Source organism: Mastigoproctus giganteus, chromosome 7 (genome assembly GCF_048544385.1).
Source record: "Mastigoproctus giganteus isolate SK-2022 chromosome 7, ASM4854438v1, whole genome shotgun sequence".
NCBI lineage: Eukaryota > Metazoa > Arthropoda > Arachnida > Uropygi > Thelyphonidae > Mastigoproctus > Mastigoproctus giganteus.
In genome coordinates this window covers 24,359,496-24,503,674 of record NC_143581.1, presented here as the reverse complement: position 1 = coordinate 24,503,674, position 144,179 = coordinate 24,359,496, and the positions used below count along the sequence as shown (strand labels likewise).

The following is a 144,179-nucleotide window of genomic DNA, read 5'->3' as shown; positions in this document are numbered from 1 at the left end:
TCGGCACACTGTGATCACTGCCACCTAGTGGTTCTTTTATCTGCAAATTCTTAATACACGAATGATCACTGCTGATAACCAGATCAAGAGTATTATTCTCTCTGGTGGCCTCTCGAACATGCTGCTGCAGAAAACAATCATCCAATAATCATATTGTGTGAGTAACCAACGCACAATATCTGAGAAGTTTAAATCCCCCATTATAAGACATTCTGATTTACTGGCCCACTCTATTTCTCTGTATAATTGTTCATTGTACCCATTCGAGTCATTTGGCCTATAGCACACTCCTACCCTCATTTTTGCTTTCCCAGTGTTTATGTCACACCAAACTGACTCAACAGGCATTGTTGTGTTAAATAAATTAATAGCATAACCCCCCCGTCCCTTCCAATCCTGTCTATCCTTTCTGTACACATTGTACTCCCCAAAGTCCAGTTCTGCATTTCTTATATCTGTATGACACCACGTCTGTGCTATCCCAACAATATCCGCCTTTGATGTCTTGACCAAAACTTCAAATTCATCAAATTTATTTACTATACTTCTAGCATTGGTATACATCAAGCATACATGCTCCTATTCCTATTCACCCTAACACATCCCGTATACCCACCTATTTCACGATGACTGCCATCCGTCCCTAAAACCCGCAACACCCCTCGCTCCAGGTCGCTACTTATTCTAATAGAAGTTGTGCAAGAATCACCTTCACATCTTCCAGTGGTTACTTTTAATCTATTAGTATTTGTATCCCCCCCCCCAAGCTAGCAGTTTTCCGACCCACCTAACACTGCCTCGATAGCATCAGCAAATATTCTTGCACCCTTTCTATTTAAGTGTATCCCATCCCTGTAGAAGCAATCTCTCCTGTTAACAAGTACAGACTAGGCTGAAAAAAATTCTACCCCTTGAGCCCTGCACAATCTTTCCAGGGCCGAATTGATCGACAGGGCTCTCATCATATACTTCCTCCTATCGTGTCTGGGCAGAATGGCAGACACCTTCAAATTCAACCCTAATTCACGGCTTTTTTTCATTAGTCACCTGTACTTGCTAAGTAATTCCGCCGGTCTCCTACTCTTGATATCATTAGTGCCAACGTGTACAACTATATCACCTTTTGTGCCCTTAAAAATGATATCCGCTCTACAACGTCATCAACCTTTGCCCCCGGCAGACATACCCTGGTCCTGTTCCACCTATCCTTTTTACAAAGCATGTTCCCCGTTTCCCTGACAATACAGTCACCAACAACTACTAGTTCCTGTGGGACCAGAGCATTCTGCCTTGGGGGTTGCCGCTGTGTTGCGCGATGACCAAGTGCAAACTCTGGCGTTGATGTGGGCAGCTGAGAGCCTGATGGGCCCCTCAATTTAGATCTTTCGAGGGCATCCATCCTGTCCTTCAAGCTCTGATATAGGCCCATAACAACGCTGAATTGTCGCCTGATTTCCTTACACTCCTTACATCGCGCACACACAAAGACATCCTCCTTGGCTAGATCATGTTCTGTTCCAGAGAGTTTGGCTAACATTTCACAAGTTGCACATTTCTTTAGGCTGTGATGCGTTGGAGAATCGCCCCCCTGAGTTCTCCCCCGAGTCACAGCATTCCTACCACTTTCTTCCCGTTTCTTTGCTGCTCTGGTCTGGGGCATGATATTTTAAATTAATAAGATCAATAAATTTAATTAATTAATTGTCAATATTACTCTATCTAATAGAAACAGTGATGCGTATTACACCATATAATTATAGGTTAGATCTGCCTAGTTACCTCAATTAAAATTTTGAATTCCTACCACTCTAAACAAAAACAATGGCTGCAACATTCGAACGAAATAACAGTTTTATGTATATTAAGTAGTAATCTACAAAAACTCTTTACCTAAATTAAAAATAACCAGCGTAACTATAACTATAAGACTACGTATAAAGTACAATACAAAATAACAATTAGGTAACTAAAAAGGCAAACACTTACCGCTTTATCTATGTACACTCATAGAAACGACCAGGCCTCCAGGAAAATACATAAAAACATCTTGATCAAAGAAAGTGTACCGTATTACAATTACAAACCGCAGGCACAACCAGAGGCGCTGCTGACAAAATATACTGAAGCAGAAACTACAGAAACCTGCGATCCTGAACACCTCTAATATACACAGTGTTCCTCAATCAATAATGGTACCCGGACATAAGAACCACCTCACGCATCTGGTACCGGTATCCGTAGCTGGTGGCCCTTGTGAGTAATAGAGTTGATAGCCGTTTCCCCAATACTGAGTTGGAAAAGACTTGAGTTCGAGTTCCGTCGATGACGTGAGGAATATTTATGGGCCTTCATCACAACGTAGCTGAGTTAGTCGGTCCGAGAGTATCAGGTTTTTTCTCCCTGAAACTAGAGTTTTTCGTTCATCAAACAGAACACATGCTATTTACAGAGAGTATACACGAAGAAATAGGGCATTAGTTGCTAATGATCCTAAAACCCTACAAGAACAACGGATTATCCATAAGAGATTCGCGAATTTTTCAGACTTGTTAAAGGAGGGAAATCTCTTTGCTGTTCTCTAATGTTTCGCCAAATTAAAGACAATATCAGCCTACTCGGCATAAGGTGGTTAGATCTTCACCATATTCCATTTCGACAAAGGTAAAAGAGGTTACTTGAAATTTCACAAACAATTTTCGAAAAAGATAAAATAGAAACCAGTTTATTGATGCGTACTAAATGGAATGTATTATGGTGACATTTAGGATGATGTTGGTTATCGGAAGCAACGAAATTTAGGCCGTTCACTGTGTATTATTCTGTGAGGAAATCTTAATCTTTGATTATGACTCTTGACATGAAGCAGTTTCAATTTCTGTTTTGTACGGTAGGAGTGATTTTCATTTCTAAAATAATTCACAAAATGTACTTTATTACTTGTTCACCATTCTGTAACTGCAAGAGTGTGCACCAATACTTTTGATCATCTAGTGTCCCTCCTTAATGAGCTCCACGTGCTGCCAAAAGTGATGTACCAATCAGTCAGAAACTATTACAAAAACCGTCCTTCACAACCCATCATTACTGTTGATGATCCTGCTCAGATAGCAAACAAACTGAATGACTATTTTGCATCTACATTCACAGGTGAGGAATTATTCAGGTTTCAAAATGGCAGAAGGTTATCAAATTGTAGCAGGGTGCTTAATAATTTTGTAATAACTGAGAGCAAAGTGGAGGAGAAATTGTTGAAGTTAACATACGAAAAGCACCTGGGGTGGATGGGATCTATCCAGTTATATTAAAGGAGGCGGCAAAGCAACTAAGCAAACCCTTAGCCATAATTATGGGAGCGTCCTTGGACTCAGGGGAGGTTCCCATGGACTGGAGATGTGCAAATGTATCCCCAATTCACAAACGGGGATCGAAGGGTGACACGAGTAATTACAGACCAGTTAGTTTAACTTCTGTTCCGGGTAAAATAATGGAGTCAATGGTTAAAGATGCATTGCAGGATCATCTAGACAAGACTGCAGCAATAATTCAGACACAGTATGGGTTTGTTAAGGGAAAGTCTTGTCTGACAAATTTGAGTGGTTATTATGATGTGGTCACAAAGGAACTACATGAAAAAAATAATTTTTATATCATATATTTGGATTTCAGGAAAGCGTTTGACACTGTTGCGCATGGAAGACTATTGTACAAATTGGAGCAGAATGGTATTAAGGGTAAGTTGCTACAATGGATAAAAGGATGGTTAAGTGCGAGAAGACAGAGGGTGGTAATCAATGGGTGCTGCTCTTCTTGGACTAATGTTATTAGTGGAGTCCCACAGGGTTCGGCGTTGGGTCCACTGTTGTTTTGTATATTTATCAATGATATTGATGAAGGTATATCAGGCTTAATGTCGAAGTTTGCAGATGATACAAAGGTTGGCAGGATTGTTAATGACAGTAATGGCAGTGTGCTACTGCAACAGGATCTATATAATTTGGGCAGATGGGCTAAGAAGTGGCAACTGAAGTTTAACCTTGACAAATCCAAAGTACTGCATATGGGTAAAAGTAACCCCAGAGAAATGTATCAACTGTGTGGTACTACACTTAAGGTTGTAGAAAATGAAAAAGACCTGGGAGTAATTGTGCAGTTAGGTATGAAGTTTTCTGAGCAATGCAGACAGGCTGCCAGAGCAGGTCATGGGGTTTTGTCAATGATATATAGGAATTTTGCTAGCATGGAGAAGGAGGTGATCGTTCCTCTGTATAAGGCAATGGTCAGGCCACGCCTTGAGTACTGCGTACAGGTCTGGAGGCCTCATTTTAGGAAGGATGTAGATTTACTTGAGCATGTACAGAGAAGGGCAACAAGATTGGTGAGGGAAATGAAGGGATCCTCTTACCAAGAGAGGCTTAAATTCTGCAAATTGCAGTGGCTGGAGACTAGGCACCTGCGCGGTGATCTGATTCAGGTCTATAAGGCGTTGAATGGGTTGAGCACGCTGAATTCTGATGGGATTCTTCCACTTGTTCAGATTACGAACCTAAGGGGGCATAAATTCAAATTAAGAAAATACAGATGTAGAATAGATGTGCGAAAATTTGCCTTTAGCCAGCGGGTGGTTAATTGCTGGAAAAAACTTCCATCTGTCGTTGTGGAAGTTGATAGGTTGAATAAATTTAAAGAGGAACTGGACAGGCATTTGGAGGGAATGGTGTGATTTTTTTTTTGATTTTTTTTGGCTGATGCTGCATAAGCTCATACACTTGCTTTCTTGCATCACATGCCACTATTACTAATACTACTACTACTACTACTGTTACATGAGATTGAAACAGAATTGATATTGCAGTCGGAAACCGTCACAAAAGCTTTCCATTGAAAACAATCGGTACTCTTACATGATATTAGTCATAATGGAGTAGTCTTATTGGGGTGTAAATATTCAGTGATGTAACGTATCTACACAGCTATTTGCTTAATAATGCGGCTAATGAGATTGCAGAGCGAATTCCAAATTAAATTTACAAGAAAATTAATTCCCTATCTCACACAGATCATCAGCTATTCTCAAATATTATTATCATTTTATTTCTGAACGAATTTCCCTTTACAGCCATGCAAACAGAGGACTTGGGGTACATGATAATACATGAGATAACATGGTTACACGAACGAAAATGATAACCTATATACAGGTTATTTACGAAGTAGTCAGATAGGTTAACACAATACATTGCCTTAATCAGCCTCGGGTTTGTATACATAAATACGTCAATGCGTGCAATTTAGCTTCACACACATAATCTCACCTATAGCTTAAGGAGGGATACATATCTCCGAGAGTGGAAGACTTGTAGGTTTTATCGTTGCACTGCTTCTGGAAGTCTATGGATAAGGTGTTAAATATTTCAATTGAGTTAAATGGAAACATATAGTCCAGGGAGGTCATGTTGCGCAGCTTAGATCTTTATGGGAGTGCGCTAGTATGACTTCTATTCTGACCTAAGGGTCTGGCAATGATCTACCATATATCAGGTGAGTTTAGTTTTCCGAACAGGAGCTGAGTGAAGATAACGAAGTTCCTAGAGATAATGTGATACCTCCATTGTAGCATATTTGGATTGGAGAACATGACAGATTTTGAAATAGTAGGCGGTAGACTTGCAAACTTATTCAGCCATTTTTAAATCCAGTATTCGAGCGATAAGAACCTGGTTTGGTATGAATGGGGTGGTGCCGAGGACGATATAGTAGAGGCATATAAGGGAATGGAGATTATGCAACGAAGAATATAGTTGCTGAAAAGATATGGATTTTGAAAATTGCAGATCTGCTGTTTCGCAGCCCATATAGCCGAATATGTTTTTTTTTTCGAGTGGCATTAAAAGTAGGCAAGAACGTAAGGTCTTTGTCCCAGCTGATGCCCAAATCTTTATGCTGATTGATTTTTTCACTGGAGAGTTCTCAATTATGATATTCACATCATTGATATTTCTCTTCTTGGTGATACTAAGTTGGGCAGTTTCGTCTTTTTTTATGGAGAGCCTAATAAAATGAAGGTAATTCCTTGTAGCTGTCAGTTGGCGGTCACAGTGGTACACTGGAGAGCCTGGGGGCATTTTATGACAATTAAAAAAAACTTGAAATCAATGGCGTACGAGGTAACGTTAGCGCGATTTGCGAGAAAGGGTTTTAAAGATGTGGCGAAGAGGATGACAGAGAGAACACACTCCCTTGGGGGAGTCCTCTGGAGCACACAATTCCGTGATGATGATTCTGGTTTCTCATCCATAGTGTCCTGGACTGTAGAAGCTTAATGAGAAGATCTAATAGTTGGCTAGAGATTTTGAAGTAATCGGATAATATGGCTCATAGTAAAGGAATGGACAGGTTGTCAAAAGCCGCCTTAATATTGAGGAACAGAATTCTTCATATATATCCATAATTTACGTAGGTTAACACCACCCTTCCTTTTCTTTTTCCATTTTGGTAATCTCACACACACACACAATTAATAACTTCCACCTATTGCTTCGGAAAAGATGGTTCTCTTCCTTTACAGGTTGACACATATCACTTTACATCGGTTGGCTCTTACTAGAAATTACCAATGTCTATCACATTATCTGTCCATCAAATTCAAATCAACTATAAAATCATTTTCTTCTAATATTACATCAGTAGTACTTATCACAAAACAATTATTTCTCTCAATCACCTATGTCCCAAATCACCTATCGCATCAATTACTATTTCACCTTACATAAATAAATTTCTTTTTCCTTTTACACATTAACACATTATTGTCCAGAATCTTATCTGTTGTGTTATCATCCGTTAACACATTGTCTAGAATAATAATATTGGTTACCTCATTCCTATCCTACCACGCCTAAGATTTATTCTATTATTAATTCCCTTATATCTTTCCCTTCTTTACCCCTTTAGTATCCTCACATTATTTCATGGTCATAAACTTTATCTATAATCTAACCCAGGTGTTTTGTAATGTTCAATTAAGTTATTAAGTAGAAACTATGAAACAATTTCTCGCAGAGTTTAGATTATGAGTCTATGAGTTCGGGGTTCAATAAAACTGGAGCACACTTATGTTCCGAATTGGGCCGTTATTTTTCAATTCTTTAGCAGTATGGTGTTTTTCTTGCTCTGTGGGAAACAGGCTTCTCATATCCGTTTCAAATCTTCCTGGCCATCTCTCTCTCTCCTTCTGGTCTCTTGGACTGCATAACTTTCTCAAGTAGATTTTTCGACTCACATATCTGCATATTTGGCTCATTCTCGATGGAATCAGACCTAGTGGCTTCTCAAACTTTCTAACTGCCTTCAATAATGGAATCTTCAATTGCTTTGGAAACTGCGTTTCTGTTTCCAACGCACTTGGAAACAAAATTATTATTATTAAAATCAGTTTATTTCCCCAAAAAACCTTGGGTCACCCCGGAACGGCTCTGTGCCAGAAGGGTGCGAATATTTACAGACTAAGGTGCGAGGAACACATTGTACAATAAACAAGAGTACATGCTTGCTCGACCCGAAACTTTTACAGGATTAAATATACAATAATGTACGAAATATACAGTAATATACAAAACATATGATTGCATGAAGACAAAAGTCTTTGTCAAATACAAATAGGCAAGTTAAAAAAAAAAAAACAAAAAAAAAACAGTCTATCCAGGAGCAGGTGAGTGTTATAAGTTCATAATCTGGTAGCAGTTCTTGAGGATTTCCTTCCTGTAGGGCTTGTCTTCACAGAACCTATCAGGGTGGATCCTAAATTTATTAAAGATCCGAAGACAATTGGCTGGAAACATGTTCCTCAGGGAATCGATGCTTGACAGAGTAAGACGTAGAGGGAGACAGGAGCCGTGGTGCTCCCCTCTTGCTCTCCTCGGGCCAGTGATTAATGTGGATACCGATGGAGCATCGATTCGACTCGTTATAAGCCGTGCAAGCGTGAGGACATTTTTTGTCATGATGATATGGCTCCAGGGAGTGGTGCCCAGATTTGCTTGTAGGATAGATCTGGAGATAGTTAGGGGATGGCCTACCACCCTGTTCATCCATCTAAGCAACCAATACTGTAAACGGAGATACTTCTGAAGGTATGAGGCAGGGGCAGATGGCCAAAGTTCTGAAGCATAGAGAGGAATCGGCGTAATGCACTTCAGAATGTGCCGAACAAGCAGCGCTGGCTGATGCACACCAACGAGCTCTTGACGCACTGCCCAAAGAGCAGCGTACGTCTTCTGTCTCATCCTGGCAAAGTGAGGTTGAAATGTGAGCCCAACGTCCCAGGTGAGGCCAAGATTAGTATGAAAGGTCACCTTTTGCACCGGTTCCCCACTAACAAAGATTTGGATATCATTTTTGACTTTCTTCTTGGTTATCGTCAGTTGTGCGGATTTGGAAGGGTTCAGATGCAGCCCTATTGTGGCAAGATAACTTTCCAAGCTCAATATCTGCCTAGAAGCTTGTTGGTTGATATCATGAACCTGATGATTATGATCTGAGCTCACGTAGAACTTCAGATCGTCGGCATAAGAGACAAAGTTCGGATTCTGAGCAAGGAAGGGCTCCAAAACTGCTGCAAACAGGATAGCTGACAGTACGCTTCCTTGTGGGATGCCTCTTGAGACGTCAATAGTTACTTGAAAGTCATTGTGGGTCACAGACAGATGTCTAGGGAGTAAAATAGACTTCAAAATTTGAAGTAAGGTATCCGCCAGGCCGAAGTAGTGTTTCAGAATGGTAAAAAGAGCTGGGAGGTGTATTCTGTCATAAGCCGATTTTATGTCGAGGAATATGATATAAATCTGTGATTTGTTGTTGAGGGTGCTCTGCATTCTGAAGAGGGCATCAAGAAGATTGGTAGTTGTCGATCTCCTTTGTAGAACGGTATGCAGGTACTCGGGCCTGTGTGCAAAGCAATGCTGGGCAATTGTTGGCTGGATTACTTTTTCGAAAATTTTGAGTAAAGAACAACTGATGGATATTGGTCGCAGGTCTTTAGGAGATTTGGGTTTCTTGATCTTTGGAATGGGCTTAACATGGTAGGTTTTCTAAATTGAAGGAACTATTCCAGATTGCAGGATTTGTCTGAAAAGGTGAAGGAGAAGGTCGATTATATATGGGCTGCAAATTTTGATAATAAAGAGTGGGAAACCATCCGGACCTACAGTGGCTTTGTTGGGTAGTTTATTGATGACATCAATTAGGGTCTCTCTATTTATTTCTATTTCAGACAAGTGTGCCCTAGGTAACCAGTCCTCCTGCGTGAGAAAGGAATCGGAGTCAGGAAAATCTGCCTGCTGTAAGCTGAACTGTGCCCATTCCTGGACAAGCTTTTTGTCAATGGCTAGATGATGATGCGAAAGGATCCTTCTACCACTCTTCAACCTATTGAGAACAGCTTGGTTAAGGATCAGCCTTTTCTTTTTCAAGAAGCAAGCTCTTTCTTTCTTAAAGATGGAACGGTCTGAGGGAAGTTGAGTTTTCTGCCATTTCTGGTAAGCCTTCTGCTTCTTGATGAAAGCCATCTTAGTTTCCTTATTGAAACCCCTTATTGAAAATTAATGTATAACATTCGTTATACATTAATAAAAGGATATTAGGTAACGACTTATAGAACCCTGTTATAAATATATTCTCGACTAAATCAATTCCAGGACATTTTGTAAGATTACGTTTCTTCAAAACTCCTGTAAGTTCATTCATTCATCGTAAACTCCGCAGTATGTTCTCTAGCTACAAAGAGCCGATTATCTCTACGTATATCAGTTTGGTGATCAGTATCTTCCTGAGGATCATCAGTTGGAAATAGCTTACTTAAAAGTATCTCAACTGAGTCCTTCCAACCAATAGTCTCACTGATATCCGTGGTTACAGTATTAAACACTTCCCCATACCTGAATTTGTCACGTGACAGTTTATATAGTAAACCCCACGGGTTAGAATTTCCCGATTCGTTCACAAAACGTATCCAAGTTGCCCGTTTTTGATCAGTTATCTTCCTACTACAGTTGTTTTTTTTTTAAGGACGAATACCCCTCGTGCAGCCTTGCAACCTCGGAGGGGGACCAATGTCTGTGGCGTTGATACCGTCTTCTAGCCCTGTTTACTGCTCGCCTTAATACTGTTAACTGTGAAGTCCACCAAGGACGGGATTTTGATCTAGCAATTTTCTTCTTACCAGACTTATACGCTGCTCTTATAATTGAATCCTGTATAAATAAATCAAGAGTGTCAACAGAGTACTCTATTAACTGACGTTGCCTTATCACAGAGAAGCTCATAAGAATTGATGCATCGAACGCAGACCAATCAATTGTTTTCAGTGAGAACCAAACAGAACCAACTCTGTCACTCGATATTGACTCCCTGAAGTTGTAACATTTTTTTTACATAAAAGGAGATAACTCTATGGTCACTAGATGTCCAGTCAGAAATGACCCGCCAATCATAGACGTGGTGTTGTAGGACAGAAATTACTAGAGTTATATCAACGTTGGATCCCCCATAGATCCAGAGAATGTGGTCAGCTGATTGGATATATTCATCACATGTAAATCGTGGTTAAATATAAATTGTTCAAATAGCTGACCTTTCCCATCTGGTGAAGAACTATGCCATAGACTTGATTTAGCATTTGCATCAGTAGTGATTATTACATGATTAGGCTTTAACATAAATAGTGCATGTTCCAGGTAATTCAAAGAGCTATTAAAATCCATTGATGGAGGACAATATAATGAATTGAGATAAAATTGCAATGTTGTTGTTGCAATCATTACGCATGTGGCACATTGATTACACAAACCGTGTATCACCACAACATCTAAATCTTTATTGGTTACCACGATTCCTGATTTGGGCTCTTCTTGTACAGGCTGCACAACTCGTCCACTCAGAGGATATCCCAAGTATCTTAAAGCTTTGCTCCGATTAAACCCTGGCCCAATATGGTTCTTGTACGGATACTATATCAATCAAGTTCTCCTCCATTGACTTCCTAATTTCATCAGCCACCAGCCTAGAATGTTGGCCGTTTATCTGCATAATTTTTTATTCCTGAAGAACCAAGAACTCTATCCACCATTATTTCGATTATTCCTTGCCCGTCCTTATTCGTACCAGTTCCATTGCCTCTAAATATTCTGGATAACGAGAATCCCTGACCGAGTGGTAAAGTGTGAAGTCCACGTTTCCTACGCTTACGGTTCACAAAATACAGTTCTTCGTCCTTATTGAGATACTCTGCCCTGCAGTACAATCCCGCCTCTTGCAAAATGACCACAAAATGGGAAGGTTTGAGAGCAATATTTTGCCATAAGTCCATACCCAAGGCATAAGAAACACCTAGAGCTATCGTCAACGGCCTATGCCTGTTGGAAGAAAGAGTCAAGTAAATTCTATTCAATGTAGGAATCAGTTTATACAATTGCGGAGAGATACTAACTACCCCAATGCCCTGTTGTAGTGCTTCTGTACTTAGTTGTAGATTTGAAGGTTATATCCTTCTTGACTTCATCCCATGTAATACCAAACTCTTCTAAATTCTTACAATATATTTCTTCTAATATCTCATCATGGTTCAAATCTTTTGGAACATCATAAATGATTATGGATGGATTATCTTTTCTGGGAAGCACCGTGGCAATTTCTGCTGTAGCTAAAGAATCTGATCTTCAATTATTTATTCTCTATTACGAACTAATCTTAATGGCTTAACTTTGATCGGCTTAAATTCAGTTTTCATTGTATTCGCAGCATTAGACTCAATCATCAGAAATCCTTTGTCGTGCCAGTTCTAAAGCTCTTTTATGTTCGCAACAGTTGTGATCTTTAATAGAATTATGGAAGTTTCTTTTTGGGCCTTTTTCAATTTATACAACAAGGAGATTCCTCTTTATTCAGGCATTCTGCGTAGACATGACCACTCCGGGCACAATGCCCACAAGATGAAGATCTGTGGGTAGAGTACTGAGTCGTATGCCCGTATCTCAAGCATAAAAAACACTTTGGTGACAATCATAAATGGCCGATGTCTATGCGAGCTACAGACCAAGAAAATCCTGTCCATAGTTGAGATAAATTTATAAAGTCAAGGGGTAAAACTGATTACCCAGTGAACATTCAATGAAGATTTCGATCTTGTCGTAAATCTGATAGTAGTTTCCTTTACGACTTCCTCGAATGATAATCCGTTGTCACTTTATGGTATAAATACTCAACGATATCTTCTTTACTTAAATCCTTAGGTATGTCGCATATCATGACTGCTGGATTGTCTTTCTTGAGAACCCTTGTAGATATGCTCGCAGAGGACAGGGAATCTGAAGTAGATGTGCTAACTAGGTCAGACTTGGAAGCAGTTTCTAGAACTTTATTACTCGCTAATCTCAAGGATTTCATTTTTACATTGTTGAACCCTGACTTTAAAGTATTAGATACTAAATTTTGAAGATTCCGAAGCTCGTAATATTATGACATTTTCATTGGTTTTTACTGATCTTCCTTCACCGAAGGGGCTCCACGGGCAGCATCAGCATATGATCGCACAGAGGCGGCAACCTGAGACTGTTTGTTTCAGCAGTTTGATTAACTGATTCCTGGATATAATCCATTTTGTTAATATTCCCCACTGAAAAAAGTTTGTACAATTTTATATGTAATTATTAGAGTCTCCTGGGACAATAAGGATCACGGGAACTACGCCCTCCAGTAGCCAAGAGCAATGAGTTCTGAGAAAACAGCGCACAATCCAGTACTTCCAGTAAGCGATTTATCTCCGAACAAAAGACACTTTTGTCGGCCATGATGCTCATATCAAAACTAAAAATACAAAATACTTTATCTATGCAGATGAATCCATCGAAGTCACGAGCCTAGGCAGGTAGAACATCACTTTATGATAATCTGGAAAAGAGAAAAGATTATAATACTTGCAGTTTTAATTATCCAGAAAAGGCAAAAACTCGGGAGCATGCAAAAGAGACCAGCACACAGTAAACGCCACCTAACGGATCAGTTGAAGGAAAAGCCACTCATCTAAAACAAAATCCCAGACGAGTGGACGAAGCACTGAACCTAGTGGGAAACCTCGAGAGGCAGAGCGACTAAGTCACTAAGTACCAGAAATGACTTGGACAAAAGTGTCAAGTGTGTTTAAGGTCAAACGGTACAAGGGTTTCTCACATCTCCGCGTGGTTTACATTGTCGTGTGATACAGTTCATTGTAAAGGCCAGAGATTTAAAAGTGTGTGGATTTTGTGGTGTGTGGTGTTGTGTGCCGGTGTTCCTCTGGTCATTTAGCCGACAGACCCCTGCAGAGGCCCGACGTTGCCGGCACTTCGCCCGTGGAGACAGATCAGGTACCCAGTAGTCTGAATTTTACTCTGGCAGGTCCTGCCACCTAATTTCCTGAAATTTCAGTGGCTAGGACCTAAAAAAAAAAAAAAAAGAAAAAGAGAGAGAAAGGTTGTGGTGATCGTTGAATGAGGAGAGCGCTAATATTGAGAGGCCGAAAATGTAGGCAAATTATAATTTAGACAAGATTAGAGTTTGATGTGTGGGGTAAGCTAGCATGTAGATAGAGAGGGGGAAGAGACTGAAGACTGGGGGAGAAAGAGAGAGAAAGGGGTCAGTAGTGAAGACAACCCAAATCGAAGTCAGTGGGGAATGCTCATGCCCTATCTGAGGGAATGATTAGGGGTAGCGAGTGGGGGAGGAGACAGGGAGAAAGTGGCCAGACAAAGGAGCCGGCTCAGATTTTGGCAGCAGTGTGTCTGCGATTTGGTCGTAGCTCCGTCGGATCTATGGGTTTATTAAATTAAATTATTATTTTTAGGGTTGCCCGTAATTAAATACATTAACCCGTGTTTGTGTCTGTAAATTGCGTATGTTCTATGGTTGATTTGCCTGTTTTGCTGGACGAAAAAACTCCAGTTACTGGGGAAAAAAAACCTTGCTATCTACGCCTGAGACCAACTAACTCAGCCACGGAGTGAAAAAAGCCCATTAAAGTTCCTCGGGTCATCGACGGGATTCGAACCCAAGCCTTTTCCACCCGGTGTGGGAAGGACGGATTCATGGGTTTAGGGATCCGGGACAGGTCCTAACAATGAGATTGGTAGTCCATTCCTCCATTCCGTGCTAGGCATTTCTGGGAAGAAAGGTCCTCGCTGGCGATTTAGTCTCCAAGATCTCCATAAGTCGGGTGGTAAGTCATTCATGGGAAAGGTCCCGTCCCAGTAGTCTTCCTTCTTTCTTCTTTTACTTTCTCTGGAGCAGATGGTTGTCAGTTTGTATGGTTAGTTTACAGTGGCCCTTAGTGGCAGTGGATGTCATTCATGAGGTTGGTGAGTCGAAGGTTGCGTCTTCTAGGTGTAGCCCAAACGTAGTTTGTGCCGGCGAGTTCTCTATGGTTGTTGTGGTGGTGGGTGTGGGAGAGTCCGTCTTCTCGTGAAGAGGTATTGTGCATATTGAGTGAAGGAAGAGTAGAGACCTCACAGATGATCCACGCTGCTACTGTTGCACTGACGAATCTTGGCACCATATAATGCATGACAGTCCTGATTATGAAGACTTGAGATCTATTCTGATCACAAAGATTATTAATTTGCTAAAGGACCAAGAACATATATTAATTCATACCCATGACAATTATAAATACTTCACCACTTTTGCACAGGATGTCTTCAACAGACGAAGAACATTAAGGTGCCTAAACCAGCAAGACCAATAACTTGAGACAGATTCTGGGCACCCTTCTCCAGTAGCATCAACTGCCAACCTCATCGAAGTTCAATAGAACTGAATTTCACTTCCTTCATCCAAGTTCCATCGGACTGATATCTGCAACTGAACTCCAGGCAAGATCAACTAGTACCTGATCCCACTAAAGACTCCAAAACCCAGACACTGGAGACACCAGCAGCTTTTAGAAGAAGAACTCTTTATTATATACAGAAAGCACATTGCTGTATACAACTCCCTTCACGGCTACAAGACAGGGTTTTACATAAAAGAAATCAGACAACATAATAAACACAAAAAAAAGAAGCATTATGACTCCTGAAAGGTTTGAACACTGGGATGATGGATTCAAGGCAGTGCAAAGTGCAAAGTGTGTTAAGTGTCTAACGGCACCAGGGGTTCCCCCCATCTCCGCGTTGCTTTCATTGTGAGTGTACCAGTTCACTGGGAAGGCCAGAGATTTAAAAGGGTGTGCATCATGTGAGTGTGTTATGTTATGTACCGTTGTTCTTCTGGCCATTTAGCCGCTGGACCCGAGCTGAGGCCCAACGTTGCCCGCACTTCGCCCCGTGGAGGCAGACCAGGTAACCACTAGTTTAAATTTGCACTCTGGCAGGTCCTGCCACCTAGTTTCCTGGGATTTCAGTGGCTAGGACCTTTTAAAAAAAAAAAAAATTGCATGGGAATATTTCGCTAGATTAAAAAAGCCAAAATGGTGGGCGAACAGCGTAATTTACACACGGTTATTTTTGGCGTGTGGGGCATTCTCTTGCATACAAATAGAGTTGGGTAGGGAGAATGAAGACTGGGGGGATAAAGACGGAGGAATGGGGTCAATAGGGAAGACGACCCCAGGTGGAATCAGTGGGGCATGCCCATACCCCACCAGATGGAAGAGTCTGGTCGGCAAGGAGGGGAGGACACAGGAAAGCCGTCGCCTCCCCCCGCCGGCGTAAGGGAGAAGAAAGGGCTGAACAAGGGAGCCGGTTCAGATCACTAACATGGCGTGTATGTAGCAAAGCTGTGGCTTCGTCAGGTCCGTGACAGTGTACAGTCCATTAGTTGGTCAGTGTTGGGATAGGATCTCATCCACTGCTGTTCCAATAATCAGGGTGTCAGTGTGGGATGGTGTCACTAAGGGGATATAGGTCTCATCCAGTAAAGTCCTAGTCATTGTTGTCCGTTTCAGTTGTCAGAGTTCAGTGTCGAGTTTAGGGAAGTTGTGGTAATGCTCGTAGTCTGCTGAATAGTTCGTGTGCAAATTTGGAGAGGGCTCTATAGTACTCCTCCTCCGACAGTACAAGGTGTTCCCGATCCTTCGGGTTGAAACATATTTTTGTTATAAAGTGACATCTTATATCATCAAAGAGGGGGCATTCATGCATCAGATGTGTCCATGTCTGATTTTCACCGCAGTGGCATAGTGGTGATTCTTTTATTCTGAAGGTCGAAAGTTTGGCATTAAAGGAACCATGTCCCGTTAGAAGGAAGGTGGTGTAGAGCCCCGGTGAGAACCAGGCCGGCTGGTGGGGGTAGACTTGGGTAACGTCCGGGATAAATTTCCGGGTTATGGCGCCTTTAGTTGATTCTGCCCATCGGGACTGCCAGGTTTGCCTGAGATGGTTGATAAGACGTTTTTTCTCTATGTTGCTGTTGCTGTTGTTGGCTGGATCGGTAGTGAAGCCGATGCAGGATACACTTTTACCTCTGGACAGTTGAAAGAGCATGCCGCAGCGGACAATTTCCAGGTCCAGGAGGAGTGATCCTGCGAGGGCCTGTAGCGCATGAGAGCTGACAGTGCAGCATGCTCTTGTGATGATGAGCAAGATGCTACGCTGTATTGATTCTAATTTCCTTTTGTTCACAGCCGTGGTTGCTTTGTTGTACCAAATCCCTGCAGCGTATGAGACGGCAGGGATAAAAAAAGCCTTGTAAAAGAGAGACAGGGTCCGTTTCCGTAGTCCCCAATCTTTTCGTGTGAGTCTTGCTATGAGGGCTGAGTAGTTCCTGATCTTTCTCTGGAGATAGATGAGATGTGGGGTAAAGGATAAGTTTTTATCCAATACGATTCCGAGGTATTTTAGTTCTGTAGTTAGTTTAATCGTGGTTCCTTCTATTTTGATTTGTGGTGGCCTTCTCGTGTCGAGAGAACCCTTGAGGAGTATTGAGGATGTCTTGGTTGGTGATATTGTTAGGTGGTTCTGTTTCGCCCACGTTTGCAGGGAGTCAATTGCCCGGTTTGCAGTGGCTTCCAGTTGTGCCCGGCTGTCCTCCTCCAGCATCAGGACGAGGTCGTCTGCAAATGCTTGTGCATCTGCCCCATTGAGATTCTGATTGAGGAAGCCGTCCATCACCAGATTCCAAAGGAGTGGCCTCAGGATTGAACCTTGTAGGCACCCCCGGAAGATAGGCCGAGTAAGTTGAGAGTAGGGAGCACATACTGAGATCCTTCTATCAGGTAGGTAGGTTTTGATACAGTGGTACAGGTTATTGGAGATATTTGCCTCCCGGAGTCTGCCGAGGACACTTGGCCACCAGAGTGAGTCAAATGCCCCGGCAAAATCGACAGAGATCATTAGGAAGTATTTGCGGTTACAGTTGTTAGCTGCGGTTATTATGCGTTCCAAGGCGTCTACAGTGGACAAGGCAGTGCATAGTGCATAGTGTGCATAGTGTTAGGGTCGGGCGCCACCTGTGGTTTCCCACATCTGTGCCATATGTACACTGTGAAGAAATACAGAACACTGTAAATGCCAGAAAAAGTGTTGTGTGTTGAATGTGTAGTTTTGTGTTGGGTTCTGTTGTGTGTCCTGGCATTTGGCCGCAGGGCCCCTGGTGGAACCCCACGTTGCCCGCACACACCACTAGGAGGTAGCCAGGCTGCCCATAGTTCTCTGGCTAGTCTCCGTCAGGGTCGCCTCAGCTTCCTGAGCGGAGACCAAGTTAAAAAAAAAAATAATAATAAAAAAATAAAAAATAAAAAAATAAATAAAAATAAAAAAATAAAATAAAAAATAAAAAAAAATAAAAAATTAAATAAAAATAAAAAAATAAAAATTAATTAAAAGAAAAAATAATAATAAATAATTAATTAATTAAAAAAAAAAAAGCAGCGATTAGATAGAGTGAGGTAGTACAGGGTGTACAGAAGAGGGGGAATGAAAGTAAGAGTAAGGGGATATAGGCGAAGGCATCCCCAACCAGTCAATGTACACTCAGTCAATCAGGTGAAGGCGAAGAAAGGGGAAGGAATGGGGTCGAAAGTGACTGTACAATTAAGCACAGATAGGATCGCCATTTGGCGCCTCTGTCATCGACATCGGGTGGTGTCCAATCCAGGGGTTTAATTCGATCCAATGGTAGCTTTCAAACTTCAATCATCAGATAGTTGTCCGTTTGATGGTGTGGCGGTCAAGTTCATGACAGTGATGAATAGGTCTCCGAGAGCAGGTTCTAATGTCCTCTGCCATGGTCCTGGGAAGGAAGTCGACCGAGCGAATTTGTAGAGGTCGCCGTCCAAGGACTGTATGTCTTGCAGCATTTGCGCAGGTAGGAACCGATCAGATAGCTTTAACCGGTTTGGTATGGTCTGTAGGATTGGATTAGTCCTAAGGCTTGGGACCAAGGTCCTCCATCCCCAGTTAGCCCAGAAATCTGGTACTGAAATAAGGGCGACCATCATTTCGATGGCAAAAGACTAGTCTTCTCTCGTGAATGATGGCAGGAAGATGTCTAACGTTGAGAGTTGCCACCATCTGGGTGAATTGGTGCAAGGGGAAGCCGAAATTTCCATATGGCCCACTTCAGTAGCCAGAATTCCCCCGCGAAAATCCGTCTAAGTTCTGCCACAAGCCACATTGGCGATCAAACCGAGCACTCTAGACTGGTTTTCTTTTACTCTCCTCCCCGGCCGAGGGGAAGAGATTGGTTCCTGTCTCCTCCCCCTGCCACCCCTTCTTCCACCTGGTGAGGCCTGGGTCTGCCTCACTGACTTTCTTGGGTCGCCCTGTTTATCGTCCCCATACCTCTGTCTTTTCTCCCCAGCCTTCAGCTCCCCCCACTTTGTCTAGAGTGGGGGGAGAACAGCAAAGAGTCCTTTACTTATGTAAACTCTAGAAGGAAGGGGATGAATCAGATTGGTCCACTTGATATTGATGGGTCAACTGTTGAAGATCCTGCTCAGGTAGCTAACAAACTAACTAAATGAATATTTTGCATCGACATTCACACATGAGGAGTTATTCAGCGAGGGGAATGCCAGAAGTGTATTCAACTCTGGCAGTAAACTAGATAATCTTGTAATAACTGAGAGTAAAGTGGAGGAGAAATTGTTGAAGATAAACACAAGAAAGCACCTGGGGTGGATGGGATCTATCCAGTTATATTAAAGGAGGCAGCAAAGGAAGTAAGCAAACCCTAAGCCATAATTATGAGAGCTTCCTTGGACTCAGGGGAGGTACCCACAGACTGGAGAAGTGCAAAGTGCAAATGTGACCCCATTTCACAAAGTAGGATCAAAGGGCGACACAAGTAATTATAGACCTGTGAGTTTAACTTCTGTACCCGGAAAATTAATGGAGGCACTGGTTAAAGAAGCACTGCAGGATCATCTAGACAAGACTTCAGTTGTAGCTCGGACACAGCATGGTTTTGTTAAGGGGAAGTCTTGCCTGACCAATTTGATTGGATACTATGATGCAATCACAAAAGAACTGGATGCAGGAAATAACTTTGATATTATATACTTGGATCTTAGAAAGGCTTTTCATACTGTTGCACATGGAAGATTGCTGCACAAATTGGAGCACTGTGGCATTGGAGGCAAATCGCTGCTATGGATAAAGGGGTGGTTGAGGGGGAGAAGACAGATAGTGGTAATCAATGGACACTGCTCATCGTGGACTATTGTTATTAGTGGAGTCCCTCAGGGTTCAGTATTGGGTACATTATTGTTTTCTGTATTTATAAATGATATTGATGATGGTATATCAAGCTTAATGTCCAAGTTTGCAGACGATACGAAGATTGGCAGGGTTGTCAAGGACACTACTGACACTATGCTACTGCAACAGGATCTGGAAAGGTTGAGCAGATGGGCTGAGGGGTGGCAAATGAAGTTTAACATTGACAAATGTAAAGTACTACACATGGGAAACAGCAACCCCAGAGCAACGTATCAACCCTGTGGTACTACACTGACAGTGGTAGAGAATGAAAGGGACTTGGGGGTGGTTGTGCAGGCAGATATGAAGTTCTCTGAGCAGTGCAGACGGGCTGCAGGAGTAGCTCATAGTGTATTGTCAATGATATATAGGAATTTTTCTAGCAGGGATAAGGAGGTGATTATTTCCTTGTATGAGGCAATGGTCAGGCCACACCTAGAGTACTGTATACATGCCTGGAGGCCTCATTTCAAGAAGGATGTAGAGCTGCTGGAACGAGTACAGAGAAGGGCAACAAAATTAGTGAATGGAACAAAGGGGTGCTCTTACGAAGAAAGGCTTAAGTTTTGCGAATTACAGTGTCTGGAGACTAGGCACCAGCGAGGTAATCTGATAGAGGTGTATAAAGCCTTGAATGGTTTGAGCATGCTCAATGGTGATGGGATTCTTCCTCTCGCTCAGAATAATCACCTGAGAGGGCATAAATTCAAATTGAGGAAAGACAGATGTAGGAGAGATGTGCGGCAGTTTGCCTTTAGCCAGCGGGTGGTTGGTTGATGCTGCATAAGGTTGCTTTCTTGCATCAAATGCCTCTACTAATGCTAAATGCTAAAATGCTAATGCTATCTCGCAGTGTACACCCCACACAACTTATCAATTAATAACGTCTAAATCTAAACCATGCTTACATTACTCTTGGCCTTTTATATTCTAGCGTTAACCCCTTTACTTATTTATTTATTTTATTTATTATTTTTTATTTATTTTTTTTCACATAGGCCGTTGCCACTGAAATCTTTGGAAACTAGGTGGCAGGGCCTACCAGAGTACAAAAATCTACTGGGTACGTGACCTGCCTTCCCGAGGCCAAGTGCGGTAACTGTGGGTCGCAACTGGGGTACAACGGCTAAATGGTCAGAAGAACAGCGGTACACAACACTACACATCCATCCACTACCCACACTATTTTTAAATCTCTGGCGTTCACAGAGTTCTGTGCTACACAAACAGAGTACACAACGCGGGGATGGGGGAAACCCCTGGTGCCGTCAGACAACTAACACACTTTTCACTTTGTAGATACCATGGACTTCCATCCAGACTAGACAGCATGAACTTGACCGTCAAACCACCAAACGGACAACTATTCGACGATTGGAATTTGAAAGCTACCATTGGATTGAGTTAAACACCTGGATTGGACATCACCCAGACTTGACAGAGGAGCCAAATGGCAATGCTATCTGTGCTCCATTGCACAGTCACTTTCGATCCCCATTCCTTCCCTTTTCTTCGCCTTCGCCCGATGGACTGAGTGTCCATTGACTGGTTGGAGATGCCTTCGGCTATATCCTCTTACACTTACTTTCATTCCCCCTCTTCTGCCGTACACATTGAAGTACCTCACTCTATCTAATCGCTTTTGTTATTATTACTATTTATTTTCTTATTTATTTATTTTTCTTTTACTTCTCCTCTTCTTTGTCTTCGCATAAGGACTTGTATGACATTAACTGCTGCAGAGTTTTATGAGTACAGTACCACCAGTGGCAAAATGCACCGGATCCTGGAGGATTGCGCAGCCCAACGTGTCAGATTGGGCATGATCACACAAAACTGCCACAGCGCAAATTTATCAGTTTCATGTTTGATTTATGGCCATTAAAAATTCTTTTAATTTCAAAAACAAGCGAAAACTAGGATGTCCGTATGGAAGATGAATATATCTATTCTTTAAATTCCGAAAAATTTAATTTTTGAGTGCCCTATTTTAACGGATACCGGAATATTTTTATGGATTGTCTATAAATTTATGATTAACCCTACCTCGCTCTACATCTGCTTAGAATTAAGAAAATTATACGACCTTCAAAATCAGTTTTTCATTTACTAAAGTCCGAAAGAATAAGAAACTGTTTGAAGTGCATTGAGTTTTTCATAAAAGGTAAGATCCACACAATGACTAAATGTAAACGAAGGTAAAAGTCCTTCTATTGAACATACCACAACAACAACAGCAACATATATATCACTTCGGCTTTTCCTCTATGCTTACCCTGGTGACATTGACGAGAGCAACGCTGAAAGAACAGAGCATCACTATAGCAGAAAATACTTCTCGACTGAAGCGCCATCTGGAGAAATAAGACTTATATTCGTCCATCAAACCAGTGATAACCGATTCTAAGCCGCCCATCTGAAACAAAAATACAGACTTAATAAGAAAACAGATAATACTCGTAATTATGAAGTTCAGCAAGAGGTGTTCAGTGATTGTGTACTAATTACAAAAAGAGAAACAGGTTAAAGCAATTGTTCCAATAGAAATTGCTACACAAAAGAATGAAAAGAAGAAATACTGAAGTACATAAACGAAATAGTTCAGGACATTAACCATTTCTGGAGGTACAAACTTACCGCACTGTCCAACCCCAAAGTCAGCAGCATGATGAAGAAAGGTAATGCCTAAAATTAACCACCAGGTAGTAGTAGTAGTAGTAGTGGCATGTGATGCAAGAAAGCAAATGTATGAGCTTATGCAGCATCAGCAAAAAAAAAAAAAAAAAACACGCCATTCCCTCCAAATGCCTGTCCAGTTCCTCTTTAAATTTACTCAACCTATCAACTTCCACAACGACAGATGGAAGTTTGTTCCAGCAATTAACCACCCGCTGGCTAAAGGCAAATTTCCGCACATCTATTCTACATCTGTCCTTTCGTAATTTGAATTTATGCCCCCTTATGTTCGTAATCTGAACAAGTGGAAGGATCCCATCAGAATTCAGCGTGCTGAACCCATTCAAGGCCTTACACACCTCAATCAGATCACCGCACAGGTGCCTAGTCTCCAGCCACTACAATTTGCAGAACTTAAGCCTCTCTTGATAAGAGGATCCCTTCATTCCCCTCACCAATATTGTTGCCCTTCTCTGTACACGCTCAAGTAAATCTACATCCTTCCTAAAATGAGGCCTCCAGACCTGTACGTAGTACTCAAGGCGTGGCCTGACCATTGCCTTACACAGAGGGATAATCACCTCCTTTTCCCTGCTAGCAAAATTCCTATATATCATTGACAAAGCCCCATGACCTGCCCTGGCAGCCTGTCTGCATTGCTCAGAAAACTTCATATCTGCCTGCACAATTACTCCCAGGTCTTTTTCATTTTCTACCACCTTAAGGGTAGTACCACACAGTTGGTACGTTTCTCTGGGGTTACTTCTACCCATATGCAGTACTTTGCATTTGTCAAGGTTAAATATCAGTTGCCACTTCTTAGCCCATCTTCCCAAATTATCTAGATCCTGTTGCAGTAGCACACTGCCATTATTGTCATTAGCAACCCTTCCAACCTTTGTATCATCTGCAAACTTCGACATTAAGCCTGATATACCTTCATCAATATCATTGATAAATATACAAAACAACAGTGGACCTAACACCGAACCCTGTGGGACTCCACTAATAACATTAGTCCAAGAAGAGCAGCACCCATTGATTACCACCCTCTGTCTTCTCGCACTTAACCATCCTTTTATCCATTGTAGCAACTTACCCTTAATACCATTCTGCTCCAATTTGTATAATACTCTTCCATGGGCAACAGTGTCAAAAGCTTTCCTGAAATCCAAATATATGATATAAAAATTATTTTTTGCGTCCAGTTCCTTTGAAACCACATCATAATATTCTATCAAATTTGTCAGACAACACTTTCCCTTAACAAACCCGTGCTGTGTCTGAATTATTGCTGCAGTCTTGTCTAGATGATCGTGCAATGCATCTTTAACCAGTGACTCCATTATTTTACCCGGAACAGAAGTTAAACTAACTGGTCTGTAATTACCCGTGTCATCTTTCGATCACCCTTTGTGAATTGGGGATACATTTGCACACCTCCAGTCCGTGGGAACCTCCCCTGAGTCCAAGGATTCTCTCATAATTATGGCAATGGGTTTGCTTAGTTGCTTTGCTGCCTCCTTTAATATAACTGGATAGATCCCATCCACCCCAGGTGCTTTTCTTACGTTTAACTTCAACAATTTCTCTTCCACTTTGCTCTCAGTTATTACGAAATCATTAAGTATCATGCTACAATTTGATAACCTTGTGCCATTTTCAAACCTTAGTAATTCCTCCTGTGTGAATGTAGATGCAAAATACTCATTCAGTTTGTTTGCTATCTGAGCAGGATCATCAACAGTCGAACCATCGATGTCAAGTGGACCAATCAGATTCATCCCCTTCCTTTTAGAATTTATATAAGTAAAGAAATCCTTGCTGTTTTTCTTAGCATCTTTTGCCAAGGATTTCTCGTAATCTGCCTTCGCCTGCCGAACCTCCTTTGTGACCTGATTACAGATTAACTTATATCTGCCATAGGCTTCTGAGTGGCTTGATAATTTAGATGCATCCCATGAATTTTTCTTCTCTGTTACGAGTCTCATAAGTTCATTTGACAACCAATTAGGCCTAAACCTTGAACAATATTTCTTAATAGGTATGAAACTTTTAGTAGCTTCTAAGATTAATTGGTGGAAGCCACACTACCTATCGCCACACCACGATAGGTAGTGTGGCGATAGCCTCTGGATAAACTTGGAACACGAGTCCATGACCTTCTGTAGCGACTTTACTAATCGGAACACCGTGTTTGTTTGCCATGTAACCCAAGTAAACAAAAATAACGAAGCCACCGTACAAACTGGTGAAGCTATTCACAGCTGAAGTTAACAAACAGTCCCTGAAAAAAAAATTCAGTAATAGATCAATGGTATGAGAAAGTAATGCTAAGTGTATTTTTATTTACTTTAGCTTGGGTTTATTCCTATTAATTAGAGTTGTTTAAAGCAAGTACTGCATCTGTTTAAGATTTTAAATGAACGTACCCTATCTAGGAATATGCGCTGTATACGTGATGATCTTTCTATACTTACAGTCATTAAAATTACTTTTAAAACCATGCAGCCATTCTTCCTTTCATAAACCCAAGCTCGTATTGTAAATTTACCACAACTGACAGCTTTAATTGATTATGCATCAATCAGTAACTACAGGGGCGTTCACAAATTAAAGATTAATGAATTTTGAATGTTCTCTCCGTTTTTGTTTATCCCATTCAAGCAACACTATTTTTTATGGAAAATCTTGTTTCACAACACTCTATTAACCCCTTTCTCTGCAATACGCAATTTGCGAATAGCCCCTAATTATGATTAATAATAGTGAATCATATAATTAATGAAAATGACAAAAATGTGAATATAAATTGAAGAACAATTAGAGAATCTAACTAAAATATTTATCGAAATATGAATTAGACATTTTTTTTCCCAATTTTTAAGTTAACTTACCTGTAACAGTTGTTATGAAAATTATTGTAGGACGCGTATGTCAAATGCACTCCGAAACCTACTCCAACAGAATAGAAAACTTGTATGGTGGCATCAACCCATACCTTCAGAAAAAAAAAAAAATTCTAATGTATAAAATAAGCAAATTAATCTTTTAAAAATTGAGATTTTAAGATAAAGGAAGGAAACATGTATTAGCGGTTTAATTTTAATAATAAAAGTGATTTTACAATTCTGTTCAATGATTCTTTCAGTTATTCCGTGTCTGATTTTAATATAATTAAATTAATAAAAGTATAAAACTCTTTATTAAACAAATAATACATAATAAAATTAATAAAACATCTTCTTCTTCTTTGTCTTCACCTTTTCCTACGTTATATGGGGTCGGCATTCAATGTTCCCAATTCACACTTTACATCCTCTTATTCTCCTCTAGTTGGATTAACTTCTTAACTGGAACACATCTATTGGTTTTGGCATAGTTTTACGACCGGATGCCCTTCCTGACGTCAACCCACACCATTTATCCGGGCTTGGGATTTAAGCTGCCGATCTACTAAACCTGCCGCAGCCATATAAATGGAGTAGCTCTTATTCAGTGATGTCACAATTTAATAATTTTATAATTTATGCCGAATTTCTAGTCACCACTGAACAAGCAGGTGGCACTGCTGTAGTTCTTTTATCTCTTGGAAACATCCAAATGGCTGACTCGGTAGAATTACTGTGACCTTGAAAATACCAATAATGCATAACTCAGCAACACGTGAGTATTTTTAAATACAATTTGGTATCCTGAAAACTTCTACATCAAAACTATCAGGTAGCACAACTATTCTACTAAGAATTCCCAGTGACTGATTATAGTTCCTTAAAAATTTAATGACCTTGAAATTTCCTATGTTTTCCTATGTCCGAACATAATAATGATAGTCATTTTAAAAAAGTTAACAGTCCGAAAAATAAAACCACCTTTAGGTCCCAAATCTTAACCTATCACTCACCCACACTTATTTTATCTAAAATATAACTTCTTTTTGAGCAACACTCCCGAAAACCTTCTTTATTAATTAATTTTAATAGCGCACTAATTTAGCTAGCATACAGCTGGTGCCACCAGCGCCACGATAGGTATTTTTTTTTTCTTTTACTATTAATTTTTTATTATTTATTTTTTTAACTTGGTCTCCGCTCAGGAAGCTGAGGCGACCCTGACAGAGACTAGCCAGAGAATTATGGGCAGCCTGGCTACCTCCTAGTGGTTTGCGCGGGCAACGTGGGGTTCTACCAGTGCCCTGCGGCCAAATGCCAGGACACACAACAGAACCCAATAGATTACTGCACATTCAACACACAACACTTTTCTGGCATTTACAGTAGTTCTGTATTTCTTCACAGTGTACATATGGCGCAGTTGTGGGAAACCACAAGTGGCGCCTGACCCAAACACTAAGCACCCTATGTAGGTATCTTTTGTTTTGTCTGTGCGGGGAGCACAGCAGTATCCTCCACCGGGTGGAAAAAGACCCTGGTTCGAATCCCGTCGATGACGGAGGAACTTTAGTGGGCTTTTTTTACTCCGTGGCTGAGTTAGTCGGTCTCAGGAGTAGATAGCAAGGTTTTTATCCCCAGAAATTGGGGGCGGGGGGGGAGGTCGTTCAGCAAACAGACAAATCGACCAGAGAGCACACGCAATTTACAGACAAATAAATATTTTGGTAGATGAAATCATTTACGGGGACCCTAAAATCATTTTTTTTTGTAGGTATTTTTTTTGTTCCGATGCCTACAGGTGGTACATAAAGAGAAAATAAAACTGAAAAAGGTAATTATTTGTAGGTATCTTTTCAATTAGTAGGTGTCATATATGAGGTGTCTCCACGTTTCCCGTTGCCCACAGTGTCATAGGGGGGTGTCGCTTAGTCCAAATCCCTGGAGTTTATCTCTTATGACATCATGTCCAGTTAACAGGTAGGTGACAAGAAGTGCAGGGGACAGGCAAGATGGGTAGTTTGGGTATACTACCAAACTCTTATATTTAGGCCACCGGAATAATCAAAATTCATCTGCCGTGTTGTGTCTTATGTCTGTAAATTGTGTGTTCTCTGGTCGATTTGTCTGTTTTTCTGGATGAAAAACCCGTTTCTGGGGGAAAGCCTTGCTATCTATGCCTGTGACCGACTAACGCAGCCAGGAGTGAAAAAAGCATATTAAAGTTCGTCGCGTCATCAACGGGATTCGAACCCGGGCCTTTCCATCCGGTGTGGGGGGGACGGTGACGATACCACTGTGCTACTACACGCGCAGACAGTTTGGGTGTACTAGTTGAAAGCTCGGAATGAATTTTTTTGTTATTTCTCCTTTGCTGGATGCCTGCCAGCGATTTTGCCATGTCAGCTGGAGGTGCGTAGAGAGGCGTCTACGTTCCGCTTTGGGGTCATTTCCGGGAAGTCCAGGTGGTTGGTTGGCTCCTCGTCCTTTGGAGAATTGATATGTTAAGCCGTGAATGAAAAGTTGCTGTCTAGAATAACTTCGAGGTGTTTTAATTCCTTCGTGAGCTTTATGGTGGTTCCTTGTATTCGAATTTGGGGTGGTCTCCTAAGTGATAGTGTAGTGTACTGTAGTATGGCTCAGAGCGCCTCCGTAGCCAGGTGGGCAGGAGCAGTAGTACGTAGCACGCGCTTCTTGATTAGACCGAGGTTCGAGCCCGTGACCACCAAATACGGAGGATATGGAAGGTCAAGAAATGACCACCGCATATCCCCGGAGCAATATGGCCTTAGTTGCTAATGCTCCTAAAAACCAAATAACAACAACAAGGGAACTCTCACTTTCCTCTTCTCTAATGCTTCGCCTAAATTAAAGACAATTTCAGCCCACTCAGCATAAGGTGGTTAGATCTTCACTATATTCCATTTCGACAAATGTAAAATAAATTATTTCAAATTCCAGAAACAATTTTAAAAAAATACAGAACAGAAACCAGTTTATTGAAGATCTCAGCAAATATAATCCCTTCAATTGTCTTTAAAATTTTAAATGGTTCATCAGGAATTTCTATCTTACAGAAGCCTGTGAAATAAGAATTACAGAGGCCTCAACTTTTCACATTTAGTTCTGCGTACTAAACGGAAAGTTTTGTGGTGACACTCTTAATTATTTAGAATGATGTTGGTTATCGGAGGCAAAAGAAAATTATGCCATTTACTGCCTATCATTTTGTGAGGAAATTTTAATCTTTGATTATGGCTTTGATATAAAGCAGTTTCAATTTCTGTTTTGTAAGGTAGGAGTGATTTTCATTTCTAAAATAATTGACAAAATGTACTTTATTACTTGTTCACCATTCTGTAACTGGAAGAGTGTGCACCAATACTTTTGATCATCTAGTATCCCTCCTTAATGAGCTCCAATAGTGCTGGCAAAAGTGATGTACCAATCAGTCAGAAACTATTACAAAAGCCGTCCTTCAAAACCCATCATTACCGTTACATGACATTGAAATAGAATTGATGTTGCAGTCGGAAACCGTCTCAAAAGCTTTCCATTGAAAACAATCATTATTCTTTCATGATGTTAGTCATAATGGAGTAGTAGTGTTATGAGGGTGTGTACATATTCCGTGATTTAACGTATCTACACACAGCTACACTATTCGGCGCTCTGCACCTATTTGAGTATTAACACGCTTGGAGGGTGTTATCACGATATGGGGTATTACGATATCCAGTATATTTATATATTTTTTTTAATTTTTATTTATTTATGATTTCTTTAAAATAAATGACATTCTCCCTACTGAAGTCACGGATGGACACAAACCGCAACTAAAACTGCAATATTCAGAAGAATCCACGCTACCTTCGCCTGAGGCCGATTAACTCGGCCACGTTGTGTAAAATTAATTGTAGGGTGTGTAAAGCGGTGAAAGCTCAGAGCACGAAGACGACACAAAATTTACATAAATAATTATTTTTTTGATGTTCCTTATATAAACAAAAGTATAAACGCGAAAATAGTTACTTTGGCTGGAGGCGGCATAAATGAAAGGGTTATAATGCTGGAGCGAGAAATAAACAGGAAAACAAGAAAATTTTAAGAGAGGTGTTTGGTTTTTGGCACGAGGGAGACGATTGTGTTAATGTTTTTAAAAAAAATAGTAAAGAGAGAGAAATTAAGGAGAGGTTTGATTTCAAAAATTTAACAGTAACTGTTGTCGTACTCTGTGAATCACGGGACCCTCAACCAATTGGGATTGGTTGAGGGTCCCGTGGGAGGGGGTTGTAATTGCTGTGCAAAAAGGGTTCCGATGAGAGGTCGCTAATTGTGAGTTGCGGGTTCGATTTGGAGTTGAGTTGTTAGAGGTGTGGGAGTGAGAGTTTTATTTAGAGTTGGAGTTCGGAAATTGTCGAAGATGAAGAAGAAAAATAAAAAAAAGTAGTGAGGTAGAGAGAAGGAGTGAGTAGGTTCGAATTCGGAGTTCGAAAATTGTGGAAGAGAGAGAAGTAAAAGAGAAAAAAAAAGGTAGTGAGGCGGAGGGTAGGTGAGGACATGATGAGTTCCGGTTCGAGTTGGGCATTCCGAATAGAGAGAGAGAGAGAGATCTAAGGTGAAGAAAAAAAGGGTGGAGAGTGGTGAGGATGTGCGGACTGAAGGCGTTGTATTTCTTTTTTTGTGAAGTGCAAACGAGTGGGGAACAGGTGTTCTTAAGTTTAAGGTAAAAGTGGAGTTGGCCAGTTGTAGGGTAGTCAGCGTGTCTAGCAACGCAATGACATGCTGCATTTCGAAAGTTAAATCGTGTAGGAATCTACAGATGTGTCAAGGTCCAGTCCCATCGAGAAAGAGGCCGGTGTTCAAATACGTGAATCGAGAAATCTATGTGAGATGTAGTGTCCAGTCCGAGAGGCCCCGAAGAAGAGATAGACCTCCAGAAAGATTTGAAAAACAGATGTTAGAAGCCTGTAGTGGCCCTTTTCTTAACGTTAGTGTGTTCCAGGTTTATTGAACCCCGAATTCATAGATTCATAAATTAAACTCTGAGAGAAATTGGTTGATAGGTCCTTTCAAAGAAAACCTTTTTTTGTAATGTACAATTAAATAATTAAAGATTAGCATTAGCATTAGCATTAGTAGAGGTATTTGATGCAAAAAAGCAAGCTTATGCAGCATCAGCCAAAAAAAAAAAAAAACACTTCCACTTCACCCCTCTGTTCGTTCAAAATACCTGTCCAGCTGAACCTTAAACTTATTTAGGCTATCAACTTCCACGACAAGGGATGGAAGTCTGTTCCACCAACCAACCACCCGCTGGCTAAAGACAAATTTCCGCACGTCTATCCTACATCTGTCTTTCCACAATTTGAATTTATGCCCTCTCAGGTGATTATTCTGAGCGAGAGGAAGACTCCCATCAGCATTGAGCATGCTCAAACCATTCAAGGCTTTATACACTTCTATCAGATCACCTTGCTGGTGCCTAGTCTCCAGACACTGTAATTTGCAAAACTTCAGCCTTTCTTCGTAAGAGCACCCCTTTGTTCCATTCACTAATCTTGTTGCCCCTCTCTGTACTCGTTCCAGCAGCTCTACATCCTTCTTGAAATGAGACCTCCAGACCTGTATACAGTACTCTAGGTGTGGCCTGACCATTGCCTTATACAAGGGAATAATCACCTCCTTATCCCTGCTAGAAAAATTCCTATATATCATTGACAATACACCATGAGCTACTCTTGCAGCCCCTCTGCACTGCTCACAGAACTTCATATCTGCCTGCACAACCACCCCCAGGTCCCTTTCATTCTTTACCACTGTCGGTGTAGTACCACAGAGTTGATACGTTGCTCTGGGGTTGCTGTTTCCCATGTGTAGTACTTTATATTTGTCAATGTTAAACTTCATTTGCCACCTCTCAGCCCATCTGCTCAACCTTTCGAGATCCTGTTGCAGCAGCATAGTGTCAGTAGTGTCCTTGACAACCCTGCCTACCTTTGTATCGTCTGCAAACTTCGACATTAAGCTTGATATACCATCATCATTAATATTATTTATGAATACAGAAAACAATAATGGACCCAACATTGATCCCTGAGGGATTCCACTAATAACATTAGTCCACGACGAGCAGTGTCCATTGATTACCACTCTCTGTCTTCTCCCCCTCAGCCACCTCTTTATCCACAGCAGCAATTTGCCTCCAATGCTACAGTGCTCCAATTTGTGCAGCAGTCGTCCATGTGCAACAGTATCAAAAGCCTTTCTAAGATCCAAGTATATAATATCAAAGTTAGTCCCTGCATCCAGTTCCTTTGTGACTGCATCATAGTATCCAATCAAATTGGTCAGGAAAGACTTCCCCTTAAAAAAACCATGCTGTGTCCGAGCTATAACTGAAGTCTTGTCTAAATGATCCTGCAGTGCTTCTTTAACCAGTGCTTCCATTAATTTTCCTGGAACAGAAGTTAAGCTCACAGGTCTATAATTACTTGTGTCAGCCTTTGATCTTTCTTTGTGAATTGGGGTCACATTTGCACATCTCCAGTCTATGGGTACCTCCCCTGAGTCCAAGGAAACTCTCATAATTATGGCTAAGGGTTTGCTTACTTCCTCTGCTGCCTCCTTTAATATAACTGGATAGATCCCATCCACCCCGGGTGCCTTTCTTGTGTTTATCTTCAACAATTTCTCCTCCACTTTACTCTCAGTTATTACAAGATTCTCTAGCTTACTGCTAGAGTAAGTAAGCTAGCGAATCTACACCTCTGGCTTTCCCCTCGCTAAATAACTCCTCGTGTGTGAATGTCGATGCAAAATATTCTTTAGTTTGTTAGCTACCTGAGCAGGATCATCAACAGTTGACCCATCGATATCAAGTGGACCAATCTGATTCATCCCCTTCCTTCTAGAGTTTACATAAGTAAAGAACTCTTTGCTGTTTTTCTTTGCATCCCTTGCCAAAGATTTCTCGTAATCTGCCTTCGCCTGCCTGACCTCCTTTGTAACTTGGGTACAGATCAACCTGTATCTATCATAGGCTTCTGTGTTATGTGTTAATTTGTATGTATCCCATGCATGTTTCGTCTCTGCCATATGCCTCATCAGTTCATCTGACATCCATTTAGGCCTAAACCTTGAAAAATATTTCTTAGTTGGTATGTAAAGCCTAGTAGCTTCCAACCAAGATAAGTTCTTTGAATGCTTCCCATTTTGCATTTGCTGTTGGTAACATCATCAGTTGGTCCCACTGTATAGAATTTAAATACTGTCTCAGTCCATCGTACTCGCCTTTACGAAAGCAATAACCCTTCTCTTTACCCCTAATGGTAGTTACCTCTCTGAGTAAATCCCACTTCAGCACACTGTGATCACTGCCACCTAGTGGTTCATTTATCTGCAGAATCTTAATGCATGAAGAATCACTGCTGATAATCAAATCAAGAGTATTACTCCCTCTAGTTGCCTCCCGAACATGCTGATGTAGAAAACAATCATCCAATAAATCCACAAAAGCCTTGCTAGTGTGTGAGTGACCAGCCCCCAAATTCCAGTCAATATCTGAGAAATTAAAATCTCCCATTATAAGACACTCTGATTTACTGGCCCACTCTATTTCCCTGTACAGTTCCTTATTATACTCATCAGAGTCATTAAGCCTATAGCACACTCCTAATCTCAATTTTGATCTCCCAATGCTTATGTCACACCAAACTGACTCGACACTGCACTGTACAGTGATGTCGACTGTCTTCACTTCCTTGGATTTTATATATTTCTTAACTAATAGCATAACCCCTCCCCCCTTCCTATCCTGTCTATCCTTTCTGTAGACGTTGTACTCCCCAAATTGCAGTTCTGCATCCCTTATATTTGTGTGACACCACGTCTCTGATATTCCAACAATATCTGCCTTTGATGTTTTGAGCAATACCTCAAATTCATCAAATTTATTTACTAAACTCCTAGCATTGGTTTACACGCAAGTATACATGCACCTATTTCTATTCTTAGCCACGCTAACACAACCCATGTGTTTACTTGTACCGCAATGACTCCCAGCAGTCTCTGAAATATCCTGCATCTTGTTTTTCAAGCTTCTGCTCATTCCAATAGAAGCAGTGCAAGAATCTCTTTCACCTCTGCCGGTGGCTACTGTTAATCTATTCTTCTTTGTCTCCCCCCCAAGCTAGCAGTTTTCCGACCCAGATTATCTATAATCTTCAGATAACAATTATAGATAAGATTCCAGGCAATGTGTGAATATGTATTTAGATGCAGACACATTTCAATGACATTTTTATACGGGTTTTGGAGCTACCATTTACTAAAGGGGCTCCAGAATTTGTGGTATGTTTGGCATATACAATCTCTGCTAACAGTTTGGAATCACAGAGTACGACAATAGTTTCTGTTAAATTTTTGGAATCAGATAGGACCTTGTAAGATTTAATATAGAAAACAACACTCCACAAGGTATTTAAAGGTGTTTTCATTAAGCAGTGAAAAATGTAAAGCGACAATATGGAAATAATTAACTTTAACAAGTATACTAATTTTTCATCAAAATATCCTCCGAGAGATTTTATATCTGCCTTACACACCACACGGGCATTCTGGCGGCTAATTTTATAATATTTTCTTCACTAATATTACTCCAAGAGATCTGAAGGGTTGCCCATATATCTTGCGAAGATGGGCAGACCGCACGAATTGCAATTCGGCTGACCACAACCCAATACGCCCTCCTGTTGTTTAGTTGCTAGAAATCCCCTGAACAGCTTAGAGCACTGCTTCTGGTTATAGTTTTGTTGTATAAAGTCGAAGTCCAGAGGATATTGCATTATGTTCAAGAATGTTTTTGTAACCTTCTTTGCATAAAATTCCTTCAATTCTGACGATGCCACCCACTCCAGAAAAAAACAGAAGCTACTCCAGATTATGATGAAACCTCCACTAACGTGTTGGACTGTAGGCCCTTAACGACGTATAGCACCTTCTTTTTATTCAATTGATCGTTGCACATAAACTACACGCCTGGATCCAAAAATTTCAAATATTGGAATTTTTTTTTCTCTTTTTGATTGATGCTTCATAAGTTTGCTTTCTTTGCTTGCATCATTTGCCTCTACCCGTAAACCATCAGACAACATGCCAGAACTTGCAAATATGTCTACATATTGGTGGATGAACACTCTCTTACCATCTATCGGTGGGTCACCGAAAATTGATTGTTTGTACGGTGGTGCTGTCATTAAACGATCAACCTGTGTACTTTATATGTGTTGAGTTGTGTTTGGATCGGGCCAAAATGACTTTCGTCAAAACCAACTCTAGTAGAAAGTATGTCCGAGAAGACTGAGGTTGCCACATAGACAAAAGATGATAATATTTCCATTACTGAGTGTTTGATTAAAATTCCACTTCATTTATCGTGTGTCCTAATAATTGTATTCATTTAGCGTAGGTCCTGGATGAGCCACGCGTGCTGCCAACATAGATATTGCAAACAGTCAGAAACATTGCGAACCCTTTCCTTTGAAAACTTTGACATATCGTTCTCTTTGATCTTGGGATAAGAACTGCATGTTTAAGCAACTGCGATGACGTATGTCAGATCCATCATCCTCCTTAGTGCAATTTTCGCGGTCTCTTTCTCAATAGCAAGTGAAAGAATCCGTTGAAGGACGATGTTAGGCAAAATATTACGAATGTATATTCAAAATTTGGAGAAAAAGTGTTCATATACCATTCCATTGATAATAAAATTAACCAAATTTTAAAAATATATACAGATACATTTTAAGTTTATATTTTTGTTATATTCGAAATAAACTGTGAATAGCAACAGAGAGTATAAATATATTACGCACCATTTGTTGGGTGAGATGACTTTGACCCCAGTGGAGTCAATTTAGGAAGAAACAATATATAGTCAGCGTTTAAAACTAAATATTCATTGCTCATAAATATTCAAAAATAAATTGTATCCCATTATTCTGTAGGCCTGACTATTCGTTTATATTTTGCATTGCATGCGTGGGATGAAAAACCAGGAATTTCAGAATAATAAAACCAAGCAAGTAATCCGTCCTTGAACTGACTACCTTCAGCCACCTTTTGAAAAAAACGTCCATCAGAATTCCTCGCCTCATTGGTGGGGCACTCAAGACCCACTATGCTACCAGAGAGAGCTGCAAGGCAACATAATTAGCTGCAAATTTTCACTGGAATTCGAGTTTCCTGTACGTCCAACTAACTGTGGTATTTATTTTATTCTTTAATTTATTACTTTTCTAAAGCAGTTCATATTTCGGACATTGTGGTTCAGAAATATGTACACAATCTACTGACTCCACTGCAACTAGGGCAATCAAAACTGGGGGTGATTAATGGTTGTTTCCACTGAAACTTTTTACTCCAAGATGACTTTTACACCTTTGAAGTACTGCAGTGGATATGTGGTGGTGAGTGCAAGTATATTTGGTATTTCTGCAAACAAATTTTGGCTGTAAGGTGTCGGTTTATTTTCTGACTCCAATTTGCAAGTGTTCTATTCGCTTTGGCTGCTTTGCTCTTTGCTGTGAAATCTTCCCCTGAGACTGACTACCTCTGTTGCTGTGCAAAAAAATTAAACCATTCGAATCTATCCCTATCGGAGATTTCGTGTCTTTTTGGGTCGAACCGTGGTTTTAATCACTATCCTACGCCCAAATGGTGGAAAAGGTCGGTGTTAGAATCCCATCAATGACAGATAGAAGTTTTATGGGCTTTTTCACTCATTGGATGTGTGAGTCGGGCATTGCAAGCTTTCTCTCTGATTGACACAAGAAAGAATGAGGGTGTAGAGGTATTTTTCACTTTATTTTGTGTACACTTTCGTTACATAACAGAAGGCTGGTGCTTCTGCACGTGTAGTCACACTTACACTGTAAGATATAAGACGCATTTCACAGCAGGAATTTTCATCACATTTTCTCAGTATGTTTAGGACAGCTGAGACAATACTTTTCGACTTTATCCTTTGGAGAGGCAAGTATCAGTCGTCTTTGATTGTTTAAGTTATATTATTTTATTATTTATTTATTTATTAAGTATTTCGTAGTATTTAAAGTTATGATTTTCGGTATATTGGAGCCACAGAAAAAGAAGTCCGCTTCGTTTAAAGGGAAATTTAAGTTTATTTGTAATATGAGCAAAATTATACCAATTAATCAGAGCAGAGATATGATCTGCTGGTACAATTTGGAGCAGAAATATGGCGTAAACTGGGGTTACTTCTAAGTCATTTTATCTGTGTTTTAAATTTACTTATCGATTATAAGTTGATTCGTCTTTACGATGGCTTTGAACGGCACGTTAATAATCCGTTAGAAATATTTGTAACTTTCCCTTTATTTGAAACGGAACGATAGAATTAGAGAAATATTTAAATCTTTTTCAAAAACTTCCGTTGGTAATTTCCATTTAATTAAAATTGGTCTCACATTTATAAACTATGTTGTATGTTACTTCCAGAGGTGCTGTAAGCTGAAACCGATTTTTCCATTGAAATAATGATATAATTACAGACAACGTTCCCAAACAACCAAATCCCTCCATTACAATTACCATCCCAATGCCATTACTGGTACTCTTTCCAAAGTAATCGAGAACTCAATTAACCGAAAACTCTTAAACTATCTGGAAACCTTCCATCGGATCAATGATCGTCCGTATGGATTCCGTCAGCGTCGATCCACTGGTGATTTTTCTTGTTTGTGTTACCCATCTGTGGACAAATTTAATGGAAAGGTTTAGTGAATTTCAATCATTTCCTCTTGACATTTCAAATGCTTTTGTTTGTGTTTCACATAAAAAGGTCTTCTAAATAAGCTTCCGTCTTATGGTTTGCCAAGAGTGTTTTGCAATTCGTATCCAGTTTTCTCTCTGACCACTCACTGCCAGTGATGGTAGAGGGATTTCAGTCTTCTAACTTCTCCAATAATGATGGTGTTCCTCAAGGTCCAGTTCTTTCCCCCACTCTTTTTCTCTTGTATAGTAATGACTTTCATCCATTGATCGAATATTCTATCCATAATTTTACTGATGATAACACATCCCATTCCACTGTTTAGTTTGACAAATCTTGCCCAGCTCATACAGCGTCAACTTCTCGAATATCCACTACCAATTCCTTAAATGCTGATCTCCAGGTAATTATTCAGTGGGGCATTGGAGAATAAATTAGTCGATCTGAATCCTTCTAAAACTGGATCCTGTCTTATATCTGGAGAACATCTTTGAGTATCTTCAAAAATCTTCGATGACACTCTGATTTCTAGACAAGATCCCATTTATCTATTAGAGATCACACTGTCTTGTAAGCTCTCGTGTCATAAGCACATCAAAAATCATGCCCACATGTGGGGCGGTGCCCCCAAAACCTCTGTTAGACTTCTAGATTCCGTTCAAACGAGGGCATTTAGGTCAATTAATGACTCACCTCTAACAAAGTCTCCCACTGTTTGCCTTATAGACGTTCTGTTTCTGTAGAAACCTCTATCGGCACTGTTCTTATGAATTGGCTTCTTTAATTCCCGCTCTGTGTTCCACCCATGGCAATCCTATAATTATTAGGATAGCCTTTATGTGGCGTTTCTTACTATTAGTAGCTTGACCGTGGGTCTGCCTGACCTCCTTTGTGATTTGTTTGCCAACTGCTTAATATCTACCATTGGATTCGGTGTTTCCCGATAATTTATATGAATACCATCCATTCAGGATGCTGTTCATATAATTTATCGTGCTAATTGTAATTGTACCTTCTAGTTTATTGCCGACTGGAGAGGAACAGGGTTCGGTCTTCAGCTTCGGTGTTTCATTCGTGACGAGGTACGGCGAAATTGTGCACTGTAGAATGCCTCATTAGTTATTCCTGTTGTATTGGCTTTTCATTTGACAGACTGTAGTCTTTCTCTTGGACTGCACAAGTGTCTCCGTTGGTTGGGTTGTATTTGGCTATTGGAGCAAAATAAATAAATAAATAAATATATCATAAAAGGGGTTACCAAGAGAATAAACGCATAAACTCAGTTTGCCCTGTTCTGCTTCCCAAAAATATCTGAGAATTAGGGAGAAAAAAACCTTGTTATTCTTTCCTGGGACGGATTAACTTATTAACTTAGTCAGTGGGGGAAAAGAACCATAAATGTTCTAGTATCATTGATAGGATTCGAGCTGACATCTTTTTCAAAGGGTACGAGTAGGAGGGTACCTGAAAACTCCTGCAGATTTGCGGTTTCCAAGATAATCTTAATGGCGCGTTTGTCGCTGACTTCCACTCCACGTTCCATAGTGAAATCTTTCGTTTTGTCTTCTGCGCAATGATCTGCATATATGCACATCCCTGAGTATCTGCCCACCTGCTTTATGACTCACGTTGCAAACGCGTGATGCTGTTACTGAAAGAGCGATCTGTTTTACGAAATGGATAGGATTACCCAATAGAAAGGTAGCTCAGTATATATGAAAGGCGTTGGGAGTGCAGGAAATCTGCGTTTATATAACAGATGACGCACATTTTTCCTCAATGCGCATGAGCTGTTCCATTAACTGTGATCAATATAACACATGCTAGAAAAGTATTACACCATTTCTTACGGCACGTAACCAGGTGACACAGCCTCGTCTTCATTCTTCTGTGATTTAGGTAAGAGCTTTATGTTTTACTTACTCTCTGTTGTGGAATTAGCTTTTAGATATTCCTTTGATCACAGTAGTTATGGTCGTTTCGTGGGTTGTACAATCAAATATTATTATTATCGGCCCAACATTATCTTGGACAATTCCATGGCGCCTACATCTTGAACGTTTTATAGGTATCACGCGCCATGTTCCAGCAAAACAATGCTTCGTCCTAAATAGGCGATCAGTGTCAAAACTTGGGTTGAAGAACACAATTTCCACTCTTCTGGCCGAACGGAGTTGAGAGATGAATCCGATTAAAGAACTTTGGAATTAACCTAATATTTCTGACCAAAACAATGCTTCTTCTTTCTACAAGCGAAATCGGCGCGGTAACACAGTGGTTATAATCACTGAATTGCCCACACTGGGTGGAAAAGGCCCGAGGTCAAATCCGTCAAAGACTTGAGAAATTTTTATGGGCCTTTTTCAAAATGCAGTTGCGTTAGTCGGTCTCAGGCGAGTGTAGCATTATGTTTTCTCCCGGAAACTAGAGTTTTTCGTCCAGCAAACAGCAAATTGACTTCAGAACACACTCAATTTATAGACATAATATATGCGGAAGAATATGATCTATTGTTGTTGCTGATGCGCCTAAAACCCTAACACAACCGTCAACCAACTGTTATGTAATTCGCGGTCAGTATCAGAAAGATGGTGGACCAATGCAGAAAGTGTTATGGCAAGTCATCGTCGGTTAAATAATTCTTTGACATGGCGGACTGTTGGACCACTTGAAGCCGGACGGTCTCAGGCGAAGATGACACGTTGGCTTACTGTATCACGAGTCGTGTCATGGAAACGGTTTCAAGAGAAGGGAACCATGCAAAAAGAGCTTGCCAAAATCACTGGAGGGCACGTCACCACTATTTGGCTCTCACAGCAAGATGGAACGCTGCGATGTCCTGCTTTTTATTTTTATTAATAACAAGATACACAACAGGTTACCGTTCACAGTGTATCTGAGAGTAGAATAATGAACAGAGTCAATAGCAATAATAAGAAATCCAACAGGAAAATAAACTTGATATAGATCCAAACATTAAAGTCATATGTACAAAAGAGGTGCGCATTAAGTTAAGTTACCGCTAAGAAAATAATAAATAAATTAATTATAGATTACAAAAATAATCAAACAAATAATTAAAAAAAAAACTACAATAATTAGATGTGAGTTTGTCACTTTGCAGTTCAAGAGAAAAGGCAAACTTGTGGATGGACAGTCATTTGTCAATTTATTGATTTTATTCAGTGGACTGAAGTTCATAAAATCCAAGGTGGTTGAGTCAAGGAGGAACAAGGTAAGATTCCTGACTTGTCTACGAGGAGCATGGAAGTCGATTTTACTAAGGATATCAGATGCTTCATACGTTCCAGTGATTACTTTGGCTAGACGGCTGATGTCAGCAAGAACTCTTTTAGTGCACAGAGGCTTTAGATGACAGTAATCGCACAGCGATTGCACTAAATGATAAAATAGAGGGTTACGGAACATAAGGTAACAAACAAATTTTATTTGGACTGCTCCATGCTTTGTTAATTAAAGTCTTTGTGGAGAATTGCAGATGGGTGAGCTGAATTCAAGGATTGGCAGAACAATAGATTTATAAAGGATAACAGTATATCTGTAGTTTTTGAACTTGTAGGTGTTTCGTTTGATGAATCGCAGTGTTTTGAATGATTTGCTGTTGATTTTAAGGACATGGGCATTAAATTTAGTACTGCTGGAGAAGAGAACCCCCAAGGCATTAACTTGGTCACACCTTTCGATGACTACAGAGTTAATAGTGTACTCCAGGATGAGAAAGAGATTATTTTACACTTCGAGAAGTTACCAGGCATGTCATTGAGAGGTAGCCACAGAGAGAATTTATTAAAGACGCGTTGAAGCTGTTGAGATTCGGTAACCTCTTTCACGGCTGAGTAGATCTGAAGATCATCTGCATAGAGAGCAAGTTGAACATTGGAGGTGCAGATAAAAGAACGAAGATCATTTATGAAAACAATGAAAAGTAGAGGACCTAGGGGGGGGGGCCTTGTGGTACTCCACTTAGTGATGTAAATGGATCGAGTTCACTAAATTGACGATAACGCTCAAAAGGAACGATTCATAATATGATTCCGTAGCTACGAGAGCAAAGGGTCACTGTTACCATATAGCTTAAGTTTTTCTAGAAGCTCTTCGTGCGGGACTTTATCAAATGTTTTAGATATATCTGTGTAAACTGCATCAACATCAAGAACTTCAGAGGTGTGACTTGAAGCCCCAACAAACGGAATATAGTTCTTTTCTGTGTTGAGTCCCGTTTTATCCTACAAACAGATTCTAGAAATTAATTCATCTGGAGATAACGAGGAATGCGGACCCCCCATCTCTCCAGCATCAGAGAAAGGGACACTTAAGGTGGAGGCAGTATTCTCGTGTGGGGCGGAATAATAATCACCGGCCCACCTCTCCATGTTTTTGATAGGGGTACCGCGACTGGAATCCTATGTGCCACATTTTAGGGGTGCTGTTTTCCCAGATTTTCTTTTCGTGCACGACAACGCCACTGCACATAGAGATCAAGTGGTAGTGCAATATCTTGAAGCTGAAGATGTCCAACAACTGCCGTGGCCCCAGCACGATCACCAGACTTAAATCCAATTGGAATGTGTGGGACGACGCCCTTGGGCGTCGCATTGAACGCCGATTGCCAATAGTTCGATCACTTGGTGAGCTAATGCCTGCGCTGGTGCAAGAATGGGATTTGTTGCCACAGAATCTTATAGACGCCTTATATCGAGCATGTTTAGCCTTTGTCAGGCCTTTTTAGCCTTTGCAGGGGAGCATATGCCGTACTGATATCATGTGACCATATTTTCGAGCATTTGTATCGATTTCTGTAATGTGATCTTTTTGGTAATTCGTATACAGTCCTATATATATCCGTTATATCTGTCCGCGTTTCTTGCTGTATCTATCCTGATTTCATAGATGTTCTATGTTTCACAGCCATATCAAATTTTGCCCCATATAATTGCAAGCAACAAGTGTTACATCACGTTTTCTAAATGCTCTGCTAATTTGTCGATCGGTGTAGATACGCTCTCCAATGCTTTTTTGAATTTTACAACGCAGTCCATTTAACCTTGTTTTGTTTTTCATTGTCCCACTGGCTACAAATAAAAAAATACAGAGTACGCCCTTTTGGTTGGAAAAATGGTTACAACTGTTCTCTTTCCACGCCACGCTGAAAAATTGGAGTTCCATTTTCAAACGGAAACGTTTTGCGATTTTCTTACTGTGGCTGAATTAGGGGGTTTTGTCCAAAAACAAACATCGAAACTGACCATTTAATACGCGAAATTAATTTGTTGATCACTCGGTTTTAGACAACAACCATCACCTCTCCCCACATAAAACCCATATGATTGTGGTATTAAAGGAAAGAACATGTACTGTGACAGATTTCCTTTGTAATATAGAACTGAAAAAAGCGCGTGTCGCCAGGATGTTGTCCTTTTATGGTCTTATCCATATCACAAATATCTTTGTAATATAGAAATGAAAAAAAGGCTGACTCTCTTTAGAAAATACAGCTGCGAGTTACAGACTCCGAAAAAATATCATGCCCCAAACTAGAGCAGCAAAGCAACGGGCACAAAGTGGCAGGAGTGCTGTGACTCGGGGGAGAACTGAGGGGGGGGCGATTCTCCAACGCATCACAGCCTAAAAAAAGTGCAACTTGTGAAATGTTTGCCGAACTATCTGGAACGGAACATGATATTGCCATGGGGGATGTCTTTGTGTGTGCGCGATGTAAGGAGTGTAATGAAATCAGGCGACAACTCAGCGTTGTTATGGGCCTATATGAGAGTTTGAAGGACAGGGTGGATGCCCTCGAAAGATCTAAATTGAGGGGCCCATCAGGCCCTCAGCTGCCCACATCAACGCCAGAGCTTGCGCTTGGTCATCACGCAACACAGCGGCAACCCCCAAGGCAGAATGCGCTGGTCCCAAAGGAACTAGTAGTTGTTGGTGACTCTATTGTCAGGGAAACGGGGAACATGCTTTGTAAAAAGGATAGGTGGAACAGGATCAGGATATGTCTGCAAGGGGCAAAGGTTGATTACGTTGTAGAGCAGATATCATCTTTTAGGGGCACAAAAGGTGATAAAGTTGTACACGTTGGCACTAATGATATTAAGAGTAGGAGACCGGCGGAATTACTTAGCAAGTACAGGTCACTGATGAAAAAAAGCCGTGAATTACGGTTTAATTTGAAAGTGTCTGCAATTCTGCCCAGACACGATAGGAGGGAGTACATGATGAGAGCCTTGTCGATCAATTCGGCTCTGGAAAGATTGTCCAAGGCTCAAGGGATAGAATTTTTTTCAGCCTGGACTCTACTTGTTAACAGGAGAAATTGCTTCTACAGGGATGGGATACACTTAAATAGAAAGGGTGCAAGAATATTTGCTGATGCTATTGAGGCAGTTTTAGGTGGGTCGGAAAACTGATAGCTTGGGGGATACAAGGACTAATAGTTTAACAGTATCCGTAGGCAGAGGTGAAGGTGATTCTTGCACAACTTCTATTAGAATAAGTAGCGACCTGGAGCGAGGGGTGTTAGGGATTTCAGGACTGATGGTAGTCATCGTGAAACAGGTGGGTATATGGGATGTGTTAGAGTAACTAGGAATAAGAATAGGTGCATGTATACTTGCATGTATACCAATGCTAGAAGTATAGTAAATAAATTTGATGAATTTGAAGTGTTGGTCAAGACATCAAAGGCAGATATTGCTGGGATATCGGAGACGTGGTGTCACACAGATATAAGGAATGCCGAAATGGAATTTGGGGAGTACAATGTGTACAGAAAGGATAGACAGGATAGAAAGGGAGGACGTGTTATGCTGTTAATAAAGAAAAACTTAAAATCAAAAGAAGTGCATCCAGTTCATATAGATGAACAGTGCACTGTTGAGTCAGTTTGGTTGTGACATAAGCACTGCGAAAGCAAAAATAAGAGTGGGCTAGTAAATCGAAATGTCTTAAAATGGGGAATTTCAACTTCCCAGATATTGACTGGAACTTGTGCGTTGGGCACTCACACACTAGTCAAACTTTTGTGGATTTATTGGATGATTGTTTTCTGCAGCAGCATGTTCGAGAGGCAACCAGAGAGGGTATCTGGTTATCAGCAGTGATAACCAGATACTTGATCTGGTTATCACTGCTGATCTGGTTATCAGCAGTGATCATTCATGTATTAGGAATTTGCAGATGAAAGAACCACTAGGTGGCAGTGATCACAGTATACTGACGTGGATTTACTTAAGGATTTAATTACCATCAGGGGTAAAGGAAAGGGTTTTTGCTTCCGTAAAGGCGAGTACAGTGGTCTCCGACAGTTTTTAAATTCTGTATAGTGGGTTTAGCTGACGATGTTACCAGCAGTAAATTCTAAGTGGGAAGCGTTCAAGGAATTAATCGTGGAAGCTACTAAAAGTTTCATACCTATTAAGAAATATTGTTTAAGGTTTAGGCCTAAATGGTTATCAAATGAACTAATGAGACTTGTAACAGAGAATAAAAATGTATGGGATGCATATAAATTATCAAGCGACTCAGAAGCCTATGGCAGATATAAGTTAATCTGTAATCAGGTCACAAAGGTGGTTCGGCAGGCGAAGGCAGATTACGAGAAATCCTTGGCAAAAGATGCCAAGAAAAACAGCAAGGATTTCTTTATTTATATAAACTCTAAAAGGAAGGGGATGAACCTGATTGGTCCACTTGACATCGATGGTTCGACTGTTGATGATCCTGCTCTGATAGCAAACAAACTGAATGAGTATTTTGCATCTACATTCACACAAGAGGAGTTATTAAGGTTTCAAAATGGCAGAAGGTTATCAAATTGTAGCAGGGTGCTTAATGATTTTGTAATAACTGAAAGCAAAGTGGAGGAGAAATTGTTGACGTTAAACGTAAGAAAAGCACCTGGGGTGGATGGGATCTATCCAGTTATATTAAAGGAGGCGGCAAAGCAACTAAGCATACCCATAGCCATAATTATGAGAGCGTCCTTGGACTCAGGGGAGGTTCCCACGGACTGGAGATGTGCAAATGTATCCCCAATTCACAAAGGGGGATCGAAGGGTGACACGAGTAATTACAGACCAGTTAGTTTAACTTCTGTTCCGGGTAAAATAATGGAGTCAATGGTTAAAGATGCATTGCAGGATCATCTAGACAAGACTGCAGCAATAATTCAGACACAGTATGGGTTTGTTAATGGAAAGTCTTGTCTGAAAAATTTGATAGGGTATTACAATGTGGTTACAAAGGAACTGGATGCAAAAAATAATTTTGATATCATATATTTGGATTTCAGGAAAGCTTTTGACACTGTTGTGCATGGAAGACTATTGTACAAATTGGAGCAGAATGGTATTAACGGTAAGTTGCTACAATGGATAAAAGGATGGTTAAGTGGGAGAAGGCAGAGGGTGGTAATCAATGGGTGCTGCTCTTCTTGGGCTAATGTTATTAATGGAGTCCCACAGGGTTCGGTGTTGGGTCCACTGTTGTTTTGTATATTTATCAATGATATTGATGAAGGTATATCAGGCTTAATGTCGAAGTTTGCAGATGATACAAAGGTTGGCAGGGTTGTTAATGACAGTAATGGTAGTGTGCTACTCAACAGGATCTAGATAATTTGGGCAGATGGGCTAAGAAGTGGCAACTGAAGTTTAACCTTGACAAATGCAAAGTACTGCATATGGGTAGAAGTAACCCCAGAGAAACGTACCAACTGTGCGGTACTACACTTAAGGTGGTAGAATATGAAAAAGACCTTGGAGTATTTGTGCAGGCAGATATGAAGTTTTCTGAGCAATGCAGACAGGCTGCCAGAGCAGGACATGGGGTTTTGTCAATGATATATAGGAATTTTGCTAGCAGGGAGAAGGAGGGGATTGTCCCTCTGTATAAGGCAATGGTCAGGCCACACCTTGAGTACTGCGTACAGGTGTGGAGGCCTCATTTTAGGAAGGATGTAGATTTGCTTGAGCGTGTACAGAGAAGAGCAACACGATTGGTGAGGGGAATGAAGGGATCCTCTTACCAAGAGAGGCTTAAGTTCTGCAAATTGTAGTGGCTGGAGACTAGGCACCTGCGCGGTGATCTGATTGAGGTGTATAAGGCCTTGAATGGGTTCAGCACGCTGAATTCTGATTCGATCCTTCCACTTGTTCAGATTACGAACCTAAGGGAGCATAAATTCAAATTACGAAAGGACAGATGTAGAATAGATGTGCGGAAATTTGCCTTTAGCCAGCGGGTGGTTAATTTCTGGAACAAACTTCCATCTGTCGTTGTGGAAGTTGATAGGTTGAATAAATTTAAGGAGGAACTGGACAGTCATTTGGAGAGAATGGTGTGATTTTTTTTTTTTTTTTTTTTTTGGCTGATGCTGCATAAGCTCATACATTTGCTTTCTTGCATCAAATGCCACTACTACTACTACTACTACCATCACCTCTCCCCACATAAAACTCATATGATTGTGGTATTAAACGAAAGAACATGTACTGTGACAGATTTCCTTTGTAATATGGAAAATGAAAAAGCGCGTATCACCAGGATGTTGTCCTTTTATGGTTTATCCATATCACAAATGTATTCTGCATAATATTATTGTTTCTACATTGCAGTAGAATTCAAAACCATCCAGGCGAAGCCATAATGTGATGCTTTTATGAATATGAATATCCTGTTTTCTCAATGGTACAATGGGGAACCACGCATCAATTCACTCATACACTTCTACAAAATTACTTGCAATTTATAATATGACTTTGTAGAAGATGAATTTCCACGTCTTGCAATCCCATGAATGGTAAGCACTGATTGTGAGCGCCATCAGATAGGTTTTGTGCACCGAAAGGTAAACTGTAAGGTATTGACTGTATTGACTTTAGCAGCAAATAATCAATTTATTTAAGGAGTCAGTCGTATTCAAACCCTTTATTTTTATCACCGTATTAGAAGGTCGAGATCAAATGAGTGGAAAAAATTTGAAATATGAACTTTGTTTTGTTGAGTCTTTGATGATTATTCCTTTAAATAGATTTCAGTTCATTCAAATTATTGTCCCTCTTTCTGTCTATTTTCTTCTTATAGTGCAAAATTTATATTTCTTTTAAATGGAGTTGATTTCGAAAAAGGATGACCGCCATTGTCATGTTCGGTCATGATGTTCGGTTCTTCAAGTAGTTCACTAACTTCTTGGTTTCAACTTGTCAGCAGCCTATACGTTACTGGAAGACAGTTGATTGGGCTGTGCTTTACAAGATTTATACAACCATTATCCTTACTTTCAGATAAGGATTCCTTGTAGTCAGAGAATCTGGCATTGTGTTAAAAGTACCTTATCACGTGGCTACTCCGAGGCAAGCTGCTCCGCTAAATGTCTCTTTCTACGCCTGAATTTCATGTGCCTCTAGTTGGAGATATTGCGGGTCTTTCTCTTGAATCTCCCATTCTGCCATCCCTTCGATGCCCTTGATTTCCATGTGTTTTCGAACTAATCAAAATGCACCGTCGTTATTCGTACTTCGCTGCGCCACAGGCTAGCTGAGAATCCCCGAATGTCTTCTAGTTGGCCGGTCCATCACTCTTATCCAGTTGGCCTATGTTCTCTTTTAGCAATTCTATCGTCTGCTGTAGCTTTCTTTCCATTCCAAGGCTGGTGGATCAATAAATGGTTATGTGGATGGCATCTTGTGGTACTTCGTTGTTGATGAGGTAATCGGTATTAATTACCATTTGGGGTGGTAAATGACTTGCTGGACGTTTGGTCTCCGTTTCAGACTGGTGTGGATTTCTGTGGGGGGGGGTCATTACCTCGAATTCTGCAAGGATCTTCTTCTCTCGTTTTTCATTCTTATTTTTTGGTCTCATGACTAAACAGTCCAGAACTGTTTCCAACTACTTGGTTTGTAATTCCATTCTGTTCATTATCATGTCGGTCTCTATCTTGGCTATTTCTTAGTACACTCTCATGATGAACGTGTTCGTTTCGCTGTTCCACTTCAATCGTTGGCTTTTTCTTCCTTCCTGAGGATGTCGAGATCAAAATGAGTGGAATTTCCACGTCTCCGAGCGGATTTCCGGAGGAAGCTCTTCGGTTAGTTGGGCTACATGGTCCCTTGCCCTTTCTGTCCAGTAGGCAAAGCTTGAGACAGCGTCACTACTCCACTCACTTCCTCTGGGGGTGCGTTCTACTTTTCGAAGCGATCCCCTCTGCCTAAAACCTGAACGCAAGTGACTTTATCCTGCACCACACTCGAGGCAGTATTTTCAACATTTCGACTTCTCATTTTCATCCAGATATGGAGGGGAACAGTTTAGTTTTCGCTTTTGCATCCAATAGTGGGTGGTAGTTATTGGGAGCTAGACCAGATGACCCACTTTCTTCCCTCACTTTAACCTTGGGATGTGGGTTCGATGAAGCGACTTTGCGATATATTATTAAGTGTCATTGACGCGATTCAAATCCACATCTTTTCCAAAGGGTGTGAGAAGGAAGGGTACGTGAAAACTCCAGTAGATTTGCAGTTTCCGAGATAATCATAACGGCACGTCGTTTGTCGCTGATTCCAACCCACGTTCCATGGTAAAATCTTTCGTTTTTTTCCTCTGCGCAATAATTTGCATACAAGCACATTCCTGAGTATCTGCACACCTGCTTTATAACGCACGTGGCAAACACACGATGCTGTTACTGAGAGAGAAATCCCTCTCAGGAAATGAACAGAATTACATAATATAAAAGTGGCAGCTCAGTGCATATAAAACGATAGAGGGAGTGCAGGAAAGCGGTGTTTATGTATGTGTAAAAATGATTCACTCTGTTCCTCAATGCGCATGAACTGTGCCATCGACAGACATCAATATATTACATGCTAGAAAAGTATTACAGCGTTTTTTATTGCGCATAACCAAGTGAGACAGCCTTGTCTCCATCCATTTGCGAGTGAGGTAAGAGCTTTACATGTTTTACTTTCTCTCTGTTGTGGAATTAAGTTTTAGATGGTCTTTAATCATAGTAGTTATGGTAGCTTCATGGGTTGTACAACCAAATGTCATTAATGTGAGTCGTACATTATTATCTTGGACAAAGCCATGGCGCGCGCACCTTGAAAGTTCTGAACATATGATGTTCCAGCAAAAGAATGCTCCTTCTCTCATAGGCAATCGGTGTAAAAATTTGGGTTGAAGACCACACGCCTGGTCGAAGAGATTCTAGAGATGAATCCGATCGAAGAATTTTGTATTTAACCTAACGTTCCAGATCAAAGCAGTATTTCTCCTTTCTACAACCGAAGTCGGCTCAATATCAAGGCGTTTATAATCACCTAACTGCCCACACTAGATTGAAAAGCCATGAGGTTAATCCGCCAAAGACACGAGAAATTTTTATGATTCCTTTCACAATGCAGTTGAGTTAGTCGGGCCTAGGAATAGCATTGTTTATTCTCCTGGAAACTGGGGTTTTCCTCCAACAAATTGACAACATAACACACACAATTTACAAACATAATACGGAACAATATGGCGAAGTTGCTGAAGCGACTAAAATCCTACTACAACCGGCAACTACCTTCTACGTAATTCTCACTCTTCATCAGAAAGATGGTGGACCGATGCAAAAAGTGTTTGAAGGAGCAAGAAGTTTGCCTGCAAATATATATCGGTAACAGTTTTCATTTTCTAGTTTATTAAAAACAAAACTCTTTGAATCATCCTCCAAATACACTGAGTGATCACTGAATTATGACCACCTACCTAATACTTCCTCCTTTTGCCCTCAGTACAGCAGCTATCCGACGTGGCATTGATTCAACAAGATGTCGGAAGCGTTCGGGAGGTATGGCCGACCAAGCTGGGTGTAATGCGGTCAGCAATGCAGGTATGTATGGAGGTGCTTGGTTTATCTTTCCATAGAAAGGCATATCAGTAATATGCCTTTCCATAGTGCCCTACAAGTGCTCTATGGAATTCATATCGAGGGAGTCCGGAGGCCAATCGATATGCTGGAAGTCAGATCTCATGCATGATGGATGAAGAGCCTCATGTTGTTGATGCCAAATCCGTACACGACCATCCACAGTTTGGAGTAAATAACGTGACACATCCAACCAGGACACAGTCTTCAAGTCTTTTAATGTCCAACTTGAATGCTCTTTGCATCAGGCGAGTCTTTTACTACGATGCACCTTGATTAAGAGAGGATGCCGTAGGGGTCGTCTGCTGGTATAGCCCATACGTGTGAGCGTGCGACGAATGGTCATGCCAGATATTGTTCCGGATTGGCCCATGTTGTATTGGGTGGTCAACTCTTCAACGGTGCTGCTCCTGTTCGCCTGTACGAGTCGTCGCACCCGGCGCTTACATCTAACATCAACCTTACGCTGATCTTTGCAGTTTTGCCGTAAGGTCGTTGCTTTAACATTTTGACGCCAGTCCTGTTACACTTTAACTACGGCAGCTCTCGAACACCCCACCAGTTCAGCCGTTTGGGAAATCGAGGTACCAGCTCGTCGAGCACCCACACTCTGTCCTTTGTCAAAGTCCGATAAATCCTTCCTTTTATCCATCACGCTCGGAATTTTACTACCTACTGAACCAGTGACACCTCATCTATGCTACGTACTTCGACTAACTCCGCACTCTCGTATCTCACGTGGTCAATGGGTCGCATTCAGTTTTCATAAGGGTGGTCATAATTCAGTGATCACTCAGTGTATGTTATTATTGTTGCTTCCATGTTCTGATGTATCCAATCTTCCAAATACACTGATCGCCAAGATTAAGAGAATAAAAATGTTTCCGTGAATATTTTATTGTGAACCGAAGTGTCACCGGAGGAGAATTTTTGATATAATAGACATCCTGGCATGCAAATTCCGATTGTCCAATAGAAACCGATCTGCCACCTAAAATTATTCATGCCTATAAAAACACGGGTTGTGGTCACATCACTTCATTCCCGTTTATTTATTTTTTTGCTTGCCTAGTGGAATAGCCACATCTCCAGTACTGAGAATGATAAGTCATCGTCTTTCGGATGATTCTTTGAGAAGGCAGCCGTTGAACGACTTGAAGCAGGGCTGTCCCAGGCGGAGGGGGTATGTTGGATTAATGTGTCATTTAGTGTTATCTCGGCACTATTGAAGCAGTTTTAGAAAGCAGGAACCATTACAAGAAGAGCCGGTCAAGGTTGTTCGACGGCTACGTCAACCAGAAAAGACCGCTGTCTGGCTCTAACAGCAAGAGGTAACCCTACAGTGTCCTGTCATCAACTGTCTCTTGAGGTTGCATCGATCACAAGTGAAAAAATGTTTCCAACCAGGCTGTGTTAAGAAGTCTGGACTCTATGCAAGGAAGATAGTGGTTGGTATCCCATTAACGCCACAATCGGCTTCAGAGGTCGTCGAAACCGATGCCAAGAGCATGTGACCTGAAACCCTAACAAATGGGGTACGTTTATCTTCTCTGATGGTGGGTCCCGTTTTAGTCTACAAACATATTCTAGACGTTATTTCATCTGTAGAAAATGAGGCACGCGTTACCATCCCTCCAAGATCACAGAAAAAGAGATCCTTACCGTGCAGGCGGTTTTCTCATGTTGGGAGATCCCGACATAATGATGAACGGCAGCACCCTTCTTCATGTTTTTGATAATGATGTCGAGAACAGATCATCGAATAGTTTCTATTTTCTTTTCACGCACGAGAACAACATGCTCATCGAGCTCAGGTGGTGGAGGAATATCTTGAAACCGGAAATATCCAATGACTGCTGTGGCCAGATGAATGGTATAGGGGATATACCTGTCCGAAGTTTCTCGTTGCCTCCTCATTCCATCATTATTCTATGGTACAGCACCGTACTAAATTTTCTCCTGCTTCATCGCAAGTTTCTCAGGTTACACTGCGTTTTATTGGGTTCTGTTAATTTTGTCTAGCAGTGTAGATACGCTCTTCTTCTATCCACTTATTAATTTTGTAATGCGGTGCATTTAACCTTGTTTTGTTTTCCTTGTCCCACTGGCTACAATTTCCAAAAATGGTTGCGACTGTTCTCTTTCGACGCCACGTACAAAAAAACTTAGAAGTTTCTTTTTTAAACTGGAAACGTTTTGGGAGTTTTCATACTGCGGTGAATTAGCGGGAATTTGTCCAAGAAACCATTCAAAGTGACCATGGAAAACGCGAAATTAACGCACATACACACGCGATTCCTCATGGCCCTAACTACCTCTGCCTTAATTTAAGACAACAGCGATCGCTTCCCTCCCCATACAAAACCCATATGACTATTGTATTAAAGCAACGAACACCTGCGTGTATTGTGACACATTTCCTTTGTGTGATTTGAATAGTAATGGCCAGGATGCGTCCTTCTATGGTGAAATTCATACAGAAAATATTTCTGAACAACGTTGTCGTTTTGACATTGAATTAGAATTCAATAACCATCCGAGCGAATTCGTAATGTGACATTTTGATAAATATGAGTTTTCTCAATGGGGTAACTCCGAGGTACTGAGAAGAAACCATTTTAAGTACTCCTACACGAACAGATTTAAAATCTACACTTTGTTTTATTGAGTCTTTGATGGTTATTCCTTTAAATTTATTTCAATACACTCAAATTATTGTTCCTTTATCTGTCTATTTCCTTCTTATAGTGTAAAAGTCATTTATTTTTAATTCCAGCTGATTTCGAAGAAAGATGAATGCCATTCTCATCTCAAGTGTCTTTTCCCTCTTCGGCTGTGTTTGGGCACAGGATCTTATAGGGTCTATACCTACTACAATTATTCTATGTCCCGGTGTGCCAAGTAAGTGTTTATCCGAACTGATTGGAGATTGAATAATTCGGATGATCAATTTGTTTTCACAAAAAATAGTGTTAAAAATCTTTAATTTAAAAAAAAAAAATAGTTTAAATTGATCTGTACAAGAACACAGAAGTACATATTCTTGTTTATGTTACTGTACTGCCCATTCTGACTGTTTATATGACAACTACAGTGATAGCGGATGGCACTAAATACCAGCTCGCTGCTCTATTGGACTGGCCAGATAGTCTTCACTAAGAATCAATGTGGCCATGCAGACCCCATTGGACACACACTCGTCATTTCTTTAATAAAATCCCAAATTCCCTGTAGTATATGTTCGGGTCTTTAAAGATTCTCATCATCATTATCGGTGGTCAGGGTAATATTTAAACTACCCAGTCCCAACTAATGTGTCCAGCAAATGAACACGTTTTCTGTATCTCCATAAATATGAAGGATTGTTTCAAATTTCAGTTCTGTATGGGTATCTCCTCAAAGAAATCGACTGGATCAATCTTTTTTGATTTTTGAGTATCCTCCATCTGGAATTAAAAGAGATGAAAACGAAATAGAACAGAATCCATTCGGTAGTTGAAAATTGTCAAAAGTTGTTGAAGTATGGCCTTCTTTGATGGCATCTCGTTTTAGATAAGTCAAGCCTCATGTCATCTCTTAGCAAAATTGAGAAATTTCAGGTGCAGATTTTAGGAATCTAACAGCGCCTTCCCAAGTACTATTTTAATTTCAATGAATCGTTCGGTTGTCTGAACATTATACTACTGTTTGTGTTCAGCACCACTGCTGAACGTAAACATGTTCAGCAAATCAAGATCGAACTCCAATTAGTTCAATTTCAATTTATAATCTTATTTTGATTGTATTAACCAGAGAATTCACTAATGATTATGTTTTATATTTTTATTAGATTTGTGCAATCGGCCGTTTAACATCAAAGTCTACTGCTATACGAGAGCCAACCTTAATAACCCTTCAAGTCATACCTTAGGGAGTACTCCTCTCAACCTTCCCTACTGTAACACCATGAGACCAACATATGTCATATTTCGAGGCTATGGTAGTATATCCCCATCTACACCTGGGGTAACTATTTTGTAATTTAAAATTCTAACTAAATCAAGACTAATTTGACCTCCAATTAAAATTTAAAATCATTTTAACTTCATTTTTAAATAGAAATGAATTTATAACGGATCATTAATAAAACGACAGTAAGCATTTCCTCTTTCTGAGTAGATGTCTAGAAAAAATTAAAAAAATCTTCTTGATCTGCATTTCTAAGTTTCCTAAAATTATAAATTAGAATTGTGTAGTCAGATTTGAGTAAAGCAGTTGATTCATTTAACCTGGTGATGTTAATGTATAAACTGGAGAAAAATGAGACAATATGGAAGATTCCAAGGTGGACCAAGACCTGATGAGGGATGAAAAACATGCTGTAGTCAGAAATGGGCACCCTTCAGGAATAAACAGTATAGCAAGTGGTGTATAATGCCACCGGAGCTGACTCCATATTATTTTTAATTTTGTTATTGACAACAGTGAACAAGGAAGACTGTGAAGGTTTTCTAATGGTTTGAATTTCGGGTTGATGGTTTAGCTCAGAAATAGCTCTGCTGTTTCATGTGGATTTGTACCGTTTTCAAATATATTCTGAAAAAAAATACAAAAAGGTTTAAGACTACAATGGATACACTTGGTGAAATATATGAGGAGAGGAGTAATCTATAAGAGGAAGGGGGTTTGAAAAGTTCGTGGCCGGAGTACAAAAGGATAGTAGTAGAGTGTTAAATATGTTTTTACTTTATGTATAACACTTGAAATAGTAATCCGACAAGTTTTATGCGGTGACAATAAGGCCTTTGTTTAATTACAAGTCCTAAAGTCAACAAGGTCCTTTTAACGAGATAAGATGGACAAAATCAGTCATCCAATATTTTGGAAAAAATACACACTAACAACAAAGGCAATACATGATGATAGGTTAAAATATTGACGGAGAATTCCCCTTCCTATTCCATGATTAAGAAGGGGACAGCAGAACTTAAAGAGAGGAGGAAGAGCCTGAAGGTGATCCACTCTGGGGAAGACCTGCAACATCCATCACTCCAATATTTGCTGACAGTGTGCATAATGTGTTAATGAATGATCAAGAGTGCCAGTTGGGTACATTGACAGTATCTTGGGCATCTCATCTGAACGTGTCTACCACATAATAACAGAATTTCTCGCCATTAAAATGGTTTCGTCACGATGGATTTCAAAGTTGTTGACAGCAGATCCATTTTCCCACCGATAGTGAGGTCATTTCTGCAGTGGGTACGTTCCTGGGGGGGGGGGGGCAAGAAAAACCTTTCCTCGCAGCTGAGATCCACGCATTGCAGCATTGGTGACAAAATTATATTGACTCGAAAGGACACGTAGTTGACGTAGTTGAGAAGAAAGGTCTTATCAGGCTTCTCAAATACAAATGTCACTCTCAGGCACGTAATTTTCAATTGCCCCTTGTAATTCTGTACGGGAATTCCAAATATTGGATTTGGATATGGATGGCGCATTTACAAAGACAAACCTTCTATTCAGGATTAAGCCGACCGGGCTAGCCGAGTGGGTAAAGTACCTGCCCGGCAACCCAAAGGTCGCGGGTTCGATTCCCGCCTCGGGCTTGGATCAAAGTACTGCAAAAACCTTGGGAGGTGCAATATGGCCACAGAAGCCGATGCGCCAACAACTACCAAATCAAAAAAAAAAAAAAAAAAAATATTCAAAATTAAAAGAAATGGTGACCAGATTGGCGGTCACCATAAGAGTCGTTCTTATGTAGAATGGGACGATGCTTGGCAATTAGTTCTTCTCAGACTGGGAAGGGAGGAAATATTGAGCTTATGAATCTTCTAAATGCTCGTAATTTCTTTTCTGTTTCTTTTGAAAATAAAAATAAATAAAGAAATGGAGTTGTTTTTCGATCTGCCCTTTCAATAATTCTTCTAACAATCCGTTTAACAAGAAAAGAATCGATGAATCTACTAAAACGTTCCACTTAAACTTATGTATGCAGACTGCTTATACTGTTTTGTAATAAATTGTGAAAAATCCAGAATACAATTATCATTAGATTATTACTGAATTGTGAACTAATTGAGAATTTCTAAATCCTTGTGGGAAGCTAGATTGGCATAATTCGTGAAACTGTTTTTGCTCTTTACAGGATTTAATAACTACGTTGTTGAATAGAGGAGATCGTAATATACTAGAGCTTTATTATCCCAGTATAACCGGAGAGCTATACACACAAGCTGTACAAGACAGCAAATGTGGTGGTGATATAATCGCTAAATTCCTAAATCTTGTTATAGTAAGTATATCAACTTATCAATCCTATTTGCGCTTTGTAAATAATACTTAAATCAATGCTAAGCCCATTATTTCTCGTATCGTACTTACATAAAGACCAAATAGCGCACCATTATCGATTACAGTGCGAATACTCAGTCAGGAACTATTCGATCACTTCTGATCGAATAATCGCAGGCAGATGATCACTTCTCGTCAAAAACTGGATTATTACAAAGTTGGACTGCATGGATTTTCTTAAACTTATTGATGACAAGGCGCGATTGTCTTTGAGTAGCCATACAGATAGGAAAGCAGCAGAGAACCACAGATTTTTCACCCATCTGGACGATTGCTATTTATTCCAACAGGTCAGAGACAGCACAAGGAGGATGGAATATCCACGCCTCGGTTCTCACCAAGAAACAAAAGTGTCAAAAAAAGATAACCGCCTGTCAAAAATTGTTCCTAACTGCTTAGTCACTTCCACCATTGGAATTTGTTTTCTCTCCAATAACACCCTTGGATGTCTACCTGGATCCAATCTACCTTTAAAAACCATCATAACAGTTTTTTATTTGAAGAAATGTTTAATTTATGCAGTCTAGCCCGTGAGACTAAACTCTCCATTACAATCTTAGCATTTATTTCTAACATCCATCTGGACCTACCTGGCAAACAGACAACCAGATCATCTGCATATGCTATCCTTTTGCAAAAATCAAACCTTTCCTGTGTCCATAAATTTAGGAGAAGGTTCTAAAGAAGAGGCCCCAAGACAGAGCCCTGGGGACAACCTCTTGAAACCTGATTACTGTATCTAAGATGGTGTGAACATACAACTATCTGTCTATTTATTAAATAACTTCTAATTAAACTATAGAGATGTTCGGGGCAATGTAATTTTCTTAGGGAATTCAATATACTTTGATGCCATACAGCGTCAAAAGCACCTTCAAAATCAATATACAAAACAAGTACATATTTGGATTGGGCTGTCTGTATACTACTTAACAATTCACCAGCAGATAAATCTTTAACAAAACCATATTGACACTGTAAAATAATATTATGCCTAATCATCCATTCATTAAGTTTCATTTGAATTAAACGGTCAACAAGCTTTCCCAAATTCGGAAGTAATGAGATTGGTCTGTACCCTCTGGGATCAGTTATCTCTTTGTCAGGTTTATGAAGCAACTTGAACGAAGCTACTTTCCAAAATCCTGGAAATGTACTGTCATTATAATATTTATTAAACATGTTTAATATGTATTGAGCAAATATTTCAACCCTTTTAATTATTGCATTGTTCCCAATGAGATCAATCCCAGGGGTCTTATTCACATTTAATTTCCCACAAATATCTTTTAGTTCTCTCAAAGTAAATAGCTGAAATTCAACAGGACAAGAGTATTTACAATTATCTTGTCTAATCTGCTTTTCATAATAATGCACTTGCTGTATTTGCTCGACAAAATTGAGAGCACAAAATGTTTTTGATGAATATTTTATTGTGAACAGTGTCGCTGAAGGCGAATATTTGATATAGTTGACATCCTTCTGGAAGGCATTGCAACCAGACTGTGTTAAGGAGGCTCAATTCAAGTGGACTCTACGCAGGGAAGCTGGGAAACCACGATTGGCACCTTCCACAAAACACTGTCCCATTAACTCCAAACTACCTGAGAGCTCATCGAAAGTGGTGCCATGAACATGGGACTTCAAGTCCTGACAAATGAGGTAGAATTCTGTTCACTGATGAGTTCCGTTTTAGCCTACAAATAGAATCTAAATCTTATATCGGGCATGTTTCACCGCTGCCAGGCCTGATCAGCCATTGGAGAGGATCATACAACGTTTGATTTTGTCAAGCAGTGTATACTTTACTTTTCGAACTGTTAACTTTTGTTGTTTCTGTCTTTAGGAAGCTGGCTGGACATCGATGGAAAATCTTCATTTCTTTTCAGGCAGTTTGGGATGTCATATTGCGGGATTCACAGCCAAGGTTCTGAAGAAAATGAGGCCAAGTGATCCTAAAGTGAAACTTATTGCAGGTGATTACAAAGTTGTCTCTAATAGATTTTTAATGAAAACCCAATAATTTAATTCTATTCTTGTTATAAAATTGAACTGAGGTATTGCCAACTTTCCTTAAGGGTTATTTAAAAACTTAATGCTGCTTTCTTACGTAGTCTGCTCTGATTATTAACTGATCAAAAATACTACTTGATGACCTCGAAACCTTGGTGTGAGAAGCCCTTTCTGTGGTGATATATTCAGTGATAACTAAAGAAAGTGCATTTACAGTTTGATTGCTTGATTCTTCGGCTTTATTGCTCACAGCATTGCCAATCACAATTTAGTAATCTCTAATTTAGGTGTAAGAAGTCTCTTCAAGTTTAAAGTTTTTTATTTTTTGATTAGACTCAATTAACACATAAGTTTAAACATTACTAAATAGAATTTAGTTTCACCATTCATTGTTTTAAGGCTTCTTTCGCAATGAATGCTACAGATACCTGTGTTGTGGGCTGGCTTGAAGGAACAAGGAATACAGAGAGGATATTTAGAGTAATTGATTACCAAGGAGTTAAAAAACACCTAATAAAAATAGAAAACGCTAATGTCTGTGTGTGTGTGTACACATTTAATGTCACTAAATTATGTTTATAATGGATAAATCAATATGATGCAAATCCACAACGGTTGCAGATACATTGAGCTAAGCTCTCAGCATTGAGTCATATAGGAGTCGAACAGCCTTCCGCGGTATTTCCCACCCAGCATCTTGTACGTGTTCTTGCAGAACATCCGTACTCACTGCTGGCCGGGTGGCTTTGTAGATGGAGTAAAATCACGGGCCACATGTGTTCGATAGGAGATTATTTCCCCTATCTCGCTGGCCAAGATTAGAACTTAGAGGAGTCCCGTGTGGTGCGCTTTCTGGCATTGTACTGCTGAAAAATGGCGTCGCTCTTACCTTTGTACAACAGGAAAGCAACGGGTTCCAAAATCTAGGTGACTTAGCGTCAGATTGCCTTTAATGAACACCAACAATGACTGACTATCTAAGCTCAACGCTAATCGGTCCTCACACCATTACACCAGAGGGGATTGGAGTATGGCATTCAACGATGGCTGTATAGTGATTGCTTTCACCATGTCGTCGTTGCTATGCGTGATTGTGACGACCATGGGACCCCCAACCAGGAGCGGGATTCATCACTTAAGACCAAGTGACGGCATTCTGTATCGCAGGTGGCCCGTGTACTGCAGCATTTCAGATTCTGTTGACGAAGGCATCAGTCAATGTAATCGGCGCAATAGCCAGTATTCATGGCAGACCTCTTCTTCCAGTCGACGTCTAATGGTTCAACAGTGACGGGGAGGCAGCCATCTGATATCGCAGCTTGTTGGATGGTGGCACTCTTGGCAGAAAGTGCGGTGTAAACCTGTAAACAGAGAAGTCGATCCTCCTGTTCTGAAGTCCGCCGCTTTGCTCCACTACCCATTCCACGAGCAGTCTTCCCTCAACCACATTTACCAACATCTGTATGTTGTGGTACTGTCACATTCCACACTTTCCACTACAAGACGAAGCGACCATTCAGCCTCTCAAAGGCTGGAGAGTCAGATTTTTAGTCCCACTTTCGAGGAGCTGGATGGTAGCCTTCTGAATCCTCCTTCTATTCAAGACCCTGAATTGCTCATATCAATGTCGAATTGACGTCTCGGCATTCTCTATAATCTAGTTACATTCTGAAGTCGTTTCCTGCGAGAAGCCTGTTAACAGCATCACACACGTTTTTAACACAATGGTCTCTACGTTCGTTTTTATATCAGTCGAAACTTCTGTATGACTGGTCCTGTATTTTGATTGGATGTATATCTGTATGTAACTCATCCGCCTGATCACTTGCATGCAATCAAATCATTTCTTCTGGGTGCTGAAATTTCGGTGTCACAGAGTATATATTGTCAAATATGTTCTTTCCTTGTATATTAAAGATAATCGACAAGTTGTTCATGTTACTGCCTTTATCTCGCACTTTATTGGCTATTAATGAATTTGTTTATTAATAACCGATTATTGTAAAGAAGTCTATAAAATAAATATGATTTCATCACTGGTTTTTTCTTTTGTTTTCTACTGTTCTAATCACAGCTACATGCCCGGCCATTTTATCATCCATGAGCTAAATTGTGATGGATTGCCGTTGGGCCTTGCAATGCCCGGACACGACCTGTCATAGCATTAGCCTGGAGTCAAATCAAAAAAGGCACAAGGATCATTTGGCCCATTCATGTAATAAAGCTGTCTTCAGATCCTTGAGCTATTGTGACAGGAGGGAGGGCATTGAGATGAACGCGCCTTTACAATTAATCCCAATACGCTGATCTCAATGTCCCTTTGAGGGGACATTGAGATACACTAGCAAGGGTAGATGCTTAATACTTTGTCGTTTTCCACAAATCACTCTTTCGCACCTCTGGATCGGGTCGTTGCTTTTTGATATTAAAATTACCTGTTAGTTGGAGTTAACAAAAAAACGTGAGGGATATATGTTATCACTCGACCTACAATGCTGTGATTTGGAAACTAGTCAGGTCACACGTTTCATAGTACTTTTTCGCATATTTCATACTCTGTGTGACCTACTGAATTTACTACATGGCCTGCACATAGCCATAAAGTGGCATCCTTGCACTATACAGTATAGCTATATGCAGGCGTTGATTGTGCCTATTTACTTATAGAATATACTGAAACTCTTGTCTTTGCTGTATTTCGACAGCTTTTTCTCCTGCTGGACCGTGTTTCCACAATAAAACAGCCGAAGACCGCTTGGATGGATCCGACGCACAATACGTTGTTACCTTGCACACCAATGGAAAGGAAAAAGCTGTGAACAATGGTGAGTATCTACCTTATTTTGAAAGTGCATAAATAATGATGAAAGTTCAATAAAATCTTCTTATTTTGTAATAAGTTTTAAAAATATTTATTCTAAAATGGCATTCGAGGATCAACTTTATTTGTATCTTTCTTTGCATTATTTTAACATAAGAAACGTATATTCTCTCTCTTTTATATTTTCTCTGAAACCGACTAACTCGGCCAAGCAATGAAAAAAGCCCATAAATGTACCTCGTGTCATTTACAGGATTCGAACCGGGATATTTCCCAGCTTACGGTTATAACCGCTGTGCTACCTGTGCAGACCATTATTTCGATTAGAAAATAAATTATTACAGTGGTATGTGTAAGATTTGCTGATTAAAATTCTAACAGTTTAATCCCCAGCTGATGGGACTGTCCAAAGCCACTCATTTCTTTCCTACATATCTGTGTATGAAATAAAATCGTACAACAGCATTTTACATTCGTGAAATGGATTTTATAGTAATTAAAGGAAGTTTCTCCCTGCCTGGGAGCACACGTGTCGCGTTGAGAACTGATAAATGTGTTACTACAGGTTCTTGGAATGCAGTCCATTTGATCGACATTGGCAACGGACATGATCTGATGGACTTTGAAAACGGGATAATTGTCGGGTACTGCTTTTAAGGATTGCAGTATTATGGAATTTACGAATCTTGTGGGCTTTTCGTGGGGTGCTGTAGGTAAGGTGTTCCAATATTAGACAAATAGTGAGCAGAGTAGTAGCTTCCTGATGAATGGCGGGCGCCAACGCCTCATCGATGGTCGTAGTGAATATAGGCTGTCCTGCCTTGTGCGAGACGATGGACGGAAATGGTGGAACGGATGGCTTGAATTTTAACAAAGGGACAACGAGCAGAGTTTCGAAGACCACGATCCAACAAACCCTTCTCCATTTAGGCTTGCAGGCAGTTTGCATTTGAACAGCGTCATTGTACGTTTGAAGACCAAAGAGGTATATCAAGAACAGGGAAGTGAAAAAGTTGTATTTCCTGATGAATCAGGACGGTAGATGGAGGGTAAGGAGTCAATTTGTTTAGAGGAATTACTCCGATATCTTGGTCTAACCGAAACAGGCAGGTGTGGAAGAGTTTTGCAGTGTGAGGCAGTTTCCTAGGAATCTCCTGGAACCGCCGTGCCCTAGACCCCAATCTGAATGCTAAAAACTACCTACTCGTGTGGCTGATCGGATTCATCCCTTCATTTTTTTAATTTACTGTATGAAGAGTACCTGCCAAAACTTTGGCGACACCTCTAGTCAATTCAGATAACTACAAATCAGTCCCCATCTGTATTGTCCAAATGTGCACGGTATGAGGATATTAAAAAGACAAAATAGTAACTAATAACAATAATAAGTAGAAAAGAATAATACACATACTTATGGGAGACAATCAAGGTCCAGGTTAAGATGTTCAAATCCAGTCAAAGTCAAATCCAAAGCCTACTGATGTTTGATATATATGGATTGTCCGTTGAGTGTTAACAAATGATGGGTTAGGTATAATCATGCTTATCTCAGCTAACTCGATGGAATGGTTTTAACTTGTAGGGGATGACTTTGTACATTGAACTGTCCTTCGGTGAATTGGACTTAACGGTTCCTGAATAGATAGCCCTGCCTAGTGACAGCATCACTCTGAATTTTTGATGATTGACGCAGTCCTCCCAAATAGAAATGGATACATCAGTGTACTTTCAACAAGTTGGTATACATGTTCACTATGATTTCATACGCATTGTGTGCAATTAGCCAATAATGGATAGATCGCAGGGAGAATGTTTTTTAATTTCTTAAACATATTATACCTAAAGATATATAATATAATCTTAAAATAAGTACTCTGTAATTAAGATTTAGAAAACAGAGTAATTGAGGAGCAGAAATGGATAACGTTGAAAGTGCCAAAAACTAAATTTAGGCTGGTTTTGGGTGGGGAGGGATAAAATTGGAGGCAGGAATAACCATAACTCATATAATGGTTAAAATTTATTTTCATTGAAGAAATTAAATAAAGTTTAAAAAGGCAAATTTCAACACTGCAACTTTTTAGCCACTGTCCACATCATAACACTCATTATCTTCATTGTGCTCTCCGAAACAAATGGTTCGATAAAAGTTTTAGTGTTCCTCATTGTCCAAAAACAAACATATAAAGTTATCAGCCAGTCTCTCAAAATCGAAGAAATCCTCTGACACATTTTAACTATCTCCAATGGTTTTTTTTTTCAGTCTTGCACCCGTCCATTCAATCAAAATGTTTGTCTAGTCCTGGCTTCAATATGTTTAAGCAGTCAACTTCCAAAACGACAGATGGAGGTTTCGTCCAGCAATTAACCACCCGCTTGTGGTTTCAAATTTCCGCACATCTATTCTACAACTGTCTTTCCTCAATTTGAATTTATGTCCCCCAGGCGCTTAATCCAGGCAAGAGGAAGAATCCCATCGGCATTGAGCCCTTGTACACCTCAATCTGATCCCGTCGCAGGCGCCTAGTCTCCAGACACTGCAATTTGCAGAACTTAAGTCTTTCGCCGTAATGGCACCCGTTTGTTCAATTCACCAATCTCATTGCCCTTCTCTGTACTCGTTCCAGCAGCTATACGTCCTTCCTAAAATTAGGCCACCAGACCTGTATACAGAACTCAAGGTGTGGCCTGACCATTGCCTTATACAATGGGATAATCACCTCCTCATCCCTGCTAAAACGATTCCTGTATATCAATTACAAGACACCATGAGCTACTCTTTCAGACTGTCTACGCTGCTCAGAAAACTTCATTTCTGACTGCACAGTTAACCCCAGGTCTTTTTCATACTCCACTACCCTGAGTGTAGTACCAAACAGTTGATATGTTACTCTGGGGTTACTCCTACCCACATGATTTTGATGACCTCTTCCTGCTCATGAGGGACCATGATTTTGGTGAGCATCTCTTTTTTCGATAAGCCCGAAGTCTCTGTCACACGCCATAAAAGGACGCCCTGAAAGAAGATATGTGCCCTCCTGGATAGCACAGTTAGTAGGATGGCCGTTTTTATTGTTTTGTGGTTATACACGATGAGAAGAGATAGAAATATAAAGTTTCCAACAATGCACTACTGAGAGAAACACAAACAACCTGAACACTTAACAGGAATCTTAACCTAACTGAGGTACGTAAGACCAGATTACACTTCAAAAACTGCCCAAAAATAATAAAAACTACAGAAATTTCGGAAGGCAAAATACTGTAAATTAAACTCACAAGGGCACATTGACTGAGGGCCGGCGCTGCTACTTTCATCGCCTTCAAGTCGCTAGCTATGTCACATTCACAGTAGCGCATTCTTTTGGCATGATTTCTCACCAAACAAGTATTCGCTGGAAATTTCCACATTCACTAGTCTGCCAAGCCAGGCACATACAACCGATTTATGAAAACAAAAAATGAAAAATTAAATTTCTGATCGTTTACTATTTCTGCTCCTTGGCAACCATATGTTCTCTTAATAACTGGAACGAATTCAATTTACGAATCCTGTTCATTATTATTTCGACAGATCTTGGAGTGTTGGATTTGCTGATAGCTGGGTTTGAACTTTATGGCCCGATTGGAGGTATCGATATATACTGGAATGGTGGCTTTTATCAGCCTGGATGCCCACAACGTAAGTCAAAGTAACTTCATTTAAATAAATTGTTTGTATAATATAACTCAGAAGCAACTGGAAAACTATTGCTTGGATATATCAAGATATAATCAATCATTTAATATATAATATTAGATATGAGAAAAATGGAGATGCAGATAAAGTTCATTATCTGCATCTCTGTTAGTTCAGATACGGATAATTGGTACTTATAAGTCGATGGACGGCCATCTTTATTTGAAATAATTATGTCTTGATAAATAGCTAGTTATAAAAACTGAATTATCCCATCCCTTTCTGTTAACGCATTCAAAATAAAGCTGAAGGGCAGTTTGAATTCGTTAGAAAAGATAATAATGCACAACTTAAGATATACTGCTTAGAGTTCTAAAACTGAGATAATTGGGAGTACGGGTTCCTAATCTACAAAGGAATAGGCGGCCGAAGCATTTCTGTTGAGGAAAGTCTGACACTAAAGTGGGTCACAAACTTCTTAATATAAGGGGTGTTCATTCTACTTTTTGTAAGACGAACAAACAGGAAGAGGAACACAATTACAGCTCTTTGATGGGGACAGCTGGTTGTGTCGATCAATTTAAAGGAGGGAGAAATTAGACTTGAGTTCAGGGACTGATCAGTATTAAAACCAGGGAGGTTGATCCTGGGACAGTAGATAATGGAACTGTGAGTGATAATGGATATCCAACGATATGCTCCACTATTAGATGGAAACAGGGAAGGGAGGACACGGCGGTAATGATGCTTCCTATTTGAGTTAGCACCGCTCTGTAAAAACGGAGTTTGCATATTTAAAAGATGACTATACATAATGAGTGATACCATATATTTCAGGATCTTGGTTGTGATTCAGAGCTGGAAAACTAATTAATTCGAAGGATTTAGTCGAAGTTTCCTTTGCTAAAGTTCTTCGCACTTCGAACAGCAATATTAGCATAAGCTGATAGCTTAAATTTATTTAAGCTATCAACTTCCACAACAACTGACGGAAGCCTGTTGCAGCAATCAACTACCCGTTGGCTAAAGGCAAATTCCGCACATCTATTCTGCAACTGTCTTTCCTCAATTTGAATCGATGATCCCATCCTCAGTTAACAGGCAGTTGAATAAAACTATTGCCATTCCGATTAGATGGATTTATTATTTGCATTATTTTATTTATTTCCATTTCATTGTAAATTTAGTCAGAGTTTTTGATTGCAGATTTGTGCTTCTGTGTGTGTATGTGTTTGTGGGAGGTGAATGAGACAGAAGCGAAATGATTTCAGCTATCACCTTCCAAGACTAACCTAGACTTTTTCAGTTCCACTATTAGATTCAGGATGTAGCCATGGCCGTGCACAGGATTACTGTGTGGCATCGATGAAGAATGAACAAATTTGCAACCTCACCGCTGTGGAATGTGATAGTCAGCAAAGTTTTAACGATCGATCGTGTACAAGTAGCAACAGCAGAAGTTTGGTGTTCGTATGTGACAAGTCCGACTACGATACTTATTACACTACAGGTACTCATAAAATGTATATCAATACAACTGCCGAAGATCCTTATTGTTTACAGAATGGTTCTTGAAGTTCTCTGAAGCCACATTCTCTCTTACGATGATGGAAACTGCGCACTATCTAATCAAATAACTTTTCATCCTGGTATTATTAAGATTTAACAGAATAAATTAATCAAATATTTGAGAATAAAACATACATTTTGGTCTGAATATGTTTCTTGAATCACAAAGATTGTGGATACTACACAATGGAGAAATAGGAAAATAAAGCTAGTTCTCGGAGACGTGGGGATAGCTCGTTGAGGGGGTAGGCTGCTAGTCTATGATATGCACTAAGGATTCAATAACACAATCACTATTCTTGTAATAAAATTTAATTAAATGTATTTTACCTTTAGGCAATATTTAAAGCGAATTCAACAAGACTTATTCAGAACTCAGTTGCAAGTGATCCGCTTTTTTGAATTTTGACCAGACCAGCAGAACTACCAATTAAATGAATCGAAGTTAATTTTCCTTTCAGCTGACTTTGTTAATTATAGTTGAAGGAGATTGTTTTAATACATATTATCAACTTAAGAGAATAAGAGAATACTTAGCAGGATTACATCCAGATTGTTGACCTCCACCGTTTGGAGAGAATCAAGGTCCGATTGGGACATATGTTCCTACACCAAACAGTGCTTGTCAACTTGTTTTATTTCACTTATCGACATATTTGGCTTGAATAACCACACCATGTTCAACTAAAAGTTTTAAGTTAACAAAATTCTGTACATTTTCTTAGTTATAGCATTATTAGTACAACCCTTTGCCCGAATTACTCATGGCATAGATTCCATTAGGAATCTGAAGGAGTGTAGTTACAGATTTGACCATTCTTCCATCATTTTATTATTATTAAAATCAGTTTATTTCCCAAGAAACCTTGGGTCACCCCGGGACGGCTCTGTGCCAGAAGGGTGTGAATACAGACTAAGGTACGAGGAACACAATGTACAATAAACAAGGGTATATTCGTGCTCGACCCGAGACTTTTACAGGATTAAATAAACAATAATGTACAAAATATACAGTAATATACATGATTACATGAAGACAGAAAGAATTTGTCATATACAAATAGGCAAGTTAAAAAAAAAAAAAAAAAAAGGTCTGTCCAGGAGCAGGTGAGTATTATAGGTTCATAATCTGGTAACAGTTCTTGAGGATTTCCTTCCTGTAGGGCTTGTCTTCACAGAACCTGTCAGGGTGGATCCTAAATTTATTGAAGATCCGAAGACTATTGGCTGGAAACATGTTCCTCAGGGAATCAATGTTTGACAGAGTAAGACGTAGAGGTAGACAGGAGTCGGGGTGCTTCCCTCTTGCTCTCCACGGGCCAGAGATTAATGCGGATACCGATGGAGCATCAATTCGCCTCGTTATAAGCCGTGCAAGCGTGAGAACATTTTTTTTATGATTATATGTCTCCAGGGAGTTGTGCCTAGATTTGCTTGTAGGATAGATCTGGAGATAGTTAGGGGGCGGCGTAAAAGACTCGGCTGGTGCAAAGAGCATGCAAGTTGGACGTTAGAAGACGGAAGAATGTGTTCTGGGCGGATGAGTCACGTTATTTACTCCACACCGTGGGTGGTCGCGTACGGATTTAGCTTCAACAACATGAGGCACTTGATTCGTCATGCATGGTATCAAATGTGCAGGCCCGTGGAGACGGTTGTATGGTGTGCGGCATGCTTCACTGGCAGGAACGAACTTGGACCCTACGATAGCGGAGACTACTGATACGTTGTTCCACATGCAACAGTGCTGCGCCTGTTGCATGTGGAACAACGTATCAGTGGTGTCCGCTATCGTCAACTCCTTGCTAACTGCGTACACCCCGACATATTACACTTTATCCCGGATGACGATGATGTCTTCCAAGATGACAATGCGCCGAGCCACCGGGCATTTGTTTTTCAGCAATGGTTTGAGGAACACAGTTCTGACTTCCAGCATATCAATTGTCCTCCGCACTTCCCCCCGATATCAATCCTATAGAGCATTTGTAGGACACAATGGAAAGGCATATCAGGCGTCTGGATACACCAATCACCCGCATTGTTGACCGCATTACACACAGGCTGGTTGACCATACCTCCCGAACGTTTCCAACAGCTTGTTGAATAAATGTCACGACGGATAGCTGCTGTGCTGAGGGCAAAACGAGGACCTACGACGTATTAGGTAGGTGGTCATAATTCAGTGATCATTCAGTGTATTTACGTCAGATCTTCACACTCGGAGACAGTGTTCCAAGTGCTCTATTGCAATTGCCTTACATAGTGGATAAGTTAACCATCGATCTTTTTCATCTGTTTAAATGGAAGTAGGGTTTCTAATCTTTAAAGAAATGGGTTGCTGGAGCATCAAGTCCCTTCGATGACGCGAAGACGTTTTATGGACCTTTTTCACAAAGTGGCTATTTAGTCGGTCTCAGGTGAGGGTAGCATGGGTTTTTCCCTGAAACTCGAATTCTTCTACCAGCAAACAGAAAAGCGACCCAGAACACACGCTATTTACAAACAGTATATGCGGAACAATATGGCCTTAGATGCCATTGTTCCTAAAAACCCTAAAAACCCAATAAACCCATTTCGGATTGGGAGCAGATATTTAAGTGAGGCACCGTGATGATGGCGAGATACAATAACACTGCTCCACTAGGACTTTTATTCAGGGACTAATCAGAATTTTAAATCAGGGAGTTTGATCACGGGATGATGAATTATCGCAGTGTCGTTGATAATTGATACCGAGCGCTAGAGATCAGAGGGAAGGATAGACAAAGTGGCTGTAGTGATACTTTTTATTTGAGGTTGCATCACTATTAAAAGCGGAGTCTCATTTTTATTGGATAAGGAAAATAGGATACAAAACTAGTGAGATCATATATTTCAGGACCTCGGTTGTGATTCAGAGCAAGAAAACGTGTTAGAGTCGATAGATTCAGTCTAAAATATTTCTTTGGTGAAGTTAGCACGTTGAACGGTAATATGTTGGAGTCCTTATGGAAACCAGAGCCAGCTTTGTGGTAACATTAAACTTACTAGCCAATGCATCATATCCGAGCTAAACTGAATCAGGAAAGCAGGGCCTAACTTTCGATTTCATCTGGGAAAATTTTACATTGGGAGAGGCAGTTCGAGGCTTATATAAACAGAATGAGAACATTCTTTTGGGTTTCCTACTTCTGCAAAGACCGTGCGTACAGAGACCTTCTGGTCTCTGTTTTTCTCGCGCAAACAAGTATCTGAGGTGGTTGGATTAGGAAATTCGACTGAATCAATGTTGGAGCAGGTAGAATGACCTAATGCGATTATTCTTAAATCTATGTCCAGAATGGTGACAATAGATAGCTAAAACTGGAAGTCATTACTTCCAAATTTATCAATATCAACCACAGTGCCATTCTTCTACATCCTAAGATCAATATACCCTGGTTTAAATTCCTATTTAGTCCCTAAACACACCCCTTGTGGGTAACATAATTGGTATAATCACTATTCTCCCCACACCGGTTGAAGAAGACCTGAGGTCGAATATTGCCAATGACCCGAGGAATTTTATGGATATTTTTCATAACGTAGCTGAGTTAGTTGGTCTCAGGCGAGGAGAGCAAGATTATTTCTCCCGAAAACTCGGCTTTTTGTCCAGCAAACAGCATATCGGCTTTAGAAAACGCGCAATGTACAGACATATTAAATACGGTGCAGTATGGCCTAAGTTACTGATGCACCTAAAACCTACATCAAGCAACCAAACAACCCTGAACACATTACAGCAGAGTACATATTAAAATAATGCAAGTCATTATTATCCCTAAATCGGGTATTAAAGCATAATGGATTATTCTTGTCCGCTGTGAAAGTGAGGGCTTGGTCAAGTTGTCTTAGTAGTGGGGAGATTAAGAATATTCTCATTAATGAGGTCGCTTTTAAGCTGACTTTGTTAATTAATTATAATTGAAGGAGACTCTTTTAGTACACATTATCAACTTAAGAGAATAATAGACAAAAGAGATTAAACAGTTTATTTGAAATTTAATTCCATTAAACTACCAATGAACACAAGTGTATATTTAACAACTTGTGTACATCATAACATCATCTGATGTGATTCAAATTAAATTCAGCATTGTGGAATGCAGTACAGAGATGCGCTGTTCGTCTTCAGATACAGTTGATTGGGACCGGATGGAAAACGATCTTTGAAGTCTATCGCGTTCAATCCCATCACCGCAGTCCTTCTGTTTGTGCATGTACATATTCCTCGATTGTAATCGTCATAAGAATCGCATTCCACGGCTGTGAAGTTGCAGTTTTTGTTCGTTATCGACTCTCCATATAAAGCAATTGCACGTATGTGGCTGCATACGAATCCAAGCAAACCTAAAAACGAAATTGTCTATTGAATTTTGTTTTATTGAAGTGAAACTTATAGAAAAGAAAAATATGACATAAATTCGTTTCAATGAACAGTTGTGGAGCTCTCGTAAAGAGACGTAACAGATACGCGCGTGTAGTAGACTGGAAAAGTGAGGGATGTTTATATCGACAATAAGATTCATCATCACCTAATGAACATATTATTTCCAATCAGAGGAGGGAGTACTTTAAACATAAAATGGTGGAACTCTCAACAGAATTCAAGGGAAAAGAATTCCGATCCACATTAAGGCATGAAAATTTCCTTTTTGTGTGTGCTTTTAGCGCAGAAATTTCTTGCACTTAAAATACTTACCAGGATCACATCCAGGTTGTTGATCTCCACCGTTTGGATAGAAATCCACGTGTCCGATTGGTTCATATATTCCTAAACCAAATAATGCATTTGCAATGCCAAGGCCTATAAAAAGAGACAAAAAAAAAAGTTTTATTTTTCAAAATGGTCACGGGGCACAGTAATTATCTGCAGAGTCCCAATATGTTTGTGAGGAATCAGATCTGAAGACAATTATCAGCATTTTCTAGCATGTGATGTAGTAAGGATTGCTTTCAATGATCGTACTTGGTTTATAAGCCCCTTATAAACCAAGTACGATCCACACCGGAAAAGCAAATTCCAATACCCACTCCATGTTCTCTTAAAAGTTTTAAGTTAAGAAAAATTCTGTACGCCATCTTTACTTACCAGAATCATATTATTTTTCGTTATTGGAATTTGCTTTTCCGGTGTGGATGAAAACTTACATTCCTAATATTTCAGGATTTGATTCCATTAGGCGTCTAAAGGAGTCTAGCTCCACATTTCACCATTCATTAACCACGATATTTGCCAGCCGTTGTACTGTGGTCGGTAGAGTGCTGAGAGGCCGAACTACCTTTTCCTACCAGATCTTGGAAATATTGGGAATGTTCGCCGAACCACTGAGATATGATTCTTGTGTTTTCGTCTTCGAAGAATCCATCTCAATCTTGGTTAAAATGAAATACTGCAGACTGAAATCGTTTGATACGGCAGAAAGATATTCACTGGAGTTAACACGACCTTCTAACGGTATGAGAGAACCAAGTCCCTATCAACAAAACAAACATACCCCATTCCACCACACCGCCTTAGTCCATTGTGTAGTGGACACGTGAAAGAATGGATGTATGGCTTCATGAACTTCGTGTTCACCCTACCAATTATTGGGACAAAAAAGCGTATATTGAGACACATCGGATCAAACCATCTCTTTCCACAGTTCCAAAGACCGCTATGACGTTGGAGGCACCACTTCATTCGAATATTTCGATTTTTTACAGAAAGAATTGGATTTCGTATAGGCACTTGATTAGGAAATCCCAGATTCTTTACTTCCACCGCTTAATTCAGTTCGAAATGCGTCTTTCTTTGCTTAAATTAAATCCAGACATTTAGCATATACCGGACCTTCTATTCTGGTACACAATTCGCTTTAAATTTTTACCGTCTGGTCCTCTAAGTACCGACTTCCTTCGCATTTTACCTTTTAGCACCGCCTTCTCCTTTCGCTTTCCGTGATAGGAGAATGCATGTTTTATTATGGTTGACTTCAATCTGCTCCAGACTGATTGGAATAAGTTAGAAGGAAACTCACCATGGGGAACAAAACTTTTAAATAAATTAGATGAGCATTATTATTACAAGCATGTTAAAGCAAATATTATAGGTGAGAATACTCTTGACCTCATTATTACTCATGAATTAGATGACTTCACAGGGCTCAAAATACAATAACCTTTGGTGGGTAACGATCAAGAAGTCGTCAGTTTGCAGATAAGAAAGATGGAGCAAGAGTTAAAGATAAAGGCACGGGTTTTGATTCCAGAAGAGGGAACTTTGACAGTTTAAGGCAATATAAGGCATTTATTAATTGGAGGGTTTGCAGAGTGAGAACGAAACAATTGAATTATGGAATACCTTTAACGCGAAAATTACAGAAGCCGTGAACGCATATTTACCATTAAAAACATACTGGACGAGTCGGACGCCGAAAGGGATGAATGCGGAGCTTGCCGTTCAGTTAGAGCAGAAAAAGATGGCATGGGTCAGTTACTGAGCCAGAAACAGTACTCAAGCCTGTAATCGTTACACATTGATTGGTAATAGTATCACAGATAAGTTTCAGAAGCCACGGCTGAGTATGAGAAAGCATTGGCTAAGAGCGAAAGGAATGGGAACAAGGAATTTTTCATATGAATACAAGGAGAATGTTGCAGATGGGTTGGACAGGTATGTGTATCTGTCTTTTCCGTAGAAAGACCCTTCCTATGATATTCATATGAAAGAAGTGTCCAAATGCTTGCATTCCAACTTAATCAGGATATACAACATTTAAAAAATAAAACGATAAAAACGCATGGAGAGCTCTTAAGCTTTTGGAAAGCCTGATGGCATCCTTTAAGCGGTGAAAGGGTGAAAAGGGTAACTTCTTATACAGACCTAAGCCTCACCTGGGATGTTGGACTCACCTTCCAATCTCACTTTGCTAGGATGAGACAGAAGACGTACGCGGCTCTTTGGGCAGTGCGTCAGGAGCTCTTTGGTGTGCATCAGCTAGCGCTGCCTTTTCAGTACATCCTGTGGTGCATAACCCCTATCCCTCTCTAGGCATCTGAAATTTGGTCATCTGCTCCTGCCTCCCACCTAAAAAAGTACCTCAGTCTGAAATACTGGTTGCTCAGATGGATGAACAGGGTGCGTGGTGGGCCCTCATTTTATTAACTCCAGATCCATCCTCCAAGCTAATCTAGGCACCACTTCCTGGAGACTTCTCATCACGAAAAGAAATACCTTAACGTTGGCTCGGCTTATCATAGGTCGAATTGATGCTCCGTCTATACTCCATTAATCTCTGGGCCAAAGAAGACAAGAGGAGAACACCCCGATGTCTGCCTCCCTCTGCGGCTTTACCTTTCAAACGTTGATTCCCTTAGGGACTTGTTCCCGGCCAAATTGCCTTCAGATCAACAATAAATTAGGCATCCACCCTGATAAGTTCTGTGAGGACCAGCTCTACAGAAAGGAAATACTCAAGAACTGTTACCAGCTATTGAATCTATGGCGTTCACCTACAACTGAACTTTTTTGCCTGCTAAATTTATAAATAAATAAATAAAACTTTATCGTGAAGTAGAGTTACAGCACAATATCCCATCACGGCGACGAGCGCCAGGGGGTTCACATATAGCAGTTAGGGATAAGATAAGTACGGCGTACAAATACAAAAGGCTACAAAATGCTGCGAACACATACAAAAGGCTACAAAATACCGATCACAAATGCAAAAGAAATACAAATACAGCATAAAAACACAGAGCTAGAAACAAATACAGAAATAAATACTTGGCAATATATCAGGATTCAAGGGCTTTGATAAAGTTGTGTCAGTCCTTCTTCTTACTTATTATGCTGTCGATGTCGGCGTCCACACGGTTGAGGGCAGCGAGCATCCGCTTGAGAAGAAATCTCTCAGTGAGTACAAGCCTGTTGTGGTGAGCCACGAGTGCAGGTACCGACCTTAGGCTTGGCTGTGGAATCCTCCAGTCTGCGTGGGTAGCACAGTGGTATCGTCACCGTCCTCCCCACACCGGGTGGAAAAGGCCCGGGTTTGAATCCCGTCAATGACGCGAGGAACATTAGTGGGCCTTTTTCACTCCGTGGCTGAGTTAGTCGGTCTCAGGCGTAGATAGCAAGGTTTTTTCCCTCAGAAACTGGGGTTTTTTCGTCCAACAAATCAGGAAAATCGACCAGAGAACACACGCAATTTACAGACACGAATACGGGTTAATGTAATCATTTACGGGTAACCCTAATTTAGTAATTTGATTTTAGTAATTTGTGGAATCCTCCAAGAGCAAGCGTTCCAAATATTTGGAGATGACATCTGGCCTGTGATGAGTTTGGCTGTGAAGACCAGCCTGTTTTCCACGATCAAGAACTTCATCCTCGGGATGTCGAGTGCTTGTGCCATCATGGTAGTTGTGGTAGTGGGAGGTAGCCGAAGCTTCTTATTGGCCCATTTCAGTAACCAGTATTCAGCGGTGTATACGGGATTGAGGTTTGTATGTGCAGCGGAGGCCCATATTTCTGCACCATAGAGAATGGCGGGGTAGACGGTGGAGGTGATGAACCTTTTAACAGTGACAGGATGTCGGACGTGTAGCAGCTGCTGCTTTGAGATCCACCGTAGACGAGAAAATCTGGTACTGATTTTGTCGATCTGGTTGACAAAGGACATCTTTTGGTCAAACAGAACGCCAAGGTCTGTGTGCGAGGGTACGTTTGGTATTCGTACCCCTGCGAGTGAAACGTTGAGTACTGTCGGCATGGATTTAAGGGAGAATATTCCCTGAGCAGACATCAGTGGGTTAATTTTTACATTGAAGTTTGCCAGGTACAATTCTAGATCCTTAAGTTGGGAATTGATCCTGTTGCTGAGCTGAACGGGGTTGTCGCCAGGGTTAATTTGAGTCAGCAGTTTGAGGTCATGGGTATAGCATAAGAGACCATTCGTTGAGGCAATAATGGGCACGATGATAGCTGTGAACAGGACACCAGATAGGACCTCCCCCCCCCTGCGGAACACCAGCAGTAATGTCGCAGGATAGGGTATGTTGTTGCCGATGGAGAATAAGTACCCTGTGACAGAGAAGAGATTCCAAAAAGCACAGCATATTACCTCGAATGTGAAATTTCTCCTTAAGTAGGAGGAGCAAGGCCGGGATCGACACGGCATCAAAGGCTGCGCTTATGTCGAGATATGTGGTTGCTAGCTCAGCTCTTTGTTCGAATGCTGAGAGGATGCGTTCTGTGGTGGCTGCCAAGTTAGTGATTGATGGTTTTCCTGCAATGGCATAGTGGATTTCAGGTGGTTTCGTCTGGAGGATTTGTTGAGTGATTGTGGGTAGCAAAGCCTTTTCAAGAGTTTTTAACAGACAAGAGGCAACTGATATGGGTCTTAACAGGCTGACGTTTGTGGCAAATTGGTTTTTAGGGATGGGGTACACTCTGTACTTATTCCACTGGGCTGGGAAATAATGCTCAGCGAGGCATCTGTTGTAGATCGAGAGAAGAGGGTCTATGATGAATGTGCTCAAGCAGTTGATCATAAATTGCGGAATTCCATCCTCCCCAACAGGTGGCTGTTGTGGGAGGGAATTGATGGCACGTATGAACTACTGTTTCTTGATCTCTATAGTCCCTAGGACATCTGAAGGGTTTTAATAGTCAGGCTGGACAACTGTAGATGGGACTGTGGTTGTATTTGAAAACCTGGCGATGTATTTGAGCCATTCTTGAGGATCAAGCATATGATTGAATCCACCATGTGGGGCAGCATAGAATGGCTTTCCTTTCCTCAGAGTGCGGTTAAGATTTACTTGGATTGCAGCAGTTTTCTTTCGATTAAAGTGGACCCTGGAGCGGGAAAAGGCGATTCTGTCTTGACTGCCATTCGTAAGCTTCCATTTCTTATGTAGGACTTGTTTCATTTTGAAGCTGTTGTTGAGGTCAGCAGTTCACCACGATCTGGAACGGGGAGTTACTGTTGCTCGTTTGGTGGCAGCATAGTCGGTGACGGATTTAATCCAGTTAGACAAGAGTGTCACTGCGAGGCTGAAGTCGCAGTCAATGAGGACATCCCAAGGAATGCAGGATGCTGCTTCTACACAGAGTTGAGGATTAAGGTATTTAGGTGCTGAAACGTATTTGACTATTTTGTTGTCAGGGATGTTGAAGTTTGGCACCTGCAATGACCATGTCAAAACTATGGGCTGGTGATCGGACAGGAAGAATGCGATGGGATCATCCTCAGCTGTGCATGGTGTTGAAGCAAAAGCGAGATCCAGTAGGTTCAATCCCCTGGTGGGGTTCTCATTGACCCGTGTCATGTTGATAGATTTGAAGAATTCACAGAGCCTGATAAAGAGGTGATGGCGGTTTGGAGGCAGGTTAAAATCACCAAAAACAAGGCGTTGTGCAGACGGACGAAGATGGTTTAAGAGCCAGTACCCTAGATCTTCAATAATTTCAATTGTAAGCCCTTGGGGAATATACACAGATGCGATATCAATGTAGCTGTAGTGGAAGCGTAGCGAGACTATAATCGCTTCGAAAGCTTGAGTTGTAATTGAGGTCGAATTCTCATATGACAATAGGGAGGTGTTGTAGGGTATGGCTACTCCACCGCCTCTAGAGTGCTCCCTGGAGGCAGACAGCATGTGGTAACCAGCAATAGCTGACGTGGTCTGCGAGGCAGACCACCTCAGCGACCTGGAAGAGGAGAGGAAGATCTATTCTGCTGAGTCTAGTTTGTTCCTAATGGACCTGATATTTTGGAAATACGCCCTGATGACATGTGTTCGACGAACTTCCGTCCTGATTGGAGGTTTTCTGAGTTGGCATGTTCGCAAGCGAACGGCACGACTTCCTAACGAAATATGGACTGTTATTTTATGGGGACCATCACATAGGGGACTGAGGATACTCTTAACATGGTAGGGTGGTGCTTTAACTGTGGGGCTTGGCAGAGCAGTGGAATGAAAGGAGGACTGCTGAGATCTTTGGAAATTGTCCGGGAATGAGTCCAGTCAGCTGTGAGTGGTGATGTCGCAGACTTGGTTTTGGTGCAGAGGTGAAGGTTGGGGAAGGTGACTGTTTCTCCTATTATAAAAGGGTCGAATAATGGTGCAAATAGGCCAGATAGATTCGGTTCCAATTAAATTGAACAGGTCCTGTGCGCATTCAACCCTGAATGATGCGCAGCGGGGGTTCCTGGTGTGAAGTTGGTGCACCTTTAGTCGAAGGTTTAGTTGATCACCTAGAACCTCAGCAACATGATTTGCTGTGGTATTTGGGGCTAAGCGAGATATGAAAATTCCACTAGAGGGTCTGGACTTCTGCCGTCTGGGAGGTGTGTGGGAAGGCTGCAGTTTGGAGTTGGTCGATGTGCCAATTCGAAGCCATTCACATGAAGCTGTACTTGTTCGTTGGCTCACTCTGAAGTCCATATGTGTACTTTCTTCTGGTTGCATAGGATAGGATGGATTTGCAGTGGGGTGAACTGGTAGTGGAAATTGTAGTGTGAAAGAATCCGCTGGTTCGAATATTGAATTCGCTGCAAAACTGAGTCCCAGGCCTTGTGAAGATGAGAAGTGCGAGTAAGGTATGACAGGACAGGCATTGCGAGATGTTGGGTGTGAAGGTGGAAATGATGACTTTTGCCTCATTGGCATAGAGGTAGAGAATTCGTTATTGCAAGTAAGAGAGTTTCTACATGTGGTGCCATTGACCGTTGGTGGAACCTGCTCCTGTAATTGTGGAAACCTCTCTTTCGTTGAGTGGTGATTAACATCAGTTGCCCTGTTCAGGTTCGTCTTGAGCGTACGTGAATGATGGGCTTTTGCGGGTGGTTTTTGCTGTTTTTATAAGCTGGCTGGAGCGAGGAGATGGCGTTCGACGATGTCCAGTGTTTGGCCGTTTTTCAGATTGGTTCCTACCTGGAGCTTCTAATGGAGGACTGGGGATTGATTTTTTGCTACATTCGGGGCAGACTGATACTGTAATGGCCTTTGGGTAATTTTTATATAATCTACTAAGATCGTCTGAGTTCAGAAGGTTAGTGAGTTTGCTCGGATCTGCTAGCTTACACAGTTCGATCTTATTATAGATATCAAGGAGTAAAAATTTCATCTCCTTGTTTTCTTTGTGCAGCACTGTGATGTCGTCTTGTAGCTCTGCCAGTTGTGCTTTTGAGATTTCATTTCCATGATCTATTTTCGCTATTGCTTCTGATGAGGGTGTCCTGAAGTTTAATAATTCATTTTCAAGCTGATTAATTCTGGAGTTCAACCGCTCGATACTCTCAACAACTGCGTTCGTGGTTCCTGAACATGACACACGGGTTCAGACATCCTCATTTCTAGAAGTTCATCAGGTTTCGCACCTGTGATGTCGCTTCTCTGTTGCCCTGAGTCCTTTAACCGTGTAAACTCAGCAAAAAGTTGAGAGATTGCGTCTGAATTTCGTTTACAGAATCACTTAGCTGAATAAAATCACGGCGGGATACGCACTCCGGATCAGTTTGTAAATTAGGTGAAGTGTCATCGACATTCCTCGAGTCATTTTCTGCTTGTTTGCAATGTTCACATTTCCAAGAATTTTTAATTTTCTTTGCGAGTGTTTTCAAATCAGCGTATGGGCTACATGGCCCACAGAGGCGAACGGCTTTGCACGAAGTGCACTCGAGGACATAGTCAACTTGATAACGACACCCTGTGCAAGTAGTAGGTTCGCTCATGGCTGCAGAAACCGTAGGTATTTGCGATTTAAAGGATTATCAGCGTCCTTGAAGACAGCGAAAAACTGAACGAGAAATACAGAACACGTGTAAAGTCCCTGAAGTGAGTGAGTGAGTGAGGAGTGGGTCAATGAGTCCTGAGGCGTAAATTCAAGAAATATTACGGACAAACGTAGTGTCGGCAGCTCGTGCAGGCAGGGAGTTCTGTATGTCGTCATACAATCCGGAAAAGCAACGTACAATTGCCTTTATCACTGAGAACAAAGTAATATTCAAAATTCAAAATTAACCTGCTGCCAGCCACATGGTGACCACTGCGGTCTGGCAAACAAAGGATACAGATATTAACGCAAATAACCCGCTAATTTCCCAACAGAATTTTAAAATTTTCTTACTGGGGGAGTCCACTAGTTGACATCTTTGAGTGAGAACACATTTTGAGACAAGAATTGAAGTTAAAGCACATTTTTTAAACAAATTTCTACGGAGCCTTAAACTGCACGTCTTCACTGCACGGCGGCGAAGCTTTGTTATGTTTATTACAAACTTCGCTTTTATTTCGAACTCTTGTAGGTTTATCTCTGTAAATATGTCAGGTCGAGCACGCACGTACTCCTGTACGGTTTCCTGGGGTAATAAATTGATAATAATAATTAATCTCTAGGGCAGGTGATTAAATTGCTCATTCCTGACTTTGGCTTGCTTTCCACCGTTGGGAGTAACTGGTTTAATTCGAGTGTTTACAATGTTCGTCCTTACGGGGCATGGATCCTTGAATTTCAAGCTGCACAGGCTCAGGGTTCCAAACACCTCTAACTGTTCTAGCGGAGAAAACGATGTCCTGGTACGTATCCGTTTTGACTGTTCGATCTATTAAGTTTATGTAAAATCCTTTTTGTTTTTATCGGTTCTGTGTCCCATGGTGAGTCTGCGCAGGTAGCACAATGGTATCGTCGCCGTCCTCACCACACCGTTTGGAAAAGGCCCATGTTTGAATTCCGTCGATGACACGAGGAGCTCTAATGGGCTTTTTTCACTCTGTGGCTGAGTTAGTTGGTCTCAGGCGTAGATATCAAGGGTTTTTTACCCAGAAATTTGGGGTTTTTCGTCCAGTAAAACAGGCAAATCGACCAGGGAACACACTCAATTTTCAGACACAATACACATGGGTATATGTAAGAAATTACATGGTGACCCTAATGTAATAGTTTCGTTTAGTTTGTGTCCCATGGTGAGGACCATTGCTTAGCAAACCCGTATTCAAAGGCCATCGCCTTTGGATAAGGTCCTGTTGAAAATAAGATAGGACTGTGGCATCAATGTATCTGATTTAGAAAGCACAATCCAGCGATGGTACAGGCATGCTCACAGGATGGCACGTTCGGGTGTTCTAGACATTTTAATACTAGTACATTTAGCAACTATAGGAAATACACACACACTGTTAACTCACTTATTGGAAAGTCTGAGCCACTGGTATGAATGACATCCACGAAATTTGCGTCCGTTTTGTCCAGACGACCTTCTGCCGAACGACCGCGAAAACAAACTCCACCAGCATCGAGTCCTTGAAAATACAATTTTAGTAGTAAACGACAATCAGTAGTTTGACCATCTATGTTCGCAACCACAGAGTAAAAAATTAAACATTATTTAAACTTCTTTTATCTGTAATTATAAAATGCGTGAATTATGTGTATAAAATACCACAATAACGGTACTAATAAAATTAGATGAATATATGACTGTGGCGGTTAGATATTGGCTTTGGTTTGCAATTTACAGATAAACTATTTTAACGCTTTATGTACTTTGGCAAAGTCTGTCTTTCTAATATGGACTTCACCCAGCGAAGAGTGGAAAATTCAAAAATTCATCAAATGAAAACTTCCTCTTCATTCTTCACGAAAAGGAATTTGATTTCTCATGGACCGTCACCCTTTCGCCAACTGGTGAAAGGATGATGGTTCCCTGGTGACGTGGGGGCTTTAAAAGAAAGGGCTCGACCCTTCTGGCCCAGGAGAGAACTGCCAAAGGTGGTACTCCTACGAGCTACGGATTTTTAATATTCACCTTTCTTGTGACTGGTTAGAGGATCATTTGTTCTCGGACATAGTATAGAGAAAGAGATTGATTCTGTGTGTTTTTATCAAAAGATTGTGGGAAGGTTAAATGGAAATTTCGCTTTTTATGGGCAAATATGACAGCTTGAAGAAACTAGGTTGTTCAAGGAATTAAAACGCGGAACACACCAAGGTCTCAGATTCCCACTCAAAGATAGAGCAAGGATCACTGATCAGGAAGTACAGTGAGATTTCCAATGGTGGAAGGCACTGGTCCTCTAGAAAGAAGGTATATTTGATTTCTGTTTTGTCAGGGAAACTGGAAAAAGGATAGGCGAAACATAGGTAATTCTCTAATTGGGCAAAGTCAGCTTAGTTAATTTCAATCGTTCGAAAACTCAGTCCTGTCTTATATCTCTCAAAAAGGATTATTCTGCTCCTATTCCCATCTCCGACGACAATCCTAAACAAGATCACACATCTTTACTTGGGATTATTCTGACTTCTAATATTTTTTGGCACAAGTACATCAGAAATATTGCTTTCTCTACGTCTGAAACACTGGGTTTCCTCTTTCGTTCTCGGTGTTACTTCTTTTCTTTTAAAACAGCTACTTACTCTATAAAAATCTTAAATTCATTCTACCGTGGAATATTTTTCCTACATATTGGAAACATATTGGGGACAGTGTCCCCAAAACCTCAGCCTTCGAAATTCCATTCAGAAGAGGGCAGTCAGGCTAATTTTTGGCAGATGTGCAATTGGAGGATCCCCCCAAAATCCTTAAGAGCCCTCCCCTCTCTGCAGTCTGTGTCGTGGAGGCTCAGAATAGGGGATAGATTCCTGCCCATGGAGATGCTCCACAACGTCCAGGAGATAGATGTGGACTACAAAAAGTTCATAGAGGACAAATCGTACAGACGACGCATCATCAGGGACCAGCTTTCGTCTTCAACCGAGTGACTGTCATCGTCCTTTCATGTGTCTTCATTTCACATGTTAATATCAATTTTATAGGTAAAATATGTAATTATACGTTTTATGTCCTAATATATGTTTTAAGTAATTCTTCTTGTATAAGTTATTTAATGTTAAACCCCTAGCATTGTCGCTGTTGTGGGTATTATTGCATCAGGCAATCGTGTAACCAATCACTGCCTGCTATAAAGATATTTATAAATAGCTATCTTTGGAGGCGATTGGAGATAGCTATCTTTGGAGGCGAAAATAGCTATTTTTGGAGGCGATTGGCAAACATAAAAGGTTTATGCTGCGCTGTGAAATAAACAACAAAAAAGGTTGGTTTGCACACGAGGGAAACGGTTATGGTATTTATTTTAACAAATAGGAAAGAGGGGGAGATTAGGCATAGTTTTTGGATTGGCTACATCAAGTAAACTAAACGTCACAGCCAGCACTGCGTAATGTACAATTGCATGGGCACAATTCATCACAATTTGTCCATGGAATGATACAAAGTTTTCCAATGTTTTGTGGATGGCTGAAGAACATTATTTACCAGAGTGTGTGTGTGTGTTCCTTACCCTGAAGTTAGGCAGAGATGCTAACACACTATAGGGTTGTTTCTCGTCGTTTGGCCATCCTTCTTGGGACAGTGATGTCATGCTTTTATATGGCATGCTCGAAAATTCAGTGTACTTCCTGCAATGCGGAAGCAGTGTGAGAAGATGCCTTTTCTGTTTCAGAATGTCAGTATGTAGTGACATTGCTTGAAAATATGGGCGTGCAAAAACTTCATTGGCCTGCTCACAGCTTCGACCTCAATCCCGCTGAACCCATTTCGGATGCGCTGGCTTATTACGCCCACTCATCATCTTAATTGATGGCTGTGTTGACAGAGTAACGAACATGGTCCGAATACAGCCTTCCTGAAATGAAAATTGGTTGGAAGACTGCTGATGTGGAGCGTGCTTATGTAAAATATGAGCCCACATGTCATTAAATATTGCATCAACAAAAGTTTAAAAATTATAATTTCCCGGGTACTTTTCGCAATAGAGCATATTTATATAATAAATATATTTCATTGTCTAAATAATTATTATTTGTCTCTAAATCATTATCTTTCATATTTCTAATAGAAAAACCTCATGTAATCACCTGTAATGCGATACAGCACATCAGAAGCTGGATCCAATTTGCGTAGCTCCTTTGCAGAAAACCCTGCTATATGAGCACCCAAGCTGTGTCCAATAATGTTGCATGTAGCAACTGAAAGTGTTCCTTTGTCCTGAAATAAGATAATCAATGTTCTCTTGTCTATTACATTAAAACCATCCAAGAATATATAAAGCAGAAAATGCGCAAGGAAGTTCATCCCGGAAATAAAGTATTAAAATTTAATTTCTTTTAGATATAACTCATGATAAACGAAACCAATCTTTGATGCGTACTTCCATATACTATAATAGTCTATCATATAGTAAATAAGCAAAAGAAATCAATTCGTAATACGAATTGCCCATCTGATTCAAATATAACAATAATCGGTACCACTTACCACAGCTTTGAGAAGGAACTCACCAACTTCTTTACCAACTACTCTGCTACCTTTAATAGCAAGAGGAAGTGATAAATTTGCTATTGCTGGGTAGTCAACTATAATTACATTGCAGTCTCTTTCATTCAATAGGGATTCTTTATACACCTGTAAACACACAAGTACAACGATCGTTCGAATTAAACTTGTTTAAACATTGCACAATTTTTCATCTTTGAAAATTAGAATTGAGTTCACCATTACAATTAAATATTATATGTGCATACCACTGATTCACTAATCTACATTACTTCTTCAAACTTTGTTTATTTAATCCCTGTTCTTTGTTGGTCTAGTCCCTTATGTTTGCTGCTGAGGCGCAGACAGTTGAAGGTTTCAGCACACGAATCCCAGTTAATTTTAGCATAAACTTTTCATCCAAGTAAAACCATATCTCCAGAAAATAACATTTAATTCTATTTTACTTACGGATGGCCAGCTGGTTGGCGACCGGTCTGTATACTTCCAACCAGGGATGATAATAAACGTTGGTCTGGATGCTTCACACGGCACCAAGGAAAATGGCTCGTCTCCGTATCTATAAGTGGAAGGGACATCTCTGTTGCTTCTCGTATAACAAAAGAATGTGGTATTGGCCGGATCGGGAACAGCTAATCAAGATAATATTGATATAACCACGTAAAATAACTCATCTGAAATGAATTTAGTTCAATGTTCATGAAGTTTACTTTAAAGAAACTCTTTTAGATTTTTATTTCGATAATTGCGCGTTTAAAATGGAATATACTGTATTCTGAATCGGCAATAGATATAATTAATTTTCTACCATTTCTGGAAATTAAAATTAATTTTCCTATTTCCATTATTATTACTTAAATATTGTAATTATTTTTTTCTTGGTTCCAGACGCTTCCACCAAGGGATTAAATCTGAACAAGTAAAACCAGCCCAATACTATCAGGATGACACCTATTCGATTTTACCAGTTACAGCTCTTACTCCTCAATTTATATTACTGCAGAACGCTCTAGAATCATCTACAGTCTTCTATAATATTGAACCATTACTCCCACTTTCTGGAATATTCTGGAATCAATTACAACGTTCAGGATTCTTTTGCAATGTTTTACCACATTCACTCGTTTTCTATACCTTCCTGGAATAATCTCCAATAAATATCTTAAATATCATTTGATTTTTATACATAATAACTGCCCTTCTCTGTTTAAGAAAAATTATTTTTTCTGTTTAAGAAAAATTAAACACGATTCCAAAATTTTAGACTGGGGTACATTTGTGGAAGAGTGTCCAAATACGTTTGGTCATATGATGTGTCCGACACGCCATTTCAAAACGAAACTATTTTCTTAATAATGAGACCTTTTAGAATAAAAAATATAAGTATTTAAATAGTTTTCAATTATTTTGAGTATTTGCGCAGAATTTCATGCAGTACACATTAAAAGAAAGCTTACGTCCAATTGAGAGACACAGAAGATCCTCTATAATGTCACTTTGTACCAGTGATACGCACAACAGGAAACCGAATAACCTGCAGAGAGTCTTCATCGCACGCAAATTAAACTGCTAACTGAAATAATATAAAAAAAGGGATCATAACTCATGAAAATTATTCCATGCACACATAAATATATACTTGTGCTAATTGTATGTGCAGCATTAATAAATATCGGAAGTGGAATCTGTAGAGCAAAATTACTAATGCATTAAATCGAATAAACCTGCTTGAATTATAAAGTTACAATTTTATATTGCTTTTGCTGATGTATGTCAGCTGCATACCGTATTATACACTCACTGGCCAGGGATGAAATTTCCGAGGAACTCGGAAATTTCATCCCTGGCCAGTGAGTTATCTGAGCTTTATGGCATTGATGAAATTTCCGAGGAACTCGGAAATTTCATCAATGCCATAAAGCTCCAGGTCTTCAATCAGCCTGGTAATCTTTGCTCCACATTATGGAAGATTACAATTGCTATCTCTCTCTAACCACCCCTTCAATAGCCCAACATTTTAGGGGTTTATCTTATGGGTTTTATCTCTCCAATGTAATATCTATGTTAATTGTTTATTTCTGAAATAAAAAAAAACATATCATAGAGTTGAGTTCGGTGAGTTCATCATAGATAAATATTTCTTTGTGAAATTATAAATATACACACTGCTGTAAATGCTAATATAATCTGACGTTGGTTAGCTTATCAGAAATCGTCTTCAACAGAACTTTTAGTGGAGGTAGTAGCAGTAATGGCAGATGATGCAAGAAAGCAAGTTTATATATAGCATGAGCCAAAAAAAAAGTTCTCCCATCCGTATTCTCCAAACATTTGTTTGGTTATCCCTAGAATTTATTCAACCCAATCGTTTCCATAACACGAGATGGATGCTTGTTCCAAAAATCATCCATCCGCTGGCTGAAGGCAAACTTCAGCACATCTATCTTGCATCCATCCTTCCTCAACTTGAATTTATGCATCCTCATGTGTGTAGTCTTCAGCAAGTGAATATAATTAACATTCAGCTTACTCAATCGATTCAAGCCTTTAAACACCTGAATCAGATCTCCTCGCAGGTGCTTAATCTCGAGACACTGAAATTTGCAGAACTGAAACCTTTCAGGAAAGAACACCTTTTGCCCCCTTCACCAATCCGACTGCCCTTCTCTGTACCAGTGCAAGCAGATCTATATTCGTCCTAAAGTGAGGCTTCCAGACCTGTAAACAGTACTCAAGATGCGGAGTGACCATGACCTAATATAAAGGGATAATCATCTCCTTATCCTTGCTATCAAAGTTTCTGTATATCATTGACAAAACCCTAAGAACTGTCTTGGTAGGATGTCTGCACTTGCACTGCACAATTACCACCATGTCATTTTCATTCTCTACTGCCTGAGTGTAATACCACACATTTGATTAGTTACCCTGGTGCTACTGCTACCCATGTGCAGTAAGTCCATTTTCTTTCTATTCTCTTGCATTTGTCAATGTTAAACTTCAATAGTTGAAGTTTCAACCATCGACCTAATTTTTCTACATCTTGTTGCAGTAGCACATCATCATTACTGTCATTAACCACCCTACCAACCTCTGTAGCATCTCCAAACTTAGACATTAAGCCTGATACACCTTGATCAATATCATTGATAAATACAGAAAACAACATTGTGTCCAACACCAAACCCTGAGGGACTCCACTAATAACATTCGTCACGAAGAGCAGTGTCCATTGATTGAAGACTCAATGAAACAAAGTGTAGATTTTAAATCTGTTCGGTTAGGAGTACTTAAAATGGTTTCTTCTCAGTACCTCGGAGTTACCCCATTGAGGAAACTCATATTTATCAAAATGTCACATCACGGTTTCGCTTGGATGGTTATTGAATTCTAATTCAATGTCAAAACGACAATACTGTTCGGAAAACATTTTCTGTATGATTTCAACATAAAAGGACACATCCTGGCCATTACTATTCAAATCACACAAAGGAAATATGTCACAATACAACGCAGGTGGTCTTTGCTTTAATACAATAGTCGTATGGGTTTTGTATGGGGAGGGAAGTGATCGCTGTTGTCTTAAATTAAGGCAAAGGTAGTTAGGGCCATGAGGAGTCGCGTGTGTATGTGTGTTAATTTCGCGTTTTCCATGGTCACTTTGAATGGATTCTTGGACAAATTCCGGCTAATTCACCGCAGTATGAAAATTCCCAAAACGTTTCCAGTTTAAAAAAGAAACTTCTAAGTTTTTTTGTACGTGGCGTGGAAAGAGAACAGTCCCAACCATTTTTGGAAATTGTAGCCAGTGGGACAATGAAAACAAAACAAGGTTAAATGCACCGCATTACAAAAAAATTCATAAGAGGATAGAAGGAGAGCGTATCTACACTGCTAGACAAAATTAACAGAACCCAATAAAACGCAGTGTACCCTGAGCAACTTGCGATGAAGCAGGAGAAAATCTAGTACGGTGCTGTACCATAGAATAATGATGGAATGAGGAGGCAACGAGAAACTTCGGACAGGTATATCCCCTATACCATTCATCTGGCCACAGCAGTCATTGGATATTTCCGGTTTCAAGATATTCCTCCACCACCTGAGCTCGATGAGCATGTTGTTCTCGTGCGTGAAAATAAAATAGAAACTATTCGATGATCTGTTCTCGACATCATTATCAAAAACATGAAGAAGGGTGCTGCCGTTGATCATTATGTCGGGACCTCCCAACATGAGAAAACCGCCTACACGGTAAGGATCTCTTTTTCTGTGACCTTGGAGGGATGGTAACGCGTGCCTCATTTTCTACAGATGAAATAACGTCTAGAATATGTTTGTAGGCTAAAACGGGACCCACCATCAGAGAAGAAAAACATACCCCATTTGTTAGGGCTTCAGTTCACATGCTCTTGGCATCGGTTTCGACGACCTCTGAAGCGGATTGTGGCGTTAATGGGATACCAACCACTAGCTTCCTTGCATAGAGTCCATACGTCTTAACACAGCCTAGTTGGAAACGTTTTTTTCACTTGTGATCGATGCAACCTCAAGAGACAGTTGATGACAGGACACTGTAGGGTTACCTCTTGCTGTTGGAGCCAGACAGCGGTCTTTTCTGGTTGACGTAGCCGTCGAACAACCTTGACCGGCTCTTCTTGTAATGGTTCCTGCCTTCTAAAACTGCTTCAATAGTGCCGAGATGACACTAAATGACACAGTAAGCCAACATACCCCCTCCGCCTGCGACAGCCCTGCTTCAAGTCGTTCAACGGCTGCCTTCTCAAAGAATCAACCGAAAGACGATGACTTGTCATTCTCAGCATTGGAGATGTGGCTATCCCACTAGGCAAGCAAAAAAATAAATAAACGGCAATGAAGTGATGTGATCACAACCCGTGTTTTTATAGGCATGAATAATTTTAGGTGGCAGATCGGTTTCTATTGGACAATCGGAATTTGCATGCCAGGATGTCTATTATATCAAAAATTCTCCTCCGGTGACACTTCGGTTCACAATAAAATATTCACGGAAACATTTTTATTCTTAAACTTGTCGATCAGTGTATTTGGAAGATTGGGATACATCACAACATAGAAGCACCAATAATAAGTAACATACACTGAGTGATCACTGAATTATGACCACCCTTATTAAAACTGAATGCGACCCGTTGACCACGTGAGATACGAGAGTGCGGAGTTAGTCGACCTACGTAGCATAGATGAGGTGTCAGTGGTTCGGTAGACAGTAAAATTCCGAGAGTGATGGGTAAAAGGAAGGATTTATCGGACTTTGATAAAGGACAGATTGTGGGTGCTCGACGAGCTGGTGCCTCGATTTCCCACACGGCTGAACTGGTGGGGTGTTCGAGAGCTGCCGTAGTTAAAGTGTACCAGGACTGGCGTCAAAATGGTAAAGCAACGAACTGACGGTAAAACTGCAAAGATCAGCGAAAGGTTGATGTTAGAGGTAAGCGCCGGGTGCGACGACTCCTACAGGCGGACAGGAGCAGCACTGTGGAAGAGTTGACCACCCAATACAACATGAGCCAACCCGGAACAATATCTGGCATGACCATGCGTCGCACGCTCGCACGTATGGACTACACCAGCAGACGACCCCTATGGCATCCTCTCTTAACCAAGGTTCATCGTAGTAAAAGACTCACCTGGTGCAGAGAGCATGCAAGTTCGACGTTAAAAGACTGCAAGAAGGTGTGCTGGTCGGATGTGTCACGTTATTTACTCCACACTGTGGATGGTCGTGTACGGATTTGGCATCAACAACATGAGGCTCTTGGTCCATCATGCATGAGATCAAAACTGCTGGCCGGCGGAGGCGGCTATATGGTGTTGGGCATGTTTCACTGGCAGGAACTTGGACCCCTCGTGCATGTGGAACAACGTATGAGTGGTCTCCGCTATCGTCAACTGCTTGCTGACTGTGTACACCCGGCTATGTTACACAGTTTCCCGAACGGGGATGCTGTCTTCCAAGATAACCATCGGTCACTTGTTGTGCAGGACTGTTTTGAGAACAGAGATCTGACTTCCAGCATATCGATTGGCCTCCGGACTCCCTCGATATGAATTCCATAGAGCACTTGTAGGGCACTATGGAGAGGCATATCAGTAATATGCCTTTCCATAGTGTGGAAAGATAAACCAAACACCTTCATACCTGCATTGCTGACCGCATTACACCCAGCTTGGTCGGCCATACCTCCCGAACACTTCCGAAATCTTGTGTAATCAATGCCACGTCGGATAGCTGCTGTACTGAGGGCAAAAGGGGACCTACGAAGTATTAGGTAGGTGATCATAATTCAGTTATCAATCAGTGTATTTGTAGGATGATTCAAAGAGTTTTGTTTTTAATAAACTGCAAAATGAAAATAGAAAAACTGTTACCGATATATATTTGCAGGCAAACTTCTTTCTCCTTCAAACACTTTTTGCATCGGTCCACCATCTTTCTGATGAAGAGTGAAAATTACATAGAAGGTAGTTGCCGGTTGTAGTAGGATTTCAGTCGCTTCAGCAACTTCGGCCATATTGTTCCGTATTATGTTTGTGAATTGTGTGTGTTATGTTGTCAATTTGTTGGAGGAAAACCCCAGTTTCCGGGAGAATAAACAATGCTATTCTCGCCTAGGCCCGACTAACTCAACTGCATTGTGAAAGGAATCATAAAAATTCCTCGTGTCTTTGACGGATTTAACCTCATGGCTTTTCAATCTAGTGTGGGCAGTTAGGTGATTATAAACGCCTTCATACTGAGCCGACTTCGGTTGTAGAAAGGAGAAATACTGCTTTGATCTGGAACGTTAGGTGAAATACAAAATTCTTCGATCGGATTCATCTCTAGAATCTCTTCGATCAGGCGTGTGGTCTTCAACCCAAATTTTTACACCGATTGCCTATGAGAGAAGGAGCATTCTTTTGCTGGAACATCATATGCACAGAACTTTCAGGGTGCGCGCGCCATGGCTTTGTCCAAGATAATAATGTACGACTCACATTAATGACATTTGGTTGTACAACCCACGAAGCTACCATAACTACATTGATTAAAGACCATCTAAAACTTAATTCCACAACAGAGAGAAAGTAAAACATGTATAGCTCTTACCTCACTCGCAAATGGATGGAGACAAGGCTGTCTCACTTGGTTATGCGCAATAAAAAACGCTGTAATACTTTTCTAGCATGTAATATATTGATGTCTGTCGATGGCACAGTTCATGCGCATTGAGGAACAGAATGAATCATCTTTTACACATACATAAACACCGCTTTCCTGCACTCCCTGTATCGTTTATATGCACTGAGCTGCCACTTTTTTATTATGTAATTCTGTCCATTTCCTGGGAGGGATTTCTCTCTCAGTAACAGCATCGTGTGTTTGCCACGTGCGTTATAAAGCAGGTGTGCAGATACTCAGGAATGTGCTTGTATGCAAATTATTGCGCAGCGGAAAAAAACGAAAGATTTCACCATGGAACGTGGGGTGGAAGTCAGCGACAAACGACGTGCCGTTATGATTATCTCGGAAACTGCAAATCTACTGGAGTTTTCACGTAACCCTCCTTCTCACACCCTTTGGAAAAGATGTGGATTTGAATCGCGTCAATGACTCTTAATAAAATATCGCAAAAGTCGCTTCTTCGAACCCACCTCCCAAGGGTTAAAGTGGGGGCAGATAATGGGTCATCTGGTCTCGCTCCCAATAACTACCACTCACTATTGGATGCAAAAAGCGAAAACTAAACTATTTCCCTCCATAATTGGATGAAAATGAGAAGTCGAAATGTTGAAAATACTGCATCGAGTGTGGTGCAGGATAAAGTCACTTGCGTTCAGGTTTCAGGCAGAGGGGATCGCTTCGAAAAGTAGAACGCACCCGCGAGGAAGTGAGTTGAGTAGTGATGCTGTCTCAAGCTTTGCCTAATGGACAGAAAGGGCAAGAGACCATGTAGCCCAACTAACCGAAGAGCTTCCTGCGGAAATCCGCTAGTAACCACTCAGGAAGGAAGAAAAAGCCAACGATTGAAGTGGAACAGCGAAACGAACACGTTCATCATGAGAGTGTACTAAGAAATAGCCAAGGTTGAGACCGACATGATAATGAACAGAATGGAATTACAAACCAAGTAGTTGGAACAGTTCTGGACTGTTTAGGCACGAGACCAAAAAAATAAGAATGGAAAAAGAGAGAAGAAAATCCTAGCAGAATTCGAGGTAATGAACCCCCCCCCTCACAGAAATCCACACCAGTCTGAAACGGAGACCAAACATCCAGCAAGTCATTTACCACCCCAAATGGTAAATAATACCGATTACCTCATCAACAACGAAGTACCACATAACCATTTATTGCTCCACCGGCCTTGGAAAGGAAAGAAAGCTACAGCAGACGATAGAATAGCTAAGAGAGAACATAGGCCAACTGGATAACAGTGATGGACCTGCCAACTAGAAGACATTCGGGGATTCTCAGCTAGCCTGTGGCGCAGCGAAATTACGAATAACGACGGTGCATTCTGATTAGACCGAAAACACAAGGAAATCAAGGAAATCGAAGGGATGACAGAATGGGAGATTCAAGAGAAAGACCCACAATATCTCCAACTAGAGGCACATGAAATTCAGGCGTAGAAAGAGACATTTAGCGGAGCAGCTTGCCTCGGAGTAGCCACGTGATAAGGTACTTTTAACACAATGCCAGATTCTCTGACTACAAGGAATCCTTATCTGAAAGTAAGCATAATGATTGTATAAATCTTGCGAAGCACAGACCAATCAGCTGTCTTTCAGTAATGCATAGGCTGCTGACAGGTTGAAACCAAGAAGATAGTGAACTACTTGAAGAACCGAACATCATGACCGAACAGGAGAATGGCGTTCATCCTTTTTCGAAATCAACTCCATTTAAAAAGAAATATAAATTTTGCACTATAAGAAGAAAATAGACAGAAAGAGGGACAATAATTTGAATGAACTGAAATCTATTTAAAGGAATAATCATCAAAGACTCAACAAAACAAAGTTCATATTTCAAATTTTTTCCACTCATTTTGATCTCGACCTTCTAATACGGTGATAAAAATAAAGGGTTTGAATACGACTGACTCCTTAAATAAATTGATTATTTGCTGCTAAAGTCAATACAGTCAATACCTTACAGTTTACCTTTCGGTGCACAAAACTTATCTGATGGCGCTCACAATCAGTGCTTACCATTCATGGGATTGCAAGACGTGGAAATTCATCTTCTTCAAAGTCAAATTAAAAATTGCAAGTAATTTTGCAGAAGTGCATGAATGAATTGATGCATGGTTCCCCATTGTACCATTGAGAAAACAGGATATTCATATTCATAAAAACATCACATTATGGATTCGCCTCGATGGTTTTGAATTCTACTGCAATGTCGAAACAATAATATTATGCAGAAAACATTTGTGATATGGATAAGACCATAAAAGGACAACATCCTGGCCACACGCGCTTTTTTCATTTCTATATTACAAAGGAAATCTGTGACAGTACATGTTCTTTCGTTTAATACCACAATCATATGAGTTTTATGTGGGGAGAGGTGATGGTAGTAGTAGTAGTAGTAGTAGTAGTAGCGGCAGGTGATGCAAGAAAGCAAATATATGAGCTTATGCAGCATCAGCCAAAAAAAAAAAAAAAAAAAAATCACACTATTCCCTCCAAATGCCTGTCCAGTTCCTCCTTAAATTTATTTAACCTATCAACTTCCACAACGAAAGATGGAAGTTTGTTCCAGCAATTAACCACCCGCTGGCTAAAGGCAAATTTCCGCACATCTATTCTACATCTGTCCTTTCTTAATTTGAATTTATGCCCCCTTAGATTCGTAATCTGAACAAGTGGAAGGATCCCATCAGAATTCAGCGTACTCAACCCATTCAAGGCCTTATACACCTCAATCAGATCACCACGCAGGTGCCTAGTCTCCAGCCACTGCAACTTAAGCCTCTCTTGATAAGAGAATCCCTTCATTCCCCTAACCAATCTTGTTGCCCTTCTCTGTACACGCTCAAGTAAATCTACATTCTTCCTAAAATGAGGCCTCCAGACCTGTACGCAGTACTCAAGGCGTGGCCTGACCATTGCCTTATACAGAGGGATAATCACCTCCTTTTCCCTGCTAGCAAAATTCCTATATATCATTGAATAAACCCCATGACCTGCCCTGGCAGCCTGTCTGCATTGCTCAGAAAACTTCATATCTTCCTGCACAGTTACTCCCTGGTCTTTTTCATTTTCTACCACCTTAAGTGTAGTACCACACAGTTGGTACGTTTCTCTGGGGTTACTTCTACCCATATGCAGTACTTTGCATTTGTCAAGGTTAAACTTCAGTTGCCACTTCTTAGCCCATCTGCCCAAATTATCTAGATCCTGTTGCAGTAGCACACTGCCATTACTGTCATTAACAACCCTGCCAACTTTTGTATCATCTGCAAATTTCGACATTAAGCCTGATATACCTTCATCAATATCATTGATAAATATACAAAACAACAGTGGACCTAACACCGAACCCTGTGGAACTCCACTAATAACATTTGTCCAAGAAGAGCGGCACCCATTGATTACCACCTTCTGTCATCTTCTACTTAACCATCCTTTTATCCATTGTAGCAACTTACCCTTAATACCATTCTGCTCCAATTTGTACAATAGTCTTCCATGCGCAACAGTGTGAAAAGCTTTCCTGTAATCCAAATATATGATATCAGAATTATTTTTTGCATCCAGTTCCTTTGTATCCACATCATAATATCCTATCAAATTTGTCAGACAAGACTTTCCCTTAACAAACCCATGCTGTGTCTGAATTATTGCTGCAGTCTTGTCTAGATGATCCTGCAATGCTTCTTTAACCAGTGACTCCATTATTTTACCCGGAACACAAGTTAAACTAACGTGTCACCCTTCGATCTCCCTTTGTGAATTGGGGATACATTTGCACATCTCCAGTCCGTGGGAACCTCCCCTGAGTCCAAGGACGCTCTCATAATTATGGCTAAGGGTTTGCTTAGTTGCTTTGCCACCTCCTTTAATATAACTGGATAGATCCCATCCACCCCAGGTGCTTTTCGTATGTTTAACTTCAACAATTTCTCTTCCACTTTGCTGTCACTTATTCCAAAATCATTAAGTATCCTGCTACAATTTGATAACCTTCTGCCATTTGCAAACCTTAATAACTCCTCACGTGTGAATGTAGATGCAAAATACTCATTCAGTTTGTTTGCTCTCTGAGCAGGATCATCAACAGTCGAACCATCGATGTCAAGTGGACCAATCAGATTCATCCCCCTCCTTTTAGAGTTTATATAAGTAAAGAAATCCTTGCTGTTTTTCTTAGCATCTTTTGCCAAGGATTTCTCGTAATCTGCCTTCGCCTGCGGAACCTCCTTTGTGACCTGATTACAGATTAACTTATATCTGCCATAGGCTTCTGAGTCGCTTGATAATTTATATGCATCCCATGCATTTTTATTCTCTGTCACGAGTCTCATTAGTTCATTTGATAACCATTTAGGCCTAAACCTTGAACAATATTTCTTAATTGGTATGAAACCTTTAGTAGCATCCACGATTAATTCCTTGAATGCTTCCCACTTAGAATTTACTGTTGGTAACATCGTTAGTTGGTCCCACTGTACAGAATTTAAAAACTGTCTGAGACCACTGTACTCACCTTTACGGAAGCAAAAACCCTTTCCTTTACCCCTGATGGTAATTAAATCTTTAAGTAAATCCCACTTCAGCACACTGTGATCACTGCCACCTAGTGGTTCCTTTATCTGCAAATTCTTAATACACGAATGATCACTGCTGGTAACCAGATCAAGAGTGTTACTTTCTCTGGTTGCCTCTCGAACATGCTGCTGCAGAAAACAATCATCCAATAAATCCACAAAAGTCTGACTAGTGTGCGAGTGCCCAATCCACAAGTTCCAGTCAATATCTGGGAAGTTAAAATCCACCATTATAAGACATTCTGATTTACTTGCCCACTCTATTTCTCTGTACAATTGTTCATTGTACTCATTCGAGTCATTAGGCCTATAACACACTCCTACTCTTATTTTTGCTTTCGCAGTGCTTATGTCACACCAAACTGGCTCAACAGTGCACTGTTCATCTATATCAACTGGATGCACTTCTTTTGATTTTATGTTTTTCTTTATTAACAGCATAACACTTTCTCCCTTTCTATCCTGTCTATCCTTTCTGTACACATTGTACTCCCCGAATTCCAGTTCTGCATTCCTTATATCTGTGTGACACCAAGTCTCTGATATCCCAACAATATCCGCCTTTGATGTCTTGACCAACACTTCAAATTCATCAAATTTATTTACTATACTTCTAGCATTGGTATACATGCAAGTATACATGCACCTATTCTTATTCTTAATTACTTTAACACATCCCATATACCCACCTGTTTCACGATGACTGCCATCCGTCCCTGAAACCCCCAACACCCCTCGCTCCAGGTCGCTACTTATTCTAATAGAAGTTGTGCAAGAATCACCTTCACCTCTGCCTACGGCTACTGTTAAAGTATTAGTCCTTGTATCCCCCCAAGCTATCAGTTTTCCGACCCACCTAAAACTGCCTCAATAGCATCAGCAAATATTCTTGCACCCTTTCTATTTAAGTGTATCCCATCCCTGTAGAAGCAATCTCTCCTGTTAACAAGTACAGTCCAGGCTGAAAAAAATTCTACCCCTTGAGCCCTGCACAATCTTTCCAGGGCCGAATTGATCGACAAGGCTCTCATCATGTATTCCCTCCTATCGTGTCTGGGCAGAATTGCAGACACTTGCAAATTCAACCCTTATTCACGGCTTTTTTTCAACAGTGACCTGTACTTGTTAAGTAATTCTGCCGGTCTCCTACTCTTAATATCATTAGTGCCAAAGTGTACAACTATATCACCTTTTGTGCCCTTAAAAGATGATATCCGCTCTACAATGTCATCAACCTTTGCCCCTGGCAGATATACCCTGGTCCTGTTCCACCTATCCTTTTTACACAATATATTTCCCGTGTCCCTGACAATAGAGTCACCAACAACTACTAGTTCCCGTGGGACCAGCGCATTCTGCCTTGGGAGTTGCCGCTGTGTTGCGTGATGACCAAGTGCAAGCTCTGGCGTTGATGTGGGCAGCTGAGAACCTGATGGGCCCCTCAATTTAGATCTTTCTAGGGCATCCTCCCTGTCCTTCAAGCTCTCATATAGGCCCATAACAACGCTGAGTTGTCGCCTGATTTCCTTACACTGCTTACATCGCGCACACACGAAGACATCCCCCATGGCAATATCATGTTCCGTTCCAGATAGTTCGGCAAACATTTCTCAAGTTGCACATTTTTTTAGGCTGTGATGCGTTGTAGAATCGTCCTCCTCAGTTCTCCCCCGAGTCACAGCACTCCTGCCACTTTCTGCCCGTTGCTTTGCTGCTCTGGTCTGGGGCATGACATTTTTTCAGAGCCTGTAACTCGCAGCTGTATTTTCTAAAGAGAATCAGCCTTTTTTTCATTTCTATATTACAAAGATATTTGTGATATGGATAACACCATAAAAGGACAACATCCTGGCGACACGCGCTTTTTTCATTTCTATATTACAAAGGAAATCTGTCACAGTACATGTTCTTTCCTTTCCTTTAATACCACAATCATATGAGTTTTATGTGGGGAGAGGTGATGGTTGTTGTCTAAAACCGAGTGATCAACAAATTAATTTCGCGTATTAAATGGTCAGTTTCGATGTTTGTTTTTGGACAAAACCCCCTAATTCAGCCACAGTAAGAAAATCGCAAAACGTTTCCGTTTGAAAATGGATCTCCAATTTTTCTGCGGGGCGTGGAAAGAGAACAGTTGTAACCATTTTTCCAACCAAAAGTGCGTACTGTGTATTTTTTTATTTGTAGCCAGTGGGATAATGAAAAACAAAACAAGGTTAAATGGACTGCGTTGTAAAATTGCATTGGAGAGCGTATCTACACCTATCGACTAATTAGCAGAGCATTTAGAAAACGTGATGTAACAATTATTGCTTGCAATGATATGGAGAAAAAATTTGATATGGCTGTGAAACATAGAACATCTATGAAATCAGGATACAGCAAGAAACGTTGGACAGGTATAACGGACATATATAGGACTGTATGCGAATTACCAAAAAGATCACATTACAGAAGGCGATACAAATGCTCGAAAATATTATCACATGATATCAGTACGGCATATGATCCTCTGTAAAGGATAAAAAGGCCTGACAAAAGCTAACCATGCTCGGTATAAGGCGTCTATAAGATTCTGTGGCAACAAATCCCATTCTTCCACCAGCGCAGGCATTAGCTCACCAAGTGACCGAACAGTTGGCAGTCGGCGTTGAATGAGACGCCCAAGGACGTCCCACACACTTCAATTGGATTTAAGTCTGGTGATCGTGCTGGTGGCCACGGCAGTCGTTGAACAACTTCAGCTTCAAGATATTGCACTACCACTTGATCTCTATGTGCAGTGGCGTTGTCGTGGCTGGGCAAACAGCACCCCTAAAATGTGGCACATAGGATTCCAGGATCTGTTTCGGTACCTCTACACAGTCGCGGTATCCCTATCAAAAACATGGAGAGGTGGGCCGGTGATTATTATTCCGCCCCACACGAGAATACTGCCTCCACCTTAAGTGTCCCTTTCTCTGATGCTGGAGAGATGGGTCCGCATTCCTCGTTATCTCCAGATGAATTAATTTCTAGAATCTGTTTGTAGGATAAAACGGGACTCAACACAGAACAGAACTTTATTCCGTTTGTTGGGGCTTCTAGTCACACCTCTGAAGTTCTTGATGTTGATGCAGTTTACACAGATATATCTAAAACATTTGATAAAGTCCCGCACGAACAGCTTCTGGAAAAAGTTAAGGTATATGGTAACAGTGCCCTTTGCTCTCGTAGCTACGGAATTATATTATGAATCGTTCCTTTTCAGCGTTATCGTCAATCTAGTGAACTCGAACCATTTACATCACTAAGTGGAGTACCACAAGGCTCCCCCCCTAGGTCCTCTACTTTTCATTGTTTTCATAAATGACCTTCGTTCTTTCATCTGCACCTCCAATGTTCAAGTTGCTCTCTATGCAGATGATCTACAGATCTACTCAGCCGTGAAGGAGGTTACCGAATCTCAACAGCTTCAACGCGCCCTCAATAAATTCTCTCTGTGGCTACCTCTCAATGACATGTCTGGTAACCTCTCGAAGTCTAAAATAATCTCTTTCTCATCCTGGAGTACACTATTAACTCTGTGATCATCGAAAGGTGTGACCAAATTAATGCCTTGGGGTTCTCTTCTCCAGCAGTACTACATTTAATGCCCATGTCCTTAAAATCAACAGCAAAGCATTCAAAACACTGCGATTCATCAAACGAAACACCTACAAGTTGAAAAACTACAGCCAATCCTTGAATTCAGCTCACCCATCTGGAATTCTCCACAAAGACTTTAATTAACAAAGCATGGAGCAATCCAAAAAAATTTTGTTTGTTACCTTATGTTCCGTAACCCTCTATTTTATCATTTAGTGCAATCGCTGTGCGATTACTGTCATCTAAAGCCTCTGTGCACTAAAAGAATTATTGCTGCCATCAGCCGTCTAGCCAAAGTAATCAGTGGAACGTATGAAGCATCTGATATCCTTAATAAAATCGACTTCCATGCTCCTCGTAGACAAGTCAGGAACTTACCTTGTTTCTCCTTGACTCAACGACCTTGGATTTTATGAAGTTCAGTCCACTGAATAAAATCAGTAAATTGACAAATGACTCTCCATCCACAAGTCTGCCTCTTCTCTTGAACTGCAAAGTGACAAACTCACATCTAATTATTGTAGTTTTTTTTATTATTTGTTTGATTATTTTTGTAATCTATAATTAATTTATTTATTATTTTCTTAGCGGTATCTTAACGTAATGCGCACCTCTTTTGTACATATGACTTTAATATTTGGGTCTATATCAATGTTTATTTTCCTGTTGGATTTCTTATGATTGCTATTGACTCTGTTCATTATTCTACTCTCAGATACTCTGTGAACGGTAACCTGTTGTGTATCTTGCTATTAATAAAAATAAAAAGCAGGACATCGCAGCGTTCCGTCTTGCTGTCAGAGCCAAATAGTGGTGACGTAGTCCTCGAGCGATTTTGGCAAGCTCTTTTTGCATGGTTCTCTTCTCTTGAAACCGTTTCCATGACACGACACGTGATACAGTAAGCCAACGTGCCATCTTCGCCTGAGACTGTCCGGCTTCAAGTGGTCCAACAGTCTGCCCTCTCAAAGAATTATTTAACCGACGATGACTTGCCATAACACTTTCTGCATTGGTCCACAATCTTTCTGATACTGGCCGCGAAATACGTAGCAGTTGGTTGATGGTTGTGTTAGGGTTTTAGGCGCATCAGCAACTTAGATCATATTCTTCCGCATATATTATGTCTATAAATTGAGTGTGTTCTGAAGTCAATTTGCTGTTTGCTGGACGAAAAACTCTAGTTTCCGGGAGAAAACACAATGCTGCACTCGCCTGAGACCGACTAACTCAACTGCATTTTGAAAAAGGCCCATAAAAATTTCTCACGTCTTTGACGGATTTGACCTCGGGCCTTTTCCACCCAGTGTGGGCAGTTCAGTGATTATAACCACTGTTTTACCGCGCCGATTTCGCTTGTAGAAAGAAGAAGTATTGCTTTGGTCAGAAATATTAGGTTAATTCCAAAGTTCTTTAATCGGATTCATCTCTCAACTCCGTTCGGCCAGAAGAGTGGAAATTGTGTTCTTCAACCCAAGTTTTGACACTGATCGCCTATTTAGGACGAAGCATTGTTTTGCTGGAACATGGCGCGTCATACCTATAAAACGTTCAAGATGTAGGCGCCATTGAATTGTCCAAGATAATGTTGGGCCGATAATAATAATATTTGATTGTACAACCCACGAAACGACCATAACTGCTGTGATCAAAAGAATATCTAAAAGCTAATTCCACAACAGAGAGTAAGTAAAACATAAAGCTCTTACCTAAATCACAGAAGAATGAAGACGAGACTGTGTCACCTGGTTACTTGCCGTAAGAAATGGTGTAATACTTTTCTAGCATGCATGCGTTATATTGATCACAGTTAATGGAACAGCTCATGCGCATTGAGGAAAAATGTGCGTCATCTGTTATATAAACGCAGCTTTCCTGCACTCCCAACGCCTTTCATATATACTGAGCTACCTTTATATTGGGTAATCCTATCCATTTCGTAAAACAGATGGCTCTTTCAGTAACAGCATCACGCGTTTGCAACGTGAGTCATAAAGCAGGTGGGCAGATACTCAAGGATGTGCATATATGCAGTTCATTGCGCAGAAGACAAAACGAAAGATTTCACTATGGAACGTGGAGTGGAAGTCAGCGAGAAACGCGCCATTAAGATTATCTTGGAAACCGCAAATCTGCAGGAGTTTTCAGGTACCCTCCTGCCCTCCTGTCTAGAAATCAGAGTGTCATCGAAGATTTTTGAAGATACTCAAAGATTTTCTGCAGATATAAGACAGGATCAGGTTTTAGAAGGATTCAGATCGATTAATTTATTCTCCAATGCCCCACTGAATAATTACCTGGAGATCAGCATTTAAGGAATTGGTAGTGGATATTCGAGAAGTTGACGCTGTATGAGCTGGGCAAGATTTGTCAAACTAAGCAGTGGAATGGGATGTGTTATCATCAGTAAAATTATGGATAGGATATTCGATCAATGGATGAAAGTCATTACTATACAAGAGAAAAAGAGTGGGGGAAAGAACTGGACCTTGAGGAACACCATCATTATTGGAGAAGTGAGAAGACTGAAATCCCTCTACCATCACTGGCAGTGAGGGGTCAGAAAGAAAACTGGATACGAATTGCAAAACACACTTGGCAAACCATAAGACGGAAGCTTATTTAGAAGACCTTTTTGTGTGAAACACAAACAAAAGCATTTGAGATGTCAAGAGGAAATGATTGAAATTCACTAAACCTTTCCATTAAATTTGTCCACAGATGGGTAACACAAACAAGAAAAATCACCAGTGGATCGACGCTGACGGAATCCATACGGACGGTCATTGATCCGATGGAAGGTTTCCAGATAGTTTAAGAGTTTGCGGTTAATTAGTTCTCTATTACTTTGGAAAGAGTACAAGTACTGTAATTGGGATGGTAATTGTAATGGAGGGATTTGGTTGTTTGGCAACGTTGTCTGTAATTATATCATTATTTCAATGGAAAAATCGGTTTCAGCTTACAGCACCTCTGGAAGTAACATACAACATAGTTTATAAATATGCAGACCAATTTTAATTAAATGGAAATTAAAAAAAACAGATAAAATGACTTAGAACTAACCGCAGATTACAATATATTTCTGCTCCAAATTGGACCAGTAGATCATATCTCTGCTGTGATTAATTTTGCTCATATTACAAATAAACTCAAATTTCCCTTTAAAGGAAGCAGACTTCTCTTTCTGTGGCTCCAATATACCCAAAATCATAACGTTAAATATTAAGAAATGCTTAATAAATAAATAAATAAATAAAATAATATAACTTAAACACTCGAAGACGACTGATACTTGCCTCTCCAAAGGATAAAGTCGAAGAGTATTGTCTCAGCTGTCCTAAACGTACTGAGAGAATGTGATGAAAATTGCTGCTGTGAAATACGCCTTATATCTTACAGTGTACAGCTACTCAATGGCATGTGGCTACACGTGAAGAAGCACCGTTCTTCTGTAATTTAACGAAAGTGTAAACAAAATAAAGTGAAAAATACCTCTACACCCTCATTCTTTCATGTGTCAATCAGAGAGAAAGCTTGCAATGCTCGCCTGAAACCAACTCATCCAAGGAGTGAAAAAGGCCCATAAAACGTCTATCTGTCATTGATGGGATTCGAACCCCGACCTTTTCGACCATTCGGGCGTAGGACAGTGATTATAACCACGGCTCAGCGGGAGTCAGTATCAGGGGAAGATTTCACAGCAAAGAGCAAAGCAGCCAAAGCGAATAGAACACTTGCAAATTAGAGTCAGAAAATAAACCGACACCTTAAAGCCAAAATTTGTTTGCAGAAATACCAAATAAACTTGCACTCACCACCATCTACCCACTGTAGTAACGCAGTACTTCAAGGGTGTAAAAGTCCTCCTGGAGTAAAAAGGTTTCGGTGGAAACAACCATTAATCACCTCCAGTTTTGATTGCCCTAGTTCCAGTGGAGTCAGTAGATTGCGTACATATTTCTGAACGACAATGTCCGAAATATGAACTGATTTACAAAAGTAATAAATTAAAGAATAAAATAAATACCGCAGTTAGTTCGACGTACAGGAAACTCGAATTCCAGTGAAGTTTTGCAGCTAATTATGTTGCCTTTCAGCTGTCGCTGGTAGCCTAGTGGCTCTTGAGTGCGGTTCCCACCAATGAGGCGAGGAATTTTGATGGACGTTTTTTTCAAAAGGTGGCTGAAGGTAGTCAGTTCAAGGACGGATTACTTGCTAGGTTTTATTCTTCTGAAATTCCTGGTTTTTCATCCCACACATGGAATGCAAAATATAAACGAATAGTCAGGCCTACAGAATAATGGGATACAATTTAGTTTTGAATATTTATGAGCAATGAATATTTAGTTTTAAACGCTTATTATATATTGTTTCTTCCTAGATGGACTCCATTGGGGACAAAGTCATGTCACCCAACAAATGGTGCGTAATATATTTTTAAAATTAGGTTAATTTTATTATCAATGGAATGGTGTATGGTGAAGAACATCGTTCTTCAACAGATTCTTACACTTGCTATTGAGAAAGAGACCGCGCAAATTGCACTAAGGAGGATGATGAACCTGACATACGTCATCGCAGTGGTTTAAACATGCAGGTCTTATCCCAAGGTCAAAGAGAAAGATATCGGTCACGAGTAACTTTACTTTTACATATCGATGGATCTGAAATTAATTAATAGGGAAAAATGTGTTTATTATTCCAGTTCTTTCAAATTTATGTAGCAGTAAATATTATCCAGATTTAGGTAGCATTAAATATTTATTAATACCACCGATATGTGTATTTTTTTAAATTTTCGGCTTATTAGACCACACTACCATTTTATGTGATATTCTGACAGAGAAGAGAACACGTGTATTGCATCACTAACTTTGCAAACATCCACATTATCAAATTTCGAAACAACGATATAATTTCAGTTTTCAAAGGAAAGGGTTCGCAATTGAATAGTTGCGTTGTTAGATATGTCAGAAAGATATTCATTGGAGTTAACAGGATGATACGTTGGAATATATTATTAACAGAACGTATTCTAAGGGTACACTCTTACAAATAAAATGAAAAATATTTTTTATCTGAATTAAACGCATGTCGGGCAGAGAAAATTGGGAATTATTAAGATTTGAATATTAAGTTTGAATATGTGAATTATTAAGGTTTGAATATGAGAATTATAAAATTCATTATCTATAATCTAACCCAACTTGATAATTTTTATAACACTACTTTTCCTTTTACTTTTTCGTCTCTCTTTTTCTTCTTCCTCTCAGATCTCTCACGCTTCTCTCTGTTTCTGAACTCCGAACTCCAACTGTAAAAACTGTCCATGTCCTGGGGATCTGTAGGTCAACGGTTATATTTTAAAAAATATATAACCGTTGATCTATGGATCCTCAAAGCGGCTGCAATGTCTATGTGGCATCCTACTATCATTCCGACTAGTGTAGCTGTGTAGATACGTTACATCACTGAATATGTACACAACCTCATAACACTATTACTCCATCATGACGAATATCATGTAAGAATACTGATTGTTTTCAATGGAAAGCTTTTGGGACGGTTTCCGACTGCAATATCAATTCTGTTTCAATGTAACAGTAATGATGGGTTTTGAAGGACGGCTTTTGTAATAGTTTCTGACTGATTGGTACATCAGTTTTGGCAGAACGTGGAGCTTATTAAGGTGGAACACTAGATGATCAAAAGTATTGGTGCACTCTCTTGCAGTTACAGAATGGTGACCAAGTAATAAAGTACATTTTGACAATTCTTTTAGAAATGTAAATCACTCCTACCTTTCAAAACAGAAATTGAAACTGCTTTATATCAAAGCCATAATCAAAGATTAAAATTTCCTCACAAAATGATAGGCAGTAAATGGCATAATTTTCTTTTGTCTCCGATAACCAACATCATCCTAAATGATTAAGAAGTCACCACAAAACGTTTCCATTTAGTACGCAGAACTAAATGTGAAAAGTTGAGGCCTCTGTAATTCTTATTTCACAGACTGCTGTAAGATGGAAATTCCTGATGAACCATTTAAAACTTTAAAGACAATTGAAGGGATTATATTTGCTGAGATCTTCAATAAACTGGTTTCTGTTCTGTATTTTTTTAAATTGTTTCTGGAATTTCAAATAATTTCTTTTACATTTGTCGAAATTGAATAAAGTGAAGATCTAACCACCTTATGCGGAGTAGGCTGAAATTGTCTTTAATTTAGGCGAACCATTAGAGAAGAGGAAATTAAATTTCCCTTGTTGTTGTTATTTGGTTTTTAGGAGCATTAGCAACTAAGGCCATATTACTCCGGGGATATGCGGTGGTCATTTCTTGACCTTCCACATCCTCCGTATTTGGTGGTGACGGGCTCGAACCCCAGTCTAATCAAGAAGCGCGTGCTACCACTTTGTCCCTCCTACCCACCTGGCAACGGAGGCGCTCTGAACCATACTACACTATCACGTAGGAGACCAGCCCTCTAAAGCGTGTTAGCTTAGCTTAACTGTCACCCTTTGACATTTGAAGTTATGTATAGTACAGTATAGTTGAATATTAAATAGTCATTCGTTCAGGTGCTTCGTTTCTTCACTGGTAAGTATCGACAGAGTTTACTAAATACTAAGTAAATAATTGTTTTGCTAGAAGTAATGTTAAAGTTTGCAGAACGCTAGATTTAGTGATGGGATTGTTTAAACGTGAGAATCGAGAATAGTAGCAAAGGGGTAAACAAGTAATTCAAATAATACGAGAGAGCAAACAGCGACAGCAGGACTGAGGGGTGCTATTGGAGAACGGGCGTGAAGGGGTTGCTTAAGGAAGAACAATAAGACGTAAAGCGGATGCGAGGCTTCTCCTTTGATCTATGACACCGTTGGAGCCAAAACAGGAAATGAGTGGACGTCCAGTGTTCGCTTAAAATTAAAAACGGTGTCAGGCTGACTGATTTTTGGGTGTTGGGATACTTTTAGAGAGAAAGGTGTGAAACGAAAATGAGTGTTTTTGGAGGTTGCCGGTGTACATGAAAGGGTCATACTGCCTGTGAGAAAAAAAATAAGAAAGTTCGAGAGAAGGGTTAGTTTGCACGCTAGGGAGACAGCTTGGGAGAATTGTGTTGGCAAATGGAAAGGAACGTAAATTTAAACAGATGGGAAGGATTGGTTGGGGGAGGCGTGCCAAACTTGAGGGGTAGTGTGAAGTTCGGGGAGAGAAAAACTGAGTGAAAAGAGCATTGTGTGTGGTGTGGTCAAAGGGGAGAAAGAAGGTCATAAGTGCTGATTGAAGTGAAGGTAGGCGAGTTTGGTAATTTAGGATCTTGTAAAGAGAATGAGCCAGTTATATATCACAGGTGTGAATATATAGACGATATATTCCCACCTGTGAATATATCGTCTACACAAGAAGGTGCGTCATGTCACGTGTGCGCAGGGGTTCGTAGCATAGCGGTCACGTTATTTTTAGCTCCTGTATTATCGTGTTAGAACTATGGATTTATTTCGTGTTAAAAGTGCAGTTTTTTCCTAAATAGATAATTACAACTTGAGGATTCTGTTGGTAAGCATAGTTTTGTGTTATTGCAGCTCTCTTTCGAGTTTCTTCCATTTTCCTCTCACCGCTATTGTTCTTTGGGCACTCAGCTTAGGCGCCATAGCCGACGCTTTTGGGAGATGGCCACTCCTTTGCCTGACCACCACAGTCTCTATCCTCGCTAATTTGACTGGGGCTGTTTTTCCCCCTTCCGTGACCTTGGACGGACGTCTTATTGAAGCTAGCAGTTTCACCGTTTTGTGCCTCCGGTGTTTACTTCCTTCTTACACTTACCCAGTGCCAGCAGTGCTTGTCTCAATAGCACGCATGTGTCGCAAATTTTCACCATCTGCATAAAGATCTGTACAGTACACCGGATGTAAACGCCAAGTCTAAGTTTTGGTTTAGTGCACGCTCTGATGCTCGAGGGCAATTACTGGAAGAATTTATTATTACTAATGATATGAAGATTTTTAACAGACCTCAACAGTTCACTAAGTTCTCCAGCTTCTCCGGAAAATCAAACATTGATATCACTTTTTCAAATTCCTTCTGTAATCTAGCTATCAACGATTGCACTGTACAGCCTAACTGGACAACTAGTGACCATCGGGCAATATCTTTCTCGGTCTCCATACCTTCTCGTCCCTCAGATTCGAGTATCTGTGTGCTTGAGTACGTTCGCTTCTCAATTAATAATATTAATTGGGGCGTATTTGAATATTCTTAAATGTTGATTTCTCCAAACTGACTAATTCTCATTTTGATGCCACATCTGTGTCTGAAGCTGGGAAGCTGCATCAAGGAAAAAACGTGTCAATTCCAGAACTTGTTCCTGGTGGTCGTCAGAATTATCTTCGCTTCGGAAACAGGTCCACCACGCTCGACGCACCTATCAGCGCCATCGTCATTTGTCTCAGGCTGATGTTCGCATCTTTTTTAATTATTACGTTGATCTCAAGAAACGTTATGTGAAGGCAATTGCTACCAGGAAGAAGGAAACTTGGACAGAATTTGTGTACAACTCTGGTAATGCAGGACCGTGTGGGCTACTTTATAAAATTGTAAGAAATAAATTATTTACACAAGAAGTGTATGGATCGATCATATACAATGGTCTGGAGACCACTAACTGGACGGATTCTGTAAACATTATTCTAGATAATCTTTTTCTACAGGACAATGTGAGCTCCGACTCTGATTTTCACACTAATATTCGTTCTGCCAATTCTTTGTATGTTTCTTCAATTAAGACTGAGCCTTTTAGTGCCATCGAGTTGGACACAGCGGTCAAACAAGTGAAAGTTAAGAAATGCCCAGGGATGGACATGCTGGAGAGTACCTTTATTGTGGAGAGTACCTTTATGGTTGCCTCTGCTGCTGGCGCTTGGTTCCATAGGGTGCGGACTGTACAATTTCAATCAAAATTGATGTCAATCCAGCGTACAATGTTACTTTGTATTTTGAAGATTTGTCGAACAGTTTCAACACCTGCTTTACAGGTTTTAGCCGGGTCGTTACCACTCGATCTCTACGTAATTTTCAGAGGCTTATGTTATCGCTTGAAACGTCAGATTCCCACTCAGATCCTTGGTATTTCTATTAACACTCAAGTCGATGTTAAAGCTGAACGACAAAGAATTTGGCAAGAGTTGATCAACTTGTGGCAGAGTAGGTGGGATGGCACAACACTGGGCAGTGTAACGCGTAAGGTTTTTCCTGAAGTTGACTCTCTTACGTATAAAAAATCTGGTCTGGTTTAGCCTTGACTTGTTTACCCCCTCTTTGATATCAGGACATGGTTCATTAAATAAGAAACTGTTTAAATTTCGCTTATCTCCTACGGAACTCTGCCATTGTGGCGGTGTGGAAGATGGGCAGCACGTGTTGTACTCTTGTCCCTCATACAATGAATTTCGAGTAATTCTGCACAATGCGATTCCCAACTTTTCATCAGAATTGGAACCCAATTCTAATGAAAACACCTAGAATGTTTTATTTATTTTATTTTTAAGAATAAGTATTATTTTTGTTTTTGTTTTTGTTTTTTTTTTCTTAGTCTTTATTCTTGACTTGAGAATTTGTTGTTTCGTTTTTTTGTTTTTCTTTTTTTGTCAAGAAAAACAATCCAGCAGTCGTGATATGCGACACACCTAAGGATTTAAGTAAAAAAGATATCGTTGAGTATTTATACAATAACAATCTTAGTGACAACAGATTCTCACTAGAAGAAGTCAGAAAGGATACTACTTTCAGATTTACGATACGATCATTGAATGTTCACTGGGTAATCAGTTTTACCCCTCGACTTTATAAATGCATCTCAACTATGGACATGATTTTCTTGGCCTGTAGCTCCAATAGACATCAGCCATTTATGAGTGTCACCAAAGTGTTTTTTATGCTTGGGATACGGCTCAGTACTGTACCCACTCATCCCCATCTTGTGGGCATTGTGCCCGAAGTGGTCGTGTTTAAGCAGAATGCCCGAATAAACAGGAATACCCCTTGTTGTATAAATTAAAAAAGGCCCAAAAGAAACTTCCACAATTCTATTAAAGATCCCAACTCCAGCGAACATAAAAGAGCTTTAGAACTGGCACGACAAAGGATTTCTGATGATTGAGTCTGATGCTGCGAATACAATGAAAGCTGAATTTAAGCCGATCAAAGTTAAGTCATTAAAATTAGTTCGCAACAAAGGAGTTTTATTAGAAACAGCATCAAAAGCTGATTTAATAAATAATTCAACGTCCGATTCTTTAGCTATAGCAGGAATTGCCACTGTGGTTCCCAGAAAAGATAATGCATCCATAATCATTTATGATGTTCCCAAAGATTTGAACCATGATGAGATATTAGAAGAAATATATTGTAAGAATTTAGAAGAGTTTGGTATTACATGGGATGAAGTCAAGAAGGATATAACCTTCAGATCTGCAACTAAGTACAGAAGCACTATAACAGGGCATTGGGTAGTTAGTATCTCTCCGCAATTGTATAAACTGATTCTTACATTGGATAGAATTTACTTGACTCTTTCTTCCAACAGGCATAGGCCGTTGACGATAGCTCTAGGTATTTCTTATGCCTTGGATATGGACTTATGAAAAAATATTGCTCTCAAACCTCCCTGTGTTGTGGCCATTTCTCAAAAGGCGGGCATGTACTGGCACAGTGTCCCTTTAACGACGAAGAACTGTATTTTGTAAACCGTAAGCGTAGGAAACGTGAACTTCACCTTCACCACTCGGTCAGGGATTCTCGTTATCCAGAATATTTACAGGCCATGAAACTGGTACGAATAAGGATGGCCAAAGAATAATCGAATGGAGTAAATAAACTCAGCTGAGGATCTACACATGATTCTGTGGTGGATAGAGTTCTTGGTTCTTCAGGAATAAAAATTATGCAGATAAACGGCCAACGGCTGGTTGCTGATGAAATTAGGAAGTCAATAGAGGAGAACTTGATTGATATAGTATCCGTACAAGAACCATATTGGGCCAGGGTTCAATCGGAGTAAAGCTTTAAGATACTGGGATATCCTCTGAGTAGACGAGTTGTGCAGCCTGTACAAGAAGAGCCCAAATCAGGAATCGTGGTAACCAATAAAGATTTAGATGTTGTGGTGATACACGGTTTTTGTAATCAATGTGCCACATGCGTGATGACTGCAACAACAACATTGCGATTTTATCTCATTTCATTATATTGTCCTCCATCAATGGATTTAATAGCTCTTTGGATTACCTGGAACATGCACTATTTATGTTAAAGCCTAATCACGTAATAATCACTAACTGAAGTCTATGGCATAGTTCATCATCAGATGGGAGAGGTCGGCTGTTTGAATAATTTATATTTAATCACAATTTACATGTGATGAATATATCCAATCAGCCAACCACATTCTCTGGACCTATGGGGGATCCAACGTTGATATAACTCTAGTGATTTCTGTCCTACAACACCACGTCTATGATTGGCGGGTCATTTTCGACTGGACATCTAGTGGCCATAGAGTTATATCCTTTTATGTAAAAAAATGTTACAACTTCGCACCAACTCTATCGAGTGACAGAGTTGGTGCGGTTCTCACTGAAAACAATTGATTGGTCTGCGTTCGATGCATCAATTATTATGAACTTCCCTGTGATAAGGCAACGTCAGTTAATAGAGTATTCTGTTGACTCTCTTGATTTATTTATACAGGATTCAATTATAAGAGCAGCGTACAAGTTTGGTAAGAAGAAAATTGCTAGATCAAAATCCGGTCCTTAGTGGAATTCAGAGTTAACAGTACTAAGGCGAGCAGTAAACAGGGCTAGAAGACAGTATCAACGCCACAGACATTGGTCCCCCTCCGAGGTTGCAAGGCTGCACGAGAGGTATTTGTCCTTAAAAAAAAAACAACTATAGTAGGAAGATAGCTGATCAAAAACTAAACTGGTGACTTGGATACGTTTTGTGAAAGAATCTGGAAATTCTAACCCGTGAGGTTTACTATATAAACTGTCACGTGACAAATTCAGGTATGGGGAAGTGTTTAATACTGTAACCACGGATATCAGTGAGACGTTTTTTGTTTCCAACTGTGTTGGAAACAAAAAACGCAGTTTCCAAAGCAGTTGAAGATTGCATTATCGAAGGCAGTTAGAATGCTTGGGAAGCCTCTAGGTCTGATTCCATCGAGAATGAGCCAAATATGCAGATATGTGAGTCGAAAAATCTACGTGAGAAAGTTAGGCAGTCCAAGAGACAAGAAGGAGAGAAAGATGGCCAGGATGATTTGAAACCGATGTGAGAATCCTGTCTCCCACAGAACAAGAAAAACGCCAGAGTGCTAAAGAATTGAAAAAGTAGCGGCCCAATTCGGAATAAAAGTGTGCTCCAGTTTTATTGAACCCCGAACTCATAGACTCATAAGCTAAACTCTGCGAGAAATTGTTTCATAGTTTCTACTTAATAACTTAATTGAACGTTCCAAAAACCTGGGTTAGATTATAGATGAAGTTCATGACCATGAAATGATGTAAGGGTACTAAAGGAGTAAAGAAGGGAAAAATATAAGGGAATTAATAATAGAATGAATCATAGGCGTGGTAGGATAAGAATGAGTTAACCAATATTATTATTCTAGACAATGTGTTAACAGATAATAACACAACAGATAAGATTCTGGATAATGTGTTAATGTGTAAAATGAAAAAGAAATTTATTTTAACTAGAAACCTTGAGAAAAAGGAGGGGCCCTACCCTGTATATGAACAGGAAAGTAACAAAGATGCTTTTGGGTGAGGTTGCAGTAAGCACTGCTGATGTAAGGTGAAATAGTAATTGATGTGACAGGTGATTTGATCGACAGATAATTTGATAGACATTGGTAATTTCTAGTAAGAGCCAACCGATGTAAAGTGATATGTGTCAACCTGCAAAGGAAGAGAACCATCTTTTCTAAGCAAAGTGGAAGTTATTAATTGTGTGTGAGAGATTACTAAAATGGAAAAAGGAAAGGAAGGGTGGTGTTAATCAACGTAAATTATGGATATATATGAAGAATTCTGTTCCTCAATATTAAAGGGGCTTTTGACAACCAGTCCATTCCTTTACTATGAGCCATATTATCCGATTACTTCAAAATCTTTAGCCACCTATTAGATCTTCTCATTAAGCTTCTACAGTCCAGGACACAATGGATAAGAAACCATAATCATCATCATCACGGAATTGTGTGCTCCAGAGAACTCCCCCAAGGGAGTGTGTTCTCTCTGTCATCCTCTTCGCCACATCTTTAAAACCCTTTCTCGCAAATCACGCTAACTTTCCTCGTACGCCGATGCTTTAAAGTTTTTTCTAATCGTCATAAAATGCCCCCAGGCTCTCCAGTGTACCACTGTGACCGCCAACTGACAGCTACAGGGAATTACCTTCATTCGATTAGGCTCTCCATAAACAAAGACGGAACTGCCCAACTTAGTATCACCAAGAAGAGAAATATCAATGATATGAATATCATAATCGGGAACTCTCCAGTGAAAAAATCAATCACCATAAAGATTTGGGCATCAGCTGGGACAAAGACCTTACGTTCTTGCCTACTGTTAATGCCACTCGAAAAAAAAAAACATATTCGGCTATATGGGCTGCGAAACAGCAGATCTGCAACATTCAAAATCCATATCTTTTCAGCAACTATATTCTTCGTTGCATAATCTCCATTCCCTTATATGCCTCTACTGTATGGTCCCCGGCATCACCCTATTCATACCAAACCAGGTTCTTATCGCTCGAATACTGAATTTTAAAATGGCAGAATAAGTTTGCAAGTCTACCACCTACTATTTCAAAATCTGTCATGTTCTCCAATCCAAATATGCTACAATGGAGATATCACATTATCTCTAGACACTTCGTTATCTTCACTCAGCTCCTGTTCGGATAACTAAACTCGCCTGATATATATGGTAGATCATTGCCAGACCCTTAGGTCAGAATAGAAGTCATACTAGGGCACTCCCATAAAGATCTAAGCTGCGCAACATGACCTCCCTGGACTATATGTTTCCATTTAACTCAATTGAAATATTTAACACCTTATCCATAGACTTCCAGAAGCAGGGCAACGATAAAACCTACAAGTCTTCCACTCTCTGAGATATGTTGCCCTCGTTAAGGTCTATGTGAGATTATGTGTGTGAATCTACATTGCACGCCTTGACGTATTTATGTATACAAACCAGAAGCTGATTAAGGCAATGTATTGTATTAACCTACCTGACTACTTCGTAAATAACCTGTATATAGGTTATCATTTTTCGTTCGTGTAACCATGTTATCTCATGTATTATCATGTACCCCAAGTCCTCTGTTTGCATGGCCGTAAAGGGACTTTCCTTCGGAAATAAAATGATAATAATATTTGAGAATAGTTGATGATGTGTGTGGGATAGTGAATTTTCTTGTAAATTTAATTTGGAATTTCTTGTGCTATCTCATTAGCCGCATTATTAAGCAAATAGCTGTGTGTAGATACGTTACATCACTGAATATGTACACACCCTCATAACACTATTACTCCATCATGACTAATATCATGTAAGAATACCGATTGTTTTCAATGGAAAGCTTTTGGGACGGTTTCCGACTGCAACATCAATTCTGTTTCAATGTCATGTAACGGTAATGATGGGTTTTGAAGGACGGCTTTTGTAATAGTTTCTGACTGATTGGTACATCTCTTTTGGCAGCAGGTGGAGCTTATTAAGGAGGGACACTAGATGATCAAATGTATTGGAGGACACTCTTGCAGTTACAGAATGGTGAACAAGTAATAAAGTACATTTTGTGAATTATTTTAGAAATGAAAATCACTCCTACCTTACAAAACAGAAATTGAAACAGCTTTGATGTCAAGAGTCATAATCAAAGATTAAGATTTCCTCACAGAATAATACACAGTGAACGGCATTAATTTCCGTTGCCTCCGATAACCAACATCATCCTAAATGTCACCATAATACATTCCATTTAGTACGCATCAATAAAGTGGTTTTTATTTTATCATTTTCGAAAATTGTTTGTGAAATTTCAAGTAACTTCTTTTACCTTTGTCGAAATGGAATATGGTGAAGATCTAACCACCTTATGCTGAGTAAGTGATATTGACTTTAATTTTGGCGAAGAGAAGAGCAAAGAGATTTCCCTTCTTTAACAAGTCTCAAAAATTCACGAATCTGTTATGGATAATCCGTTGTTCTTGTAGGGGTTTTAGGATCATTAGCAACTAATGCCCTATTTCTTCGTGTATACTCTCTGTAAATAGCTTGTATTGTGAGGACGGTGTTCTATTTTCTGGAAGAAAAACCCGAGTTTCAGGGGGAAAAAACTTGATACCCTCGGACCGACTAACTCAGCTAAGTTGTGATAAAGACCCATAAATATTCCTCACTTCATCGACAGGACTCGAACTCAAGTCTTTTCCAATTCAGTATTGGGGAAAACGGCTATCAACTCTATTACTCACAAGGGCCACCAGCTACGGATACCGGTACCAGGTGTGTGAGGTGGTTCTTATGTCCGGGTACCATTATTGATTGAGGAACACTGTGTATATTAGAGGTGTTCAGGATCGCAGGTTTCTGTAGTTTCTGCTTCAGTATATTTTGTCAGCAGCGCCTCTGGTTGTGCCTGCGGTTTGTAATTGTAATACGGTACACTTTCTTTGATCAAGATGTTTTTATTGTGTTATCTGTCACTTCCCTCGCCTTAGCGTTGTATTTCCTGTAGTTCCTGGTTTTGATTTCCTGGATTTAGATGGCGAGCATGAACCCTTCGGTCTTTGGGAAGAGCCCCCCTCACTCGTGAGTCGCGTATGGGTGACTTAGTCGCTGATGCTCCTAAAACCTACAACAACAATACAGAGAAAATCTGAGATTTCTATCATAAACCAACAATTAAGGCATATTCGTTATTTCGAGATGGACATCACAGGTGCTCTTAGGACTACATTTTCAACTCTAAAAACTTCAGTAATTTGAACAACCTCATCTGCAATATATTTGCAGTTTTTCCTTGTATTCATTTTTAACTTTGAATTATCAGTGAAGACAATTTCCCCAGTTTCTTACGATGACCCCATGAATATCGTAGGTTAAGCAAGAATCATAACAATTTCTTAACTGGTTTTCAAATGATTATTTCACTGAGAAGCAAAATCGACTCGATATTGGAAATTTTACTGAAAGTAAAACCTAAAATATCATTTTATTCAATATTTTCAGACTGTCTTCTAAAAAATACACCACTTCTCAAAATATAATGAACACAAGTAACACCGGTCGCAAAATAAAAAACATGTTTTTCGCTCCCTGTGTAAAATTCGCGGTGATTCTTGTAGATTTAACGTTGCTGAGGTCAAATATGCCAACCATATTGCCGCAACACCAATTTTAAGGGAGATGGGATTAAAGTAAAAAAGTTAAGTTTCTATTCAAAAAGATTTTATGTATTTTAAGAAAATGTTGCATACAGTACATATTGAAGAAAGTGTCTCTTAATCTTATTCTATTTACAAAAATGTTCATCTGATAGCAAAACCCTTATTTTGTGTTTTTTCCCCCTTTTATAATCGTCCATTGGTGTCACCCGTACGTCTTCCATTTCCAAAATGAAATGGAAGACGTACAGGTGACATCTTTTTGAAATCTTTTTTCCATTTGAGAAATATTTTAGTGATGCCTTTCACCATTTTCATCTTGAATTCCTCATCTTGGAATAATAGTTCGATTTGAGGGTGCACAAAAATTCTCTTTATTTTATATTGGCCTCATTGATTTGAGGAAACTTTTGCTTCAAACAAGAAAATCCTTTTTTTCTCCATTTTTAATTTTTAATTCCGTATCTTTACTAATTAACTTATTTTTTAAACTCTAAATTAATCAAAATAATTATTCATCCATCCTACTTCATGTAACAACAGCAGATTATCTAAAGTGAGTACCGTTTATTAAGCTTTGCTATTCGAAATTGTGGATATTGTGCTTACTAATACGTCCAGTGCAATCACCTCTTCCCTGGAGAGCAGTTATGTAATGCAGGGATGATACTTATACAGGGGATATTATATAACAGGGGTGGGCACGCATGAGGTGAATGAGAGCCGCATTCCGGTTTTTCATATATTATAAAGAGCCACACCATAGTTACATAGTATTAAATACACAAATTCAAATTTAATTTAATTTAATTAATATGATTACATATTCTACACAAGCCTTAAGTGCTATGTAAAGTATACATATATAAGAAAATATAATTAAGAGAAAGAAAATACAAAATAATTATTTCAAAATTTTAATAATAAAAATGCATTAATAAAAAGTATAACATTTAACGAAGACCTTTGGTCAAATCTTTGAAATTTGGTGTAAAATTTGTTAAAGCCGTTCGCAGCAATTCAGCGAGATGATGATTGGTCAACTGTGAACGATATTTCGACTTCACGAACTTCATTGTGGAGTACAAAGATTCACAGCAGTATGTTGTACCAAAAATTGAAATTAGACGGCAAGCAGCTTTCTTTAAATGTGGATATTTTGATTCTGGCACGAGTTTCCAAAATTCAATTACATTAGTAGATTTGTGCTGCATTTGCAATGCCTGATCCTCTTTCATCTCTAATAACTCCAATTGCCCAGCCGCTTTTTCAACAAATATTATTTCAGAAATTGGAAATCCATCTTCAATAATATCACAAATAAATGGGTTCACAAAATATGCAAATGTAGATTTCAAACTTTTCAAATCTTCAAACCTATGTTCGAAATCTGCTTGCAATTCTTCCAATTTTTCTTTGTATTCGTCTAACTTTTCTTCTTTGATATTAATTATATTTGCTTTTACTCGTGGAAAATGATTAAATATTTTGTTCTTAAGATCGTACACAAAAAGTCGAAGTTTAGCTTCAAAACTAAATACAGTTTGTGACAAATCAATAATATTTTTTCCTTTCCTTGTAAAGCCAAATTAAGTGTTTGCAAATGTTCTATAATGTCTGTAAGGAACATTAAGTCAGAAAGCCAAGTTTCATTTTCTAATTCTGGGTATTTTTTACCTTTTTCTTTTGTAAATGTTATGATAGGATTTAGGAGTTCCACAAAACGACCCAAAACATTGTAAGTTGACAGCCATCTTACAACACACCATAGGGATAAATCACTGGGCAATTCATCTGTTTCGTCATTCCCTCGCAACTCTTCTAAAAAGTTCTTAAATTGACGATGTGTTTTGGCATTTGTTCTAATTAAATTCAAAATCTGCAAAACAATCTTCCACACATTTTCGTATTTGAAGTACTTCGCTATGAGATGCTCGCGGTGAATTATGCAGTGAAGAGGTAAGAAACGTGGAATTTTAGGATCGCTGTTTAAAAGACCAATGAGACCTTGGTTTTTCCCTGCCATTGCAGGCGCTCCGTCAGTCGCAACACTTACAAGTTTATCACGAGGCAATTCAAACCTATTCATTACTTCATCAAGCGCATTTCTAACATCGATACCGCGAGTTGTTTCGATAAGAGCTACTAGGTCTAACATTTCTTCCTTCACATTTACGTTTGCAGATACATAGCGGACAAAAACGGCCAATTGTGGAACATCCTGAATGTCTGTAGACTCGTCGAGAGCTAAACTAAATGCTGTACAATTTTTCAAATCACACATCAAACTATTTTCAACATTTTTACTAATTGCACCAATACGATGCTCAGTTGTACGGCGTGACATAGGAACCTGTGCGATCAATTTATGCAGTTTTGTATTATCTGGATCCAAAACTTTAACCACTTCTTCCAAGTTTCTTTTAATAAATTCTCCTTCTCCATATGGACGTTTGGCACGAGCAATATTCCAAGCTATCAAAAAACTAGCTTCGTTTGCTCTGTCATCTTCGCGACTAAAAGAAGACAAGAGTCCTTGTTGCTTATGAAGACCAGATTGCAAGGACTTAAGTTTCTCTGTTCGCAATTTTGAATTTAATGGATATTGAGTTGAAAAGTGGGGATGACTTACTTCGTAATGTCGACGTAAATTGCTTACTTTGTAGTTTGCAATTGTAACTTTACAAATAAGACACAACGACTTTCCATTATTGTCAATAAAAGCAAACTTTTCTACCCACTCTTCCTGAAAGATTCTATTTTCTTGTTCGTATTTTCGTTTTTTGATATTTTCTGAGGTCATGTTATCAAAAAATTTAAATAACTTTAATTCCAAAGTCTGAAATTGAAACAAAATAATTAAATTAATTTACGGCGCGGAAAAATTACACTCGTAACTTTTTACGCACAAGTCCACTGATGGCGCCAGCAGTGTAAATGCGCACGGATTTATTTATAATCAAAATAAAAATAGCAAGATATCTAGACAAAAAAAAAATAAACACAACATAAAATCCGTATAACAAAATATTAGTTACTTAGTTATATTTTTATAATTTAACAAGATTCACTGAAAAAATTTCTGAAATAATAAAAAAAAACGGATTTAAATTTTCAATGGGAGCCGCACTTAACTCAACGAAGAGCCTCATGCGGCTCTGAGAGCCGCATTTGCCCATCGTTGTTATATAATATCCCCGTTGATATTATATAAATGGGTGGCATTGTAGATAAAGCTCTTTTGCATTAGAAAGAAGAGGAACTGTGGGCGCTTCTGTTAAAAACCGGGTAAACGTTGAGTTACCGGGTTAAAGGGTAACTTGATGAGATCTAGCCATTTGTTGCTGCCTTGATTTCCATATTTAGGTTGGTTGATCTTGTCTTTCCTACCAATGAAAATATACTCTTAACTATTTTACCAATCCCATTCAAAGATTGTTGACACACCTCAGTCTGGCCTTCTTAGACGTCTAGTTGCCGAGCCTTGATATCTAATCCTCTAATTTGTTTCTCGTAACCACAAACATTAGTACTTTTACCAATCTAGTTTTCCATTTTTAAACTCTCTCTAAAAGTGTCATGTTATTTAAGTGTGACCTGTATCCTTAAATATCTTATTTTCATCTTTTCTAATTCCTTATTTCTATCTTTATTGCCTCGAAGCTAGTCGGGTGTATCTCTTGAACTCTTCGCCCAATATATAGTTGCATCAAATACAGCTAGTGTTAATAAAAGAAAGTAAATATCTTGGAATTCTGATTGACAATAAGGTAAGTTTTCATCCTCATTTGATATATCTTTCAGAGAAAATTAAAAAGTTCTCAGGAAATTCAAGAATAAACTGGGCTCTTTAGAAAAACGCTACTTTTATATTATAAAGCAGTGTTCGTACCTATTGTCCCATATGCAGCAGGAGCCTGCTTTTATAGAGCTGGAATAGTAAGATTTGAAAACAAGTTAAAACGATAGAAAGATCAATATTAGTTGTTATCAATCGTACTTGTAAGACAGTATCATCTGCCGCATTGCAGGTATTAGCTGGAACTATTCCCCTGGATTATTTATATATGATATGTCGAGGATTATGTTACTGAATTAAAAGGAAGATATCAACTGTTAATCTATGGCAGATTAGATGGGAGAGTTCCTCAACGGGAGCCGTAAGAAGAAGCTTTATACCACAAGTTACATATTTACTACATAAGTCGACAAGAACGTGGTTTTCTGTGGGAATGGAAACTTCATATATTATAACAGGACATGGGTCCCTCAATCAAAAATCATTCCAACTGGGACTAAATGATACAGTTTTATGTGCGTGTGGACCTGTAGAAAATTCGAAGCATGTGCTTTATGACCCTCCGTATTATGCTGATTTACGATTGAAAATGCACAGCTGTGTTTCTAATTTCTATCCTTGGAGAGAAGATCCGAGAATAGAAAGCTGCTCGGGTGGAAAGAAGATTCTCTTCTCTTCACACGAGCAACTTTTCAGAAATTACAAAAACAAACTATTATGTTTAGGCCACCCGAATAATTAAATTCATCTGCCGCGCTGCGTGCCTTGTGTCTATTAATTGTGTTTGTTTTATGGTATATTTGTCTATTTTGCTGGGCGAAAAACTCCAGTTTCTGGGGGGAAGGAACCTTGCTATCTACGCCTGAGACCGACTAACTCAGCCACGGAATGAAAAAAAGCCCATTAAAGTTCCTCATGTCATCGACGGGATTCGAACCCGGACCTTTTCCACCCGGTGTGGGGTGGTGGGTCTGGGTCTCGAATTGGGACAGTAAGAGCTCTATTGGGACTGGCCGACCTTCCACTGATGTGGACGAGTACCCAGAATCAACTTTCCAGGTTACTGATGCCTCTGGGTAGCCAAGAGCCCAGAACACAACAACAGAACACACCAACCTACCTTACGCGCATATCTGGCCGTTTTAAAGTGGTACCGTACTTCACAGAGATAAGAGGCGGATTTGAATTGAAATTCCAGGAGTCGCCCTTTACAAAAACCCGTGTCCACATGTCCACATAGTGACCACCCTGGAAGGAAGAGGAACAGCGAAATGGATGTTTATCACGAGAGTGTACTAAGAGGTAACTAAGCTAGACACCAACATGAAAATATAGAGAATGAAATTATACACCTATTAGTTGGAACGGTTCCCAAATGTTCAGGTCACGAGGACATAATATCCAGAATAGAAGAAGAGGGAAGAAGACCCTAGCAGAATTCGAGGGAAAGTGGCCCATGAAGAATCACGCCAGACGAATGCAGAGACAAAACATAAAAATGTTGCAAGACAGACCTTCACCAAATAGTGAATAATACCGGATTACCTCACCAACAACCACGAGACATATAATGAGAGGACTGAAGATTACCTGGACACACTCGCAGACCTTCGTTGCATTTAAAAGATCTAAACCTCCCAAAAAATTCCTTATTCATTTCACGAATATACGTGGTCTCAGTTCTAATCTCAACGACGTCCATTTCCACTTTCAGTCTGCCAAACCCCGTGTACTTTTTCTGACAGAATCTGAGTTATCGGTTGATTCAACTACTGCTCATCTCAGTTGCCCAAATTATTCGCTCTATGATTCCTTTCGCCTCAACGACGGTACTTGTATAGGGAATACCGTTCCGATATTCCTTGTCAGAGACTTGGTAATTTGGAATCTCCTCTTTTCGATCTTCTCTGGCTTATAATCTCTTTACTTCATTCTGTCAAATTCATCCGTTGTCTCTACCGTTCTCCCAACTCCACTAATCTTTGGAGCTCTTTGACTTCCTCTCTTTGCAACTTGACTTTCTCCAGTCCAACTTTCCTAACAGTGAGGTAATTTTCCTCGGTGATTTTAATGTTCACAACTAAGTTGGCTTCCGTTTTCTAGACACACTGACCCATCTGGTCAAGATGCTGAGGCTTTTGCAATTACTAATGACATTGCACAGATTGTTCATTCACCTTCAAGAACGGGATTAATGTATCAATTTTTGAAATATTCTTCTTGTACACCAGTTGCTGTTTGTCCTTGAATTTTTCTTGATTATGCACTAAGATTCTTCCACATTTCAATTGTTTATACCAATGTACAACAATAGTGTAACCTGGTTAGTATTCTCCAGAAAGATCAACCATTTCTTCCGGTAGTTTCTTTTTGTGTGAATTCCTTTGCAGAAAGTGGAATCGAATCATTGATCTGTACTCCACTTCGTCCCTTGTGACACCACTTCATTCAACGCTGCAATGAAAAAAATTAACTTGTCCGATTGAAACCAAAATTTGTCTAGTTGTTATAGCGGTTTTACCTGGGCATCCGCTGTAACAGTTTTCCCAGTTTTTCCTTGAATTTATTTAAGCTACCCTCTTCTATAAAGCCTTTGTGCTTACCATTGTATGGAAATATAAATCGTTTATTATAATTGAAAAAAAGAACAATAGAATAAATATCAGTTCCTTTATTGAGAATATTCATTTTAATGAATACATATCAAATACACGTCTGGTATTTTGTTTCATTTTTGTTGGAATTATATTTCAAAATAGACAACCAAGCAGTACAAAACCATTCATTAAAATTACAATTCAATCAACGTATCATAATAAATTAGGCAGTGCAATTGATCCCTTAAAAGTTAAGGCTGTTTACAGTAGGGAGATTTATCAAGCGTGTCGAAAACCAATTGATGATTACCACCATCTAGGAAATAACTATCGAGGGTTGATTGGTCGCATTTGTACACCAAAGTTTTACCAGTTGTGCTCGTACATCCTCCGCAGTCTTGAAGGCCATTACATTCTACAGCTGTGAAATTGCAACTTTCGTTCTCTATGGATGCTTCACAGAGTAGGGCAGCACGAAAGTGACTGCACGCATTTTCATCTGAATAATAAAATAGCCTTCGTTACTCTTAGAAAGATAAGAAAGCAAAGAGGAAACCTCTCTTGGCTATCACTCATACTCGTGGGAAGAAATAAAATGGAAGGAGATCGTAATATTTTTATCGAGGAAGCAACATTTGCAATGTGCTTATGCCAAGACAGATTAGAAGTCAGGGTAATCCTAACAGAGATATGTGATCTTGTCTAGAAATCTGAGTATCATCCAAGATAAGTATAGGAGCAGCAGAATCCTTTTTTGCGAGATATTAGACAGGAGTAAGTTTAGAAGGATTGAAATTAACTAACTTATCTTTGTCCCAATCAACAAGTTGCAAAGTCTTCATCACATTCTTTCCGAATACTTCTTGATGCGGCTTGGAAACGATTCAAGAACAGTTTACCATTTCCGGATTCAGTAACTAATTCTGTTGCAATTCAAAGGCTGCGCAAGAGAGGAGGAGAAATGGAAATATTTTACAAGATATGTTTCATGAGATATGCTTCAACTTGAGGAATTGTATTCTATCATTATCTGATTTTGAGCTATAATTGCAGTATTGCAGTTTTAATCTGTAATAATACTTCCTTTGCAGTTTGTTGCCTACCTTCCGCCCTTGCGTTTACCACATTGATTATAACAGGTCTCTCACACTGGAAGAAAAAGAACTGAGTTCAAATTCCTACTCTCGTGTTGACACGCACCTTAATGAGCTTTTTTAGAAATGTAAAAAAAGATTAACTTGCAAGATTAACTCGAGAATCATATATCGATTTATTAATGTTGTTTTAAGGTCCTAATCCATCCTGGAAGTACCTCCAGGATGGATTAGGAAAAATGTAAGGAAAAATCCTGTTCATTGTTTCAATAATTTCAACTATTGAAACTACTGAATTCATATTTAAGCGCATATTTAAGTTGAAGTAACTTCCAAAGGAATTTATGATCTGACTGAGCACGAGTAAGAAATCGAAAAAGAACTCTTTCAGCATGAACTGCTAGTCCAGATCTCAAATGATCTAATTATAGTATTGAAACACCTTCAAGGGATATAGTACATGTTTGGAAATACTGAGCAACCTCGTTTGAAAGGTCCAACGTCTTTTGTTGGATGATTCTTTTTGGACAACCTTTTGATTTCCTTCAACAAAAGAGGTAAAACAATTAATGAAAATTACACAATTCACGAAGAAAATATAATGAAGTCTCTTGATTTTTAACTGTCTCGAATGCTCTGATCAGCTTAATTCAACTACAATGCTGAAAATGTAACAGTCAACATGCAAACTCGTGCTAAAAGATATTTCCATATTAATAATTTCTGATTAAAAATATATTTCGCGGAGATATTTTTAAACACATCACTTGCATAAATAAAATCAAATAAACTTACCGTTGCATCCAGGTTGCACGCATCCGCCATTAAGGTATATATCAACATGTCCGATTGGAGCCCGAAGTCCATATCCAAAAGTAACATCAAGTCCACCAAGATCTTGAAAAGAAACAACCTCAAAATAAAATAAATTACCGAAGAATTACAAGTTAGAATGAACAACAAGCTGTTTTAATATTCAACCACATTTCAAATGCTTCCATAAATAGTAGAAACTCACCTGAATCGACTGGTGCTCTCCTGGAGTTAGTAGTGGATAACTACCACAGAGTTGGCGTCCGAACGATCTAATCTCTGATCGGCAATTTCAATACTCCATAAAGGTCCAGCAGGATCTAGAACTATCAAAAATCAACGACAGTTTGACAGTCTTCTTTATGTGCTCAGATCGAAGTAATTTTCAGTTTAATTCTATCTTTTTAATAAAAGTGTTAGAGACATTCTACTTTTTCCATTATTTTTGAAGCCGTGGTGCCGCTTATTGTTACAAAAATAATAGAGTTACACCTGACAGATGCAAACTTTCTTTTAATTTCTGGACAATGTTTGTGAGTTTTATGAATTCTACTTGGAGTGTAGCAATATTTTCAAATTTTTCAATGCATTAGATACTTAAAAACTGTTAAAAAACCGAAATATAAAGATAAAACTGTTTATTTCTTTCATACAGCAGATTTTTTTTATATCGCCAACACCACCCGAAGTCAACTCTGAAAGGAGGAGGAAACGGACTGATAGACCACATCGAGCAACACAAGCGATGGCTAACCTAACCTGAAGGATTACTTCAGGTGAGCCTAAGCGAGGAGTCCCCTCCCGCCCAGACAACTCAAACGAAACTAGAAAGATGGGGAAAGAAGACACTACAATGACGTCCATCAAGATCACATAAATGAAATGGCTTCCAATGCATGGCTCACGAGAGGAATGCTCTTGCGCGAGACTGAAGGATTCATGCTCGCAATCCAAGATCAGGTAATCAACAACAGAAACTGCACAAAATACATTACAAAAGAGCCCCAAGTGTCAGATGATACATCTCGACGGTGTCACGTGGCCTCAGAAATGATCCATCACATCATCACTGTAGAATGTAATATGATCACCCAGACACAGTACACTGGTACACACGACCAGGTAGCCAGGATAACACATCAAAAGCTAGCGAGGAAATAACAATTGATCAAATAAAAGTGTGCCGTATTATAAGTACAAACCCCAGGCCCTAATAGAGACGGCAACCAACAAGCAAGCTGTACTGGGATCGCGCCATAATAACAGACAAAACAATCCGACACAACAGACCGGACATGATCCTTGTCGACAAGAAGTCTGCTTGGGTAGCACAGTGGTATCGTCACCGTCCTCCCCACCCCGGGTGGAAAAGGCCCGGGTTTGAATCCCGTCGATGACGCGAGGAACTTTAGTGGGCTTCTTTCACTCCGTGGCTGAGTTAGTTGGCCTCGGGCATAGATAGCAAGGTTTTTTCCCTCAGAAACTGGGTTTTTTTTCGTCCAGCAAAACAGGCAAATCGACCAGAGAACACATGCAATTTATAGACACGAATACGGGTAACCCTAATATAGTAATTAATTGTCGACAAGTAGAAACAGCTACCTATTTGATTGATATAGCAGTGACCAAAACTTGAAACCTCTAGAAAACCCATGAGAAAAGCTCAGGAACTTCACGACCATACCAATTATCCAGTCTACTCCCGGTATGGTGCCAAAGGCATCAAAACATAACAGCCTAGCTGCAATAGATCTGCCAGAGAACGCCTACAAAGAACTCCAGAAAGTTACAATCCTGAACACCTCTAAGATAATCAGAGAATTCCTCGACCATAACTAACACCAGACATAGCAACCACCCTGTGCACTTGGTACCAGTACTCGTCGCGGCGTGGAACCGCTATCAAGGAGATATAATATAATAATAATAATTACAATGTCTCCCGAGGGGAGCAAGTGGTGCTCTTCCCTGTATGGCTGCCACAAGGAAAGGGCAAGGCCATCCAGCGCAACTGCGATAGTGACCACACAGGATGGGAAGAAACACCAACACATGAAGTGTAGCAACGAAATGAATAGATCCATCATGCGGACATACTACAAAATAATCAAGATACAGACCGAAACCTAAATGTGCAGGACTAAACCACACACCAAGTGGTTCGAACGATTATAGTCTCTTTATGTCAACAAACAGCGAATAGAACACCAGAGACGAACCACTATCAGGAAACACCTGATAAGTCCTTCAGCAACAGTGAAATAACTATAATTCACCAGCAAAGAAATAACTATAGACTTCATCCGCCTAACCATATATTGCACCAATGGAGAAGATGACAAAATGAAAGGAATTAAAGACACTGAATTAAAAAGAAAAGACACAAAAACAAAAACTAATTATTTTATTGATTTATTTATTTTTTTGGAAAGGTGTCAGTCACTGGCAACAGTGAAACCCCCAGCATGGGACAGAAAGCTAGGGTAGCGAACAGAAAAGCAAAGTGTCAAGATAAGCGTAATCTAGTAAAACCAGGAAATACAAATAAGAATCTCATCTTAAAATGAAGAGCCTCCTAGCAAAAGACAACACCCACAGCAAACACGAGACCAAGAATCAGAGGATTGAAAATTATCTAGAGACTGTGAAGCAGAACCTTCCCGCATTCAGCAATAGACTAGGCCAATACAGGGACAACTCCCAGATTAAAACAAACTGGGTCTTCATTGAAAATCAAAGGGCCTTCTACAGGACCATTGCACAAGAGAAGGAGAGGAAGTTAAAATAAAAACATCTCAAATCCGGAAAAGTGCAGACTAATCTCCTGTCGTCTAACAATATACAAGATCGTATCTTACGGCCTAATTAAAAAGAACATCATGGCCGATCAATAGAAGGGATGTAAGAAGAGGAGCAAATGATGCAACGAGAAATTACACATTGACACCACAGCAGTTATGGAGAAAATATACAAGGAGCACCCAACCTCTAAACGGCATACATCGACTACTGAAAGGCCTTCTACTACGAACACCATAGCTGGCAAATAGAGTTACTGAAGGTTTAAAAATTCAACTTGACATTGACACACTTCTGAGAAGCAGACATAGTTAAATGGAGGACCACCATCAAGGTGAGGAACATCACCACCAGAACGATCTCCATCAGAACAGGAAGCTTCCCTCTCTCTCTCTCTCTCTCTGTCTCTCTCTGTTGATGTTCGTGGGTGACATCAAACTCTAAGTGGCAATCGGGGATGTCGGTGATCATCCCCAGACGGATCACAGTCATTGACACGACCAGATCACCAGGATAATAAATCAGAAAACAAAAAAAAAAAAAAAAAAAAAAAAAATTATGATATTATGGTCACCCGTAAATGACGACATCTACCCATATATTTATTTCGTCTGTAAATCGCGTGTGTTCTGTGGTCGATTTGCCTGTTTCTTTTTATACTTATCTGTTAATAATCATTGCGATTCTAAAACCGAAAAAACTTATTGCTGGAATCACCTGGTTCAACTTTGGCAAGATCGGTAGTCTTCTTCTTCCAAAGGTATGGTCACAAGAAAGTTTATTCCATCTGCGTCCTTTGCCTTACAAAAGTCTGTTCTAAAATGGTTCAGTCCGAGTGTCCACACTCTTTTTCTTCTGATTGGCCATGATTCCTTTCGTGCTAAACCTGCTATGTTTAACATTTCTGACTCTCCCCGCTGTAATTGTGGAAGCCCAGAAGACTGACAGCACGTTCATTTCACCTTTTCATGTAACTTAGATCTTCTTCAGCCTCTGGGTGCCTCCATAGCCAGGTAGGAAGGAGCAGCAGTGCGTAGCACACGCTTCTTGATTAGACCGGTGTTCGAGCCCGTCACCACCAAATACGGAGGATGCGGAAAGGTCAGGGAATGACCACCGCATATCCCGGAGCAATATGGCCTTAGCTGCTAATGCTCCTAAAAAAAAAAAAAATAACCTTCAGCCTCTGTCTGCTGTGTATCAACCATTTTCTCCAGGAAATGAATCGTCTCTCTTGGACTGCAAAGAAAGATTTAATCTTCTGCAAGATTTTGCACACGAAGCCTTTACCAACCGTGGACAACTTATGAGTAGTGCTTCAATTCCAGGAAATACACCTGTCCCGGCTCTACCTCCAGTCCAGACCATCATCTTCATCGTCGTTATTTGGTGCCAATGATATATAGGAATTTTGCTAGCAGGGAAAAGGAGGTGATTATCCCTCTGTATAAGGCAATGGTCAGGCCACGCCTTGAGTACTGCGTACAGGTCTGGAGGCCTCATTTTAGGAAGGATGTAGATTTACTTGAGCGTGTACTAGGGCTTGCATAAAACCGAGAAATTTCAAAACCGAGTTTAACCGAAGTTTACTCATAAAACCGGTTTTAAAACCGATTTTCTCAGACTTAGAGAAAATAATTAAAAGCTTATAACACAGGTATTTATTTTATCTTGGGTAGATTTTACAAATCATAATCAAATCTTTTAAACAAAATCTATCACCTCATAAAGTAAATAAAAATAAATTAAAATGCTCCAAAAAAGTAACTAGCTTGAGATTAAACGAAATTACAAATTGTATTCAAATCCTTTGAATAAAAACTATCTTTTTGTATAGTAAACAAAAAAATAATAAGCCCTATAATAATAATAATAAATAAATAAAAATAATGTGAAAAAACAGCTTAAAGTATTTGTAAAATACTTTACAAATAGTAAAGTATTTAAAAATAAATACTTTACTATTTATTGCTCACCTTTTTTCTGAAAATGATCCTTAAAAAAAACAGTATATTAATCATTTTTCCTGATAGACTTGACCTTATTTTTGTGTTAAAGAGACCAGTGATCGAAAACACGCTCTCAGATTGGACACTTGTTGGTTTAATGGTCAGCAGTGCTCTATAAACTTTCTCCAGCTTTTCACTTCTACTGCTAGTTGCCTCCAAAATTTTAAATTCTTTGCTGATTTCCAATTCACTCGGATATTTTGAAGGCTCTTCAGTTAATCTCTTTATTACACTATCATACTCTCGCATGAGTGTATCTCCAACATCGGAACTAGATGAGTCTGTTTTCTTCTAAAAGAACAGTTCGTTTATTTTTCAGTTTCTTCATTCAACGCTAAGACTCCTTCGGAATGTTTTGCAAATAATCTCTGATAAATCTCTTCAGCATGCTTTTTCAAAACTTGCTTACTTGGAAATCAAAAGTTCTTGAACCTGAATCTTCTTTCCTAAACTTTTTGGGGTTGTGTAGATAGCTCAGCAAAGCCACAGTTGGGCAATTTCGTCTTGCATTGTAACGCTGCAAAAGGCTTTGGTGAAACTTTAAAGCAAATGGGTTTTCTGCTGTATCAAGCTTAGCCAGCAGAAATTCTATTGAAGACTCTGCTTTAAGTAAGTCTGTATCTTCTGAGGTTATAGCCTTCAGAATCATTTCAACTGGTCGCAAAGTTTCACATAGCAATTCAAGTGTTTTACAGTCATCGTCAGACAGCTTCAGTTGATAGTACTGCACATAGAGCATTTGGAATGCAATTTTTCAATTTCAAAAATCTCTCAATCATATAGAATGTGCTATCCCATCTAGTCTTGCAATCTAATATAAGTTTATATTCTTTCGTATTAAATTTTGCTTTAACAAAATTTTGTAATATGTCATTTTTGGTAGGCGATTTTCGAAAAAGCTTGCAACTTTTTCCGACTTTGTTAATAGTTTGTGAAATATTGGCCATTGGATTGAATAAATAAATGAGCTCATCGGTAAAGTCGGTTTGATAAAGCATGCCTTGCTGTCTTTCTTCAACTTCTTCACCATCACTACTTTCTTCATTATTTTCATTTTCTTCATTGTCTTTGGGAGACTCAGAGACTGTGGCACCACAATTGATTACTTTTTCATAAAGTACATCTATAACTGACAGATGTATACAATGGGCTATACATTGTTGATGATTAGGCGTAATTTTCTTGCCAAACTTAATCATCATTGCTGCTCCATCGGTGGTGCAGGCAACAATATCCTCATCCAAATTCAAACCAAATTCCTTCAAGTGTCCATTCACAATTTGCTCAGTTCTTCTGCTATCAAGTGAACCATTAATCTCAATAAGACCTAACGACCAATGATTGTCTTTTGAATGCACATTTATATTCATATACCTTTTATTTTGTATAGACGTATATTCGTCTAGAGTCAATGAATACCGTGCACCCAAAACCAATGAATTTTTGAAATGCTGAATGAGTTCTTCTTTCTTAGTTTTATAATAATTCAGAACCATATTTTTAATGCCATTCACTGAGACTGGTGGTAATTTATCATATTTATTTCTCTGAAGATGAAGGCTTGATTGTATAAACTCACTCTTGGCAATTGAATTAAAAGAAAATCCATCTAAAGCAACTAATTTTGAAATCTCTTCTTCCATAGATTTTTTAACGATAAAGTTTTTTTAATGTTCTTACCATTTTTACGGGAGGTTCACTGTTATCTTGTTTAATGTCAATCTGATGCATTTTCTTTAAATGCAACATCAAAGATGATGTAGATCCTCCAGACGACTTCATTATCTTCTAACATTTCGAACATTGTGCTTCATCTTTGCTTTTTCGAGCAAATAATTCCATACATTTGATTTCATCTTAGACATATTAAGAGTAATAAATATTAATTAGTAGGAATTTATATCACCGACAATTTTAAATAAAAATATTGAAGATAACACAATACTATGAGTCACTCCCGCAAGCACTGAATGAAGGTCTAAACGAGGCCAGTTTCAAAATTTTCACGAAAGAAATTTTTTATTTATTTACTCGCAATTTTTTTTCCCCAATTAAATCTATTGTATTTTCAAAATTACATAAAAGCTAAATTTGGTGAAGCTGCTTTTTGGAGAACATTTGATCGCAAATTTAATAGGAATAAAGAAGAAAAAACTTTCTACGATTGAAATTTGATGCAATATTCAGCGAATCTGTTTCTAGTGGGTAACCATCAATAAGGCGCGTTCCATAACTTGCCTGGCGAACAAGATAGATGGAACGGAGAAATGTTGAGCATTTTCTTTTACGCTATCGGTCCGACTCAGTCGTAAATGAGTACACCTGCATCGTGCCATGATACAGGTGGGAAGATAAAAGGTACCGCTCCTAGATTTGGGCCACTTGCCCATGAGATTCGTACCTTAAAATAAAATAAAAAACATGTTTAAAACATAAAGCAGTTGAACGATCCAAACAAACGAACAAACAAAAGAAAATGTGCGTAACAAAAAACTATTCGAGGGCTAACTAAAAAAATATTCGAATCCGGTTTTAGAAGCTCGGTTTCGGTTTTAACAACTCAATATGAAAACCGGGTTTAACCGGTTTATAAAACCGGTTTGCAAGCCCTAGCGTGTACAGAGAAGGGCAGCAATATTGGTGAGGGGAATGAAGGGATCCTCTTATCAAGAGAGGCTTAAGTTCTGCAAATTGCAGTGGCTGGAGACTAGGCACCTGCGCTGTGATCTGATTGAAGTGTATAAGGCCTTGAATGGGTTCAGCACGCTGAATTCTGATGGGATTCTTCCGCTTGTTCAGGTTACGAACCTAAGGGGGCATAAATTCAAATTAAGAAAAGACAGATGCAGAATAGATGTGCGGATTCCCCGGTGAACAAAATGTACCTGTTGATGAAATATTTTCCTTTAGCCAGCGGGTGGTTAATTTTTGGAACAAACTTCCATCTGCCGTTGTGGAAGTTGATAGGTTGAATAAATTTAAGGAGGAACTGGACAGGCATTTGGAGGGAATGGTGTGATGTTTTTTTTTTTTTTTTTTGGCTGATGCTGCATAAGCTCATACACTTGCTTTCTTGCATCACATGCCACTACTACTACGACGACTACATAAAATTCTCCTATTTGCTCGCTTTTGTACGTATGCATTTCCGGTTCATTTTGCAATGGGATTGCCAAGTGTCACAATGTAGCAGTGGAATTTACTACAATGTGCATCCCTCCCTTTTTTCGAATTTAATCCGACCAGGATTCTGTAAATACAACAGTCCTGTTGGCTGTGAACTCAACTACTGTTTTGTTTGGTTTCCATTAACCAATGTAGCCAAAATACTACATTTAAAGTACTTACAAAGTAATGAATCCCGCCCGGAAGGATAAAATGGAACAGATTCGTCTCAGCCCTGTGACAATGTAAAAGAAAGAGAGAATAAGAGAAACAGGAAATGCACCTGTTGATGGAATATCCGCTCTATTACAGTATTATGCGTGGTATGAAATTTTACAGCTTTTAAATGACACCCACAACTTTTTTTATTATGTGAGTGCCAGGTCTCCGTTTTTCACGAAATGAATACTTGTAATGTTAGGATATTTTGGATCAGTGCAATCCAGTTAATGCAAAAAACATCACTGAAGTGTGGAATAAATTTCTTCTCTTCGAACGCTGATTGGTATGTTGACAGACATTTTCATGTGCAAGAAGTTTTACCTTTTTGGAAAAAGAGAAATAGTATTAAGATTCATATTTTATTTGTATATTTATAAATCTTTTTGCATATCAGTAGGAATTTATCTTCTCACTTTTGACGTTGCAAAAATATTGCTTATCTTTAAATAGAAAGAATAGATATTTACAGTTAATTAAACATGATTCTGCATTTATTAAGGAAATTCCACCAAGTAAAAAAAGCCTCGGTTCGAATCCCGTCAAAGTATAAGAGATTCTAATGATTTTTTTTTCACAATACTGTATACCAAATTAGTCGGTCTTGAATGAGTATGACATGTTCTTTTTCTCTTTTATTCTAAGGTTTCTCATTTCAAACATGAACTGTATGGTTCACAGAAATAACTTTCTGAATCTCACTGCTCTACCGGAGCAGATTCTAAACACGGAACCAGCCTACATATAATAGATTTTGATACTGCTCCACATGAAAGACATACATATTAGAGCGGTGTGGCATTAGAAGCGAGTTACTGCTATGGACAAGCGGATGTTTCAGTTACAGAGGGCAGATGGGTTGTTAATGGGATTTGCTCTTCTTACGGTTCAGTACTGGGTCCTTTGTTGTTTTCTATCTTAGTGATATTGATGAAGACATACCAAGTTTAATATTCAAGTGTGCCGATGATACGAGGGCTTGAAAGATGGTTAATGACAGAAATCAGGATATGATGCCTCATCAAGACCTAAAAATTTAGTCAGATGGCCTGAGAAATGGTCATTGGGGTTTAACATTGACAAAAAAAACATCTGGTCTTTCATCTTATGGCTGCGATCCCTTTACTGGATTTGCTTGTTTTATAATTCGTAAACTATCCGTAATAATTGATGGTATTTCATCAACAATGTTTACTGCTTGTCAAGGCGTTCCTTAAGGCTCACCTTTGGGTCCCCCTTTCTTTTTTGTTTACATTAATGATCTGTCAATTTTATTTCAGTTAATGTTGAGTGGCAACTCTATGCCACTCAACATTAACTCAACAAAATAGTTCCATAGTCTGTCTGGATGCAGTTAATACGGTGCGATGTATAAGAGTTCATTTGGTTAGAAGTTCTATGCCTCGACATTAATGTGAAAGCCCTGAAAAATTATTTTGTTGATTTCTTGTAGTGTTAAACGAATAAAGTCTCATGAAGATGGGTCTTTTTTGTTTGATGCTCTTTTTAGATTCTCTTTTGGCCGAAGATTATATGTTGTGGACGTCTCCACAACCACATTACATCTGGGTCCTTTGTTGGCTCTACGGTTCATGTGTGGCTTGGCCAATACATTTTTGTTGGGAGAGAATAATTGGCTACCATGAATAGAATAAACTCTGTGTAAGACAGCGTTTTCGGGTCAGAGGCACGTTCCGTGTCTGTCTAGTATCATACAGAGAGATCTTTTGTAGTTGGTTTGAACTGAATGACTGGTGCCAAGAGTTCTGCTATGAGGCTGGGATAAGATGAGGAATAAAGACATTACTCTCAAGGCTGGGTACGTTTGTGCCTTGCACCGGTATATGGGTGTTGAACAAGGATATTGTCTTTTCTAGATTCACTTGATGGACTCCCGCTTTATCAGTTGGAGAGGGTAGGCTTGAATGCCCTGTAGGAAGAACTTAGAGGTGCATTTGGAGATTGAAGCTCCTCTGATTATCGTAGGGCTCACCATTGTGAACTGAATCAGATTGCATGGTGACAGATAAACTTTCATTTGGCTAATTGGCGTTTTAGTAAACAGTTGTTGTGCATCGAGTTGTCTCACTGTCGGTAATATTTTGACTTCAAATATGAGGAGAATTTCATGTTTCTCAATATCAATTAATTTTTGAAGGTGTTTATCCTTTTCTGATCCAGGGATATTTGGATTTTACGGGGTGCAAAAATGATATTGATTGGGAATACAGGAAAAGAAACAGTGGCTTTGAGAATGAAGGGGGCTCTTTCGGTTGTTTTTTTTTTTTTTTTTTTCAATGCAGTCAGACACATCACAACGTGAAACAGCGAATGACGGTATTGGCTGATCAAAGATAGTAGTATGATTAGTCTGGAAGAGTTCCAGAGAGTCTTATAATGTCTAAACATTTTCAAAATTGTCCACTATACTGTCTGCGCGTGTAGCACAGTGGTATCGTCACCGTTCTCCCCACATTGGAAAAGGCCCGGGTTCGATTCCCGTCGAAGACACGAGGAACTTTATTGGGCTTTTCTCACTCCCTGGCTGAGTTAGTCGGTGTCAGGTGCAGATAGCAAGGTTTTTTTCAAAGAAACTTGGGCTTTTTCATCCAGCACAACAGGCAAATCGACCAGAGAACACACGCAATTTACAGACAAATAAATATATGGGTATATTTAAAAGATTACGGGTGGCCCTAATATAATAATTTGAATTGTCTACTATGCTATAGGAGGTAGGGGATTTGACCAAGCTTATTATAGCATTAGTTTTTCTCTCTCTCTTCTCAATGTTATGGACAGCATCAAGAAGAACTGGAATCAGTATCAATAGCAAATAATCCAAGAAAGCAAGATTATACATCATCAGCCCAAAAATATTGCATTGTACCTATCCATGATCTCCGATACTTTGTCTAGTTCTTCCTTGAACGTATTCAAACTATTCACTTCCACAACAACAGAAAAAAGTTTCTTCTACCACTCAGCAACATGTTAGCATAAGGCAAAGTTACTGCACACGTATTCTGTAACCATCCTTCCTAAATTTGAATTTATGCCCCTCATGCACATAGTCTGACTAAGGGGGAGAAACTTATCATCACTGAGCTTGCTCGATCCATTCAAAGCCTTAAACACCTCAGTCAGATCACCTCGAGCGTGCCTTCTCTCCAGACGCTGCAGCTTGCATAACTGGAGCCTTTATTGGTAAGAACAGCCATTTATTCCGCTCACCGATCTCGTTGCCCTTCTCGGTACCAGTTCCAGTATTCTCTATGCCCTTCCTAAAATGAGGCCTGCAGACCTGTCCAGTACCTCCAAGATGTGGCGTGGCCATTGCCGTATACAATGGGACAACCACCCCCTTATTCCTGATAGCCAAATTCCTGTTTATCATTGACAAAGCCCTATGTGCTGTCCTGACTGCCTGTCTGCACTGTTCAGAGAACTTCATATGTGACTGTACAATTACCCCAGTTCCTTTTATTATTCCACTACCCTGAGTATAGTACCACACAGTTTATACATTACATTGGGATTAGTACTATACAAAAGTGGAGTATCTTGCATTCGTCAATGTTAAACTACAATTTCCATTTGCCTAATTTTTCTAGATCTTTTTGCAGCAGCATACCTTCATTACTCCTTGCCAAACTTTGTATCATCTGAAAACATAAACATTAAGCCTGATATACCATCATCAATATTATTTATAAATACAGAAAACAACAATGAGTCCACTACTGAATCCTATGGGACTCAATTACTAACATTAGTCCAAGAAGAACAATGTCCATTGATAACCGCTCTCTGTGTTCTCCCACTTAATCGTCCCTTTATCCATACCATCAACTTGCCCTTAATGGTATACTGCTTCAATTTGTGGCGCCTCCGTTGCCAGGTGGGAAGGAACAGCAGTGCGTAGCACACGCTTCTTGATTAGACCGTGGTTCGAGCTCGTCACCACCAAATACGGAGGATGCGGAAAGGTCAGGGAATGACCACCGCATATCCCCAGAGCAATATGGCCTTAGTTGCTAATGCTCCTAAAAACCAAATAACAAACAAACAGCTTCAATTTGTACAACAGTCTTCCCTGTGCAACAGTATCAAAATCTTTCTTGATTTCCAACTCTGTGATATCAAATTATTTTTTTGCATTCAGTTCCATTATCACAGTATCATAATATCCAATCAAATTGGTCAGAGAAGATCTCCCCTTATTAAACCCATGTATGGCTAAGTTGCAAAAGAAGTCAACCCAGATCATACTTATTGTTTTGTTTCCTTTTGTTTATTCTAATTATAGGCTACAGTTACAAAACTGAGTTAAAATGAGAATCTTCTTGTATAAATGTATATGTATTTTCTGTAATCAACTTCCCCCGAAGATGTTTCAATCATAGTCATGTTCATAGACCCTGGCTTTTAAGATGAAATCGATAATTACGGAATGTAAGAGCCAATTTCTATCCAAATGATGGCTTCACGCAACTTAGATGAATCCCTGATGAATGACTGCAAATATTTAAGAAAATTATTGATTGGGTGTATTCGTTAAGTGTGATAATTTAGGAGTAGTTTGTGAAGGCTTAGAATGTTTCTTATGACACGTGTCAAAATGACCTAAATGGAAACTGAGGCGGGGAGGACAAACATCAAGTTTCTTGTGAACTTGCTGGAGAATCTACCCAAAGTAAAACCTGATGTTTGCTCACGAGTAAAATTGAATATCTTTTAAAGTTCAGTAGGCAAATAATTCGCTCCTACGAACAACGTACAAACGCGAACCATTCCTGACTTTCGCTGGAACGAGGGTCCTTCACTGCGTATATCTGTACATGCGCCAGATGATAATTCTCATCGGAATTGCTTCTGCACCAGTTCAAAAGTTCATAAATACAAAGTGTTTACAATTTAGTACCAGGAGTGAGTTCTCAGACTACAGCACGCAACTTCTAAGCACTTACGGTCATGATCAACGTGCCGTGGTAGCTGACATACTGATTACCTTTTCGTCTGCAAGGTCTTGAACAGCACAACAGCTTTAACACGACAGTATGTTGTTATGTTGTATGTTGTTATCTTGTTCAACCCGTGTTCATGGCATTAAACAAATCAAACGGTTTCAGTTAGAATATCTCAGTGGCTTTTTTCCCAGACTTTGTTTCTGGCTGGGAAGAAAAATATCGTTTGTTTTATTTTAATTGCTTTACTCCTGGAACTTAGATGTCAAACCCCGTATTTTGAGTTCAGCACGTCCATGTTTATACATCTTTCATCTGACTCTACGAGTGGGCGAGCAATCGTTTGAGTTTTTGTGCAATGAGACAGAATTTATTTCTTTAGAGCTAATTAAAAATAACTGATGGCATGGTCGTGTACCAGGATATACAAGACTTATATTATGCAGTCGTAGTGTGAAGTGTGAGCGTTTGAAGGAGTTGTAGGTGGTCAACGTAAATCTGTATTATTCTTCCTTATTGATTTTTAGGACTTCACAGGAAGGATTAGCGTATTATGATTATGCTTCATTACATCTTCACCAATGCCTGGACGACCAGAATCATTGTTGAAGATGCGATGAAGCAAAACGTACTTTAGAGAACCTTGTAGGACGGTTTGGGATACAAAAGTCTTCCTCAGCTTAGGTGAAATATTAAGGACGCATAGTTAAAAGCAGTAGGAAATAGATTCACATTGACGAGACGTCAGAAGTGAGCTCTCTGTATCGCTTACCAGCGCCATGGTTTCAGCTCGTATACCATTCTGAAACAGGCATCTGCAAGTCATCCAAGTTGTGAGAAGCAATTCTTTCCAAAAGTCTATTAGACCCGCGGTCCAAGTACTACCGTGTTATGGTCCCTCTAAAGATGGCGGTGTCTGTAGCAAGGCGAAGAATCGACAATGTACGGTTAAGAAAACGTGCATGTGACAAAACCTATATGTTTGAAAATCCTCTCCCAGCATGGCTGACGTTAGCAATCCCATCTGGGAAGCTCCACCCTCAGAAAAATAAGAATCCCACGCAGTGTTAGAGATGAAGTCCTTCATATCAAAAAAATCCTTTTCTGCAAAGAGGTTAGCATCACGAGAAGGGAAAATAACCGAATGTGAATAACAGTAGATCCAATGTTGGAGAAAAATGATCCAGCAACAGCAACAGACCCCACAGTGGGGAAGATCTACTTTCTCGTTCTGCATTCAATGATGTGCAGAAACCGGAGTGAAGTTCGACCAGTTTATATGAGGTTGTGAAATAGATGCGGTTCCAGTTGACCACAATAATGGGAAATCGAGGAATATAGTGGCTGGTGCAGTTTTACAAGTGCTGTAGATGTGCTAATGTATAGGTAATAAGGCAATGATTCACATGTAGTATGCGTGAACTTAGCCTCCCCGTTGTCTTCGTGGGTAGAACAGTCGGTTGAAATGCCGTCCTTCTCACACCGGGTGGAAAAGTCCGGAGTTCGAGTCCCTTCGACGACATCAGGAATTTTTATAGGTTTTTTTTCACAACGTCTCTTAGTCGGTCTCAGGCGAGAGTAGCATGGTGTTCTTCTCCAGAAACTCGTGCTTACTTCCATCAAACAGAAAATCGACCACGGAACAAGTCCAATTTACAGACTTATTACATACCATTTATTATGACCTTAGATGCTGATGCTCTTATAACCCTGCTACAGCATCTAAACTTGAGAAGATTTAGAGGATGGATTGCTCTTCTGTAGACTTCTTCGGAATTCAGAAATTTGTTATTTATAATGGCATAAAAATAAACTTCCATCTTCTTTTCATATCGATATCTTATGCTCAAGGATGATTCATTAAATGCACCGCTAAAATATTCACCTCAATTCTGTCTGATTAACTGTCTGAGTATATACGAAGTTACACCCAAAGATTTTGGACTACTGTAATACAATGACTGAATATTATTACTATCTCTTTCTTATCCTAATGGGTTTTCGCCATCCAGCCATGGGTACTGGTACCAAGTACACTGGGTGGACAGCTGTGTCCGATTACTATTGGTTGAAGAACTCTCTGAATGTCCTACACGTGTTCAGGATCGAGGCTTTCTGAGTGTTCTCTGCCAGGTTTTCTGAAGGTTGATGGACATGGGCGCCGTTATGTCGATCAGCTAGGTAGCCATTACCGTAGGAGAGAAATTAAGGACGCAAAATTAAACGCAATAGCATGTGGGTTCACATTAACCCGACATCAAAATGAGCTTTACATATCGCATACCAGCGCCATGGTTTTAGCTTGTACGCCATTCTGCAACAGTCATCTGTAAGGCAGATTTAAGTTATAGGAAAGAAATCCTCTCCAAAGACGAAGGCAGTGCGAGATTCGGGTTCCAAGTAGTACCGTGTTCAGCCCTTCTAAAGAAGGAGAGGTCTGGAGCAAGGCGAAGGATCAACGATGTAAGGATGAGAAAACCTGCATGTGACAGGTAATAAGTTTGGAAATCGTATCCATGCAAAGCTTACATTAGTAATCCCGTGTCTGGGCAGTTCCACCTTCAGCAAATTAGGGAACCCATATAGGACCACAATTGAAATACCGCATCTGAAAAAAAATTGTATCCTGCAAAGGGGTTAGCATCGCACGAAGGGTAAAGAACCCAATGTTAGCAACAGTAGATCCAATGCCGGACCAAAAAATGCTCAAGCATCAGCAATAGAACCCATAGAGGGAAAGGCACTCCATCTTGCTGAGTGAACAGATTACTCAGCAATATGGAGGAACTGGTTGTCAAAAGAGGAGCATATGCCCGAGTAAAGTTCATACTATGTGTTAGCTTAATTCAGTATTAGGTAGTAACCAAGGGTGTCAATTTTTGTTTCCGGTATCAAGTAATTGCTTTAACTGGAGTGCAAGTGTGCTGAAACCTGGTGAATAAAACATAAGGTGCTGTCTATCCTACAACTCGCAGCAAAAGGAAGATGGCTCGTCGTTGAATACAAGATGGTAAGCTTTTTCTAGACAGAACGGCATCTAGTTATAAGGAGAATGGCATGACCAGTCTTAACTGGCCTTGTCTACAAATTCTAGTGAGTGTCCGAAAAGGGTGGTGAAGTGTTTCCCTTTCGAGAGTTGTGCTACCTTTGCTGTCAAGGTGGAGTTTGAGTTCCTGTCATCTGTAATCATTATTATGTTAAATTAAAAGCGTTTTAAATTATTAAAGAACGTGGCAGTGAGATTTACTCTTTGCAATGGAGCATAATCACGATCTTATAAAATAGGACACATCGATATTTAAAACTTAGTTTTAAACAGCTACGTGGCAAAATCACACAGCATTAAGTAACGATAGGAAAAGACTGCTTGATCTAAGTTCTTGGGATGAAGAACCTAGATGAAGCATTTCGTTCAATTCGTTTCTTTTAAGAAAGCTGATCAATCGGTTTAAATTTGGCTGTCTTCTCGTCTTGCTTGAAGTTCCTGATCTGAGTTAAGAATTAGACTTATTTACTATAGTTTTAACAGAATGTCTTATTGGATCAACCACACCTGTTTCGCAGCTTTGCTCGCTAACAGATCAATGCCCGCGATGTATTTTTCATCGCGGAGTTCGACAATATTGATGACAAACTTAATGAGTGTAGTTGGACAATAATTTCATGATAAACTTAATGATCTCACAGGTTGTATTTTTTGTTTTCGTACGGTGTTTTATGCCCAACCCCAGGGTTTATGTTTCCTTCAATTTGGGCATGGTTCTATTATATCCATTTCTGTTTATATATTTTCAATGTGTATGGATACCTTAGGATTCTGTACTGGTCTCGAAGCTTTTCGGCACTTGTTGGGGGAAGATCTTTAATACCTCTTGGTACCAAGGCCTGAGGAATATCTCAGGAAAACTCTTGGAAAGTTAAGACTTTCCAAGACTTTTGATCGCTGCTTGAAGAAGGTGTTTCTAACGTAATCTATTTTTTGGTTCTGCATTTAATGATGGGTAGAAACAGAGATGAAGTACAATTATATTTGTTGATATTGTGGAATCAATGCGGTCCCGGTTGATAACGGACAAGTACTGTGGTGAACTGAGCTGTCCCTTTGTCTTTGTGGGCAGCGCAGTTGGAAAAATTGCCGTGCTCCCCAACTGTTGACATTTCCTGACTGACTCCTAGTGAAGGAATCAGTCAGGAAACCACTTCCTTGCGAGTGACGCTCATCTAGTAGGAACAGTACATAAACAAAAGTATTGGAGCACACTCGTGGAATTACAAAACAGTGAACAAATATTAAGGCATATTTTGTGAATTATTTTAGAAATGTAAATCATTCTACCTCACAAAAGAGGACAGGATATCGCTTGCAATCATGCCATTTCCAGTATCAAACTGCCTCACGAAATAACACACAGTAAATGCAATAAATGCAATAAACCTCCGGAAACCGGCGTCATCCTAAATGATTTATAAGTCGTCATAATAGGAGAATTCGTATGACTGGCACATCCCATTTAGTACGCAGAACTTACTACATAAAATGTTGTTTCATAGACTGAAATTCGTTTTTAATTTTGGAGAAGCTTTAGAAGAAAGATAGCTCTTCTCTAAGGCTTCTTCAGAATTTAGCTTTCTGTTATTGATAATGAGATTGCGAAGTATGCCTATAGGTGACAGTGTTTGCCGGAATATATTGTCTCCCAAAGTGGAAATGGCAGCGATTTAAAAGCAATTGTGTTTTACGAATATAAAATATAACTGAATATTACTATTATCACTGTCTTTCCTAATGGGTTTTCGTCATCCCTCCACGGTTAGACCAAGTACACAGAGTGGACAGCTGGGTCCGGTAATTATTGTCGGTCGGAGAAGTATTTGACTGTCTACAGGTCCTCAGGATCGCGGCTTTCTGGAGTTCCATGCGAGTGTTTTCTGAGAGGTTTTCAGGAGATTTCTGGTGTTGCGCACCGCTATGTCGATCAGATAGGTAGCCATTTTCCTCTTGCCGATGTGCCGATGAAGGTTATGTCTGGGGTGTTGTGCAAGGTCGTCTTGTCGGTTATTACGGCACGATTCCAGTATTAATTTGTGAGTAGGGTTCTTTAGTACGGTCTGGTGTTCATACTCGTAATATGGTACACTTTCTGTGATCAACTACTTTTTCTTCGCTACGCGATCAACCAGACTCCGTCTGGTTGATCGCGCAGCATTACGCGGTGATGTACTGGATTGTTTCTGGGACTAGGTGACATCGTCGAGATGTCACCTAGTCCCAGAAACCTAGTCCGAAGGATCCACAATGACAGGTGTCACCTGTCATTGTGAATCCTTCGCGAAGTATTTCCTGTAATTCATAGTGCTGATTATCTGGTCTTGGATGGTGAGCCTCAATGCTTCGGCCTTCCTCGAGAAAGAGCCATCCGCTCGGAACTTATCTTAGATAATAACCCATCCTTCATACCCCACCTAAAATACATAAGAATGAAAATAAGAAGATATTCAGCCGTTGTGGCTAGGAATACGAAGTAGGAAAGGGGATTGTAAAAACGAACCCTAATGCTATATTATAAGCAACCTTCATCCCAGCAGTAACCTACGCAGCTGCAGTATGGTACACCAAAACATCGCTGGTAACCAACAAGAAAATCCTGGACATGACCCATAGGACCATCCTATTAACAACCACACGAGCTTGCTGCACGGTAAGTACATCTGCGCTGCAGGTATTTGCTGGAGCGTTCCCCCTGGATTAAGATGCTGTGAAAGCAGGACTGCTCTACTTGCACTCAAAGGGAGTGGCCGCAAATCAATCACCAGGACTTCACAATCAACCCAGCAAGCAGTCAAAAAACGGAAAGAGCACGACTACAGACCTACCTTCTTCAGGAGTGGCAGCAAAGATGGACAGAGACGACAACAGGCGAGATCACTCGTAAATTCTTTCCAGAACTCAACAAAATATACCCAAGGCAACCAGGCTGGTTCTTCCTGGGCTTGCACCTGACCTGGTTACTCACAGGACATGGACCCTTCAACCAGAAACTGTTCGGCTTCGACCTCGCCGATGATCCCTCATCGCGAAAATCTATTATCTCCCCAAAGGACTTGAACATCACTTCATTGACACGGAAGAGGAACACTTTTCCAGTACGCTTAGGACCTCTTCACGAGGAGAAGGGTGTTAATTACCATACATCGAGACTGATAGTACAGTGTCATAAACAAATTGCATAAGACAGAGACAACTCCTGGAAACGAAAACTGTGGAAGAAAAGAATATGAACGGAAAAGAAAAGTAAAAAGGGATAAAGAAAAGAAAAAAGGTAAAAAAAAAAAAGACGGGGCTGGCCCATGAGTCTCCCAACCTGAATCAAGTGGACAGGAGCATAGACAACAAACCGCAGCCTAGCTCCCAAAGCCTTACGGCAGCCTGAAGAAGGCCCCCTAGCCCCTTTCACCTTTAAACCTTACTTCCCGGGGGGACGATTCTCTCGTCCCCCACCCTCATTTCTACTCTGTTAGGGAAATGGCATGCCCACTGAAACTTGGGGCTGTCTTCCCTATTGGCTCCATACTTCTGTCTTTCTCCCCCCAGTCTTCAGTTCCCCCTATCTAGCAAAGCCCCCACCCCAACTCAAGCGACATCAACCCCCACGATTGACGCTGGTATGTGCATGCACGTTGTGTGTATATATGCACGCGTATGCGTATGTGTGTGTGTTTGTGTGTATACATATATGTATTTGTATACACACATATACACATACAATATGAGAATATATTTATTTATTTATTTTTATTATTATTATTTTCTTTTTATTTATTTATTTATTATTATTATTTTCTTTTTATTTATTTATTATTATTATTTTTATTTATTTATTTATTATTATTATTTTATTTATTTATTTATTATTATTATTATTTTTATTTATTTATTATTATTATTTTTATTTATTTATTATTATTATATTTATTTATTTATTATTATTATTTTTATTTATTTATTATTATTATT

The 144,179-nt window shown here is 39.8% G+C and overlaps 2 protein-coding genes across 4 annotated transcripts; one reads left to right on the top strand and one right to left on the bottom strand.

Moving 5' to 3' along the window:
• The first annotated feature begins 38,893 nt into the window (after nucleotides 1-38,893).
• LOC150082660 (phospholipase A1-like) lies at nucleotides 38,894-66,537 on the top strand. 2 transcript variants are annotated; one of them, XM_090378731.1, is made up of 8 exons: nucleotides 38,894-38,984; nucleotides 52,802-52,926; nucleotides 53,855-54,030; nucleotides 56,156-56,302; nucleotides 58,208-58,337; nucleotides 61,080-61,199; nucleotides 64,770-64,877; nucleotides 66,181-66,537. In XM_090378731.1, the coding sequence occupies exons 2-8, from the start codon at nucleotides 52,818-52,820 to the stop codon at nucleotides 66,447-66,449; spliced, it is 1,059 nt and encodes a 352-aa protein (XP_090234857.1). In that variant the 5' UTR covers nucleotides 38,894-38,984; nucleotides 52,802-52,817; the 3' UTR covers nucleotides 66,450-66,537. The 2 variants fall into 2 exon arrangements, with proteins under 2 accessions (XP_090234857.1, XP_090234858.1); XM_090378732.1 differs by lacking the exon at nucleotides 38,894-38,984 and adding an exon at nucleotides 49,039-49,058.
• A 3,909-nt stretch (nucleotides 66,538-70,446) lies between these two features.
• Nucleotides 70,447-101,040, bottom strand: LOC150082659 (lipase member H-like). Of its 2 annotated transcripts, none has more exons than XM_090377570.1 (8): nucleotides 100,935-101,040; nucleotides 85,249-85,364; nucleotides 84,242-84,423; nucleotides 83,774-83,920; nucleotides 83,374-83,503; nucleotides 80,643-80,756; nucleotides 71,167-71,271; nucleotides 70,447-70,814 (listed from the first exon to the last, which is right to left on the bottom strand). In XM_090377570.1, exons 2-8 carry the CDS (start codon nucleotides 85,340-85,342, stop codon nucleotides 70,555-70,557), a joined length of 1,032 nt encoding a protein of 343 aa, XP_090233696.1. In that variant the 5' UTR covers nucleotides 85,343-85,364; nucleotides 100,935-101,040; the 3' UTR covers nucleotides 70,447-70,554. The 2 variants fall into 2 exon arrangements, with proteins under 2 accessions (XP_090233696.1, XP_090233697.1); XM_090377571.1 differs by lacking the exon at nucleotides 100,935-101,040 and adding an exon at nucleotides 90,927-90,973.
• Nucleotides 101,041-144,179: the final 43,139 nt, after the last annotated feature.

Bases quoted from the DNA above. Each gene is read 5' to 3' on its own strand.
- LOC150082660 (XM_090378731.1), top strand. From the start codon at position 52,818: ATGAATGCCATTCTCATCTCAAGTGTCTTTTCCCTCTTCGGCTGTGTT. The intron at 54,031-56,155 runs GTAACTATTTTG...TGCTCTTTACAG, and splicing joins TATCCCCATCTACACCTGGG to GATTTAATAACTACGTTGTT. The intron at 64,878-66,180 runs GTAAGTCAAAGT...AGACTTTTTCAG, and splicing joins TCAGCCTGGATGCCCACAAC to TTCCACTATTAGATTCAGGA.
- LOC150082659 (XM_090377570.1), bottom strand. From the start codon at position 85,342: ATGAAGACTCTCTGCAGGTTATTCGGTTTCCTGTTGTGCGTATCACTG. The intron at 83,504-83,773 runs GTAAGTGGTACC...ATCTTATTTCAG, and splicing joins AGTTCCTTCTCAAAGCTGTG to GACAAAGGAACACTTTCAGT. The intron at 70,815-71,166 runs GTAAGTATTTTA...TTTCGTTTTTAG, and splicing joins ACAACCTGGATGTGATCCTG to GTTTGCTTGGATTCGTATGC.